Below are 121,896 nucleotides of genomic sequence, written 5' to 3'. Positions count from 1 at the left end.
GTGTTTTGTTTCTCATGCAAATTTGTAGATAGCTAGAGTGGGTCTCTTTCACAGTTCTCATTCTGCCATTGGAGGGCTAGTGGCTACCCTGGACTCTTAAGATTAACTCAGAATCATTCACACTACCTTTCGCCAACGTTTCCATTTTTGCCATGTCTCATGGCCAAGCCAGAGAGTACAATTGTCTCTCTGGTCCTTGAGGATCGGTTGCACTCACCTGTGGATAATAAATTCCAAAGATACTCACATTCCTTACGTATAATGGTATATTACTTCCATTTCATCTGGTCATATATTCCTGCATACTCTAGACCAACTCTGGATGACATTATAATATCTAGTACAGTGTAAATCATTAACTATTTTGGGGGGAGGACTGACAAGAAAAAGAATCTTTACATGTTGTTATCTTTCACTTTACTTGGGTAGCCCGAAACTTTACCTTGTAGCCTGAAACTGTCAGAGACAATATTGTGTGAGTGAATGACCATGGGTAACGTTAAGTATTTGACCTGTTTTTGACCCAGTAGTTGTCATTTGCCAGCCTTGTAACAGATCACAATTTACTCTTGGGCACCACTATTGAAGACTCCCCTAGCTCAGAGAGTTGTTGATTTCTTTCAAGTTTAAGCTCTCTTGAAAAATATCATGATTTGTTTTCATCCATACCATCTCACGTTGGAGATTTCTCCAAATTTATGTCAATTCCATATTTTTCTAAACCACAGCTTGCCATTTCTTTGAGGTATTATCTGGGAGAATTTTGATCTGAAAACTTGGGCAGGAAGGTTTTTAAAAATGTAGTATTTTGCTTAGAGTGTATAAAAAGGCTCATAGTAGAACAAGGGTTCCACACCTGTCTTGTTAATCATTTTCTCACTATATAAACATACGTGCTGAACGGAAGCTGCCTTTATAATTAGAATGCAGTGAAGCTTCTTCTGATCATTATCACGACCCTGTTTTAAAATATAGGCTCAGAGACCATTAGCATCATAGGGTACATATTCCCACAGAGACATTTTTCCCTTCTGCTTCCATTTGCAATTTCATTTCAATTGTAGTGTTTAATATTTTCCCCATGTCTTGTATGTGAAAGAACAGAATGGTGGTAGAATGCTACGCTGTAACGCCTAAATTCCCAACCAGGTGTGACTAATGCTGTCAGGTTTAAATTAAGATGAATTTCTTCAAGCTCACTAAGACTGTGATATTCAGCTTTTCGAGTAGGAAGTTCACATGGGGGATTTCTCAATTCAGGAATATTAACACACTGAGTAACACACTGCTTTGTTGTTTCTAGGTTCTTTATTTGAGTAATTTCATTTAATGTCATGCATTACTGAGGAAGCTGAACTGTGGGCTCGATGGGTATCCCAGTTGTGCTGTAGTTTGACATTTCCATGGTCCCTCCCTTCATTCCCCAGCCAAGGAAGTTCATCCTGTGGCTTCCCAACAGCACATCCAATAAAGTGTTTCTGAACCATTTTCTTTTCACCTTTTGCATCCTTTGAGCAATTGAGTGTCCAGGACACAGGAGATTCCCTTCACATGCTTTCAAAATTTACCCATGTCTGATTGTGTGATTTCTATTTACACTTTCCTCAGGTGTTCCACTATTAGATGATTGACTAAAGAATGGAAGGAAACAGAAGACAGAAGCCTTTATCTTAATCTTTCTTTGCTTAAAGAATCCATCAGGTAAGATCTGTGACTGGTGTGAAACTGAATTTTCTATCTACTCAGAAAAGTATTCAAATGAGCATCAGATCCAGAGAGTCCTTGAGGAATTTGAGGAATTCTGTTTTGATTACTTGTAAATAATCTGTGAAATATCTGAAATTGTATTTCAAGTAATTTTGTTCACTATCACCATAATAAGCATTTATGTTGGAATAACTGTAGAATGGATACTCTCCTCTCTCTTTCAGATTTTTTATTTATATTTTGTAAAATTGGAACAGTAGGGATCCTTCCATTCTGCATCATTGAAAGCCAGCAGTATTTGCTGGTGCCTGTTTTTAAAGTGTACATAGAAAAGCTACCTTGTGTCTATGAGTGTTGACAATTGTGTTCCAGTCTGGCCAAAACCTTGTGACCCAGCAATAAGATCATAATAAACCATCTAGGTAGGAAAATGAGTTGACCTTCTGATAACCCAAGTCAACTTTTGTTACCATGTTACCTATTTTTGTCCTCTATCATTAGATCTATTTTTAAATAAGAGAAACATGGTGTATTTTCAGTTATTTGTATGAAATACATTTTCATCTATGTTTATTTGTGCCCTTTGCTATGCAACTTGTCTCCACAAAGGGACTTAACCAGATCAAAATCTTTTTTTCAGTTGTCATTCATGTTCTGTGTTTGAAAGACAGAGAGGGTAACAAGTAGAGTTCTTCCATTTGCTGGTTCTTTGCTCAAGTTCCTGGAGTAGTGAGGGGGTAGATCAGGCTGATGCCAGGTTTAAAGAACTCAGCTCAGGTGTCCCACATTGGTGGCAGGGATCCAGGCACTTGAGCCAGCAGTCCTGCCTCCTAGAAGGAGTATATGTAGTAAGGTGGAATGGGCAGTTGATCTGGGACTTGATACTGGCACTGTGGTAGAAGATGCTGGCATCTTAACTGCTGAGCCAAACACCCGTTCTGAATCTGTGTTGTCTTAGAATATTATCTGTGTACCCAAAACCCTGCAAGTATAAACTGGACAACCCCTAATCTAAGTCCATGCAAGAATACTATCTCAAACACCCTTGAAAACTGTCTGCATATGGATATACTTGCTGGAAGCCAAGAGGTAGGTGTGTATTTCTTTGTGATAAAGCAGCTCTTCTGATACCCAGCGAGCCCCAGAGCGGGAACCATCCAGCAGAGCGGCAGAGAAACCCTATCTAGACACTGAGAGAATACTTCCAGGGTTTCTGGAGTGCTGTTTGTGGGTCAGGCAGGCATCAGGGATTGAATTATCTTATTCCATGCTTTATCTCACACTTCATCACAACACTTTGAAAGTCATTATCTTCTTTTTACAGATATAAGAACTGAGATGCGGAAATATGAAGTAGTTTGCCAAAACTCAAACATCCATAATCTATCTCCAGTCCCAATTCCAAAGACCCTACTATTTTACCATCTGCCCTTGCCTCCCAGAGGTGAGGTGACAGGAGAGGGTCCCCTGCATCAGCACACAAGCTTAGCTGCAAGAAGAATAGAATGCTATGTACATCTCATTCCAAGTTGGAGAAGTGAAGACCAGGCAGTTACAATATTTGTGTATCCAATTGCCAGTCTACTCTATGAAGACATAAGGAATGGAGTAACTAACACCCTGCTCCCTCAGCACTGTTTCAATAGGCAGTATTGTGAGAAAATCTTTTTCGTGAGACGTTGCCTTGAGTAGTTTATGAGCCCAGGGTATTATAGTCATAGCATCACTACATTTCTTCCATCATGATTTTCTTCTCTCATTCCTTTATGCATTTTTGTAGCCAAATTGTGTGTTTAATTTGTGTTTACCGTATTATCCTATCCCCCTCTACTCTGTTTCAATCAACTTGAGAAACAGACATGGGAACTAGGAGATCTGATTTAATGTGTATATTATCATCACCATTAATCGTTTCTTTAGGAAGGCTGAGTAGGATATGCTTTATCGCTTTATCCTCCATTTTGTGATTTCTTTTGCTCATTTCTATAAACTATGGGAATGATGATTAATATTGGGAGCCTGATTTTCCACTGTGATGTTGGAACTCTGCCTTGAATGAAAAGATAGAGGACAGATGCAGCTAGAAGCAGCATTTCAGGGTGCACTTAGATATTTTACAATGGTTTTGATTTGTTCAAAAATGTTCTCAAATAGTATTCATTTTATGGACTTAGTTTTGTGACAGCACTTCCAATTTGGTGTTCCAGAATTGACTCATCTCAATGAAGTACCTGCCCTGTGCCATGGTCCTGAGAGGTAAAATATGACTTCCTATTCTTGCCAGCAGAGGGCAGCAAGGAACACTGGAGCAGGTGCTTGATATCAGCTACTGAGGATGTTTCCCTTGGTGGAGGCAAAGATGAGGGTGTTCAGAGGACCAACATGAGAAAGGATAATTACAGGGATTCAGGAGGGAGACCAGAACATATGGGGAGTGTAAGGGTTCTCCCAAGGGCTCATAACTGCCAGCACAAGTAGACATCTGGAGAGTCATTGATTATAACCTTTTCTTGGTATTGACTGCTATTCCCAGCCTGTCTGATGCCAAGGTGTGGCTGGCTGCCTAAGGTAACAGGCAACTAAAAGCATATCTGGGCACTAATACAGACTGGCTGCCTGTGAGTTATCAACAAGCTGCCCACAGAGGCCGAGGGGTCCAGAAGCAGCCCTGTGAGGGTGAAGGATGAATGGGTGTGAGGGCTCACCAAATCCAGCTGCAGAAGATACTGAGGCCCCGGGTACATGCCAGGAAGATGATTCTGCAAAATATATATACATGCATATGTATATAATACCAAGGATATTTTCCCCTTGTCTTGGGGGTGGGGGGCACTGCTTAGCTATGGAAACACTGTGTGATTTAGGACTTAGAGAGTTCTCACTTTACCAACTGTTAGGTATCTGGCCCCCAGTCACACAACTTCACTGAGCTTCAGTTTCTCCACCTGTCAAATGGAATTACTAATTTTTACCCCAGAAGCTGATGTTGAGGCAAGGGGAGGCTATATATAAACTACCTTGCAAGAAGCTTGACGTTTTGTCGTTGCTCAGTGGATTTGATTGCGTGACATATTCTCCCTCCTTTCTCTTTGGCCATGGACAAACATCCATGATAGTGTTCACTATTTTGGAAAATAATGTCTCCCTGTCTTTTCTAAGCAGCCTTGGTATTAAGCAAGAATTATTCTGTGAGTTAGCTTGCTAAATTTTCTATACTGTTATCCCATTTTATAGTTGCAGCAATCCTTTGAGGTGCACTATCATCTCTGTTGTGCAGGTGGAGACACTGAGACTCTTCTAGAATAACTCCTTTTACCAGCACCCTCTACATGGCGAATGCTGAAGGAGGGGGGGTTCAAAAACTACTTAGTTTGGTTGCAGCCCTCCTGCCAGTGTTGCTACAAAACCTTCTTTCCTGTGTAGATAGTTCATCACCATTTACTTTTTTAGAGGTTTAATTTATATATGTATGTATGTATGTATATATATTTGAGAAAATCAACTTTGAAGAACCCAAGCATAGTGCATCCTTTGTGAGCACTTAGACATTACTATAGCTTATGAGACATAGATAACATCCTCCACTTAATACATTAAAATGAAGTAAATCTTTGCAAACAAGTTTTACTATTAACTCTCATAATCCAACAATTTGAGGACAGAGGTCCTGCATGGGAAGTTAATGCACAGTGATTCCTGTTGTTAATTTCACAATTAACACCCTTATGTGTGATGTGAGAGATCACCCATTTAAACACTTAAGGGGGGAAATTGAATAAAAGAATTTTGTGTTTGTGATATGTTAAAATAACCTTATAATTGACACAGCATCACATTGATACTATCTCTCCATTTGGTATGTAGGGCCGAAAGGTCAGTGTTCAATGACAGAAGTGAAAATAGACTGCTATGGTCAGAGTTCTTCCCCCACCCACCCAGTTCTCCTGTTGAAGCCCTTACCTCCTTCTCTTTGTGTGCCATGCAAGGACACAGTGTGAAGATGGTTGTCTATAAGCCAGGAAAAGAGGCTGAGTCAGTGGGGCCCCATGCTCTTGGACTTTTCAACCTCCAAAACCGTCAGACAAGTAAACTTCTTTCTTTGACACATTACCTAGCCTAAGGGGTTTTGCTACAAGAACAGAAAATGGGTGAATCATGTATTCATTTTAATGTTGTACATATTATTTTTGTATAAAATATTATATAATTATACTAAAATATGCAAAGAAATAATATTGCACTATAGCTTTGAAATATATTGCCGCTTGGGCAAACTGGAGGGAAGGTTGCTGAAATCTCTCTGTGTTTCTTACAACTGCATGCAAATGAACCATCATCTCAGTTAAATTTTGAAGAATTGAATGATGGTGCCAAAATCTAGAAAACCACTATATCAGTTTGAGAGTTTGTCAGTTATGGCATGAGCCTTAGAACCTTGACATCACAATGATGGGTGATCTTGACTACTGCGGAACCCACAGTCTTCAGGGACTTGTTCATGGTCTCTGTTGAATAGTGTCGACAGAGTCTAGAGTTGTAACACATGGAAAGTAATGTTGTCAGAGCTTCTGGAAGTCATCCGCCAGTCCCCAGTGCAAGGTAGCCTTTTCCTGTACTACTTGTGATCATTTAAGCAGACTGGTCACCCCAGGAGGAGTTCTGTCCTGTTTTCCTTAAAACAGAGGAAGTAATTCCTGACTTTGGTGCTGGTTTCATGAGAAGCTACTTTTGTTCTTTGGTTTAGTGCTACTGAGCTCAAAAGAGCAGGCTTTGTACTGTCAGGGGAGACACTTCCTTGGCTTCATGGCAAAGAGTTTTCTCTGAAAAGATCTCGAAAGAGGCTGTCCTGTTTATGAAAGAGTTTTGTGTTCTGCTCAGTCTAACTGGTTTTACCTATTATGGCCACAGAGCCCCATTGGTACATGGTCCCAACTCAACCAGTTATATCTAAGCCTGGGTGATGTTAAGAAATGTTTGTGGATGTGTCCAGCATTATTTCATGTTGTCTAGCACTTCTCTCCCCTCGCCTCCCAATTTGAACACTAATTTAGATAAGATAGGAAGCATTTTACTAAGTGGGAATCAATGTATCCCTATTATGTAAATTGTCATGCTAACAGGGGACCACGTTACAATGACTTCTTTACCAATCGCTGTGTCATTTTGTTTTACATGTGATAGGCTGAAAATTGCCTTGTGTTCCCTCTTCTGAAACCATGTTTTAGGAGCTTGGTGAGTGACAGCTGTGGTGTCCATCTTAGTGTTCTTTACAGAGGGCAGTGTGGTAGTTGAATGGAAATACTCTTTAGAGATGTAAACTGCTTTAGAATATCAGGGGTATGTGATTTAATTTTCCTTTGAAAAGGCAGAAGACATGCCTGTTGCTTTTACTTAGAATGAATTAGCAGCAGATATGTATGGAGAACTTCACAGTTGAAGATTGCTTTCGATATTTTACTTTAACTTGCACTAAAACCAGGCAGATTGATACTATTGTTCCAGATTACATGTTCTCTTTTATGATACATGCTCCCTTTCATACACAGCCAGTTAGAAACAGTCAGACTCTGAAATTTTCAATAATCTTCAGTACTTTCTTTTTTTATTCTTAAAATCTATCTATTAAGGGATACAAATTTTCATAAGTGCAACTTTAGGAGTATAGTTATTCTTCTCACTATATCAGTCCTCCCACCCACACTCCCATGCCTCATCCCCCTCAGTCTCCCCTTCCCAGTTCTATTCTCCATTAAGATTCATTTTCAATTGACTTTGTACATAGAAGACCAACTCTATATTAAGGAAAGATGTCAACAATTTTCACACATACACACACGCACACATATGCACATACACAAACTGTTTGAAAACTGGTTTTACAGTTAACTCTCAATACAACTCATTGAGGACAGAGGTCCTGCATGGGGAGTCAGTGCACAGTGACTTCTGCTGTTAATTTTTTTTTTTAACTTTTATTTAATGAATATAAATTTCCAAAGTACGATTTATGGATTACAATGGCTTCCCCCACATACCGTCCCTCCCACCCACTACCCTCCCCTTTCCCACTCCCTCTCCCCTTCCATTCACATCAAGATTCATTTTCGATTATCTTAATATACAGAAGATCAGCTTAGTATACATTAAGTAAGGATTTCAACAGTTTGCTCTCACACAGAAACATAAAGTGAAAAATAATAGATGATATTTTTTAAATGATGATGAAATCAGATCAGACCTATTGTCATGTTTAATCCCAGTGAGAGTCAAGTTGGGAGTTGATAATTTTTTTTTTTTTTTTTACAGAGGATCAGTTTAGTATACATTAAGTAAAGATTTCAACAGTTTGCACCCCCATAAAAACACAAAGTGAAATATATTGTTTGAGTACTCGTACCAGGGGATTCCAATTCTGCTGTTAATTTAACAATGAGCACTCTCATGGATGACGTCAGTGACCACCCGAGGCTCTTGAAATGAGCTGTCTAGGCTATGGAAGCCTTTTTTAATAGAAAACGTTTATTTCATAAATACAGATTTCAAAAGGAAAACTTTTGGATTATAGCGGTTTTTTCCCCTATGGACAAGGCCATAAGCAAAGTGGAAGTTCTCTCTTCCCTTTAGAGATAAGTGCACTCTTCTTTGATTGCCACTTTTTTCCACTGGGGTCTACAGAGATCGTTCGTGTAGACTATGTTTTTGCCACAGTGTCTTGGCTTTCCATGCCTGAAATGCTCTCACAGACTTTTGATCCTCAATACTGCCAAGTGCACACCAGCAGAATCTTTCGTATGCACATTTCTGCTAACTGTGTATTCCACAGAATTTCAGCTTTTTCTTTCTCATGCTCCTCAGACGTGTTATTGCTGATTGCAAATCCGCATTCCAATTTTTAGATGCTTATGGCAATGGCACCTAGTCTCAGGAAGCAACATTCTTTTTGTTAAAATAATAGAGGTACAACAATGACCAGAAACGGAGAGATTGAAAACCACAGGAATTCCTTGTTACGGACCTGTAGGGCACAGGTTTATTTGGGATTCTCTGGGTCCACTTCATAGGGTCCTCTAAGCTTGGTCCACATGTTGGGAGATTGCTCTGGGCTAGGATCTGCTTCTGAGCTAATTCAGAACATTGTTTGAATCCCCTTACTTGTAGTTGAGGTACCTTCCTCCTCCAGCTGTCACCTGGGGGCTGACTACATCTAGTCTCATGTTTCTGTGTAGCTCCTGCCCATATGACAGATTCATTCTCCCTTGCCCTTCAACTCTTTCTGGCTTCCCCTTCTGTGCCATGTCCTGAGTCAGTGTAGATGATAATCTCTGATTTGGGGACCTCTTGGGGGTTAGTTTAGGCCTCCTAAACTAGGGAATGTACTCTCCCTATTTGAAGGTTCATCACATTCATTCTGTCTTCACAGTCTCTTTTTGCAGATAGCACAGTCATAGGCTGCAATCATTAGGGTGTGCGGCTTTTGGATGGGTTGTTTTAGAACCCTCTGTGTACCACAGACTTTGTGGAAAACATCCCTTCCATCATTCCACCAGCAGTTGTCCATGGTTACCAAGACCTCCGTGTTAGTAAGTCCAATGATGAGTCCTCAGTAACCACCTGCCTTACCTTCCATAGCGTTTGATGGGAGCGATGGCTCCCTTCTTGTTATCCTCTCAGTTCTCCACTTACCTGACACCTCTTGGTCTGAGCGGCTGTCTTCTTTGGCACGCCTGTAAGACGATACTTGCCCTAGGTTCTCCCTTGGATGTGTTCCCTGTCCAACTCTCTCAGTGCCACCTGCTCTTTGAGACCTGTAAAACCTGAAACCCCATTGGCATCTGTAGTTGGAGAGCCTTGTCTGAGGAATTGAGATGACAGTTTTATCATGTGTCACTCCTAATGACTGGCATCAAACTAGTCTGTGACCATTGACTAGCTACTCTTTGGTGTTTGCTGTTGAGCAGGGACGATGATTTTCAAGAGGCTGGGACTTCAGAGGATGCAAGTGCTTCAAAGGGACGTGAACGAAGACTACTGGTGCACGGTCCGATAAAGTTAAGAACGGGTAATAAGAAAACAAAGCATCAGGCTTTTTTGTACAAGGACGTACTGAAAATCTCGAACATTCGGTAGGTGCATATGCTGCATGCTGTCCTGATCATCGTGAAATATATTGTCTCTAACAAAATTCATTTTCATGCACTCTTTCTCAGCAAGTAGCATGTTTTTACTTTGTTTTTGCCAGTGATTTCATTCTTCACTTATTAAACAAGTAGTCATGGAAGTTTTATTCTGTATTGTGCCCCTGTAGACAGTGGAATCAAGAATGGGAGAGACAGGGTTCCTCTCTCTCTCTCTCTCTCTTTGAACATTTATTTATTTATTTTAAAGGAAGAGTTAGAGAGAGGTAGAGGCAGTGAGAGAAAGAGAAGGGCGGGGGAGAAAGAGACACAGAGAGAGACAGAGACAGTCTTCCATCCGCTGGTTCACTCTCCAGATGGCAGCAAATGCCGAAGCTGCACCAGTTGGAAGCCAGGATCCAGGATCCAGGATGCAGGATCCAGGAGCTTCTTCCAGATCTTCCACATGGGTACAGGCGCCCAAGGACTTGGGCCATCTTCTAATGCTTTCCCAGGCCATAGCAGAGAGCTGTATTGGATGTTGAGCAGCCGGGACTTGAACTGGCACCCACATGGCATGCTGGCACTGCAGGCAGTGGCTCTACCTGCTACGCCACAGTGCTGGTCCCAGGATTCTTCTTTCTTGAGTCTTGCCTAGAGATGATCAAACTAAGAAAGAGACAATTGAAGATTGTAATAATGTGCATCTGATAGTAGGAAATAAACAGTGCCATGTGGAGAGTGTCAGAGAAGAGTCCCACTAGGGTGCCTCTGTGAGATGCAACATTGAAACCATTCCTCTGGTGTGAGAAGCAGCCACCTGTTCTATAGACTGGGTGTCCTGATTTGCCTGGCTGAGGGGACTGCAGGCCATCGTGTATGCAGCTTGACCCTTTGGGAGCAGGGCTTCAGCAAGGCTGATGTTTCTGGAGCTCATTGTAATTGACCAGGTCAGAGGTGAGACTGAATAAGTGCTCAGGGTTCTGGTCACAGAGGATCTTGACAGATCCCAGTAAGGGGTTGAGAAATGCCTTTGAAGGGGTTTCCTTATGGAAATGGCCATATCAGGTAAATATTGTAGTATATCATTGTGGCTGCTGGGAGATAATGGATTGGAGAGCTGGCAGCAATATAGGAGGGAGACTATGTCCTGGAGATGATAACCCAGATCACTGATACCAAGGGCCCCAACTTGGGAGGGACAGTGAAAGCAAAAGGTACAGGAGGCAGATTTGGTGTGCCGGTTGGAGATAGACACAAGTGGTCACTCCCACTGTCAGCCTTGAACACAAATGCAACCAGTACACAGCCTGGAATAAGGCAACTGCTTAATACACGTGTGCAGGGAAGGAGTAGGCAGGAATAGATTGATCTGGACATCTGCTTATCTGCTCCACCTGTGTTTTCATAATTTATGAAATATTATATAAGACAAAGACTAGTTCCACAAACAAAATCTCACCAGGAAGTGAGTAAAGAAAAATAAAAGTTGCCAGTGCTGCCCTCCCCTTGGCTTCCAGTTCTGCCCTGTCCTAGAGCAGAGAAGCAAGACTCAGGCCCAGTTTTATAAAATGCAGTCTCATCTTAGTGACAATCATATGAGGTATGTTGGATCAGGGGTGTGTTAAGCGCAATCTGTGTGTTCAGGATATCTTGTACCTCCTCTTGCCTAATCCTTGCTTTCACTATCTGAGATGGGTCTGTATTCTTGTTTTCCAACAGGCTCTGATGCTAAGAGAGCCCCAGTGGCTGCCTCAAGGTCACCACAGTAGTCGTGGGTCCATGATTTTTTTTTTTTTAAGATTTATTTTATTTATTTGAAAGTCAGTTAGAGAGAGATGTAGAGACAGAGAGAGAGGTCTTCCCTCCATTGGTTCACTCCGTAGATGGCCGCAACAGCCAGAGTTGTGCCGATCTGAAGCCAGGAGCCAGGAGCTTCTTCCAGGTCTCCCACATGGGTGCAGGGGCCCAAGGACTTGGGCCATCTTCTACTGCTATCTCAGGCCATAGCAGAGAGCTGGATTGGAAGAGTAGCAGCCGGAAGTAGAACTGGCGTCCATATGGGATTCCGGTGCTTCAGCAGGCCAGGGCTTTACCCACTGTGCCACAGCGCTGGTCCTGTGAGCCCATGTTTAAAACTAGATCTCTTTATTATAGTACCGGCTCTCACCCAGCTGCCTCAACACTTTGTATTCTTTTGGATCCCATGGCAGATTTTATGACAGTTTCATTTCAATCGCTTTAAATCATAGGGAGCCCTGTGGCCAAATCCCTGAACATCCTCCTTAAGGCTTAGAGCTCTTCACGTCTACCACTCACCTGAGAGTTAGATTTGTAAATGAACAAGGCAGCATGCCAGAGGGCGAAAGTGGGGTGGACCAAACCAGTACTGAGCAATATCACTGCTGAAGCTGCGATATTGTCACCTTGTGCTCTCTGCAGAAAAAAATGGGAGGTGTTTTCTTCCCTTATGGATAAGACGTTGAGCACTTGGACTAAGGTACATTTTGTTTTGTGCTTTTATTTTGGCTGCAGTCTGTAGGACACAGTATTTTTTTAAGCCAGAATCTGTGGGGCAGATGATCTGAACCAAATCTTAAGAAGGAAATTTGAGCTGGTGTCATGGCTCATCTGGCTAATCCTCCGCCGGCGGCGCCGGCACCCCGGGTTCTAGTCCCGGTTGGGGCACCCAATTCTGTCCTGGTTGCTCCTCTTCCAGTCCAGCTCTCTGCTGTGGCCCGGGAAGGCAGTGGAGGACGGCCCGGGTGCTTGGGCCCTGCACCCGCATGGGAGACCAGGAAGAAGCACCTGCTCCTGGCTTCGGATTGGCAGAGCACCGGCCATAGCAGCCATTTTGGGGATGAACCAACGGAAGGAAGACCTTTTTCTCTCTCTCACTGTCTAACTCTGCCTTTAAAAAAAAAAAAAAAAAAAAGGAAATTTGAAAGAAGCTGTCTTTAGAGAAGGAGTGGAGAGGGTCCCCCCACCCCACCAGGATCATTTTGAATATTTATAGCACCTTTCACGGGCTGGAGAAAATCATCAACTTAAAAATTTAGCCTGTTACGGATTTATTGAATTTTGAATCCAGCTTGCAGTTAGTTGCCTTGGCAGTGCCAGCCTCAGTGACTTCACAGGCTTTGTACAGCCCAGGGACCAGACATTCACCATCCCAGCTTTCAAGATGCAAAATTTGTATAAGAATTAAGATTCAAAGGTATTTGTAATATCTGAAACTAAGGTTATTCCGAGATTATGTATGTATAGTCTATCTCTGTGAAGAAGAAAATTTTATAAATAATTCATCCATGATTTAATCTTTGTTCAACCCCTCAGCCACTCTGTTGAAGTCAATCAGATGTGCATGACCAGAGAGTGAGTGATTCTCTTAAGATGTAACACCTTTAAAATACAGAGTATGGCCTCAAGTCCATAGTCAGCATTCAGAAACAGACCAGTCCACCTGTTGCCACTGGCTGCCGTTAATCTTGTGTGTGTGGGCCCCTTGTGGGCCAGCCTTCACTGAGCACATGATTTTGTCCAGGTCCACCTGACTCTTGCCTGTGCTGTGCACTGAGAGGGAATAGATGGATGTGAGCTTTTCTTGGTTATGGAACATGGAGGATTGGGGTTTGCTCAGGAGAGGATGTGCTCTCATTACATTTAAGAAAAAAACATCTTGCTTGATGATCTTTTTAGGTACAGCAAAAATATTTACTACAAATATGTCATCCCTGTCAATGAAATATGGATTTCCAAATGCATTGTTGAGGAAGGTGATACCAGTGCCTCCAGGTGCCTGAATATTGGCTGGCCCATGGCGAATTATAGGGCCAAGTTCTTGTAAGTATCACTGCTGAGTCTTGTAATTTTACTTTGATATAGAAGGATATAACCCTTATTGCCTTTTCTAGCAAAGATAGAGAAATGCACCTAAATTTTCTTCCAAACTTGTTTTTTTTGGGGGGGGGGGATTGGTAAGCATTTTAATTTGACCCTATAATAATCTGCTGCCTCATGCTTTGACTTCCAGCCATGGCACTTGTATGACACATATTTTCCCCAAGAGGTTTTTATGTGCCAATATGTGTGGAGAGAATGAAATGGGAACTGTTGGAATGATTTGCTTTGGTCTGAAGCAATGGTTTTCCAAGGGCTCCATGAGCTACTTGGGGAGTGGGTATTTTGGATTAATAAAAATAGATTTGAGAGAGCAAGGCTCTGGGGCCCCTCTCCAATATCCTCCAGCCTCTAGGTCTAGGCTTTTGTGTGTTTCAACTAGTAGAGTAGATCAATTCAGCTTGAAAAAGTCCTTTTATTCTCCCAAAGTAATGACCTAAAGAAATAATACTTGATATACAAATTAAATTATATCCTGGGTTGCTAGAATTGCTATTTGGTGTCTTCAGTGATACGGCCACCTGAAACAAAGATTTGATTCATGCGATGCGGGTGAGTTTTCCAAGGCCCACTTTGAGGCTGGTATGAGGAAAGGAAACGGGGCTCCATTTCCTAGACATCTTGTGTGTCTGTTTTTGTGTACGCAGGTACCTTGCAACCTCTGCCTGCTGCTCTGAACAGGCACAAACCCAATGTCCTGTGTGTTTTCCACATAGACAGTTCATCCCAGGTGCTTGGTGCTCTTTTTTGCTCTCCTCCTCTCCTCACTCCCTCCAGGTCTGTCAGGTCATATTGAAGTTGATACAATGGAGATATATCCAAACTGTTAATCAACTCAGTTCTGTGATGGAACTGCTTGCAAATATTACTGAGAACAAAGCCATGCTTGTACCACTGTCTGCATGTCTTCTTTGCCATGACAAATTTTCTCCCTAGGTTCTCAGATTCTATTGCTTAATGTCTTCTTAATCTTGCAGGTGATAGGAAGCTGCCTATTTGTGGTGCCTTTGATGAGGAGTTCCACTAGACAGTTTTTTGAATGAGGGAGAAGCGTGGGCACGAGGTGGACATAGGCTATATTGGCTGTGAAGCTATGTAAACACATACAACACATTTACAACAATGCCCAGCACCGAGTACATTTGCTGTTGGCTGTTATCACTCTTATGCAAATTGGCATAAGTAACCCGTGGTGTTCAAGTCCATATGAAGGTGGAAAGCCAAGGAAATGTCCACTTTGCTGTGGAAGCATGTCCTGAGAAGGCATAGAAATGCCGCGTGGGTGAGCTCTCGCTGGTAGAAATAGGAAATGTGGCAGCCCCTGCAGAAAAACCTGTTGCTTCCGTGAGTTCAATGTAGGACGACTGAGCAGGACTGAGCAATTCCACTGTGGAATATAGGTCCAAGAAAAGTGTAAACATACATACACTCTGTTTGTTCCTAACTCTGACTTTTGGGCACAAATGTTCCTAGCAGTGTTGTTCATTAGAGCCAGAAGTTAGCAACAAATTACATGTTCATGACCTGATGAATGGATAGTTATGACATGGTGTAGGATCTGGGGGTGGTGGAGAATAGCGTGTGGCTGCTTACTAGAGATTAGGGTTTACTCTCGGGATAATGAAAATATTCATGAGCAAGGTATTACAGGTGCTGCCGGCACAGGACCCAGTCATATAAATGGTCAGTTTTATTTTCCATGTAGTCAATCACTCCCCAGCTGTTTTGAATGCTAGTAAATTATAAGCCCATGTATGTTTGCGACTGCAGATCTTTTTCACTTTGGATTTCAAATACATTAATGATGTAGCAGAAAGGATATAAAACATTAGTCACCAAACACTAGGTGCTTTGACATCCTTCAGCACATCATAGCACTAAAATAATTTTCTAGGTATTTATTTGACATCTGACAATTCTGCAGCCTCTGTGAAGTACAGTGGTATGGATTTCCCCCCTAAAGTGAGCCCAGAGCATTCCATTCACATGCCCAGTCTCTTCAGTGTGACATAATCTGATCATAATGCTTTTTCCATTTGAATAGCACTTCAAGCTACAGGAGCACTCTGAGGTTTAATGACCTCCACTTTCGATGGTGGATACTGAGACTCCTGTCAGTTCAGTGACTCCTGTGATCACTGAGCTAGCATCCCATAGTTGCAATCCAGGGTTTCATTTCAAGTCAGCTTCTCCTTCCCTTGAAGAACTCTTTCCCATCGCTGTAATGTTGCTGTACAAGAGCAGACTCCACCCAGAGCCCTTGTGTGAGAGGGCACTACTTACGCCTGAGTCCCCGTCACCCACACTTGCCTGCTGGTGTGTTTGTCTGCAATGGTAGTCTTAATCAGATGGAATTAGTCTTTTATGTAGCTTACTATTTTCTCTGACTTCTCTGCTTGCAGTTCGAAGACATTTATGGAAAAATGGGAACGTCTGCTGGACAGGTATTTCTCTAGCATACAGATTTTGAATCTTTCGTTTGTGATAGGAGGCATAAATCTCTGCAAGCAGTGCCCCTACATGATTCCCACTTAAAAATGCTCTTCCCACTTGAAAATACTCTTAGATGATCTTGCAATCCTTGGTTTCTCTACATGTGCTGTAAGTCATGTTCCCTCATTCACATGAATGTTCTATTCACTGTTGAAGAAGTTCAAGATGTATCTTTCATCTTTCCCTCCATACAGCCTATGGATCAGAGCTAACAATATTCCCAATATGTATTAAATGTCTATAAATGTAGCTAGTACTGAGCTACTCAGTAGCTGAGTGGATCTACTCAGTGCTCTACTGAGTGAGTCTGAAAGCACCTGTTGCTTCCTACACTTGAAGCCATGAAGGCGGTCCAGATAGGAAAACGTTGAGGGGTGGATCTGCTGCCCAAACCACACATCAAGACACTCCCTGTTATTTTCCAGGCCATGCCGTCTTTCCCAGAATTATTTTCCTACTCATCTGGTTTTGTTGTTGTTCTTGTTTTGGCTTTTTAAAGATTTATTTATTTATCTGTTTGAGAGGTAGAGTTACAGAAAGAAGGAAAGGTGGAGGGTAAGCTCTTCCATCCACTGGTTCACTCCCCAAGTGGCCGCAATGGCTAGAGCTGGGCTGATCTGAAGCTAGGAGCCAGGAGCTTTTTCCTGGTCTACTGTGGAGCTACAGGGGCCCAGGCCTTGGGCCATCTTCTACTGCTTTCGCAGGCCATAGCCAGGAGCTGGATTGGAAGAGGAGCAGCCGGGCCTGGAACCGGTGCCCATATGGGCTGCCGGTGCCACAGGCGGTGATGTTACCTCGTATGCCACAGCGATGCCACTCCTCATCTTTTGACCTTGCTGAGAAGTTCTACAAATCTAAATCTAAATAATATAAAAGTTATTTATAGATGAATATAAATATTTATATCCTGTAAGTATGCTATAGATATCTGTGCACAGAAATGCATATGTATGTCTCTGTATCAGTATATGTATTAGCTACCTCAAACAAGAGTTTCGTGTGTGTGTGTGTGTGTGTGTGTATAGGTACATATCAATGATGAGAAATATATAGAACATTTTGCCACATGAATTGATTTGAAGAGAAACATTAGCTAATTCATTAATTTTTGTTTCTTAATGATTTTGATTAGGTGTATAACTGAGTCGAAAGAGAAAGATCAAAAGCAGACGACAGTTCTACAGATAGAGTCAGATACCGTTAGCAACGTTCCTTATGTAAGTGTGTTTTGGACTCAACATTTTAAATTCCAATTTCCTGACTTTGACTGAAAGAGAGGTAGAGACAATGGGGATAGAGGTTTTAGGTAGAGAAACAGATAGAGATCAAGAAGTATGGGAAGAGGAACAATATAATGGAACAGAGGAGAGGAGAGAGGAGGGGATGAGAAGAAGAGGGAGGAGAGAGTGAGATTGGAGTGACAGAGAGAGATGGGAGAGTGAGAGTATTCCGAAGGGAACATGGAGAAATATATCTTCACCTACACATGCAATTTTTTTGTGTACATAAAAAAGTAAATGTTAGGTTATATGAAGCATTGGGAATCCACGATAACTCAGTGCTTATGCTTAGAAAGACTATTTCGTGTTAAATATCCACAGAGTTTCACATTTTCATAAAGTGTTTTTCCCAAGCCAGTATTCTGGGAATTAAATATTTCTGTTCATTTGTCACTACTTTCAAACAGTGTTTTTGTTTGTTCCCAGTTTTTCAATATTTATTTCATGTTAAAATATTTTTATTTATTTGGAAGGAATTTTAAAACCCTGAAATGTGTGAAAGAGTGATAGGACTATCACATCCAAATGTGCTGATTTGATGACATCTTGTCCTATTTTTGTTCCATAATTTATTTTCTCTGTCTGTCTCTTGATGTGTGTCTGGATATGCTTCTTTCTGAAGGCAGTTACATATGCTGCATGCCTTTATCTTCGAATACCTGTGTATTCCCAAGATCAAGATATAGTTTAGATAAACACCATACAGTCCTCACCTGGAAATGGAACATTGGTATAAATACTATTGCCACCTGTTGTTCATTTCATGTTCCAATTGATTGTTTGCTCTAGTAATGCTCCCTTTGTGGAACAGAATCCACTCTCTGAGTTAGGTGTTGCATTGAGCTGGTTACGTCCCACACCAAAGTCTGTCAGGATTGAATTAAACTTGGAGGGGTGAACCTTTGGAGAGATCGGTGTGTGTCTTCCTCATTTTTGTATGTTGTAGGGAAGAATATCTTCAGTTGGATCACATTTGATTTCTAAAATCATGACACACTAGCGCAGATCTTCATAACGGTGACCATGATAACACTGATACGCTATTTGACTTTTTTCTTTACAGCAGCTTCAGATCACAAAACATGGTATTCGCAGTGGAAAAAGCCTAGTCCAGCACAGCCATTTCCCAGCAGCTAATCAGAGCCAGGCATCTTTTATGAGCTGTTTTCCATAACCAGAGGAATTGCTTGAAGAAGTTGAAGTGGAGTTCTCCTGTAGGGAGGAGCACCCTTGTCTCAAGCTGCTTTGGTTTTAGTTATGGCAAATGGTTGCTCATCCTGGAATTTTTCAAAATCAATTTCATTTATGTATGGTTTTCATAAAATAATCATACCTAATGCTATTCATTCACACTTGAAAATCTGAGTTTTCTCTAATTTTCTCTTGATTTTATCTTACGGAAACTTGCCATTTCCTGTAGTAAAGTTCTGGTGCCAACCAATTTTCTAATTTGCTTTCATCCAAAAATGTGTAGATTTCAGCTTCACTTTAAAAAAAAAAGATTTATTTATTTTATTTATTTGAAAATCAGACTTACACAGAGAGAGGAAATGCAGAGAGAGAGAGAGAGAGAGAGAGAGAGAGGTCTTACATCCGATGGTTCACCCCCCAATTGGCTGCAATGGCCAGAGCTGCACGGATCCGAAGCCAGGAGCCAGGAACTTTTTCCAGGTCTCCCACACAGGTGCAGGGGCCTAGGGACTTGGGCCATCCCACTGCTTTCCCAGGCCACAGAGGAGAGCTGGACTGGAAGCGGAGCAGCCAAGTCTTGAACCAGCGCCCATATGGGATGCCAGTACTTCAGGCCAGGGCATTCACCCACTGCACCACAGCGCCAGCCCCTCAGCTTCACTCTTGAAAGGCACTTTTGCTGAACCTGGAAAGAATATCCTAGCTAATATTTCTCTCTCTACGCCTTGCAGATATTCCACTGTGTTCTGGTCACGATGCTTTCTGATAGCTTGAGTGATCCATGGTGACTGTCTTATTTGCCTATTTTTGTGTCCCTGCTTTCAGGATCTGTGCTCCTTCTCTGACTTACAGTAATATGACCACAATGTGCCAAAACATGGCTTTCTTTGAATCTATTTTGTTTGATATTTTCTGAGTTCCTTTAATTTGTAACTTTTTAAAAAAGATTTATTTATTTACTTGAAAGTCAAATTACACAGAGGGAGAAGGAGAGGCGCGGAGAGAGAGAGAGGTCTTCCATCCACTGGTTCACTCCCCAGATGGCCGCAACGCCTGGAGGCACTGCAATCCGAAGCCAGGAGCCAGGAGCTTCCTCCGGGTCTCCCACGTGGGTACAGGGGCCCAAGGACTTGGGCCATCTTCTACTGCTTTCCCAGGCCACAGCAGAGAGCTGGATGGGAAGTGGAGCAGCCAGGACTTGAACTGGCACCCATATGGGATGCCGGCATACAGGCAGCGACCTTACCCGCTATGCCACAGCACCAGCCGCTAATTTGTAACTTTTTATTTTTGTCACATTTGGGGAAATTTCACAGTGACTGCAAACATTTTTTCCTTCCTGTAGGCAGCAAATAGATGGGTTTTGTTTGTTAATCCATTCAGCCAGTCTGTGTCTTTTAACGGGGGATTTGAAGGCATTTAGATTGAAGATGACTATTAATAAGTAACTACTTTTCCCTGCCATTTTCCCAAAAATATTCCTGTTTTTTACGTTGAATTTCCTTTGAACTTTTACTGAGGGATTTTCTTCCTTTACCTTCTTTTGTAGTGATGACCATGTTTCTGTGTGCAACAAATCCTTAAGCATCTTTTGTGGGGCTGGACGGGTGGTGATAAATTCTTTGAATTTCTGTTTGTTATGGAAGGTCTTTATTTCACCTTCGTTCATAAATGAGATCTTTGCAGGTATGATATTGTTGGATGACATTTTTTTTCTTTTAAGCCTTGGAGTATATCTGGCCATTCTCTCCTAGCTTGTAGGGTTTCTGATGAGATGTCTGCTGTGAGTCTAACTGGAGATCCTCTAAAAGTACCATGACATTTCTCACATGCACATTTTAGAATCTTCTCCTTCTGTTTTACTGTGGTGAGTTTGATTACAATGTGGCATGATGAGGATATTTTCTGGTTATGTCTATTAGGAGTTTCATGTGCTTCCTTACTTGGATGTCCCTTTCTTTCTCCAAATTAGGAAAGTTTTCCGTTACTATTTCATTCAAAAGGCCTTCTAATCTTTTCTCTCTTTCCATGCCTTCAGGAACTTCTAGAACCTGTATGTTGGGTCACTTTATAGTATCTTGTAGATTTCCAACAGTGTTTTTTAGGTTTCTAATTTCCTCTTCTTGTGTTTGGTTTGACTGTATTCTTTCCTGTGCTTTGTCTCCTAAGTCTTATATTCTTTCTTCTTTTTTTTTTTTTTTCTACAGGCAGAGTGGGCAGTGAGACAGACAGAGAGAAAGGTCTTCCTTTGCCATTGGTTCACCCTCCAATGGCCGTTGCGGCCGGCACGCTGCAGCCAGCGCACCGCGCCGATCCGAAGGCTGGAGCCAGGTGCTTCTCCTGGTCTCCCTTGGGGTGCAGGGCCCAAGAACTTGGGCCATCCTCTACTGCACTCCCAGGCCACAGCAGAGAGCTGGCCTGGAAGAGGGGCAACCGGGACAGAATCCGGTGCCCCGACCAGGACTAGAACCTGGTGTGCTGGCGCCGCTAGGTGGAGGATTATCCTATTGAGCCGTGGTGCCGGCCCATATTCTTTCTTCTTCACTGATTATGTTGTTAAGGCTCCCCACTGCATTTTTAATTCATTTTATTATATTCTTCATTTCATTTTGATTTCCCTTTAAGGTCTCAATTTCATGGAGGAAATTTTATTTCATGTCCTGTACAGATTTCAGTAGTTTGTGCATTTGTGTCCGATAACTTCTGTGTAATCTTACGATCAATTTTTAAACTTCCATTTCCTACATTTCTTCTGCCTCAATGTATTCACAATCTACTGTTGAAGGGTTTTACTCTTTTCAGGGTGTCATGTCGTGTTCCTTATTCTTGTTTCTTGAATTGGTGGGTTTGTTGTTTGGCATGTGTGGAGATACTTGTTGGTTTCTTCCTTTTCTTCTTCTTCTTCTTCTTCTTTTTTTTTTTTTTTTGGTCTAGTGGATTTTATCTGTGTACTGTGGCTCTGTAGATAAGTGGAATGTCTACTTTAAGTGAATATCTAGCTTGTAGTGGGTGTGATCAGGGAGCTCTGTTCAGTTCTCCAGGGTTAAGGGCATGTCTGAGGTGATACACCCAGGTTTGGCACAGTAAATCTCTCTCTCTGTTTTTTATCAGAAGGGAAATTTTTTCTGCTCAGCTGAGCTCCTCTCCTTAATGGAGACCAGTGCCTTAGCGCTAGCCCCAGTGGCTATAATATTCATCCACTCTGTCGCAGGGAGCACACAAAGGATCTGTGCAGTCCTCAGTGTAAGTTTAGATTCTCCAGCGATGTCTCTCACCAGGTAACCAGGAAGCCCTGAGCATGTGGAGTCTCCCAGTGTGAGTGCCCAAAGTCCCAGCCTCACCGTGGATCCTGCCTCACACCCTCAGTTTTTTTCACAGTCCCAGTAGAGAAGCCTCACAAAGTCACAGGCTCCTATCCCCCTGTTAGTTCTTCCCACTAGTCAGGGGTCTCCACTCAACTAGTTGCTGGGCATGGACACGAGCTGGCACAGCTGTTACATATGTCCAAAATGGCACCTGCTCTATTGGCTTGTTACAGAATGGCATTGTAAAGTGATTGGGGAAAGAGAAATTGTGTCCATACTTTTTTTTCTCTTCTAGTTTGGAAAGTACACTTTCCTCGTTGGGGCTGCAAGCCAAGTTTTCTCTAGGCTCTCTTTGCAGCTTAATCACCAGTGCCTTGGACTACTGCTAGTACTGTCTGGTCTCACCTCACTTTCCAATGCCAGTGCGTAGGCTCTCGGTTGCTGGGCAGGCTCTCGGCTATTGGAGTCCCAAGTTGTGGGCATCCGTGCCATCCACAGGAGGTCCACCATGTCCCTCTAATTTTGGTAGAGTTTCCTCTGGCATTTTCTCCCCAACTCTTCCCTGAGACTACACTCTTTCCACTTTTTAAAAACTATCTTCTCCTGGACTAGGGCAGTAAGCTCTAATTTTTTCAATCATACCTTTCTTCCTTTTTCAGACTGACTGTTTCCAATTGATGTATTTTCAAATTCATTGTCTTCAATTTGCCATCTCACTTGTGCTTTTTAGTCCACCCACTGCATTGTTCTTTCAGATATTTTTCACAGCTAAAGTTCCCATTTTGAAATATCTTCTGTTTTTGTGCTGGGACAGCCTCTACTTTTTTTAATTTTTTTTTTTCATTTTCAGCACATTTGTTTTAATGTCTTGGAGCACATAGCTGCTTTTGTTGCATAATTTTCATATGAAACTCTTAGAGATCTGGTCACATTTCCCTGGCCGTTATATATGGAGTAACATCTCATATGGAAAAGAAATGAAACTCATTTCCATATTTTCTAATTATTGAATAGTTTAAGTTACATGCTTATAAGCAGCTCCATCTATGTGTTCATAGAGAGAACAGGACCAGAAAAGAAGGCCCATACCCTTGTACTGCTTATTTTGAATTTAATGATTTCCATATACCATGAAAATCCATTATGTTACAAACCAGATAAATTGGAAAAAGATGAGTAATCCTTCAAAAGAGTTTTTTTCCTTAAAAAATTCTGTGAAAGTGTTCATGTACAGTTTTAAAATTCTATGGGTATCTCAAAAAAGAACTCAGATGTCTAGAATTTTCAGCCTTGAATTCTGGGTTCATGGTCTCAATACATTTTGACAATGAAAATCTAAAAAGGGTGATCTGACTAGGAGAAGGTATTCCCTACATAGTGGTTTATGGAGCAAGAATGCCTGTGAGAGCCAGTTCTTACTCTCATTTGACGAGGACTGAATATATGGTATGCAAAGAAATCAATCTAAACATAAAAACACAACTCATCAAGAGAAGGAGAGAGACTGACTCCTTGTTGAACTATTCCCTGCATGATGGAAATAGTCTTTGGGTGTTGGGCTCTTTCTGAATTGAGGTTCTTTCTGTTTGGGCCTAAGCAGTTATATTTTTAGTATCATAACTCCTCTATTAGAAACATGTTAATTAATTGAAATTCTTTCTTCTGGCTTTGTGTTACGTAAAGTAATAAAAATCAGTTATCATTAAGGTTTGGTGCTTCATATGTATTTTGCTTTGTCATTACTCAAACTTTACCCTGAAACCAAGAGTTTCATAATTATGTAACCATATACTTTAACATTCTCCTGTATCAGCAGTTTTTTCTTCTTTTCCCTTTTACAGTCTGGAATTATAACAGTTACCAATTTAGACACAGTGAGTGACGTTATCCATATGGCACTACCAGTGCTAGGATTAAGTGTAAGTAATCTGAAAGATACTTTGAGTTAAATAACAACTTTGGTTTTTGAGATGAATGTATTTTCCCTTTGATCCAGATACATGCACACATGCTTACAGTGTATATTTGTAAAATACAGTTCCGGGCAAAGAGACCAATTGTAGGCAGCAATATATTTTGTCCCCAGAACCATGTGCACATGTGGGAATGGAAAACGTCGGAGATGTATTTGTCTATGTATGGGTATTGCTCTTCTGTTCCGATTTTAAATTTCATGTGAACTGAAAGCCATAATTTAATGAAATTGGAGTATAATTTCAGATTGCTATTGTCATGTATTTTATTTTTTTTGTGTGTATATATATAAATGTATATATATATATACACACAAAAATATCTTACATGCTTCCTAATAACCTTGTCTGTTGGATTGCTATTTCTGTATATTCTGGTTTCTCCAATCCCACACCTATCATCTCAGTGTACACAAACCTAATAGACATGTCTAGTTGAATTTTTTTTTTAATTTTTGAGGGTCGGAGAGGACAGAGATAGCAAGAGGGATGAAGACAGACACAGAGAGAGGAAGACACAGAAATACATAGAGAGGGTGCTCGCCTCTGTTGGTTCAATCTCTGGATGCCCACAGCACCTAAGGGTGGTCTGAAGCTAAGGTCTGGATGCAGGAGTACGATTCAGGTACCCCACGTGGGTGGCAGGAACCCAGTTACTTGAGAATTCATAGCTGCTTCCCAGAATGCACATTAGCAGGGAGCTGGAATCAGGACCTAGAACTTGGATTGGAACCCAGCTATTGTGGCGTGAGTCTCAGGCATCTTCAAACCACCATGCTAAAATCTCACTCCTTGTAAATTTGGACATGAAGAACACCTGCATAAAAGCTGTATGCCTTAGATGCTGATTCAGGGAATGATATATCTGGTGCCTCTAATAAATTATTAAAGAGCAAGATAAGAGTTGAATGAAAGCTTGCTCTTCGGGGAATGTGTGTGCACACCACATACATGTCTTTTTTAAAAACTTGTTTTATTTGAGAGACATAGACAGACAGAAGAGTTTATGTCTATGGTTTCACTCGACAAGTGCCTACAGCAGCAGTAGAGCTGATGCCTGGAGCTAAGAACTTAATCCAGGTCTCTTGTGTAGATGATAGAAAGCCAGCTAAATCCAGTAAAACACAGCATTCTTCAAAGAGACTGGAGATAGCTGAGAGTGGAATGATCAGGATTAGACTTACCTTTACTAGTGAAGTGGCATAAATATGATTCTTTATTCCTTAGGTCACTTGGGATAATAGCATTGTGATCCTTGTCAAAAGTCATATGGCATGAATCTGGGGTGTAGTCTTGGAGGCTCAGAAAGGGACCGAAGTTATTTCGGTCAGTCCTGTTAACTCGAATAGCATTGGCACTGGTCCCAATTATTTTCTTGTTTGGAAATGTAGAAATGCTAAAGAAATACATCCTTGATCTGGCTAAAAAGCCCATGAGAGTTTCTCAGGCATGGAAAGCCAAGACACTGTGGCAAAAAAAAATGACCTAAATGGAAGATCTCTGTGAGTAAGATCCCAGTGGAAAGAACAGGCCATCAAAGAAGGAGGCACCTTTCTCTGAAGGGAGGAGAGAACTTTCACTTTGACTCTGGCCTTGTCTAATAAGGCCGGAGTTTGTGAACCCAAGAGGTTTCCATAGCCTTGGCAGCTCATGACAAGAGCCTCGGGTGATTACTGACGTCATAAATAAGAGTGTCAACTGTTAAATCAATAATAGGAGTCACTGTGCACTTGCTGCCCATGTAGGATCTGTGTTTTTAATGTGTTGTACTATGTGAATGAATGGTAAGACTTATCTTCAAACAGTACTTTATGCTTTGTATGTCTGTGTGGGTACAAAGTGTTGAAATCTTTACTTAGTATATACTAAGTTGATCTTCTGTATATAAAGAGAATTAAAAATGAATCTTACTGAAGAGTTGGTTGGGAGAGGGAGTAGGAGATGGGATGGTTTGCGAGTGGGAGGGTGGTTATGGGGGGAAAATGCTTTCAAAATTTATACTTATTAAAGTTTTCTAAAAAACAAAAGAAATACATCCTTGAAGTATGCCCTGACAAAGACTTGTGATACTTAGTTCTTTTTGTCTCTAAGGGCTCAGAAATGGACTACCAATTGTGGGTCTATTCAAACCAGAGAAAGACCTCTTACCCGCTCATCGGTAAGTGTCCAGCAAAATAAAAAATGAAATGTATTGCTTCAAAATGGTAACTATTAATTTCCAGACTATGCATTGTTTGTTCTTAAGCTTAAATATCTTTACAAGGGAGAAAACAACCTCATGTAGTCAGTACTCATTTATAAAAGGAATTGCCAAGTGTATACTCTACCCTGGGTGCCTGACAACATATCTTCATACAGCAATTTAAGTTGTAGTTGGAAAAGAAACTGAAGTTTTATTCTCTGCTTTTCCATGTGGATAGCACAACTGTCTTGGAATAGTCCTTTTTTTTTTCTTTTTTTGTAATGAAATGAAAATGGGGTCGAATTTCATCTCTCCAAACATTTGATTGATGCCCATATACTGGTTTGTATTCCCCTTTCCATTTCTAGTCTCATAGGTAATCTCTATTTTTAAGTCTTGCAAAATCTGTCAGGTCTATGTCCAAGTATACCACTCTCCCTCCTCCTTCCTTTCTTATTCTTTCTTTTAAGTTTTATAATAACATACTTTCAGTTTACTTTAAAATCATATGCTTAACCCTCCACTAAGTAAAAAATTTACCAGTAGTAAGAAAGAACAACAACACTGTTCTAAATAGTAGAGGAACAGGTTATTATTTACAGACAAGGGCTTTAAACAATAATCACATCTCAAAATGTGAATTTTACTCATATACATTAAATTTTTGTACTCTATTTGGTACCACAGATCAAGGAAAGCATATGATATTTGTCTTTTTGGGACTGGCTTATTTAACTAAATATAATGGTTTTCCGATGCATCCATTTTCTTGCAAAAGACAGAATGTTGTTCTTTTTTGTGGTTGAATAGTATGTATATAGCACATTTTCTTTATCCAGTCATTGGTTGATGGACAGTTGGGTTGATTTTATATCCTAGCTATTGTGCAATTGAGCGACAATAAACATGGGGGTACAGATAACTCTTTCGTGCACTGATTTCCTTTCCCTTGGTAAATTCCCAGGTGTGGGATGGCTGGGTCACATGATAGGGATAGGTGTATTTTCCTGTTTTTGAGGAATCTTCATACTGTGTTCCATAATGGCTGTATTAATCTACATTTCCACAGATGTGTATTAGGGTACCTTTTTCCTACGTCCTCACCAACATTTATTGTTTGTTGATTTCTGCATGAAAGCCAAGTTAATTAAGGTAAGGTGAAACCTCATGGTGGTTTTGTTTGCATGTCTCTGGTAGCTAGTGATCCTGAGGATTTTTCTTGTGTCTCTTGGCCACGTGAATGTCCTCTTTTGAAAAATGCCTGTTCAAGTCCTTTGAGCATTTTGTAGCTGGGTTGCTTGTTTTGTTGTTGTTGAGTTTCTTGAGCTCTTTATAGATTCTGGATCTTAATCCTTTATCTGTTGTATAGTTTGCCAGTGTTTTATTCCATTCTGTCGGTTGCTTCTTCACTTTGTTGAGTGTTTCCTTTGTAGAAGCTTCTTACTTTGATGTAATCCCATTTGTGTATTTTTGCTTTGATCTCCTTGCTTCCAGGGTCTTTTTCAAGAGGTGTTTGCCTATGCCAGTGTCTTGCAGAGGTTCTCCAATGTTCTCTAGCAGTTTGATGGTATCATGTCATAGATTGAGATTCTTGATCCATTTTGAGTGGACTTTTGTATAGGGTATATAGGTATATAGGTAGGGTTCTTACCTCATACTTCTGCACATGTATATACAACTTTCCAGCACCATTTGTTGAAGATACTGACCATTCTGTAGGTATTGATTTTAGCTCATTTGTCCAAAGATTAGTTGGTTGTACATGTTGGATTGGTTTATGAAGATTCTATTCTGTTTCATTGATCTATGTATTTATTTTAGTGTCAGATCCAAGCTGTTTTGATTATAGTAGTATGCTTTTTTAAAAAAAGATTTATTTATTTATTTACTTATTTGAAAGAGTTTCACAGAGAGAGGAGGGGCAGAGAAAGAGAGAGATCTTCCATCCGATGGTTCACTCCCCAGTTGGCCACAACGGCCGGCGCTGTGCTGATCCAAAGCCAGGAGCCAGTAGCTTCTTCCAGGTCTCCTACGTGGGTGCAGGAGCCCAAGGACTTGGGCCATCTTCTGCTGCTTCTCCAGGCCATAGCAGAGAGCTGGATTGGAAGTGCAGCAGCGGGGTCTTGAACCGGCATCCATATGGGATTCCGGCACTTTAGGCCAGGGTGTTAACCCACTGCACCACAGTGCTGGCCCCTGTAGTATGCTTTTAAATCTAGTATTGTAATGCTCCCAGTTTTGCTTTTGTTGTTTAGTATTGTTTGAGCTTGTTGGGCTCTCTTGTTTTTCTGTATGAATTTTAGCATCATAGTCTCTAGATCTGAGGAGAATGCCTTTGGTATTTTCATTGGATCACATTGAATCTGTAAATTTCTTTCTGTCATATGGACATTATGATGATAAGTCTTCTGATCCATGAACATGGAAGATTTTTCCATTTTTCTCTGTTTTCTATTTCTTTAATGCTCAATAATTTTCATTGTAGAGATCTTTCACCTTCTTGGTTCAGTTTATTTCAAGGTGTTGACATTTTTGTAGCTATTGTGAATGGGACTGATCTTACCAGTTCTTTGTCAGGCTTGGCATTGTCTGGGTACACAAAGTCTATTACTTTTTTGCATTGATTTTATATCCTGCAACTTTACCAAGCTCTCTTATGAGTTCCAGTAGTCTTTTAGTGGAGTTTCTGGTTCCCCTGTGTTTATGAATGTGTGTGTGTGTGTGTGTGTGTGTGTATACATGCATGCATGTCATCTGCAAACACATATATATTTATTGTGAAATTATGTCAAGAAGTTATTTGAGCATGATTAAAAATTAAGATAATCACATTCAAACTCCTAAAAGGTTTTTTGATGAACAAACATGTACAGTTCAGCCATTCTTTTTGTTGAATTTTCTAGCACTTGATCTTGAGGTTGTTGATAAAAACATTATACTTCTCCTAAAATAGTTGTTGAATTAACCTATATAAAGAAGAGACCATTCATGAATCATCATGTGTTTCAGTGTCTCTCACAGAAACAAGCCCTGGAAAGGAAGGGAGGCATACTATTTGTCATAGACTTTGTAATATAATGCTGGTGATTTCTATGAAAATCAAACAGTATTACTTACCTGGGCAATCTTCCTATTCTTCTTTCAACAGTCATGTAAAGGAACTAATGTGTAATTTATAATGTTTTCAAGTCACTTACAAAATTTGAAAATAAAGTTTCTGTTCTTTCTGAATGTACTTTGTCAGTCTCAAAATTCAGGAATTGCTAAATACATCTGAGGACAAAAGCCAACCACCTATTTTATGATGTTTCTCCTTAATTTTGACATCTTTGTAACAAGATAGCAATAGAGGCCGGCGCCATGGCTCACTAGGCTAATCCTCTGCCTTGCGGCGCCGGCACAGCGGGTTCTAGTCCTGGTCAGGGCGCCGGATTCTGTCCCGGTTGCCCCTCTTCCAGGCCAGCTCTCTGCTGTGGCCAGGGAGTGCAGTGGAGGATGGCCCAAGTTCTTGGGCCCCGCACCCCATGGGAGACCAGGATAAGTACCTGGCTCCTGCCATCGGATCAGTGCGGTGCGCCAGCCGCAGCACGCTGGCCACGGCGGCCATTGGAGGGTGAACCAATGGCAAAAAGGAAGACCTTCCTCTCTGTCTCTCTCTCTCTCTCTCTCACTGTCCACTCCGTCTGTCAAAAAATAAAAAAAAATTAAAATAAAGATAGCAGTAGAGTTAGTGTGCAAATCAAATACTGTAAATGAATTTATTGAGTAGATGGCATTTGTTTATGTAAAATGTTTTTTCTGGAGGATGATTTGGACCCGAACAATGGCATGCACTGTGACTGGCTCCAAGAAATCCTAAGAGTGTATCTGTCGTTGGTGACTCCTAGCGGTCATTATGGATGTGTGTTTAATATGCTCTCAGTTCCTGATCATCTTTTTCTGTCCTGGTTATGCCGATGGTTTTGTTTTGTTAATATTGCAGTTGTAGAAGCTTCTTTTACCATGAAAGAGACAAGTTGCTATAATTCTTGCTCTGAACAGGGTATTAATGTCCCATGAAATGGAAAATTTAACTAATATGTCAGAAATTGAATAAAGGGAGCTTTCACTTTGTTGTTGAAAAGAAAATCCCTTTGACAGCACAGAATCGTGAAAACATGTTCGAAGTTTAGTTTTTGAGAGGCAAAAATAGACACAGAATGTTAAATTGCTAGTTCTATCCTTAAAGGTCCACGAAGATTGGAGGTGTCCTAGGGCAAGGGCCAGGAGCCAGAAGGCAGGTCATCAGTCCAGTCTTGCACGTGAGTGGCAGGAACATCAGTGTTCAAGACAACAGCTCTGCATCTTAGGGTCTGATCTGCATTTGCAGAGAGCTTCAGTCAGGATCCATGATCAAGGACCAAACCAGGTGGTCCAATGTGGGACAGAGGTGTCTTCATGGACATCCCAATTGCTAATACCCACCAGGAGCAGAGGATCTTGACAATTTCTTGGGTTGCCAGCAATTTAAAAATGAGAGAGGAAAGCAATGACATTACATGTACTCCGTGAACATCAGTTGGTAGGATGGCTCTGGGTCTCTAACACTCTGCAGCACTCCCTCAGCTAGTGAGCTGTGAGGGGCTCCCGAGAGGGCCAAAGTAGGAGGGAAGTGTAACAGCAGACCATGGCCCCAGTGCTCTTGAGAATCACAGGCTATAAAACTGACAGAGAAATGAAGTCTCTTTTCATGATCTAACATCGTGGGAGAGAGATTCTAGATTACAGCAACTCATGACATATATGGCCCAATCATTTAAAAAATGCAGACCACTGATGTTTACTCATGTTTACTCATATGAGGACGTTAAAAATCTAGTTGGAGTCAAGGCAGATTTTAGCAGGCCTTCTACTTTACAACGGAAATAACAAGTCATCAGTGTGCAGTGCACTGAGGGATCTTGGTCTTCTAAGCTAGGCAATGGGCTACTACTTCTGTTTGCGTTGGAAAGGTCCTCTGCCTGGGTGCCTGCTTTATGCAGTGCCTCCCCAGAGAGAGCACACCTGATGCTCACTCCCAAGACACAGCTCTCTTCCTTGCAGAAGCCCCAGGAGAACTTGAGCTGTCCCCGGTGCTGTACCCACACTGACAACAAGGCATGTTTGATCATACCTGTCACCATCAGCCTGATGTGTATTGAGATTTTTCTCTGCCTAGGGCATGAGTGTCCATATGCTATCCAAGCAAGCTACCATCGAGCTGCCTTTCATAATCAGGAACCGGGGAAGTCCACCTCCGCCCTGAGCATGGAGGATCCCGTTCTGGAGATCTTGTCTGATGGAGGGATCCAGTTCGTGTTGAAGCCCAGGCACATGGCTAAAAGGCAGCGCCGGTGCGGTAAGTCTAATTTCCAGCAGGGTTCTGCTCTCTGCTCATCCATGCATTCCTGAGAAAAAAATTCATGACAGAGAGCTGTTCTCCATGAGGGAGGAGGTGTGCATAAGTACAGGGACCCAGTACTCACCAAGAACCAGGCTTAGAGAAACTGTTCAAAGTCAGAACCCATCTCACTTCCAGGAGGATTGTGGTGGTTCTTCTACATTAGAACTTTTGTGTCCTCTGGATACCCTGAGCATTTGCTCCATAAAATAATGCATGCACAAACTTATGTGTCTGTAGAGAGAAGTTTCTTGTGGCCTGGCATCATGGTACAGTGGGTTAAGCTGCATCCTGCAATCCACATCAGAGCATTGGCTTGAGTCCTGGCTCTCCCAGTTCGGATGAAGCTCGCTGGCTTTATCAGAATGTGCCCGGGAAGGAAGCAGAAAATGACCCAAATACCTGGGTCCTTTGTCTCGCATGTGGGAGACCCAGGTGGAGTTCTAATCTCCAGCCCTGTCCCTGGTTGTTGTGGCCATTTGGGAAAAAAACAAAGTGATGAAAGATGTCTTTCTCTGTGTGTTATTCTGTATTACAAATAAATCTTTACAATGAAGAGCATCATGTGTGAAGGCCTGGAAATGAAGACTAAGCATTCCAGAGGGTAACCCTGAACCTGGAGTGAGAGCAGGAAGTAATCAATGTACTGCATGCCTTAGACTTACCTTATATGGAAGATCTCCAGGATGGTGAGAAACTGTGGCATTGAATTTGGATCTCTTCTGGCTTGGGCTGAAGTGGCTAGGGGGTTGCTTCCTGAATTGATCTCTTCATTATGCCCACGGCATGCTGACTTCCTCCAGGCTTCAGATGCATATCTAGACCAGACATGGACTGAACAGTTACGATCAGGGATGTTTCAGCTTTTTGCTTTCCAGTCTCTCCCTACTTGTCAATATTCTTTTGAGAGACCTTTCTCTGAAGAACAGTTTTTAGTAAGGTGGGAAATATTGTGGCAAGAATATAATGATTTCCACTGTGAATGGTGTTCGTACTTTTCTTGTGAGGATATTCTGTGATTTATATAGCTTATAAATGTGTTTTTGGTCGTAATTTTGAGCATATAGCAATATTCTATAAATGTTGCTCCTATGCAAGATTGTGAATCTGAACTTTGTAAACATCCACAACCCCCATTTGGGCAAGAGAATGCCACCACCAGAAGTATCGCCAGGAGTGTCAGAAAGGCTCAGTGTTTTTGAAGTGAGCTTGTTGAATTATGCAACGTGTCTCATGGAAAATGGCTGCTGTTTCCATTGGTCACAGAAGCAGCATGCGCTCTCAGTAAATAATGTACCTTATGAAAGCCTCAGCTAAGCACCGAAAGTATTTTTGTTTGAGAAAGATTGTAATGGCACTCATCTCTCTCTGTTCCCATATGTTCTGGATGTATAGATTCATATCAAGGTATGGAGCATGATGCTTCATTGCTTAGCTGTGTGACAACTAAGTAGTGGATTATGTCCCAATAGATTTTTAAATAATGAAATCAGGTGAGTCCTAGGTGTACCAGGTTGCGCACGAGTTAAACCATGTATTCTTGCCTGTTTTAAAGAAAGAGTTGGATATGGTAGTATGTATGAGCAGCCTCCTGCATTTGAGATGGCATTTGCTTTTTTCTTGTCTCCTTTTAAAAGGTGGAATTTTGAATGCTTGGTGTTGGATTACTTTGTGACTGCATGCTATCTGGAGAGTACTAACTAACCAGAAAGAGAATGGAGATAAAGTTTACTTTAGGGTGAGGAAACTGATGTGTGGGATCCCTTACACCATTTGATTGTAAATGATTACAGAAGAAAGTAATTCTCTTCACGGTTGTGATGAGTTGTGTGCCATGCTGAGTAATACATTATATTAGTGCAATGAGGTGTAGATAGCATCATTCTTAAACAAGTTGAGTCAAAGGAAAGTCCAAAGAATTGAGTAACTGGACTGGCTGATGAAGTGGCACATCTTGGAGCCTATCCTGGCTTCCTCAGTGATATAGCACCATGAGGATTGCCCTCCCTTGTTTGTCTGATGGTGATGCATTCAGGGGCCCAGAAATGCCAAGAAGATGGCTGATGAATGATATTTGGGGAGGGGGCCGGTGCTGTGGCACAGCGGGTTAAAGCCCTGGCCTGAAGCGCAGCTGTCCCATATGGGCACCAGTTCTTGTCCCGGCCGCTCCTCTTCCGATCCAGCTCTGTGCTATGGCCTGGGAAAGCAGAAGAAGATGACCCAAGTCCTTGGGCCCCTGCACCCATGTGGGAGACCCAGAAAAAGCTCCTGGCTCCTGGCTTCGGGTCAGCATAGCTCTAGCCGTTGTGGCCATCTGGGGAGTGAACCAGTGGATGGAAGTCCTTTCTCTGTCTCTACCTCTCTCTGTAATTCTGTCAAAATTAATCTTAAAAAAAACAAAAAAACAAAAAAACAAAAACAGATTGTTTTTGGCAACTTCACCCATCTGTCTATCACACTGCACCTTGACTCCTCTGGTGCCTTTTATGATATTCAGCATAAATCGGTCATTTAAGAAGAAAAGTTTAGGTGCCTTCTTAAGAAAACGTGCACAGCTGAGCAGTAGATACTCCAAACTCATGTTTTCCTTGGTGATCCTCTTTTCTGTGGAAAATTCCTCTTCAGCGTTCAGCTGGCAGAGCTTGATGGGTAGCTAAAATATAGGCTGTATAGCTTGGCAGGGTGGCACAAGGAACAAGGCCCCACGGGATCCTGCCACTCATTTGGGAACCAAGTGAAGAAGGTGAAATCAAATCACCTGGGGAACAGGTTAAGCTTTGTAACCCTGAAGAGTGAGGGAGGTAGAGGCTGGTTGAGTGATATCAGGGAGCTTGTGTCATGAAGTGCAGATCTCTTTGATGGGAGTGAGTTGCTGGTGGTTGGGCATTCAGACTACCAAACAGGAAATCTCATAGGGAAAGGTGACTTAGCATGAAGTAGATTATGAGACTCCACTTAGTTTGAATGTCAACTGTATTTTTTTGCTTTTCAAATGAGTTCTGACACCTGACTCCACTGGGTAAACTTAAGAGGATGTGTATAACTCAATGTGAGGTGTCTCATTATGCAAAAAAATAAAAAGCAAAAACTGTAGGTAGCACTGCCAGAATTGAACCTGAGCAGCTTCCTCAAGTCTTTATATTTCATTTCTGGTTGATGAATTGATTGTTTGATTTGAGAGACCATCACACACATGCACAAGAGAAGGAGAGAGAGAGAGAGAAAAGAAGAGAAGAGTTGAGTTGAGTTTCCTATCCTCTGATTCACTCCCTAAATGTCAGCCGTGGCCATGGGCCAGGGACAGAACTGGAATCTGGTATTTACATCATGTCTCCTTTGTGACAGGCAGGACTAGAGCTGGAATTTGGGAACTTATTCCATGTTGTGCTTGTGAGAGGTAGGAACCCAAATTTGTTAGCCATGCATACTGCCTCAGAGGGCCTGCATTTGCAAGAAGCTGGAATTGGGAGCCAAAGATGGACATCAGGTCCAGATGCTCTGATATGAGCCTAGGGCATCTTAACAATTAGGCTAAACACCTGATTCTAACTGCCAGCTTATAGGAAATTGGGAAGAAAAGTTCATGAACGTCACGTGGATGGTACTAGCCAATTTCAGATCGTAAGCTCTTGTACACCACAAATGGATCAGTTTCTGTCTTTTCTAAGGCTGGAAACAGTCACCTGTCAAATGGAAAGGGTGGAAACAGAATCTGTCATTGATCCTCTACAGCTAATGGTCTCACTTTCTCCTCAGGCTTTCCCACAAACTGTCTGTCTTGCTGGGGCATTACCAGAAGCCATAATGACCTGCCCCAGGACTCCCCTCCTGCTATTTCGGTGCCAACACTCCTGAGAGTGTCTGGTGTTGAGGACCTGACCCTCACACTCTGGGTAGGTATCATTTTGATCTTCTGAAGCCCTCCTCAGGAGTGAGCGTTCTGAGGGCTTGGTGTCATCATCCAAAAGTGTTTCAAATGAGGCCATCATTTGTCAGTCCCTGGCTTTGGCTGACATGCCTTCTTAATGTGACCTCAAAGAAGAACAGTCAGCTCAGTTATCGTGGTCTTACTTCAAAGGCAACAGGAGAAAGAACCGTTCCGTTTATTCTGCTGGTTTCAGCGATGTTACCCAGTCACCTGCTCACACACAGCAAAAGGAATGTTTCTGAATCTCTTGGAGTCGACATCCCCCCATGTTCCCCTTTTAGCCTCTTCCTTGAAGTGTTCCTTCATTTCCTTTTTGTCTAGATGACTCAAACTTAGAACTCAACGTCCCTCACTGTGGGCGTGGTTTGTATTTCAGATGATTAGATGGATCACCTGCCATTTATGTATCCTTCTATCATAAGAGAATGTGTCAGAGGAAAGCCACAGAACGTGGCCTATGTTATTTCCCAGGAGGGCATTTAAGAGTTGGCACATTGATTGTCCAGCACATCTACATACACTATGCTAGATGTAGGGCATTTTTTGCGAGGTGGGGAGGAATGTATCAAGTTAGTTCCATGCTAGATGGTGCCCCAGCCCTTGCAGCATTCACAAGTTGAAGGAGTTGCTAGGATCCTCATCACTGTGACATCATTCATGGATAAAAGGAAAGCATGAGTAAGGTGATGTCCTATGCCCAAGGTCTCATGAAAAGTAAGGGACCTAATAGATGACAGATTCCTGGAGATACCTGACTGTGACACTCCTGTTCCCCTCTTGGCATGAAGATGAGGCAGAAGGACATGAAAGTCAACAAGTTTGGCAACAAGTGTGGCAACGAGATTTTCCTAGTTGGGAAAGGCCATCAGTACTAGGAAATAATGAGAACAGCATGGTAAAACAGGAGAGAGTGATTCACTAAAAGCTTGAAGCAGAGAAGTTTGGTGTACAAGTTTCATTCCTTGAAAAGGAAACTAGGTTAAAGCCAGCATTCAAAACAATTTAGTGGGTGGACACAGATCAGATGGATGGGTTGAACATATATTTAGAGACACTGAACAAAATTTTCTTCCCTCACTTCAGCTGCTGCTGTGTCAGTTCCCATACTCTTCTCTACAGGGGGCTAGCTTTTGTTCTGGGCTTGTGGATATGAAATGTCCTTTAATTAGCTTTCCTTTTTCTTTTCCACAGGAAGTGATTCGTATTATCAAGCAGAAAGGGCCAAAGACAGAGAATATTTTTCAAAAAGTTGGTGACATAAAGTCATTTATAGCCCTAAAGGAAAGATTTAACACAGGAGATAGAGGCGACTGGGGCAATGAATCGCCACTTGTGTTAGCAACACTGTTAAAGGTAGGGGGATTCTGGCATCATCTATGCACAATATGGAAGCTGTGTGATGGGTTTCATTCCTCGTGACATCTCAAGAAGAGCAATAGGCCTAATCAGTTAAGCGTCTGAGAAACTGAAAAACACATCAGAAACTCCAGGTTGTAGGCAGCTACTCCCTTCATTGGACAGACTCTGCTTGTTAGATAGCTTTCCCAGTCTTCAGACTCCATGCTTGCTGTCCTCATCTGAATGCTCCATGTAGAATTATGCTAGCATAGTTATAATTGCCCAAGCATCTTCCAAATAAACCCTGGTTATTCATATAGAATTTTGGCCAGTACAAATCTCCTGCATTTGCCAGATTTGACAGTGTCTTCCTAATGACATCAGAGTTTCCCAAAGAAACTTTATTTGAAATTTTGAAAACCATTCTAGGTGTTTTCCACAATAAGCAAACATTGCTCTTAAAATGAATTAAAAATACATACAAATGCCAAGAAAATTCCATTCTTTTCATTGCCATTCTTTCCCCTGTCTCTTATGCCTTTGCTTCACATGTGGTGTCAGGACTCTGCTATTTGGAGCTGCCTTCATTTTGACTACTGTTGGCATCTTATGTTCATTTCCATTGTACTTAAGCCAATACTCCTAGTTATAGTTACATAGTAACGAGCCCCAGCACAAAGCTCAGCTTGTGAATCTGACTTTGAAAGTGTTGCAGCAGGCAAAGCTAGGTTAGAAGTTTTAAAATGTTGGGCCTGTGTTTGGCATAGCAGGGTATGCTGGGGGTTGGAATGCTGGCGTCGTATATCAGAGCCCCAATTCAAGTCCTGGCTGCTGTGCTGCTGATCCAGCATCCTGTTAATGCATCTGGGAAGGCAGTGGAAGATGGCCAAGGTACTGAGGTTCTTGCCTCCCATGTGAGAGGCAAGGATGATGCTCTTGGCTTCAACCAGGGTCTGAACTGGATATTGCAGCCATTCATTTATGTAGGATCTCTCTCTGTCTCTCTTCCTCATTCATGAACAGTGTGCGTGTATGTGCATGTGTGTCTCACTCTCTGTGCCTCTGCCCATTGAGCACAGAATTCTCTTTTTTTATTTATTTGAAAGTCAGAATTACAGAGAGAGGAGAGGCAGAGAGAGAGAGAGAGAGAAGTCCTCCATGCGATGGTTCACTCCCCAATTGGCCGCAATGGCCAGAGCTGCAGCGATCTGAAGCCAGGAGCCAGGAGCCTCCTCTGGGTCTCCCACGTGGGTGCAGGGGCCAAAGGACTTGGGCCATCTTCCACTGCTTTCCCAGGCCATAGCAGAGAACCTGGCCGGAAGAGGAGCAGCCGGGCCTTGAACCGGCACCCATACCATATGGGATTCTGGCACTTCAGGCCAAGGCGTTAACCTGCTGCGAAACAGTGCCATCCCTGAGCAAAGAATTCTAAAATCCAAGGTGATGCAAAATACACATGTATTTCAAAATTGTATGGTAAAATCACAAGTATCCAGGTACATTTCTGTAAGGGAAAATTGAATTGTTGGTCATTTCAACAGCTGTGAAACAAAAATCTGGCAATGCCGTAATCACTACAAAAAATATCCTTACATTCTTTGAAACGCTCAGTACACTTGCTCTTTCCTTACCCTCCATCAATGCTTGGCCACATGTTAAATGGTTACACTTCTGTAATGACTTCCGGGCCCACACGTACATCACTCAGATCATAAAAATATACACTAGGTTAGACAGTCACATGTTTGTGTTGTTTCTGTTGTACATGAAGTTGATGCCATTTTTCAACAAGATATAGTGGTTACCCCTCTGAGGACTTTGGAGTCTGATTTTTGATAAATACCATGGGAATCACCTGGAGAGTTGGTCCAGGCTAAACATAAATACAGTCATGGAGTTGGATTTGCCATTGAGCTCCCTAGAAGCAGAGGTGCAACAGCAAATCGTCTTCACATGATCTCCTTGGCTCACAGTGTGACTTCCACAACATGCCCCGTCTAGTCATCCTGCAGCACAGGGAAAGCCAAGAGAGGACACATACCCCACGTGCATGGAAGTAAGTACCCAGCAGACAAAGCTGCTCCTGAGCCATCCCAGACTTCCCCATCATTCAGAGCTCCACACATACTGGACATACTCCTTGGGAGACAGTCAAAGGCTGTAACTACAGTGGGAGAGTATTGGACGCCAGTGACATAGTCAGGGTATAAGAGGGCTTGGATTTTGTCCGTTTTCTTCACTGTTCTATCCCCAGTAGTCCAAACTGGATATGACATAAATGACTACTCAAGAACTACTAGAATGAGTGAGCAATGTCTGGATTATGAACACAACACTTACTGAGAGGCATTTCCTACACTCACTGCTATTGAAAAGTGTCATGGGCCATATAGTGAGACCAGTGGAAAGAAAGCTAGCAAGGGGATATGAACTGGAAATATAAATCCCACCATCTTCTGGTTATATTTGTAAAGAGTTGATCAATGAGCTAGTGAAAAGGAAAGTAGAATGAGGCTATTAGGAGAGTATTTTGCCCCAGGGAACAGACATAGTCAAAATGTCCAGTCCTTACTTCCTATTTTCTGTGAGTACATGTGTGTATATTTAGTTCATTTGGTTCGGAACCTTTGCTGCTAAGACTTAAAAGGATTAGTCTGAAATCAAAATGTGAAGTATGTATGTTTACATGTCCACAGTGCATAATATGATTTAGGATGACCCATAAGCAGATCTGTCAGTTTGTACTATTTTGCTAAAATATAGGCAAAGAAGACTATATAGATTTGTTTTATATATTTGAATGGCAGAGTGAAAGAGAGAGACACGTATGGGTCTGGCAGTGTAGCGCAGTGCATTTACCTACTACCTGCAACACAGACAACCTGTATGTGCACTGATTTGAGTCCCAGCTGCTTGGTTCTGGTTGAACTTACCACGAATGGACATGGGAAGGCAGCCAAAGATGGCCCAAATACTGTGGTCCCTGCCACTCACATAGCAGAGCTGGGTGGAGTTCCTGGCTTCCGGATTCAATGTGGACATTTGCAGAGTAAATTCGTGTATGGAAGATTCCTCTCTGTCTCTGTTTCCCTCACTGTCTCTCTGTTTCTTTCTCTCTCTCCTCTCTCCTCTCTCCCTCTCTCCCTCTCTCCCTCTGTGTGTGTGTGTTTCAACTCCATCTTTTACATAAATAAATAAGCTTACAATGACACAAACACACACACATGCTCATACAGAGATGTCAATCTTCCACATGTTTTCTGAGTGGCCCAGGTTGGGCTGGGCCAACCTGAAGCCAGAACCGAAAACTTGTTTCAGGTCTCTGAAGTAGGGCAGAGCCCCAAGTACTTGGGCAGTTACCCACTGCTTTCTCGGGCACTTTAGCAATGTGCTGGATCAGAAGTAGAGCAGCCAGGAATTGAAGTGACCCTCTGATAAGAGTTGATGGCATCCCTGGCAGCAGATTAATCCACTATGCCATAATAACTACCCTCCAAAAGATGATTGAGACAATAAGATGAGGTTTTTCTTCCCTTCCAAAACTTCTCAGACTGTGTACACCTCTAGAGTAAGTCAGAAGAAATGGAAGCACCCGTTTCTGCATGTACACAATGGTGGGAATTAGAGGCCAAACTCTATGGAGGTCACAGTTTGAACGTCTAGAGAAAAAGCGGAGATTAAATGAAATATTGCAATTAAATGTTTTCTTTGTAATTTCTCAAGTCTATATTTGCCAACAAATTGATATAACTTCTTTTTTAATCTCTATAAGGAGTGTCTTCGAGCTTTTCCTGGCACTCTCTTTTCAACCGACCTCTATGATCAGTGGCTGGATGTTCTTGATAAAGGGAATGACGAGGAGGCCAGAGACATCCAGAGGTGATTCTATATAATTGGTACTGCATTCCAGACATGCCTCAGAAGGCAACCGACATAGTCTGAGAAAAAGATTTTCTGCTCTCGAGCATGAACCACTAGAAGAGTGCACATTGTGAAGAGGGTTCTTGTAGTCCCACACACCACAGCCAGAATCAGAAGACATGTAGACTCTACCATTGTCATTGAGTTCTTATTTCTCCCCAAATGTTATTATGGAGTTGTTGATATTGTACACATTCTGAATGTATGACATCGGTGGGGAGGAAGTCCGCTGGTGTCAGAGACATGCTACAAGAACAGTTGACCACTGGTCTGACCGTCATATTGTCAGAAGCAACTAAGTGCAGATCTCTGTGTGTGCTTATAGAATTGAAGTCAGTCAAGCGCTTTTGTATGTATTCATGCCCGGGATGTGTTTGTTCCATCACTGCTTTAGACTCTTGTCTTGAGGCAGCATTCTTGTACTATTACCTTTCAAAGAAGGGCAATGCTTTCAATTAATTGCTGTTGAATTTCCTCAGTAAGCTCTCACCTGAGAACATTCTGTAACACAACATCTGTTTTTAATATACCTGTGTTCAATTAGATATTTACAAAGTTATCCCAAATGAAAACACATTGTGATTTCAGCAAAAAAAGCATAGGAATTTTTTTTAAGACTTACAGCTCCTTTTGTCTGTATTTTCATTGGATTATGTCAATGGCATTAAAACTACTGTATTTCCTTTTTTTTATCTACAAATTCCTGAGGAAAATGACTTGTTATAAGACTGCATTTTTTTGTGTTTAGGCTTTTAGCCCATCTGCCCAGAACTAACACAGCTCTCATAAGACACTTGTTTTCATCATTATATGCAATCTCATGTAATGCATCATACAATCAGATGACTACATCAAAGTTAGCTTTGTGCATCACCCCGAGCCTTCTGTGTGTCTGGCGATCTACTTCAAGAAGCCCAGCCCTCGAAGATGAAATAAGGAGAAAGGTAATGAGTACCCTGTTTGTTTGTGTTGGAAAAGTGAAAGTCAGGATTTGCATTCTTGCCAAAGAAGCGAGTGATATCAAAATATTAGCCATTCAACTAGGCCACAAAATATGTTGGTCTTCTAATGAGAAATGTTTTTGGACAAGTTACATAGTATTCTTGGAAGTGTAACTGTCATTTAAGAGATAAAACTGGTTCGTATGTGTTACTGTCAAGTGCAAATTTTTGTTAGAATCCAGAATTTCACATTTTTGTGATGTTCATGGTTCACATAGGACTTGTGACTCCTAAATAGGCCAAGTGGAAAAGAGCACCCCATGTTCATCCTTTTGTGTCACAGCTTTCCCTCGTGGAGTTTCTGATTGCAAGTTATCCCAGAATATTTGCAGTTGACCAGAAGTCTAAGAAGAGCTGTATGAAATCCAAAAGAAACATTGGAGAGAGTACCCGGCAAGTCATCGCCACTGCGGGGCAGAGTGCTGCCAGCCCAGGTGAGAGTTCCCTGAGGTGGGATCTTAGGGCCAGCGTGCCAGGTTCTCTGGGAGAATTTCACTCCTTTGCTAAGAACCAGACCGCAAGCCTGCCAGGTGTCACAGGAGAAGCTTGAGTGATGTCCTGTAGCTCAGGGCTAACCCCAAGAGTAATGCCACCCCTCCCATGACTCCACCTGCTCTGTCTTCACAAGGGTAGCACAGATCAGGAGGTTTTATGGTGTCCTGAGACCAAAGCACAGATAAGATGATGTACTTGACTTACCACGCCACTCTTGCAAATGATGTGCGCATCAGAGAGATCGTGTGTTGATCTAGTCTATGGAACCATTTTCTAACCAAATGTAAGTGTAGCCCTTACAAATGAGAGTGCCTCATGTGCTGAGGAAACGTGGACTTAAAGTAGTATGTGACTTCGCTGCTAAACATATTCAGATGAATGCACACTTTTTCATTATAGGTATTTATGATACAACTAGAAACAGTGTGTGCATAGACAAGTTCATTCTTTGAAATGCATTTCCACATACACTTCTGAATTACTCTCTCCCATATAATCAGTGTGTTCCTGTTGAAGCATCGGTGAGGCTTGGTACTCTGTGGTAGCTGACACATCCCAAGTCCCAGTGCTCTTTGAAACCCTTTGAAAGGGAATAGTGTTAGGGATGAACAGAAAAGACCTCATGTCATAGAGGCTTCTTGCCAGTGTTCCAAATTTGGTGCCTTCATGTACCAACGTGTCACCTTTGTATGTTGTGTACATAAATAGTACTCAAAGTTAAAAATAAAAACCTTAGAATAAATGAAAGATAGGGATTTGTTTTGCTCAAGAAAGTAGTACATCTATAAATCATTTTTTCATTAATTGTTCTTTCATAAACTTGTCTTCATGATGTCTCAGAAACTGCAAGACAATCTCCAATATGAGTCAATGATGTTATTCTATCCTTGGCTCCCTGTGGAAAACTAATGGGTCCTTTTCCAAAGTACAAGATTCTTCATTTAAATGATTTCAAGGATTAAACCTCAAACTTTCAATTCAAAACAAGAATTGGTTTGATTCACAATGAGTATTCAACTTGGGCATCATTTTCTCAGAGACATACTTTGATATACTTAGTTTGATGATGTCTCAGAACTTAAAGAAACCCACATTGGGAGCAAATGATATTTACATTCCAAACAAATTCTTCTCCTGCAATCAGATACTGAAAAGTGACTGAAAATAGACTAACACTACTTTTGTTTTCTCGTCAATGGAAAAGATGACACTGTCACCGGAGTCTGAACCCATTAAAGGTATGGTGTCTGGCCAGAACTTTCCAAAGGAAAAAGAAGTCAAGCTTGAGCTTGTAAAGGGACCACCTGCGTCTTCTGTCCTCGCAATCGGAGTTACTGAAGAGTACCAAGAGCGTGCTTCCTTTAAATGTCCCTAAAATTCCTTTCACCTAACGCCAAAGGATAGTTTATAAAAGGTTTGCGCCTTGTTATCGATGTGCTTGAAATCTTCAGTTTCTTTCCTGGAAGGATAGAATTCCTTGGTAGAAAATTGCCCACGAGGCACCTACCCTAAGACAAACGTTTTGAATCCAGTTATTCTGTAACTGTCTCACAGTTGCAAAATTCAATCATTGATTTTCAAGATAGATTTTCAGTATTTCTGTCCTTATCCTTTTTGCGCCTCTTAAAGTAATTCTCATGTTTTGTATATAAGTGGAATTTAAATAAAAATAAAACACCTGAAATGAATTTAGAAAGGAATTTTCCTGCTCAAAATATTGAAATGGCCAATAGACAGGTGAACAGATGCTCAGGATCACTAGTCTGCAGGGAGATGCAAATCAAAGCCACAATGATTTTTCACTTCAGCCCAGTTAGATGGCTATCATCCAAAAATCAAAAAGCAATCAATGCTGGTGATGATGTGGGGAAAAGGTACCCTAACCCACTGCTTGTGGGAATGTAAACTAGTAGAACCATTATGGAAGACAGTATGGAGATTCCTCAGAAATCTGAAAATAGATCTACCATATGACTGATCCATTCCACTCCTGGGAATGAACCCAAAGAAAATGAAATCAGCATGTGAAGTGTCATCTGTACCCCCATGTTTATTGCAGCTGAATTCACAACAACTAAGATGTGGAGTCAACCCAGATATCCATCAACTGATAATGGAATTAAGAAAATGTGGTATATACACACTGTGGAATACTCCTCAGCCATAAAAAGAAAAGAATGAAATCCTGTCTTTTGTATAGAAATGGATACAAGTGGGGACCATTAAGCCTAATGATACAAGCCAGTCCCTAAAAGACAAATATATTTATTTTCTCTGCTATGTGGCAGGTGATGTAGAATACAAAAAATACTTAGGAATAAAATGGATACTTTGTGATATGATTGCTCTTCTTAGGCCTTGTGTATACTTGTGTGGAACTGTAGTCTTCCGACTTTGTTACTTGTTGAATATATGGTTAGTGATAAATTAAGCCTGTGACTATAGAGTGGACTGAAAGCTTTTCTTTGTAAAACTTAAAGGAAAAGTAGGGAAGAAAAGAGGGGGTTGAGAGAGTGAGAGGGGGAGGGGGGAATTATGATTCTCTTCTTAGAACTGTAGCTGTGAAATACACGAAATCTGTTCTCTTTATATTAGTAACAATTCTAAAAAATGATTCAATTTGTGCAGTGGGTTCTCATCGTATCTATTTTCCTTTTCTTCAGTCTAACACTCTCCCAACTGAGCTATTTTGGCTGCCCCCAGTACGTTTTCTTTTTCTTTTCTTCATGAGGTCTCTGAAACCTCAGGAAAATCCCCTTTATGAGTACATGAAGTTGAGATTTCAGAGTTGATTTTACTTGTACCTTACACTGAGATGAGTCTGTTTTCTGAACATATTCTAAGACAGCTTTAGATTTTTCCACAGTGGAATCAATAAAACCAACATGAGAATCGGATCCAATGTCAAAGAATGTGACTGACCCAAACCCTCCACTTGGCAAAAAGGCTAGGCCCGAGTTTCAGATTGGCCTGTGCGTGCCTTCTGAACCTTGTCTTCTGAGTTACTGAAGAGAACAATTGGTGTGGTTCCTAAGCATGTACTTGAATCTTCCTTGCACTGCCTTGAACGCCTGCTACAAACCAACTTGCCAAAATGTATAATTTTCCTAACTGGAATTGAACTCCTCCATTAATAACTCTCTTGCTAGAGAATGACCAGTGTGACTACCAAACTAAGGCAATGGTTTTGACTTCATATTTTTCTTGACTTGGCTTCCACGGGAACACTGACTATGCCGTTTGCCTTTATTTTTCTTGTGCTTATATTTTCTGGAAGGAAAATTACAGTTCAAAATGATATCCAAGGACAAACAGGAAACATGTAAGAGAATTTAGAATAGGAATCTTTTTTTCTTGAGCAAAAGGAAGTTCACACAGCATTTTCCCATAATGCATGTTTGCATGTATCTCCTTTCATGTGCTTGTATCGTATTTGGATTCAGAATAACTTCATTACCAGTTATCTGATGTTGAGAAGGGTCTGCTGTTGGAAAATGTACTATGATAGGTTTTGTTTTTCCTTCAACATGAAAGTTCACACTTCACTTGGAGTGTGGCACAGTGTAAGATGTGGTGACTGAACAAAATCGTCTACTGGCAAATAATGCCAAGCCCGAGCTGGCCAGGGCCCACATCTGTCTTTTGACCTCTGCATTCTGAACACTGGATGTGTTCAGTTAGCAGAATTACTTAGGATTTCATTTTATGTTCTCTGCCCATCTTTTAATGTGACATTAAGAGCTTCTTTTTCACAAATGTTTGAATGTGTGTTTCCTAACTAGTTTGACATCTTCAGTTTCTGCCTTGGAAGGGCAGATTCCCTTGAAAGAAAATTGCTGATGAGGCACAAACACTGAGACAACCATTTGCTTCTGCTGGAATCATGACTGCTTCACAATCGTACACCAAATCAGCACTCAATTTGCCGAGACTTTCATTTTCTGTATCCTCACACGTTTGCTACCTCAAATCGTAACTCCAAAGTTTGGTAGACTAGTGCTACTCAAATAAAAATAATATATCTGCAATGAATTTAGAAAATCTTTTGTTTAGCTCCAAAAGAATTCCGTCTTTGCATCTTGTACTCATGATATGTATTTCCCTCTCCTTTCCTTCACGAGGTCTCAGAAACCTCAAGGAAATCTCCATGATGATTGCCTGATGCTGGGGTGTTAAATCGTTGCCTTGACCTCTCATAGGGTCTGTTTTCCAAAGTTATCCCAAGACAACTGTAGATTTTTCTTCAATGGATTAAATAAAATCTACCTGAGAATTGGACCCAGTGTCTGGGAGTGTGACTGGCATAAACACTTCCTTCACTGGGCAAGGAGACCAAGACTAAGCATGGAATGAGCCCACCTATGTCATTTGTCCTCTGTCTTCTGAGTTACTGAAAATAACAGTTGTCAGGGTTTTTGAGGATTTTATCCCATCTTTCCTAAAATTCCTTGAAACCTCCTCAAGAACTAACTTGCCGAAATGGTTGAGCAACTTTCCTAACTTGGATTGAAGTCGTCTTTTGCTGTGCAGGAGGGATAAAATGCCTAGAGAGTGAGTCACCCTTGTTGTCTCTATGCCAAGACAGTGGGTTAGCAAAGTGGCACATTTTCCTTGGCTCTCACCGGGATACTGGCCATTTCCCTAATTACTGGATCTTTTCATTTCATCTATGCCTATCCTCTTATTTTTCTGAAAGGGGAAGGGCAATTCTTAGCACAGAAATGACCTGAGGAAGGGCCCATCTGTATAGAGTCACAGGAATTGGTTCCATAATCACTGGAATCATCAAGGCTTGCCAGTAGGACAAGGGGGAGGTCAACTTTGTCTCTCTCAGCACCAAGAACAAGGTCCTGGCTGTCACACTCTCTGGCAAGACTGAAATTGAACTCTCGGTGCACCAAAGATATACAGATAAAGAAACCCATATTCAGCTCAAGCCCAACTTCTATCCTTATGAACTGCAGCAGACTATACCACTGCAACACTCACAGACACAGTTACCATTGATGAACATTGATGAACGCTGAGAGCCTAGACTCCTAGAGCAGCTTCACTCCAACACAAAGCAAAAATCCAAGTGCTAACCCTGCATTTGGCTAAACCATGAACTCTTTTCAATAAAAACTAATTCATAAAGAGGAGAAATGAAGAAACATTTCTATGCCCAGACATGCTGCTTTTCTCTGACAACTGAGATACTGAATTAGAGAGATGGCATGGTGGTTTTGCATTTTCACCTTTCATCCCTAAAGGCTTGGAGCCATGCACCAAATACTGAATTTACCAATTATATGAGGGCAAGGCTAATGGCACTTGAGGTTTTCAGTTGCAGTGAAGGAGGGAAAAGATTAATTCACAGAGACTGTCACCAGGATCCCTACTAAGAAAGTGAACTGGGCATCATATTGTACTTTGTTGGCTCCCTAGCACAACAAATAGACAAATGATAGTTAAAAGAAATTTCATTACATCTGTGACTTACAGTGTTACCGCCTGAAAAGCGATGCACTAATTGAAACATGGAACGAGTGGGTTCCCCAATCCTGCCTAAGACATTTATATTTGTTTTCTATGGAGTTTGAAACCCAACATGACAATCATTTTTTTTTTTGCTTCGGCTGGTCTCAGAACCCCGGGAAACGTGTCCACGAAGCATGGCTGTTGCCTGACGTGAAGTCATGGATTTGATCTCTGCTGCTGGAATGAGTGTGTTCTTAAAGCATGCCTAAACACTTTGAGATTTGTCTGACATGGAGTACATGAACCCAACATGAGCCTCAAAGAGTGCCCTGAATGGGACAGGCCCCAATCCTCCACTAGGGAAAAAGACCGGACCAAACAGCGGTGCGGCCACGCTTGCGTTCTGCCCTGTGAGTGAGCACAGAGGAGATTGTGCAGCTGCATAAGAATTTCTCCCACATGGCAGGAGCGTCAACGAGGGAGTGACATGACTAAGCATGTGCTGAACATGGTTCATGAGAACTGGGGTTGGCAGTAGTGTCCTGCAGGGACCAGAGAATTCCTAGAGGTATACTCACGTAGCCCCTCAGAGGGGACTGTGGTCTGCGTGAAATAAGGTTCTTTGCTCCCACTGGAACACCAAGGTGGCACTTGCAAGTTCCTGCATCCTTTCACTTCACATGCTCTTTAACGTTCCGATTTGTTGCAAAGTGATTCCTTCTCAAGAAATAAGTGGCTCTGCTCTCAAGCTGTGAAGGAACCTTGGATATGTGCCCAGGAAGGACGTGTCTCCTGGGAAAAGAGTGCCAGAATGCTAGTCAGGTTAACTGAGATTACAAATTGTACTTCCCATTACACCCAGAGCGTACATACACCACTGGTGCATGAGGGTCTCCACATGGCTTGAGCCCTTTAGACACTGTACAGGTGGCCAAACAAAATGGAGAGAGGGGTGAAATCAAACCATGAGCGACCCAACTACTCGACCCTGACACAGGCCCAAACCCACCCCCAATCCCGCTAGTTTCCCTGGGAAGAGAACTGTCCAGCGGGCCATGGCTGGACTGAGCCCGTGCCGGACATGGTGCTCAGTTGCCATCCTGGAGGACCCAGAGGATTGCTCAGCCTGGTTTCCTAGGCGGAGGCAGGTGTGTTGTCGGCAAAGACCCTCACTCAGGCCAAGTGCGTGATGTCTCTTCTTCTTCCGCAGACGCTGAGCCCAGCACCCGGGAACCTGTTCCGGACGTGCCGCTCCCAACCATGACTCCCAGCACCGAAGTTGACCACGACCACAGTAGGGGCCCGTGTGCCTTGTGTCCTCTGCCCCTGGGAGCCCGCTGGGTTGCCGGGGCTCCTTGAGCGAGAACGGGCTTTCCTATTGCCTCCGGGACCGGGAAGGTGTCGCCATGCGATTCCTTGTCCCGAAACGCTGGCCTGTGCTCTGGAGCTGCGGGGACGTCCTCGGGGCTCTGCCCGGGAAGGATGTGCTCCCTGGGGAGAGAGGGGCCGCGGTGCGAGTCAGACGCTCCGAGACGGGGCCGTGTGTCCTCCCGGGTTCTCTGGTTGGCTGCACGCTGCCTGGGCCTGTCCGCAGGTTGTCCGTTTCTCTGCGTGGTGGTCTGCTGACCCGTGCGGGAGGGGCGTAGGCTTCCCCGCCCCCCATGTCTGCTCCCGCCATGACCCACCCCGGGGGTCTGGTGCAGCACTCCCAGCCCGCATGCCTGGCGTTGCCACGGAGGCTGCGAGTGCAGAAGCCTCATGGGACCCGGCGTGGAGTGCCCCACTGCCCCTGGTGGCCCAGTGTGCGCAGCGGACTTAGGCGCGGGCACGCTGGGCTCCGCGAGGGTGGTGCTCTGTGCCTCTGCCTCTCCTGAGACGTCCTTGCCTTCCTCTTGGCGTTGGCTGGTCTCCGAGCTCCCGGGACAGCGTCCAGGAGGCGTGGCCGCTGCCTGAGGACAAGTCCTCGATGTGCCCTCTGACGCTGGCACGAGCGTGTTCTGGACCCGTGCCGTGCCCCCAGGCAGCTGGGGAGTTGTCTGCCTTGTAGTGCGGCGGGCCACCAGGAGAATCTGACCCAGTGTCCTGGATGGGCCAGTTCCCAGTCGTGCGCTCGTGGCCCAGACCAGACCCGGGCTGGTGTGTGGAGCCAGCCACGCGGGCCCGTCTGTCCTGCGTGCCCTGAGTGGGCGCAGATGAGAGAGGGCGCGGTTGCTCCGTCCGCTTTTCTCCCCTCTCGCCCCCACGCGGGGAGCCGTCCAGCGGGGCCTGGCTGGACTGAGCCCGTGCCGGACACGGTGCTCCGTTGCCGTCCTGGAGGGCCCAGAGGATTGCTCGAGGTGTGCCCACCAGGCCCCTCCCCTGAGACAGGGGGCTGGGTGCCATCAGGTTCTTTCTTGGCTGCCCCTGGAACCCGGAGGTGGCCCTTGCCTGGTTCCTGGATCCTTTCACTTCCCCTTCCTCGTCGCCTTGCCGTGTGGAAGGGAAGGGCCGCTCTTAGCCCGCCAGCCCTGGCCAAGGAGGGGAACCCACTCGGAGGGTGGGGTGGCACCAAGGCCTTGCGCGGCCCAACGCACAAGGGGGGACGGCGCGCCCTGCTGCGGGCCCTGGCCCTGGCCCCGGTGCCACCAGTTTCCCTTGGCCGGGATTCTTTGTGGCCTAGGCAGGCAGGCGCCCGTGCTGTCTCCGCTCTGACCTAGGCACCCACCCACATGAGGCGTCGGGAGGTGTGGGGCCGGGAGAACATTGCTCTGCCTGGTTTCCTAGGCGGAGGCAGGTGTGTTGTCGGCGGAGACCCTCACTCAGGCCAAGTGCGTGATGTCTCTTCTTCTTCCGCAGACGCCGAGCCCGGCACCCGGGAACCTGTTCCGGACGTGCCGCTCCCAACCATGACTCCCAGCACCGAGGAGGCTGACCACGACCACGACCACGACCACGACCCCGACCACGACCACGACCACGGTAGGGGCCCGTGTGCCTTGTGTCCTCTGCCCCTGGGAGCCCGCTGGGTTGCCGGGGCTCCTTGAGCGAGAACGGGCTTTCCTATTGCCTCCGGGACCGGGAAGGTGTCGCCATGCGATTCCTTGTCCCGAAACGCTGGCCTGTGCTCTGGAGCTGCGGGGACGTCCTCAGGGCTCTGCCCGGGAAGGATGTGCTCCCTGGGGAGAGAGGGGCCGCGGTGCGAGTCAGGCGCTCCGAGACGGGGCCGTGTGTCCTCCCGGGTTCTCTGGTTGGCTGCACGCTGCCTGGGCCTGTCCGCAGGTTGTCCGTTTCTCTGCGTGGTGGTCTGCTGACCCGTGCGGGAGGGGCGTAGGCTTCCCCGCCCCCCACGTCTGCTCCCGCCATGACCCACCCCGGGGGTCTGGTGCAGCACTCCCAGCCCGCATGCCTGGCGTTGCCACGGAGGCTGCGAGTGCAGAAGCCTCATGGGACCCGGCGTGGAGTGCCCCACTGCCCCTGGTGGCCCAGTGTGCGCAGCGGACTTAGGCGCGGGCACGCTGGGCTCCGCGAGGGTGGTGCTCTGTGCCTCTGCCTCTCCTGAGACGTCCTTGCCTTCCTCTTGGCGTTGGCTGGTCTCCGAGCTCCCGGGACAGCGTCCAGGAGGCGTGGCCGCTGCCTGAGGACAAGTCCTCGATGTGCCCTCTGACGCTGGCACGAGCGTGTTCTGGACCCGTGCCGTGCCCCCAGGCAGCTGGGGAGTTGTCTGCCTTGTAGTGCGGCGGGCCACCAGGAGAATCTGACCCAGTGTCCTGGATGGGCCAGTTCCCAGTCGTGCGCTCGTGGCCCAGACCAGACCCGGGCTGGTGTGTGGAGCCAGCCACGCGGGCCCGTCTGTCCTGCGTGCCCTGAGTGGGCGCAGATGAGAGAGGGCGCGGTTGCTCCGTCCGCTTTTCTCCCCTCTCGCCCCCATGCGGGGAGCCGTCCAGCGAGGCCTGGCTGGACTGAGCCCGTGCCGGACACGGTGCTCCGTTGCCGTCCTGGAGGGCCCAGAGGATTGCTCGAGGTGTGCCCACCAGGCCCCTCCCCTGAGACAGGGGGCTGGGTGCCGTCAGGTTCTTTCTTGGCTGCCCCTGGAACCCGGAGGTGGCCCTTGCCTGGTTCCTGGATCCTTTCACTTCCCCTTCCTCGTCGCCTTGCCGTGTGGAAGGGAAGGGCCGCTCTTAGCCCGCCAGCCCTGGCCAAGGAGGGGAACCCACTCGGAGGGTGGGGTGGCACCAAGGCCTTGCGCGGCCCAACGCACAAGGGGGGATGGCGCGCCCTGCTGCGGGCCCTCGCCCTGGCCCCGGTGCCACCAGTTTCCCTTGGCCGGGATTCTTTGTGGCCTAGGCAGGCAGGCGCCCGTGCTGTCTCCGCTCTGACCTAGGCACCCACCCACATGAGGCGTCGGGAGGTGTGGGGCCGGGAGAACATTGCTCTGCCTGGTTTCCTAGGCGGAGGCAGGTGTGTTGTCGGCGGAGACCCTCACTCAGGCCAAGTGCGTGATGTCTCTTCTTCTTCCGCAGACGCCGAGCCCGGCACCCGGGAACCTGTTCCGGACGTGCCGCTCCCAACCATGACTCCCAGCACCGAGGAGGCTGACCACAACCACGACCACGACCACGACCACGACCACGACCACGACCACGGTAGGGGCCCGTGTGCCTTGTGTCCTCTGCCCCTGGGAGCCCGCTGGGTTGCCGGGGCTCCTTGAGCGAGAACGGGCTTTCCTATTGCCTCCGGGACCGGGAAGGTGTCGCCATGCGATTCCTTGTCCCGAAACGCTGGCCTGTGCTCTGGAGCTGCGGGGACGTCCTCGGGGCTCTGCCCGGGAAGGATGTGCTCCCTGGGGAGAGAGGGGCCGCGGTGCGAGTCAGGCGCTCCGAGACGGGGCCGTGTGTCCTCCCGGGTTCTCTGGTTGGCTGCACGCTGCCTGGGCCTGTCCGCAGGTTGTGCGTTGCTCTGCGTGGTGGTCTGCTAACCCGTGCGGGAGGGGCGTAGGCTTCCCCGCCCCCCACGTCTGCTCCCGCCATGACCCACCCCGGGGGTCTGGTGCAGCACTCCCAGCCCGCATGCCTGGCGTTGCCACGGAGGCTGCGAGTGCAGAAGCCTCATGGGACCCGGCGTGGAGTGCCCCACTGCCCCTGGTGGCCCAGTGTGCGCAGCGGACTTAGGCGCGGGCACGCTGGGCTCCGCGAGGGTGGTGCTCTGTGCCTCTGCCTCTCCTGAGACGTCCTTGCCTTCCTCTTGGCGCTGGCTGGTCTCCGAGCTCCCGGGACAGCGTCCAGGAGGCGTGGCCGCTGCCTGAGGACAAGTCCTCGATGTGCCCTCTGACGCTGGCACGAGCGTGTTCTGGACCCGTGCCGTGCCCCCAGGCAGCTGGGGAGTTGTCTGCCTTGTAGTGCGGCGGGCCACCAGGAGAATCTGACCCAGTGTCCTGGATGGGCCAGTTCCCAGTCGTGCGCTCGTGGCCCAGACCAGACCCGGGCTGGTGTGTGGAGCCAGCCACGCGGGCCCGTCTGTCCTGCGTGCCCTGAGTGGGCGCAGATGAGAGAGGGCGCGGTTGCTCCGTCCGCTTTTCTCCCCTCTCGCCCCCACGCGGGGAGCCGTCCAGCGGGGCCTGGCTGGACTGAGCCCGTGCCGGACACGGTGCTCCGTTGCCGTCCTGGAGGGCCCAGAGGATTGCTCGAGGTGTGCCCACCAGGCCCCTCCCCTGAGACAGGGGGCTGGGTGCCGTCAGGTTCTTTCTTGGCTGCCCCTGGAACCCGGAGGTGGCCCTTGCCTGGTTCCTGGATCCTTTCACTTCCCCTTCCTCGTCGCCTTGCCGTGTGGAAGGGAAGGGCCGCTCTTAGCCCGCCAGCCCTGGCCAAGGAGGGGAACCCACTCGGAGGGTGGGGTGGCACCAAGGCCTTGCGCGGCCCAACGCACAAGGGGGGACGGCGCGCCCTGCTGCGGGCCCTCGCCCTGGCCCCGGTGCCACCCGTTTCCCTTGGTCGGGACTCTTTGTGGCCTAGGCAGGCAGGCGCCTGTGCTGTCTCCGCACTGACCTAGGCACCCACCCACATGAGGCGTCGGGAGGTGTGGGGCCGGGAGAACGTTTCTCTGCCTGGTTTCCTAGGCGGAGGCAGGTGTGTTGTCGGCAGAGACCCTCACTCAGGCCAAGTGCGTGATGTCTCTTCTTCTTCCGCAGACGCCGAGCCCGGCACCCGGGAACCTGTTCCGGACGTGCCGCTCCCAACCATGACTCCCAGCACCGAGGAGGCTGACCACGACCACGACCACGACCACAACCACGGTAGGGGCCCCGTGTGCCTTGTGTCCTCTGCCCCTGGGAGCCCGCTGGGTTGCCGGGGCTCCTTGAGCGAGAACGGGCTTTCCTATTGCCTCCGGGACCGGGAAGGTGTCGCCATGCGATTCCTTGTCCCGAAACGCTGGCCTGTGCTCTGGAGCTGCGGGGACGTCCTCGGGGCTCTGCCCGGGAAGGATGTGCTCCCTGGGGAGAGAGGGGCCGCGGTGCGAGTCAGGCGCTCCGAGACGGGGCCGTGTGTCCTCCCGGGTGCTCTGGTTGGCTGCACGCTGCCTGGGCCTGTCCGCAGGTTGTCCGTTTCTCTGCGTGGTGGTCTGCTGACCCGTGCGGGAGGGGCGTAGGCTTCCCCGCCCCCCACGTCTGCTCCCGCCATGACCCACCCCGGGGGTCTGGTGCAGCACTCCCAGCCCGCATGCCTGGCGTTGCCACGGAGGCTGCGAGTGCAGAAGCCTCATGGGACCCGGCGTGGAGTGCCCCACTGCCCCTGGTGGCCCAGTGTGCGCAGCGGACTTAGGCGCGGGCACGCTGGGCTCCGCGAGGGTGGTGCTCTGTGCCTCTGCCTCTCCTGAGACGTCCTTGCCTTCCTCTTGGCGTTGGCTGGTCTCCGAGCTCCCGGGACAGCATCCAGGAGGCGTGGCCGCTGCCTGAGGACCAGTCCTCGATGTGCCCTCTGACGCTGGCACGAGCGTGTTCTGGACCCGGGCCGTGCCCCCAGGCAGCTGGGGAGTTGTCTGCCTTGTAGTGCGGCGGGCCACCAGGAGAATCTGACCCAGTGTCCTGGATGGGCCAGTTCCCAGTCGTGCGCTCGTGGCCCAGACCAGACCCGGGCTGGTGTGTGGAGCCAGCCACGCGGGCCCGTCTGTCCTGCGTGCCCTGAGTGGGCGCAGATGAGAGAGGGCGCGGTTGCTCCGTCCGCTTTTCTCCCCTCTCGCCCCCACGCGGGGAGCCGTCCAGCGGGGCCTGGCTGGACTGAGCCCGTGCCGGACACGGTGCTCCGTTGCCGTCCTGGAGGGCCCAGAGGATTGCTCGAGGTGTGCCCACCAGGCCCCTCCCCTGAGACAGGGGGCTGGGTGCCGTCAGGTTCTTTCTTGGCTGCCCCTGGAACCCGGAGGTGGCCCTTGCCTGGTTCCTGGATCCTTTCACTTCCCCTTCCTCGTCGCCTTGCCGTGTGGAAGGGAAGGGCCGCTCTTAGCCCGCCAGCCCTGGCCAAGGAGGGGAACCCACTCGGAGGGTGGGGTGGCACCAAGGCCTTGCGCGGCCCAACGCACAAGGGGGGACGGCGCGCCCTGCTGCGGGCCCTCGCCCTGGCCCCGGTGCCACCAGTTTCCCTTGGCCGGGATTCTTTGTGGCCTAGGCAGGCAGGCGCCCGTGCTGTCTCCGCTCTGACCTAGGCACCCACCCACATGAGGCGTCGGGAGGTGTGGGGCCGGGAGAACATTGCTCTGCCTGGTTTCCTAGGCGGAGGCAGGTGTGTTGTCGGCGGAGACCCTCACTCAGGCCAAGTGCGTGATGTCTCTTCTTCTTCCGCAGACGCCGAGCCCGGCACCCGGGAACCTGTTCCGGACGTGCCGCTCCCAACCATGACTCCCAGCACCGAGGAGGCTGACCACAACCACGACCACGACCACGACCACGACCACGACCACGACCACGGTAGGGGCCCGTGTGCCTTGTGTCCTCTGCCCCTGGGAGCCCGCTGGGTTGCCGGGGCTCCTTGAGCGAGAACGGGCTTTCCTATTGCCTCCGGGACCGGGAAGGTGTCGCCATGCGATTCCTTGTCCCGAAACGCTGGCCTGTGCTCTGGAGCTGCGGGGACGTCCTCGGGGCTCTGCCCGGGAAGGATGTGCTCCCTGGGGAGAGAGGGGCCGCGGTGCGAGTCAGGCGCTCCGAGACGGGGCCGTGTGTCCTCCCGGGTTCTCTGGTTGGCTGCACGCTGCCTGGGCCTGTCCGCAGGTTGTGCGTTGCTCTGCGTGGTGGTCTGCTAACCCGTGCGGGAGGGGCGTAGGCTTCCCCGCCCCCCACGTCTGCTCCCGCCATGACCCACCCCGGGGGTCTGGTGCAGCACTCCCAGCCCGCATGCCTGGCGTTGCCACGGAGGCTGCGAGTGCAGAAGCCTCATGGGACCCGGCGTGGAGTGCCCCACTGCCCCTGGTGGCCCAGTGTGCGCAGCGGACTTAGGCGCGGGCACGCTGGGCTCCGCGAGGGTGGTGCTCTGTGCCTCTGCCTCTCCTGAGACGTCCTTGCCTTCCTCTTGGCGTTGGCTGGTCTCCGAGCTCCCAGGACAGCGTCCAGGAGGCGTGGCCGCTGCCTGAGGACCAGTCCTCGATGTGCCCTCTGACGCTGGCACGAGCGTGTTCTGGACCCGTGCCGTGCCCCCAGGCAGCTGGGGAGTTGTCTGCCTTGTAGTGCGGCGGGCCACCAGGAGAATCTGACCCAGTGTCCTGGATGGGCCAGTTCCCAGTCGTGCGCTCGTGGCCCAGACCAGACCCGGGCTGGTGTGTGGAGCCAGCCACGTGGGCCCGTCTGTCCTGCGTGCCCTGAGTGGGCGCAGATGAGAGAGGGCGCGGTTGCTCCGTCCGCTTTTCTCCCCTCTCGCCCCCATGCGGGGAGCCGTCCAGCGAGGCCTGGCTGGACTGAGCCCGTGCCGGACACGGTGCTCCGTTGCCGTCCTGGAGGGCCCAGAGGATTGCTCGAGGTGTGCCCACCAGGCCCCTCCCCTGAGACAGGGGGCTGGGTGCCGTCAGGTTCTTTCTTGGCTGCCCCTGGAACCCGGAGGTGGCCCTTGCCTGGTTCCTGGATCCTTTCACTTGCCCTTCCTCGTCGCCTTGCCGTGTGGAAGGCAAGGGCCGCTCTTAGCCCGCCAGCCCTGGCCAAGGAGGGGAACCCACTCGGAGGGTGGGGTGGCACCAAGGCCTTGCGCGGCCCAACGCACAAGGGGGGACGGCGCGCCCTGCTGCGGGCCCTCGCCCTGGCCCCGGTGCCACCCGTTTCCCTTGGCCGGGACTCTTTGTGGCCTAGGCAGGCAGGCGCCCGTGCTGTCTCCGCACTGACCTAGGCACCCACCCACATGAGGCGTCGGGAGGTGTGGGGCCGGGAGAACGTTTCTCTGCCTGGTTTCCTAGGCGGAGGCAGGTGTGTTGTCGGCAGAGACCCTCACTCAGGCCAAGTGCGTGATGTCTCTTCTTCTTCCGCAGACGCCGAGCCCGGCACCCGGGAACCTGTTCCGGACGTGCCGCTCCCAACCATGACTCCCAGCACCGAGGAGGCTGACCACGACCACGACCACGACCACCACCACGACCACGACCACGACCACAACCACGGTAGGGGCCCCGTGTGCCTTGTGTCCTCTGCCCCTGGGAGCCCGCTGGGTTGCCGGGGCTCCTTGAGCGAGAACGGGCTTTCCTATTGCCTCCGGGACCGGGAAGGTGTCGCCATGCGATTCCTTGTCCCGAAACGCTGGCCTGTGCTCTGGAGCTGCGGGGACGTCCTCGGGGCTCTGCCCGGGAAGGATGTGCTCCCTGGGGAGAGAGGGGCCGCGGTGCGAGTCAGGCGCTCCGAGACGGGGCCGTGTGTCCTCCCGGGTTCTCTGGTTGGCTGCACGCTGCCTGGGCCTGTCCGCAGGTTGTCCGTTTCTCTGCGTGGTGGTCTGCTGACCCGTGCGGGACGGGCGTAGGCTTCCCCGCCCCCCACGTCTGCTCCCGCCATGACCCACCCCGGGGGTCTGGTGCAGCACTCCCAGCCCGCATGCCTGGCGTTGCCACGGAGGCTGCGAGTGCAGAAGCCTCATGGGACCCGGCGTGGAGTGCCCCACTGCCCCTGGTGGCCCAGTGTGCGCAGCGGACTTAGGCGCGGGCACGCTGGGCTCCGCGAGGGTGGTGCTCTGTGCCTCTGCCTCTCCTGAGACGTCCTTGCCTTCCTCTTGGCGTTGGCTGGTCTCCGAGCTCCCGGGACAGCGTCCAGGAGGCGTGGCCGCTGCCTGAGGACAAGTCCTCGATGTGCCCTCTGACGCTGGCACGAGCGTGTTCTGGACCCGTGCCGTGCCCCCAGGCAGCTGGGGAGTTGTCTGCCTTGTAGTGCGGCGGGCCACCAGGAGAATCTGACCCAGTGTCCTGGATGGGCCAGTTCCCAGTCGTGCGCTCGTGGCCCAGACCAGACCCGGGCTGGTGTGTGGAGCCAGCCACGCGGGCCCGTCTGTCCTGCGTGCCCTGAGTGGGCGCAGATGAGAGAGGGCGCGGTTGCTCCGTCCGCTTTTCTCCCCTCTCGCCCCCATGTGGGGAGCCGTCCAGCGAGGCCTGGCTGGACTGAGCCCGTGCCGGACACGGTGCTCCGTTGCCGTCCTGGAGGGCCCAGAGGATTGCTCGAGGTGTGCCCACCAGGCCCCTCCCCTGAGACAGGGGGCTGGCTGGGTGCCGTCAGGTTCTTTCTTGGCTGCCCCTGGAACCCGGAGGTGGCCCTTGCCTGGTTCCTGGATCCTTTCACTTCCCCTTCCTCGTCGCCTTGCCGTGTGGAAGGGAAGGGCCGCTCTTAGCCCGCCAGCCCTGGCCAAGGAGGGGAACCCACTCGGAGGGTGGGGTGGCACCAAGGCCTTGCGCGGCCCAACACACAAGGGGGGACGGCGCGCTCTGCTGCAGGCCCTCGCCCTGGCCCCGGTGCCACCAGTTTCCCTTGGCCGGGATTCTTTGTGGCCTAGGCAGGCAGGCGCCCGTGCTGTCTCCGCACTGACCTAGGCACCCACCCACATGAGGCGTCGGGAGGTGTGGGGCCGGGAGAACATTTCTCTGCCTGGTTTCCTAGGCGGAGGCAGGTGTGTTGTCGGCAGAGACCCTCACTCAGGCCAAGTGCGTGATGTCTCTTCTTCTTCCGCAGACGCCGAGCCCGGCACCCGGGAACCTGTTCCGGACGTGCCGCTCCCAACCATGACTCCCAGCACCGAGGAGGCTGACCACGACCACGACCACGACCACCACCACGACCACGACCACGGTAGGGGCCCGTGTGCGTTGTGTCCTCTGCCCCTGGGAGCCCGCTGGGTTGCCAGGGCTCCTTGAGCGAGAACGGGCTTTCCTATTGCCTCCGGGACCGGGAAGGTGTCGCCATGCGATTCCTTGTCCCAAAACGCTGGCCTGTGCTCTGGAGCTGCGGGGAAGTCCTCGGGGCTCTGCCCGGGAAGGATGTGCTCCCTGGGGAGAGAGGGGCCGCGGTGCGAGTCAGGCACTCCGAGACGGGGCCGTGTGTCCTCCCGGGTGCTCTGGTTGGCTGCACGCTGCCTGGGCCTGTCCGCAGGTTGTCCGTTTCTCTGCGTGGTGGTCTGCTAACCCGTGCGGGAGGGGCGTAGGCTTCCCCGCCCCCCATGTCTGCTCCCGCCATGACCCACCCCGGGGGTCTGGTGCAGTACTCCCAGCCCGCATGCCTGGCGTTGCCACGGAGGCCGCGAGTGCAGAAGCCTCATGGGACCCGGCGTGGAGTGCCCCACTGCCCCTGGTGGCCCAGTGTGCGCAGCGGACTTAGGCGCGGGCACGCTGGGCTCCGCGAGGGTGGTGCTCTGTGCCTCTGCCTCTCCTGAGACGTCCTTGCCTTCCTCTTGGCGTTGGCTGGTCTCCGAGCTCCCGGGACAGCGTCCAGGAGGCGTGGCCGCTGCCTGAGGACCAGTCCTCGATGTGCCCTCTGACGCTGGCACGAGCGTGTTCTGGACCCGTGCCGTGCCCCCAGGCAGCTGGGGAGTTGTCTGCCTTGTAGTGCGGCGGGCCACCAGGAGAATCTGACCCAGTGTCCTGGATGGGCCAGTTCCCAGTCGTGCGCTCGTGGCCCAGACCAGACCCGGGCTGGTGTGTGGAGCCAGCCACGCGGGCCCGTCTGTCCTGCGTGCCCTGAGTGGGCGCAGATGAGAGAGGGCGCGGTTGCTCCGTCCGCTTTTCTCCCCTCTCGCCCCCACGCGGGGAGCCGTCCAGCGGGGCCTGGCTGGACTGAGCCCGTGCCGGACACGGTGCTCCGTTGCCGTCCTGGAGGGCCCAGAGGATTGCTCGAGGTGTGCCCACCAGGCCCCTCCCCTGAGACAGGGGGCTGGGTGCCGTCAGGTTCTTTCTTGGCTGCCCCTGGAACCCGGAGGTGGCCCTTGCCTGGTTCCTGGATCCTTTCACTTCCCCTTCCTCGTCGCCTTGCCGTGTGGAAGGGAAGGGCCGCTCTTAGCCCGCCAGCCCTGGCCAAGGAGGGGAACCCACTCGGAGGGTGGGGTGGCACCAAGGCCTTGCGCGGCCCAACGCACAAGGGGGGACGGCGCGCCCTGCTGCGGGCCCTCGCCCTGGCCCCGGTGCCACCCGTTTCCCTTGGTCGGGACTCTTTGTGGCCTAGGCAGGCAGGCGCCTGTGCTGTCTCCGCACTGACCTAGGCACCCACCCACATGAGGCGTCGGGAGGTGTGGGGCCGGGAGAACGTTTCTCTGCCTGGTTTCCTAGGCGGAGGCAGGTGTGTTGTCGGCAGAGACCCTCACTCAGGCCAAGTGTGTGATGTCTCTTCTTCTTCCGCAGACGCCGAGCCCGGCACCCGGGAACCTGTTCCGGACGTGCCGCTCCCAACCATGACTCCCAGCACCGAGGAGGCTGACCACGACCACGACCACGACCACAACCACGGTAGGGGCCCCGTGTGCCTTGTGTCCTCTGCCCCTGGGAGCCCGCTGGGTTGCCGGGGCTCCTTGAGCGAGAACGGGCTTTCCTATTGCCTCCGGGACCGGGAAGGTGTCGCCATGCGATTCCTTGTCCCGAAACGCTGGCCTGTGCTCTGGAGCTGCGGGGACGTCCTCGGGGCTCTGCCCGGGAAGGATGTGCTCCCTGGGGAGAGAGGGGCCGCGGTGCGAGTCAGGCGCTCCGAGACGGGGCCGTGTGTCCTCCCGGGTGCTCTGGTTGGCTGCACGCTGCCTGGGCCTGTCCGCAGGTTGTCCGTTTCTCTGCGTGGTGGTCTGCTGACCCGTGCGGGAGGGGCGTAGGCTTCCCCGCCCCCCACGTCTGCTCCCGCCATGACCCACCCCGGGGGTCTGGTGCAGCACTCCCAGCCCGCATGCCTGGCGTTGCCACGGAGGCTGCGAGTGCAGAAGCCTCATGGGACCCGGCGTGGAGTGCCCCACTGCCCCTGGTGGCCCAGTGTGCGCAGCGGACTTAGGCGCGGGCACGCTGGGCTCCGCGAGGGTGGTGCTCTGTGCCTCTGCCTCTCCTGAGACGTCCTTGCCTTCCTCTTGGCGTTGGCTGGTCTCCGAGCTCCCGGGACAGCGTCCAGGAGGCGTGGCCGCTGCCTGAGTACCAGTCCTCGATGTGCCCTCTGACGCTGGCACGAGCGTGTTCTGGACCCGTGCCGTGCCCCCAGGCAGCTGGGGAGTTGTCTGCCTTGTAGTGCGGCGGGCCACCAGGAGAATCTGACCCAGTGTCCTGGATGGGCCAGTTCCCAGTCGTGCGCTCGTGGCCCAGACCAGACCCGGGCTGGTGTGTGGAGCCAGCCACGCGGGCCCGTCTGTCCTGCGTGCCCTGAGTGGGCGCAGATGAGAGAGGGCGCGGTTGCTCCGTCCGCTTTTCTCCCCTCTCGCCCCCACGCGGGGAGCCGTCCAGCGGGGCCTGGCTGGACTGAGCCCGTGCCGGACACGGTGCTCCGTTGCCGTCCTGGAGGGCCCAGAGGATTGCTCGAGGTGTGCCCACCAGGCCCCTCCCCTGAGACAGGGGGCTGGGTGCCGTCAGGTTCTTTCTTGGCTGCCCCTGGAACCCGGAGGTGGCCCTTGCCTGGTTCCTGGATCCTTTCACTTCCCCTTCCTCGTCGCCTTGCCGTGTGGAAGGGAAGGGCCGCTCTTAGCCCGCCAGCCCTGGCCAAGGAGGGGAACCCACTCGGAGGGTGGGGTGGCACCAAGGCCTTGCGCGGCCCAACGCACAAGGGGGGACGGCGCGCCCTGCTGCGGGCCCTCGCCCTGGCCCCGGTGCCACCCGTTTCCCTTGGTCGGGACTCTTTGTGGCCTAGGCAGGCAGGCGCCCGTGCTGTCTCCGCACTGACCTAGGCACCCACCCACATGAGGCGTCGGGAGGTGTGGGGCCGGGAGAACGTTTCTCTGCCTGGTTTCCTAGGCGGAGGCAGGTGTGTTGTCGGCAGAGACCCTCACTCAGGCCAAGTGCGTGATGTCTCTTCTTCTTCCGCAGACGCCGAGCCCGGCACCCGGGAACCTGTTCCGGACGTGCCGCTCCCAACCATGACTCCCAGCACCGAGGAGGCTGACCACGACCACGACCACGACCACCACCACGACCACGACCACGACCACAACCACGGTAGGGGCCCCGTGTGCCTTGTGTCCTCTGCCCCTGGGAGCCCGCTGGGTTGCCGGGGCTCCTTGAGCGAGAACGGGCTTTCCTATTGCCTCCGGGACCGGGAAGGTGTCGCCATGCGATTCCTTGTCCCGAAACGCTGGCCTGTGCTCTGGAGCTGCGGGGACGTCCTCGGGGCTCTGCCCGGGAAGGATGTGCTCCCTGGGGAGAGAGGGGCCGCGGTGCGAGTCAGGCGCTCCGAGACGGGGCCGTGTGTCCTCCCGGGTGCTCTGGTTGGCTGCACGCTGCCTGGGCCTGTCCGCAGGTTGTGCGTTTCTCTGCGTGGTGGTCTGCTGACCCGTGCGGGAGGGGCGTAGGCTTCCCCGCCCCCCACGTCTGCTCCCGCCATGACCCACCCCGGGGGTCTGGTGCAGCACTCCCAGCCCGCATGCCTGGAGTTGCCACGGAGGCCGCGAGTGCAGAAGCCTCATGGGACCCGGCGTGGAGTGCCCCACTGCCCCTGGTGGCCCAGTGTGCGCAGCGGACTTAGGCGCGGGCACGCTGGGCTCCGCGAGGGTGGTGCTCTGTGCCTCTGCCTCTCCTGAGACGTCCTTGCCTTCCTCTTGGCGTTGGCTGGTCTCCGAGCTCCCGGGACAGCGTCCAGGAGGCGTGGCCGCTGCCTGAGGACCAGTCCTCGATGTGCCCTCTGACGCTGGCACGAGCGTGTTCTGGACCCGTGCCGTGCCCCCAGGCAGCTGGGGAGTTGTCTGCCTTGTAGTGCGGCGGGCCACCAGGAGAATCTGACCCAGTGTCCTGGATGGGCCAGTTCCCAGTCGTGCGCTCGTGGCCCAGACCAGACCCGGGCTGGTGTGTGGAGCCAGCCACGCGGGCCCGTCTGTCCTGCGTGCCCTGAGTGGGCGCAGATGAGAGAGGGCGCGGTTGCTCCGTCCGCTTTTCTCCCCTCTCGCCCCCACGCGGGGAGCCGTCCAGCGGGGCCTGGCTGGACTGAGCCCGTGCCGGACACGGTGCTCCGTTGCCGTCCTGGAGGGCCCAGAGGATTGCTCGAGGTGTGCCCACCAGGCCCCTCCCCTGAGACAGGGGGCTGGGTGCCGTCAGGTTCTTTCTTGGCTGCCCCTGGAACCCGGAGGTGGCCCTTGCCTGGTTCCTGGATCCTTTCACTTGCCCTTCCTCGTCGCCTTGCCGTGTGGAAGGCAAGGGCCGCTCTTAGCCCGCCAGCCCTGGCCAAGGAGGGGAACCCACTCGGAGGGTGGGGTGGCACCAAGGCCTTGCGCGGCCCAACGCACAAGGGGGGACGGCGCGCCCTGCTGCGGGCCCTCGCCCTGGCCCCGGTGCCACCCGTTTCCCTTGGTCGGGACTCTTTGTGGCCTAGGCAGGCAGGCGCCCGTGCTGTCTCCGCACTGACCTAGGCACCCACCCACATGAGGCGTCGGGAGGTGTGGGGCCGGGAGAACGTTTCTCTGCCTGGTTTCCTAGGCGGAGGCAGGTGTGTTGTCGGCAGAGACCCTCACTCAGGCCAAGTGCGTGATGTCTCTTCTTCTTCCGCAGACGCCGAGCCCGGCACCCGGGAACCTGTTCCGGACGTGCCGCTCCCAACCATGACTCCCAGCACCGAGGAGGCTGACCACGACCACGACCACGACCACCACCACGACCACGACCACGACCACAACCACGGTAGGGGCCCCGTGTGCCTTGTGTCCTCTGCCCCTGGGAGCCCGCTGGGTTGCCGGGGCTCCTTGAGCGAGAACGGGCTTTCCTATTGCCTCCGGGACCGGGAAGGTGTCGCCATGCGATTCCTTGTCCCGAAACGCTGGCCTGTGCTCTGGAGCTGCGGGGACGTCCTCGGGGCTCTGCCCGGGAAGGATGTGCTCCCTGGGGAGAGAGGGGCCGCGGTGCGAGTCAGGCGCTCCGAGACGGGGCCGTGTGTCCTCCCGGGTGCTCTGGTTGGCTGCACGCTGCCTGGGCCTGTCCGCAGGTTGTGCGTTTCTCTGCGTGGTGGTCTGCTGACCCGTGCGGGAGGGGCGTAGGCTTCCCCGCCCCCCACGTCTGCTCCCGCCATGACCCACCCCGGGGGTCTGGTGCAGCACTCCCAGCCCGCATGCCTGGAGTTGCCACGGAGGCCGCGAGTGCAGAAGCCTCATGGGACCCGGCGTGGAGTGCCCCACTGCCCCTGGTGGCCCAGTGTGCGCAGCGGACTTAGGCGCGGGCACGCTGGGCTCCGCGAGGGTGGTGCTCTGTGCCTCTGCCTCTCCTGAGACGTCCTTGCCTTCCTCTTGGCGTTGGCTGGTCTCCGAGCTCCCGGGACAGCGTCCAGGAGGCGTGGCCGCTGCCTGAGGACCAGTCCTCGATGTGCCCTCTGACGCTGGCACGAGCGTGTTCTGGACCCGTGCCGTGCCCCCAGGCAGCTGGGGAGTTGTCTGCCTTGTAGTGCGGCGGGCCACCAGGAGAATCTGACCCAGTGTCCTGGATGGGCCAGTTCCCAGTCGTGCGCTCGTGGCCCAGACCAGACCCGGGCTGGTGTGTGGAGCCAGCCACGCGGGCCCGTCTGTCCTGCGTGCCCTGAGTGGGCGCAGATGAGAGAGGGCGCGGTTGCTCCGTCCGCTTTTCTCCCCTCTCGCCCCCACGCGGGGAGCCGTCCAGCGAGGCCTGGCTGGACTGAGCCCGTGCCGGACACGGTGCTCCGTTGCCGTCCTGGAGGGCCCAGAGGATTGCTCGAGGTGTGCCCACCAGGCCCCTCCCCTGAGACAGGGGGCTGGCTGGGTGCCGTCAGGTTCTTTCTTGGCTGCCCCTGGAACCCGGAGGTGGCCCTTGCCTGGTTCCTGGATCCTTTCACTTCCCCTTCCTCGTCGCCTTGCCGTGTGGAAGGGAAGGGCCGCTCTTAGCCCGCCAGCCCTGGCCAAGGAGGGGAACCCACTCGGAGGGTGGGGTGGCACCAAGGCCTTGCGCGGCCCAACACACAAGGGGGGACGGCGCGCTCTGCTGCAGGCCCTCGCCCTGGCCCCGGTGCCACCAGTTTCCCTTGGCCGGGATTCTTTGTGGCCTAGGCAGGCAGGCGCCCGTGCTGTCTCCACTCTGACCTAGGCACCCACCCACATGAGGTGTCGGGAGGTGTGGGGCCGGGAGAACATTGCTCTGCCTGGTTTCCTTGGCGGAGGCAGGTGTGTTGTCGGCAGAGACCCTCACTCAGGCCAAGTGCGTGATGTCTCTTCTTCTTCCGCAGACGCCGAGCCCGGCACCCGGGAACCTGTTCCGGACGTGCCGCTCCCAACCATGACTCCCAGCACCGAGGAGGCTGACCACGACCACGACCACGACCACCACCACGACCACGACCACGGTAGGGGCCCGTGTGCCTTGTGTCCTCTGCCCCTGGGAGCCCGCTGGGTTGCCGGGGCTCCTTGAGCGAGAACGGGCTTTCCTATTGCCTCCGGGACCGGGAAGGTGTCGCCATGCGATTCCTTGTCCCAAAACGCTGGCCTGTGCTCTGGAGCTGCGGGGAAGTCCTCGGGGCTCTACCCGGGAAGGATGTGCTCCCTGGGGAGAGAGGGGCCGCGGTGCGAGTCAGGCACTCCGAGACGGGGCCGTGTGTCCTCCCGGGTGCTCTGGTTGGCTGCACGCTGCCTGGGGCTGTCCGCAGGTTGTCCGTTTCTCTGCGTGGTGGTCTGCTAACCCGTGCGGGAGGGGCGTAGGCTTCCCCGCCCCCCATGTCTGCTCCCGCCATGACCCACCCCGGGGGTCTGGTGCAGCACTCCCAGCCCGCATGCCTGGCGTTGCCACGGAGGCCGCGAGTGCAGAAGCCTCATGGGACCCGGCGTGGAGTGCCCCACTGCCCCTGGTGGCCCAGTGTGCGCAGCGGACTTAGGCGCGGGCACGCTGGGCTCCGCGAGGGTGGTGCTCTGTGCCTCTGCCTCTCCTGAGACGTCCTTGCCTTCCTCTTGGCGTTGGCTGGTCTCCGAGCTCCCGGGACAGCGTCCAGGAGGCGTGGCCGCTGCCTGAGGACAAGTCCTCGATGTGCCCTCTGACGCTGGCACGAGCGTGTTCTGGACCCGGGCCGTGCCCCCAGGCAGCTGGGGAGTTGTCTGCCTTGTAGTGCGGCGGGCCACCAGGAGAATCTGACCCAGTGTCCTGGATGGGCCAGTTCCCAGTCGTGCGCTCGTGGCCCAGACCAGACCCGGGCTGGTGTGTGGAGCCAGCCACGCGGGCCCGTCTGTCCTGCGTGCCCTGAGTGGGCGCAGATGAGAGAGGGCGCGGTTGCTCCGTCCGCTTTTCTCCCCTCTCGCCCCCACGCGGGGAGCCGTCCAGCGAGGCCTGGCTGGACTGAGCCCGTGCCGGACACGGTGCTCCGTTGCCGTCCTGGAGGGCCCAGAGGATTGCTCGAGGTGTGCCCACCAGGCCCCTCCCCTGAGACAGGGGGCTGGGTGCCGTCAGGTTCTTTCTTGGCTGCCCCTGGAACCCGGAGGTGGCCCTTGCCTGGTTCCTGGATCCTTTCACTTCCCCTTCCTCGTCGCCTTGCCGTGTGGAAGGCAAGGGCCGCTCTTAGCCCGCCAGCCCTGGCCAAGGAGGGGAACCCACTCAGAGGGTGGGGTGGCACCAAGGCCTTGCGCGGCCCAACGCACAAGGGGGGACGGCGCGCTCTGCTGCGGGCCCTCGCCCTGGCCCCGGTGCCACCAGTTTCCCTTGGCCGGGATTCTTTGTGGCCTAGGCAGGCAGGCGCCCGTGCTGTCTCCACTCTGACCTAGGCACCCACCCACATGAGGCGTCGGGAGGTGTGGGGCCGGGAGAACATTGCTCTGCCTGGTTTCCTAGGCGGAGGCAGGTGTGTTGTCGGCAGAGACCCTCACTCAGGCCAAGTGCGTGATGTCTCCTTTTCTTCCGCAGACGCCGAGCCCGGCACCCGGGAACCTGTTCCGGACGTGCCGCTCCCAACCATGACTCGCAGCACCGAGGAGGCTGACCACGACCACGACCACGACCACGACCACGACCACGACCACGGTAGGGGCCCTTGTGCCTTGTGTCCTCTGCCCCTGGGAGCCCGCTGGGTTGCCGGGGCTCCTTGAGCGAGAATGGGCTTTCCTATTGCCTCCGGGACCGGGAAGGTGTCGCCATGCGATTCCTTGTCCCGAAACGCTGGCCTGTGCTCTGGAGCTGCGGGGACGTCCTCGGGGCTCTGCCCGGGAAGGATGTGCTCCCTGGGGAGAGAGGGGCCGCGGTGCGAGTCAGGCGCTCCGAGACGGGGCCGTGTGTCCTCCCGGGTGCTCTGGTTGGCTGCACGCTGCCTGGGCCTGTCCGCAGGTTGTGCGTTTCTCTGCGTGGTGGTCTGCTAACCCGTGCGGGAGGGGCGTAGGCTTCCCCGCCCCCCACGTCTGCTCCCGCCATGACCCACCCCGGGGGTCTGGTGCAGCACTCCCAGCCCGCATGCCTGGCATTGCCACGGAGGCTGCGAGTGCAGAAGCCTCATGGGACCCGGCGTGGAGTGCCCCACTGCCCCTGGTGGCCCAGTGTGCGCAGCGGACTTAGGCACGGGCACGCTGGGCTCCGCGAGGGTGGTGCTCTGTGCCTCTGCCTCTCCTGAGACGTCCTTGCCTTCCTCTTGGCGTTGGCTGGTCTCCGAGCTCCCGGGACAGCGTCCAGGAGGCGTGGCCGCTGCCTGAGGACAAGTCCTCGATGTGCCCTCTGACGCTGGCACGAGCGTGTTCTGGACCCGTGCCGTGCCCCCAGGCAGCTGGGGAGTTGTCTGCCTTGTAGTGCGGCGGGCCACCAGGAGAATCTGACCCAGTGTCCTGGATGGGCCAGTTCCCAGTCGTGCGCTCGTGGCCCAGACCAGACCCGGGCTGGTGTGTGGAGCCAGCCACGCGGGCCCGTCTGTCCTGCGTGCCCTGAGTGGGCGCAGATGAGAGAGGGCGCGGTTGCTCCGTCTGCTTTTCTCCCCTCTCGCCCCCACGCGGGGAGCCGTCCAGCGAGGCCTGGCTGGACTGAGCCCGTGCCGGACACGGTGCTCCGTTGCCGTCCTGGAGGGCCCAGAGGATTGCTCGAGGTGTGCCCACCAGGCCCCTCCCCTGAGACAGGGGGCTGGGTGCCGTCAGGTTCTTTCTTGGCTGCCCCTGGAACCCGGAGGTGGCCCTTGCCTGGTTCCTGGATCCTTTCACTTCCCCTTCCTCGTCGCCTTGCCGTGTGGAAGGGAAGGGCCGCTCTTAGCCCGCCAGCCCTGGCCAAGGAGGGGAACCCACTCGGAGGGTGGGGTGGCACCAAGGCCTTGCGCGGCCCAACGCACAAGGGGGGACGGCGCGCCCTGCTGCGGGCCCTCGCCCTGGCCCCGGTGCCACCAGTTCCCCTTGGCCGGGATTCTTTGTGGCCTAGGCAGGCAGGCGCCCGTGCTGTCTCCACTCTGACCTAGGCACCCACCCACATGAGGCGTCGGGAGGTGTGGGGCCGGGAGAACATTGCTCTGCCTGGTTTCCTAGGCGGAGGCAGGTGTGTTGTCGGCAGAGACCCTCACTCAGGCCAAGTGCGTGATGTCTCCTTTTCTTCCGCAGACGCCGAGCCCGGCACCCGGGAACCTGTTCCGGACGTGCCGCTCCCAACCATGACTCCCAGCACCGAGGAGGCTGACCACGACCACGACCTAGACCACGACCACGACCACGGTAGGGGCCCGTGTGCCTTGTGTCCTCTGCCCCTGGGAGCCCGCTGGGTTGCCGGGGCTCCTTGAGCGAGAACGGGCTTTCCTATTGCCTCCGGGACCGGGAAGGTGTCGCCATGCGATTCCTTGTCCCGAAACGCTGGCCTGTGCTCTGGAGCTGCGGGGACGTCCTCGGGGCTCTGCCCGGGAAGGATGTGCTCCCTGGGGAGAGAGGGGCCGCGGTGCGAGTCAGGCGCTCCGAGACGGGGCCGTGTGTCCTCCCGGGTGCTCTGGTTGGCTGCACGCTGCCTGGGCCTGTCCGCAGGTTGTGCGTTTCTCTGCGTGGTGGTCTGCTAACCCGTGCGGGAGGGGCGTAGGCTTCCCCGCCCCCCACGTCTGCTCCCGCCATGACCCACCCCGGGGGTCTGGTGCAGCACTCCCAGCCCGCATGCCTGGCGTTGCCACGGAGGCTGCGAGTGCAGAAGCCTCATGGGACCCGGCGTGGAGTGCCCCACTGTCCCTGGTGGCCCAGTGTGCGCAGCGGACTTAGGCGCGGGCACGCTGGGCTCCGCGAGGGTGGTGCTCTGTGCCTCTGCCTCTCCTGAGACGTCCTTGCCTTCCTCTTGGCGTTGGCTGGTCTCCCGAGCTCCCGGGACAGCGTCCAGGAGGCGTGGCCGCTGCCTGAGGACAAGTCCTCGATGTGCCCTCTGACGCTGGCACGAGCGTGTTCTGGACCCGGGCCGTGCCCCCAGGCAGCTGGGGAGTTGTCTGCCTTGTAGTGCGGCGGGCCACCAGGAGAATCTGACCCAGTGTCCTGGATGGGCCAGTTCCCAGTCGTGCGCTCGTGGCCCAGACCAGACCCGGGCTGGTGTGTGGAGCCAGCCACACGGGCCCGTCTGTCCTGCGTGCCCTGAGTGGGCGCAGATGAGAGAGGGCGCGGTTGCTCCGTCCGCTTTTCTCCCCTCTCGCCCCCACGCGGGGAGCCGTCCAGCGGGGCCTGGCTGGACTGAGGCCGTGCCGGACACGGTGCTCCGTTGCCGTCCTGGAGGGCCCAGAGGATTGCTCGAGGTGTGCCCACCAGGCCCCTCCCCTGAGACAGGGGGCTGGGTGCCGTCAGGTTCTTTCTTGGCTGCCCCTGGAACCCGGAGGTGGCCCTTGCCTGGTTCCTGGATCCTTTCACTTCCCCTTCCTCGTCGCCTTGCCGTGTGGAAGGGAAGGGCCGCTCTTAGCCCGCCAGCCCTGGCCAAGGAGGGGAACCCACTCGGAGGGTGGGGTGGCACCAAGGCCTTGCGCGGCCCAACGCACAAGGGGGGACGGCGCGCCCTGCTGCGGGCCCTCGCCCTGGCCCCGGTGCCACCCGTTTCCCTTGGTCGGGACTCTTTGTGGCCTAGGCAGGCAGGCGCCCGTGCTGTCTCCACTCTGACCTAGGCACCCACCCACATGAGGCGTCGGGAGGTGTGGGGCCGGGAGAACATTGCTCTGCCTGGTTTCCTAGGCGGAGGCAGGTGTGTTGTTGGCAGAGACCCTCACTCAGGCCAAGTGTGTGATGTCTCCTTTTCTTCCGCAGACGCCGAGCCCGGCACCCGGGAACCTGTTCCGGACGTGCCGCTCCCAACCATGACTCCCAGCACCGAGGAGGCTGACCACGACCACGACCACGACCACCACCACGACCACGGTAGGGGCCCGTGTGCCTTGTGTCCTCTGCCCCTGGGAGCCCGCTGGGTTGCCGGGGCTCCTTGAGCGAGAACGGGCTTTCCTATTGCCTCCGGGACCGGGAAGGTGTCGCCATGCGATTCCTTGTCCCGAAACGCTGGCCTGTGCTCTGGAGCTGCGGGGACGTCCTCGGGGCTCTGCCCGGGAAGGATGTGCTCCCTGGGGAGAGAGGGGCCGCGGTGCGAGTCAGGCGCTCCGAGACGGGGCCGTGTGTCCTCCCGGGTGCTCTGGTTGGCTGCACGCTGCCTGGGCCTGTCCGCAGGTTGTGCGTTTCTCTGCGTGGTGGTCTGCTGACCCGTGCGGGAGGGGCGTAGGCTTCCCCGCCCCCCACGTCTGCTCCCGCCATGACCCACCCCGGGGGTCTGGTGCAGCACTCCCAGCCCGCATGCCTGGCGTTGCCACGGAGGCTGCGAGTGCAGAAGCCTCATGGGACCCGGCGTGGAGTGCCCCACTGCCCCTGGTGGCCCAGTGTGCGCAGCGGACTTAGGCGCGGGCACGCTGGGCTCCACGAGGGTGGTGCTCTGTGCCTCTGCCTCTCCTGAGACGTTCTTGCCTTCCTCTTGGCGTTGGCTGGTCTCCGAGCTCCCGGGACAGCGTCCAGGAGGCGTGGCCGCTGCCTGAGGACCAGTCCTCGATGTGCCCTCTGACGCTGGCACGAGCGTGTTCTGGACCCGGGCCGTGCCCCCAGGCAGCTGGGGAGTTGTCTGCCTTGTAGTGCGGCGGGCCACCAGGAGAATCTGACCCAGTGTCCTGGATGGGCCAGTTCCCAGTCGTGCGCTCGTGGCCCAGACCAGACCCGGGCTGGTGTGTGGAGCCAGCCACGCGGGCCCGTCTGTCCTGCGTGCCCTGAGTGGGCGCAGATGAGAGAGGGCGCGGTTGCTCCGTCCGCTTTTCTCCCCTCTCGCCCCCACGCGGGGAGCCGTCCAGCGGGGCCTGGCTGGACTGAGCCCGTGCCGGACACGGTGCTCCGTTGCCGTCCTGGAGGGCCCAGAGGATTGCTCGAGGTGTGCCCACCAGGCCCCTCCCCTGAGACAGGGGGCTGGGTGCCGTCAGGTTCTTTCTTGGCTGCCCCTGGAACCCAGAGGTGGCCCTTGCCTGGTTCCTGGATCCTTTCACTTCCCCTTCCTCGTCGCCTTGCCGTGTGGAAGGGAAGGGCCGCTCTTAGCCCGCCAGCCCTGGCCAAGGAGGGGAACCCACTCGGAGGGTGGGGTGGCACCAAGGCCTTGCGCGGCCCAACGCACAAGGGGGGACGGCGCGCCCTGCTGCGGGCCCTCGCCCTGGCCCCGGTGCCACCCGTTCCCCTTGGCCGGGATTCTTTGTGGCCTAGGCAGGCAGGCGCCCGTGCTGTCTCCACTCTGACCTAGGCACCCACCCACATGAGGCGTCGGGAGGTGTGGGGCCGGGAGAACATTGCTCTGCCTGGTTTCCTAGGCGGAGGCAGGTGTGTTGTCGGCAGAGACCCTCACTCAGGCCAAGTGCGTGATGTCTCCTTTTCTTCCGCAGACGCCGAGCCCGGCACCCGGGAACCTGTTCCGGACGTGCCGCTCCCAACCATGACTCCCAGCACCGAGGAGGCTGACCACGACCACGACCCCGAGCACGACCACGACCACGGTAGGGGCCCGTGTGCCTTGTGTCCTCTGCCCCTGGGAGCCCGCTGGGTTGCCGGGGCTCCTTGAGCGAGAACGGGCTTTCCTATTGCCTCCGGGACCGGGAAGGTGTCGCCATGCGATTCCTTGTCCCGAAACGCTGGCCTGTGCTCTGGAGCTGCGGGGACGTCCTCGGGGCTCTGCCCGGGAAGGATGTGCTCCCTGGGGAGAGAGGGGCCGCGGTGCGAGTCAGGCGCTCCGAGACGGGGCCGTGTGTCCTCCCGGGTTCTCTGGTTGGCTGCACGCTGCCTGGGCCTGTCCGCAGGTTGTGCGTTTCTCTGCGTGGTGGTCTGCTGACCCGTGCGGGAGGGGCGTAGGCTTCCCCGCCCCCCACGTCTGCTCCCGCCATGACCCACCCCGGGGGTCTGGTGCAGCACTCCCAGCCCGCATGCCTGGCGTTGCCACGGAGGCTGCGAGTGCAGAAGCCTCATGGGACCCGGCGTGGAGTGCCCCACTGCCCCTGGTGGCCCAGTGTGCGCAGCGGACTTAGGCGCGGGCACGCTGGGCTCCGCGAGGGTGGTGCTCTGTGCCTCTGCCTCTCCTGAGACGTCCTTGCCTTCCTCTTGGCGTTGGCTGGTCTCCGAGCTCCCGGGACAGCGTCCAGGAGGCGTGGCCGCTTCCTGAGGACCAGTCCTCGATGTGCCCTCTGACGCTGGCACGAGCGTGTTCTGGACCCGTGCCGTGCCCCCAGGCAGCTGGGGAGTTGTCTGCCTTGTAGTGCGGCGGGCCACCAGGAGAATCTGACCCAGTGTCCTGGATGGGCCAGTTCCCAGTCGTGCGCTCGTGGCCCAGACCAGACCCGGGCTGGTGTGTGGAGCCAGCCACGCGGGCCCGTCTGTCCTGCGTGCCCTGAGTGGGCGCAGATGAGAGAGGGCGCGGTTGCTCCGTCCGCTTTTCTCCCCTCTCGCCCCCACGCGGGGAGCCGTCCAGCGGGACCTGGCTGGAATGAGCCCGTGCCGGACACGGTGCTCCGTTGCCGTCCTGGAGGGCCCAGAGGATTGCTCGAGGTGTGCCCACCAGGCCCCTCCCCTGAGACAGGGGGCTGGGTGCCGTCAGGTTCTTTCTTGGCTGCCCCTGGAACCTGGAGGTGGCCCTTGCCTGGTTCCTGGATCCTTTCACTTCCCCTTCCTCGTCGCCTTGCCGTGTGGAAGGGAAGGGCCGCTCTTAGCCCGCCAGCCCTGGCCAAGGAGGGGAACCCACTCGGAGGGTGGGGTGGCACCAAGGCCTTGCGCGGCCCAACGCACAAGGGGGGACGGCGCGCCCTGCTGCGGGCCCTCGCCCTGGCCCCGGTGCCACCCGTTTCCCTTGGTCCGGACTCTTTGTGGCCTAGGCAGGCAGGCGCCCGTGCTGTCTCCGCACTGACCTAGGCACCCACCCACATGAGGCGTCGGGAGGTGTGGGGCCGGGAGAACGTTTCTCTGCCTGGTTTCCTAGGCGGAGGCAGGTGTGTTGTCGGCAGAGACCCTCACTCGGGCCAAGTGCGTGATGTCTCTTCTTCTTCCGCAGACGCCGAGCCCGGCACCCGGGAACCTGTTCCGGACGTGCCGCTCCCAACCATGACTCCCAGCACCGAGGAGGCTGACCACGACCACGACCACGACCACGACCATGACCACGACCACGGTAGGGGCCCGTGTGCCTTGTGTCCTCTGCCCCTGGGAGCCCGATGGGTTGCCGGGGCTCCTTGAGCGAGAACGGGCTTTCCTATTGCCTCCGGGACCGGGAAGGTGTCGCCATGCGATTCCTTGTCCCGAAACGCTGGCCTGTGCTCTGGAGCTGCGGGGACGTCCTCGGGGCTCTGCCCGGGAAGGATGTGCTCCCTGGGGAGAGAGGGGCCGCGGTGCGAGTCAGGCGCTCCGAGACGGGGCCGTGTGTCCTCCCGGGTTCTCTGGTTGGCTGCACGCTGCCTGGGCCTGTCCGCAGGTTGTCCGTTTCTCTGCGTGGTGGTCTGCTAACCCATGCGGGAGGGGCGTAGGCTTCCCCGCCCCCCACGTCTGCTCCCGCCATGACCCACCCCGGGGGTCTGGTGCAGCACTCCCAGCCCGCATGCCTGGCGTTGCCACGGAGGCTGCGAGTGCAGAAGCCTCATGGGACCCGGCGTGGAGTGCCCCACTGCCCCTGGTGGCCCAGTGTGCGCAGCGGACTTAGGCGCGGGCACGCTGGGCTCCACGAGGGTGGTGCTCTGTGCCTCTGCCTCTCCTGAGACGTCCTTGCCTTCCTCTTGGCGTTGGCTGGTCTCCGAGCTCCCGGGACAGCGTCCAGGAGGCGTGGCCGCTGCCTGAGGACAAGTCCTCGATGTGCCCTCTGACGCTGGCACGAGCGTGTTCTGGACCCGTGCCGTGCCCCCAGGCAGCTGGGGAGTTGTCTGCCTTGTAGTGCGGCGGGCCACCAGGAGAATCTGACCCAGTGTCCTGGATGGGCCAGTTCCCAGTCGTGCGCTCGTGGCCCAGACCAGACCCGGGCTGGTGTGTGGAGCCAGCCACGCGGGCCCGTCTGTCCTGCGTGCCCTGAGTGGGCGCAGATGAGAGAGGGCGCGGTTGCTCCGTCCGCTTTTCTCCCCTCTCGCCCCCACGCGGGGAGCCGTCCAGCGGGGCCTGGCTGGACTGAGCCCGTGCCGGACACGGTGCTCCGTTGCCGTCCTGGAGGGCCCAGAGGATTGCTCGAGGTGTGCCCACCAGGCCCCTCCCCTGAGACAGGGGGCTGGGTGCCGTCAGGTTCTTTCTTGGCTGCCCCTGGAACCCGGAGGTGGCCCTTGCCTGGTTCCTGGATCCTTTCACTTCCCCTTCCTCGTTGCCTTGCCGTGTGGAAGGGAAGGGCCGCTCTTAGCCCGCCAGCCCTGGCCAAGGAGGGGAACCCACTCGGAGGGTGGGGTGGCACCAAGGCCTTGCGCGGCCCAACGCACAAGGGGGGACGGCGCGCCCTGCTGCGGGCCCTCGCCCTGGCCCCGGTGCCACCAGTTCCCCTTGGCCGGGATTCTTTGTGGCCTAGGCAGGCAGGCGCCCGTGCTGTCTCCACTCTGACCTAGGCACCCACCCACATGAGGCGTCGGGAGGTGTGGGGCCGGGAGAACATTGCTCTGCCTGGTTTCCTAGGCGGAGGCAGGTGTGTTGTCGGCAGAGACCCTCACTCAGGCCAAGTGCGTGATGTCTCCTTTTCTTCCGCAGACGCCGAGCCCGGCACCCGGGAACCTGTTCCGGACGTGCCGCTCCCAACCATGACTCCCAGCACCGAGGAGGCTGACCACGACCACGACCCCGAGCACGACCACGACCACGGTAGGGGCCCGTGTGCCTTGTGTCCTCTGCCCCTGGGAGCCCGCTGGGTTGCCGGGGCTCCTTGAGCGAGAACGGGCTTTCCTATTGCCTCCGGGACCGGGAAGGTGTCGCCATGCGATTCCTTGTCCCGAAACGCTGGCCTGTGCTCTGGAGCTGCGGGGACGTCCTCGGGGCTCTGCCCGGGAAGGATGTGCTCCCTGGGGAGAGAGGGGCCGCGGTGCGAGTCAGGCGCTCCGAGACGGGGCCGTGTGTCCTCCCGGGTTCTCTGGTTGGCTGCACGCTGCCTGGGCCTGTCCGCAGGTTGTCCGTTTCTCTGCGTGGTGGTCTGCTGACCCGTGCGGGAGGGGCGTAGGCTTCCCCGCCCCCCACGTCTGCTCCCGCCATGACCCACCCCGGGGGTCTGGTGCAGCACTCCCAGCCCGCATGCCTGGCGTTGCCACGGAGGCTGCGAGTGCAGAAGCCTCATGGGACCCGGCGTGGAGTGCCCCACTGCCCCTGGTGGCCCAGTGTGCGCAGCGGACTTAGGCGCGGGCACGCTGGGCTCCGCGAGGGTGGTGCTCTGTGCCTCTGCCTCTCCTGAGACGTCCTTGCCTTCCTCTTGGCGTTGGCTGGTCTCCGAGCTCCCGGGACAGCGTCCAGGAGGCGTGGCCGCTTCCTGAGGACCAGTCCTCGATGTGCCCTCTGACGCTGGCACGAGCGTGTTCTGGACCCGTGCCGTGCCCCCAGGCAGCTGGGGAGTTGTCTGCCTTGTAGTGCGGCGGGCCACCAGGAGAATCTGACCCAGTGTCCTGGATGGGCCAGTTCCCAGTCGTGCGCTCGTGGCCCAGACCAGACCCGGGCTGGTGTGTGGAGCCAGCCACGCGGGCCCGTCTGTCCTGCGTGCCCTGAGTGGGCGCAGATGAGAGAGGGCGCGGTTGCTCCGTCCGCTTTTCTCCCCTCTCGCCCCCACGCGGGGAGCCGTCCAGCGGGACCTGGCTGGACTGAGCCCGTGCCGGACACGGTGCTCCGTTGCCGTCCTGGAGGGCCCAGAGGATTGCTCGAGGTGTGCCCACCAGGCCCCTCCCCTGAGACAGGGGGCTGGGTGCCGTCAGGTTCTTTCTTGGCTGCCCCTGGAACCCGGAGGTGGCCCTTGCCTGGTTCCTGGATCCTTTCACTTCCCCTTCCTCGTCGCCTTGCCGTGTGGAAGGGAAGGGCCGCTCTTAGCCCGCCAGCCCTGGCCAAGGAGGGGAACCCACTCGGAGGGTGGGGTGGCACCAAGGCCTTGCGCGGCCCAACGCACAAGGGGGGACGGCGCGCCCTGCTGCGGGCCCTCGCCCTGGCCCCGGTGCCACCCGTTTCCCTTGGTCCGGACTCTTTGTGGCCTAGGCAGGCAGGCGCCCGTGCTGTCTCCGCACTGACCTAGGCACCCACCCACATGAGGCGTCGGGAGGTGTGGGGCCGGGAGAACGTTTCTCTGCCTGGTTTCCTAGGCGGAGGCAGGTGTGTTGTCGGCAGAGACCCTCACTCGGGCCAAGTGCGTGATGTCTCTTCTTCTTCCGCAGACGCCGAGCCCGGCACCCGGGAACCTGTTCCGGACGTGCCGCTCCCAACCATGACTCCCAGCACCGAGGAGGCTGACCACGACCACGACCACGACCACGACCACGACCACGGTAGGGGCCCGTGTGCCTTGTGTCCTCTGCCCCTGGGAGCCCGCTGGGCTGCCGGGGCTCCTTGAGCGAGAACGGGCTTTCCTATTGCCTCCGGGACCGGGAAGGTGTCGCCATGCGATTCCTTGTCCCAAAACGCTGGCCTGTGCTCTGGAGCTGCGGGGACGTCCTCGGGGCTCTGCCCGGGAAGGATGTGCTCCCTGGGGAGAGAGGGGCCGCGGTGCGAGTCAGGCGCTCCGAGACGGGGCCGTGTGTCCTCCCGGGTTCTCTGGTTGGCTGCACGCTGCCTGGGCCTGTCCGCAGGTAGTGCGTTTCTCTGCGTGGTGGTCTGCTAACCCGTGCGGGAGGGGCGTAGGCTTCCCCGCCCCCCACGTCTGCTCCCGCCATGACCCACCCCGGGGGTCTGGTGCAGCACTCCCAGCCCGCATGCCTGGCGTTGCCACGGAGGCTGCGAGTGCAGAAGCCTCATGGGACCCGGCGTGGAGTGCCCCACTGCCCCTGGTGGCCCAGTGTGCGCAGCGGACTTAGGCGCGGGCACGCTGGGCTCCGCGAGGGTGGTGCTCTGTGCCTCTGCCTCTCCTGAGACGTCCTTGCCTTCCTCTTGGCGTTGGCTGGTCTCCGAGCTCCCGGGACAGCATCCAGGAGGCGTGGCCGCTGCCTGAGGACCAGTCCTCGATGTGCCCTCTGACGCTGGCACGAGCGTGTTCTGGACCCGTGCCGTGCCCCCAGGCAGCTGGGGAGTTGTCTGCCTTGTAGTGCGGCGGGCCACCAGGAGAATCTGACCCAGTGTCCTGGATGGGCCAGTTCCCAGTCGTGCGCTCGTGGCCCAGACCAGACCCGGGCTGGTGTGTGGAGCCAGCCACGCGGGCCCGTCTGTCCTGCGTGCCCTGAGTGGGCGCAGATGAGAGAGGGCGCGGTTGCTCCGTCCGCTTTTCTCCCCTCTCGCCCCCACGCGGGGAGCCGTCCAGCGGGGCCTGGCTGGACTGAGCCCGTGCCGGACACGGTGCTCCGTTGCCGTCCTGGAGGGCCCAGAGGATTGCTCGAGGTGTGCCCACCAGGCCCCTCCCCTGAGACAGGGGGCTGGGTGCCGTCAGGTTCTTTCTTGGCTGCCCCTGGAACCCGGAGGTGGCCCTTGCCTGGTTCCTGGATCCTTTCACTTCCCCTTCCTCGTCGCCTTGCCGTGTGGAAGGGAAGGGCCGCTCTTAGCCCGCCAGCCCTGGCCAAGGAGGGGAACCCACTCGGAGGGTGGGGTGGCACCAAGGCCTTGCGCGGCCCAACGCACAAGGGGGGACGGCGCGCCCTGCTGCGGGCCCTCGCCCTGGCCCCGGTGCCACCCGTTTCCCTTGGTCGGGACTCTTTGTGGCCTAGGCAGGCAGGCGCCCGTGCTGTCTCCGCACTGACCTAGGCACCCACCCACATGAGGCGTCGGGAGGTGTGGGGCCGGGAGAACGTTTCTCTGCCTGGTTTCCTAGGCGGAGGCAGGTGTGTTGTCGGCAGAGACCCTCACTCAGGCCAAGTGTGTGATGTCTCTTCTTCTTCCGCAGACGCCGAGCCCGGCACCCGGGAACCTGTTCCGGACGTGCCGCTCCCAACCATGACTCCCAGCACCGAGGAGGCTGACCACGACCACGACCACGACCACCACCACGACCACGACCACGGTAGGGGCCCGTGTGCCTTGTGTCCTCTGCCCCTGGGAGCCCGCTGGGTTGCCGGGGCTCCTTGAGCGAGAACGGGCTTTCCTATTGCCTCCGGGACCGGGAAGGTGTCGCCATGCGATTCCTTGTCCCGAAACGCTGGCCTGTGCTCTGGAGCTGCGGGGACGTCCTCGGGGCTCTGCCCGGGAAGGATGTGCTCCCTGGGGAGAGAGGGGCCGCGGTGCGAGTCAGGCGCTCCGAGACGGGGCCGTGTGTCCTCCCGGGTTCTCTGGTTGGCTGCACGCTGCCTGGGCCTGTCCGCAGGTTGTGCGTTTCTCTGCGTGGTGGTCTGCTAACCCGTGCGGGAGGGGCGTAGGCTTCCCCGCCCCCCACGTCTGCTCCCGCCATGACCCACCCCAGGGGTCTGGTGCAGCACTCCCAGCCCGCATGCCTGGCGTTGCCACGGAGGCTGCGAGTGCAGAAGCCTCATGGGACCCGGCGTGGAGTGCCCCACTGCCCCTGGTGGCCCAGTGTGCGCAGCGGACTTAGGCGCGGGCACGCTGGGCTCCGCGAGGGTGGTGCTCTGTGCCTCTGCCTCTCCTGAGACGTCCTTGCCTTCCTCTTGGCGTTGGCTGGTCTCCGAGCTCCCGGGACAGCGTCCAGGAGGCGTGGCCGCTGCCTGAGGACCAGTCCTCGATGTGCCCTCTGACGCTGGCACGAGCGTGTTCTGGACCCATGCCGTGCCCCCAGGCAGCTGGGGAGTTGTCTGCCTTGTAGTGCGGCGGGCCACCAGGAGAATCTGACCCAGTGTCCTGGATGGGCCAGTTCCCAGTCGTGCGCTCGTGGCCCAGACCAGACCCGGGCTGGTGTGTGGAGCCAGCCACGCGGGCCCGTCTGTCCTGCGTGCCCTGAGTGGGCGCAGATGAGAGAGGGCGCGGTTGCTCCGTCCGCTTTTCTCCCCTCTCGCCCCCACGCGGGGAGCCGTCCAGCGGGGCCTGGCTGGACTGAGCCCGTGCCGGACACGGTGCTCCGCTGCCGTCCTGGAGGGCCCAGAGGATTGCTCGAGGTGTGCCCACCAGGCCCCTCCCCTGAGACAGGGGGCTGGGTGCCGTCAGGTTCTTTCTTGGCTGCCCCTGGAACCCGGAGGTGGCCCTTGCCTGGTTCCTGGATCCTTTCACTTCCCCTTCCTCGTCGCCTTGCCGTGTGGAAGGGAAGGGCCGCTCTTAGCCCGCCAGCCCTGGCCAAGGAGGGGAACCCACTCGGAGGGTGGGGTGGCACCAAGGCCTTGCGCGGCCCAACGCACAAGGGGGGACGGCGCGCCCTGCTGCGGGCCCTCGCCCTGGCCCCGGTGCCACCCGTTTCCCTTGGTCGGGACTCTTTGTGGCCTAGGCAGGCAGGCGCCCGTGCTGTCTCCGCACTGACCTAGGCACCCACCCACATGAGGCGTCGGGAGGTGTGGGGCCGGGAGAACGTTTCTCTGCCTGGTTTCCTAGGCGGAGGCAGGTGTGTTGTCGGCAGAGACCCTCACTCGGGCCAAGTGCGTGATGTCTCTTCTTCTTCCGCAGACGCCGAGCCCGGCACCCGGGAACCTGTTCCGGACGTGCCGCTCCCAACCATGACTCCCAGCACCGAGGAGGCTGACCACGACCACGACCACGACCACGACCATGACCACGACCACGGTAGGGGCCCGTGTGCCTTGTGTCCTCTGCCCCTGGGAGCCCGATGGGTTGCCGGGGCTCCTTGAGCGAGAACGGGCTTTCCTATTGCCTCCGGGACCGGGAAGGTGTCGCCATGCGATTCCTTGTCCCGAAACGCTGGCCTGTGCTCTGGAGCTGCGGGGACGTCCTCGGGGCTCTGCCCGGGAAGGATGTGCTCCCTGGGGAGAGAGGGGCCGCGGTGCGAGTCAGGCGCTCCGAGACGGGGCCGTGTGTCCTCCCGGGTTCTCTGGTTGGCTGCACGCTGCCTGGGCCTGTCCGCAGGTTGTCCGTTTCTCTGCGTGGTGGTCTGCTAACCCATGCGGGAGGGGCGTAGGCTTCCCCGCCCCCCACGTCTGCTCCCGCCATGACCCACCCCGGGGGTCTGGTGCAGCACTCCCAGCCCGCATGCCTGGCGTTGCCACGGAGGCTGCGAGTGCAGAAGCCTCATGGGACCCGGCGTGGAGTGCCCCACTGCCCCTGGTGGCCCAGTGTGCGCAGCGGACTTAGGCGCGGGCACGCTGGGCTCCGCGAGGGTGGTGCTCTGTGCCTCTGCCTCTCCTGAGACGTCCTTGCCTTCCTCTTGGCGTTGGCTGGTCTCCGAGCTCCCGGGAAAGCGTCCAGGTGGCGTGGCCGCTGCCTGAGGACAAGTCCTCGATGTGCCCTCTGACGCTGGCACGAGCGTGTTCTGGACCCGGGCCGTGCCCCCAGGCAGCTGGGGAGTTGTCTGCCTTGTAGTGCGGCGGGCCACCAGGAGAATCTGACCCAGTGTCCTGGATGGGCCAGTTCCCAGTCGTGCGCTCGTGGCCCAGACCAGACCCGGGCTGGTGTGTGGAGCCAGCCACGCGGGCCCGTCTGTCCTGCGTGCCCTGAGTGGGCGCAGATGAGAGAGGGCGCGGTTGCTCCGTCCGCTTTTCTCCCCTCTCGCCCCCACGCGGGGAGCCGTCCAGCGGGGCCTGGCTGGACTGAGCCCGTGCCGGACACGGTGCTCCGTTGCCGTCCTGGAGGGCCCAGAGGATTGCTCGAGGTGTGCCCACCAGGCCCCTCCCCTGAGACAGGGGGCTGGGTGCCGTCAGGTTCTTTCTTGGCTGCCCCTGGAACCCGGAGGTGGCTCTTGCCTGGTTCCTGGATCCTTTCACTTCCCCACCTCGTCGCCTTGCCGTGTGGAAGGGAAGGGCCGCTCTTAGCCCGCCAGCCCTGGCCAAGGAGGGGAACCCACTCGGAGGGTGGGGTGGCACCAAGGCCTTGCGCGGCCCAACGCACAAGGGGGGACGGCGCGCCCTGCTGCGGGCCCTCGCCCTGGCCCCGGTGCCACCCGTTTCCCTTGGTCGGGACTCTTTGTGGCCTAGGCAGGCAGGCGCCCGTGCTGTCTCCGCACTGACCTAGGCACCCACCCACATGAGGCGTCGGGAGGTGTGGGGCCGGGAGAACGTTTCTCTGCCTGGTTTCCTAGGCGGAGGCAGGTGTGTTGTCGGCAGAGACCCTCACTCGGGCCAAGTGCGTGATGTCTCTTCTTCTTCCGCAGACGCCGAGCCCGGCACCCGGGAACCTGTTCCGGACGTGCCGCTCCCAACCATGACTCCCAGCACCGAGGAGGCTGACCACGACCACGACCACGACCACGACCACAACCACGGTAGGGGCCCCGTGTGCCTTGTGTCCTCTGCCCCTGGGAGCCCGCTGGGTTGCCGGGGCTCCTTGAGTGAGAACGTGCTTTCCTATTGCCTCCGGGACCGGGAAGGTGTCGCCATGCGATTCCTTGTCCCGAAACGCTGGCCTGTGCTCTGGAGCTGCGGGGACGTCCTCGGGGCTCTGCCCGGGAAGGATGTGCTCCCTGGGGAGAGAGGGGCCGCGGTGCGAGTCAGGCACTCCGAGACGGGGCCGTGTGTCCTCCCGGGTTCTCTGGTTGGCTGCACGCTGCCTGGGCCTGTCCGCAGGTAGTGCGTTTCTCTGCGTGGTGGTCTGCTAACCCGTGCGGGAGGGGCGTAGGCTTCCCCGCCCCCCACGTCTGCTCCCGCCATGACCCACCCCGGGGGTCTGGTGCAGCACTCCCAGCCCGCATGCCTGGCGTTGCCACGGAGGCTGCGAGTGCAGAAGCCTCATGGGACCCGGCGTGGAGTGCCCCACTGCCCCTGGTGGCCCAGTGTGCGCAGCGGACTTAGGCGCGGGCACGCTGGGCTCCGCGAGGGTGGTGCTCTGTGCCTCTGCCTCTCCTGAGACGTCCTTGCCTTCCTCTTGGCGTTGGCTGGTCTCCGAGCTCCCGGGACAGCATCCAGGAGGCGTGGCCGCTGCCTGAGGACCAGTCCTCGATGTGCCCTCTGACGCTGGCACGAGCGTGTTCTGGACCCGGGCCGTGCCCCCAGGCAGCTGGGGAGTTGTCTGCCTTGTAGTGCGGCGGGCCACCAGGAGAATCTGACCCAGTGTCCTGGATGGGCCAGTTCCCAGTCGTGCGCTCGTGGCCCAGACCAGACCCGGGCTGGTGTGTGGAGCCAGCCACGCGGGCCCGTCTGTCCTGCGTGCCCTGAGTGGGCGCAGATGAGAGAGGGCGCGGTTGCTCCGTCCGCTTTTCTCCCCTCTCGCCCCCACGCGGGGAGCCGTCCAGCGGGGCCTGGCTGGACTGAGCCCGTGCCGGACACGGTGCTCCGTTGCCGTCCTGGAGGGCCCAGAGGATTGCTCGAGGTGTGCCCACCAGGCCCCTCCCCTGAGACAGGGGGCTGGGTGCCGTCAGGTTCTTTCTTGGCTGCCCCTGGAACCCGGAGGTGGCCCTTGCCTGGTTCCTGGATCCTTTCACTTCCCCACCTCGTCGCCTTGCCGTGTGGAAGGGAAGGGCCGCTCTTAGCCCGCCAGCCCTGGCCAAGGAGGGGAACCCACTCGGAGGGTGGGGTGGCACCAAGGCCTTGCGCGGCCCAACGCACAAGGGGGGACGGCGCGCCCTGCTGCGGGCCCTCGCCCTGGCCCCGGTGCCACCCGTTTTCCTTGGTCGGGACTCTTTGTGGCCTAGGCAGGCAGGCGCCCGTGCTGTCTCCGCACTGACCTAGGCACCCACCCACATGAGGCGTCGGGAGGTGTGGGGCCGGGAGAACGTTTCTCTGCCTGGTTTCCTAGGCGGAGGCAGGTGTGTTGTCGGCAGAGACCCTCACTCGGGCCAAGTGCGTGATGTCTCTTCTTCTTCCGCAGACGCCGAGCCCGGCACCCGGGAACCTGTTCCGGACGTGCCGCTCCCAACCATGACTCCCAGCACCGAGGAGGCTGACCACGACCACGACCACGACCACGACCACGACCACGACCACGGTAGGGGCCCGTGTGCCTTGTGTCCTCTGCCCCTGGGAGCCCGCTGGGTTGCCGGGGCTCCTTGAGTGAGAACGTGCTTTCCTATTGCCTCCGGGACCGGGAAGGTGTCGCCATGCGATTCCTTGTCCCGAAACGCTGGCCTGTGCTCTGGAGCTGCGGGGACGTCCTCGGGGCTCTGCCCGGGAAGGATGTGCTCCCTGGGGAGAGAGGGGCCGCGGTGCGAGTCAGGCACTCCGAGACGGGGCCGTGTGTCCTCCCGGGTTCTCTGGTTGGCTGCACGCTGCCTGGGCCTGTCCGCAGGTTGTCCGTTTCTCTGCGTGGTGGTCTGCTAACCCATGCGGGAGGGGCGTAGGCTTCCCCGCCCCCCACGTCTGCTCCCGCCATGACCCACCCCGGGGGTCTGGTGCAGCACTCCCAGCCCGCATGCCTGGCGTTGCCACGGAGGCTGCGAGTGCAGAAGCCTCATGGGACCCGGCGTGGAGTGCCCCACTGCCCCTGGTGGCCCAGTGTGCGCAGCGGACTTAGGCGCGGGCACGCTGGGCTCCGCGAGGGTGGTGCTCTGTGCCTCTGCCTCTCCTGAGACGTCCTTGCCTTCCTCTTGGCGTTGGCTGGTCTCCGAGCTCCCGGGACAGCGTCCAGGAGGCGTGGCCGCTGCCTGAGGACAAGTCCTCGATGTGCCCTCTGACGCTGGCACGAGCGTGTTCTGGACCCGTGCCGTGCCCCCAGGCAGCTGGGGAGTTGTCTGCCTTGTAGTGCGGCGGGCCACCAGGAGAATCTGACCCAGTGTCCTGGATGGGCCAGTTCCCAGTCGTGCGCTCGTGGCCCAGACCAGACCCGGGCTGGTGTGTGGAGCCAGCCACGCGGGCCCGTCTGTCCTGCGTGCCCTGAGTGGGCGCAGATGAGAGAGGGCGCGGTTGCTCCGTCCGCTTTTCTCCCCTCTCGCCCCCACGCGGGGAGCCGTCCAGCGGGGCCTGGCTGGACTGAGCCCGTGCCGGACACGGTGCTCCGTTGCCGTCCTGGAGGGCCCAGAGGATTGCTCGAGGTGTGCCCACCAGGCCCCTCCCCTGAGACAGGGGGCTGGGTGCCGTCAGGTTCTTTCTTGGCTGCCCCTGGAACCCGGAGGTGGCCCTTGCCTGGTTCCTGGATCCTTTCACTTCCCCTTCCTCGTCGCCTTGCCGTGTGGAAGGGAAGGGCCGCTCTTAGCCCGCCAGCCCTGGCCAAGGAGGGGAACCCACTCGGAGGGTGGGGTGGCACCAAGGCCTTGCGCGGCCCAACGCACAAGGGGGGACGGCGCGCCCTGCTGCGGGCCCTCGCCCTGGCCCCGGTGCCACCCGTTTCCCTTGGTCGGGACTCTTTGTGGCCTAGGCAGGCAGGCGCCCGTGCTGTCTCCGCACTGACCTAGGCACCCACCCACATGAGGCGTCGGGAGGTGTGGGGCCGGGAGAACGTTTCTCTGCCTGGTTTCCTAGGCGGAGGCAGGTGTGTTGTCGGCAGAGACCCTCACTCAGGCCAAGTGCGTGATGTCTCTTCTTCTTCCGCAGACGCCGAGCCCGGCACCCGGGAACCTGTTCCGGACGTGCCGCTCCCAACCATGACTCCCAGCACCGAGGAGGCTGACCACGACCACGACCACGACCACGACCACAACCACGGTAGGGGCCCCGTGTGCCTTGTGTCCTCTGCCCCTGGGAGCCCGCTGGGTTGCCGGGGCTCCTTGAGCGAGAACGGGCTTTCCTATTGCCTCCGGGACCGGGAAGGTGTCGCCATGCGATTCCTTGTCCCGAAACGCTGGCCTGTGCTCTGGAGCTGCGGGGACGTCCTCGGGGCTCTGCCCGGGAAGGATGTGCTCCCTGGGGAGAGAGGGGCCGCGGTGCGAGTCAGGCGCTCCGAGACGGGGCCGTGTGTCCTCCCGGGTTCTCTGGTTGGCTGCACGCTGCCTGGGCCTGTCCGCAGGTTGTGCGTTTCTCTGCGTGGTGGTCTGCTAACCCGTGCGGGAGGGGCGTAGGCTTCCCCGCCCCCCACGTCTGCTCCCGCCATGACCCACCCCAGGGGTCTGGTGCAGCACTCCCAGCCCGCATGCCTGGCGTTGCCACGGAGGCTGCGAGTGCAGAAGCCTCATGGGACCCGGCGTGGAGTGCCCCACTGCCCCTGGTGGCCCAGTGTGCGCAGCGGACTTAGGCGCGGGCACGCTGGGCTCCGCGAGGGTGGTGCTCTGTGCCTCTGCCTCTCCTGAGACGTCCTTGCCTTCCTCTTGGCGTTGGCTGGTCTCCGAGCTCCCGGGACAGCGTCCAGGAGGCGTGGCCGCTGCCTGAGGACCAGTCCTCGATGTGCCCTCTGACGCTGGCACGAGCGTGTTCTGGACCCATGCCGTGCCCCCAGGCAGCTGGGGAGTTGTCTGCCTTGTAGTGCGGCGGGCCACCAGGAGAATCTGACCCAGTGTCCTGGATGGGCCAGTTCCCAGTCGTGCGCTCGTGGCCCAGACCAGACCCGGGCTGGTGTGTGGAGCCAGCCACGCGGGCCCGTCTGTCCTGCGTGCCCTGAGTGGGCGCAGATGAGAGAGGGCGCGGTTGCTCCGTCCGCTTTTCTCCCCTCTCGCCCCCACGCGGGGAGCCGTCCAGCGGGGCCTGGCTGGACTGAGCCCGTGCCGGACACGGTGCTCCGCTGCCGTCCTGGAGGGCCCAGAGGATTGCTCGAGGTGTGCCCACCAGGCCCCTCCCCTGAGACAGGGGGCTGGGTGCCGTCAGGTTCTTTCTTGGCTGCCCCTGGAACCCGGAGGTGGCCCTTGCCTGGTTCCTGGATCCTTTCACTTCCCCTTCCTCGTCGCCTTGCCGTGTGGAAGGGAAGGGCCGCTCTTAGCCCGCCAGCCCTGGCCAAGGAGGGGAACCCACTCGGAGGGTGGGGTGGCACCAAGGCCTTGCGCGGCCCAACGCACAAGGGGGGACGGCGCGCCCTGCTGCGGGCCCTCGCCCTGGCCCCGGTGCCACCCGTTTCCCTTGGTCGGGACTCTTTGTGGCCTAGGCAGGCAGGCGCCCGTGCTGTCTCCGCACTGACCTAGGCACCCACCCACATGAGGCGTCGGGAGGTGTGGGGCCGGGAGAACGTTTCTCTGCCTGGTTTCCTAGGCGGAGGCAGGTGTGTTGTCGGCAGAGACCCTCACTCGGGCCAAGTGCGTGATGTCTCTTCTTCTTCCGCAGACGCCGAGCCCGGCACCCGGGAACCTGTTCCGGACGTGCCGCTCCCAACCATGACTCCCAGCACCGAGGAGGCTGACCACGACCATGACCACGACCACGACCATGACCACGACCACGGTAGGGGCCCGTGTGCCTTGTGTCCTCTGCCCCTGGGAGCCCGATGGGTTGCCGGGGCTCCTTGAGCGAGAACGGGCTTTCCTATTGCCTCCGGGACCGGGAAGGTGTCGCCATGCGATTCCTTGTCCCGAAACGCTGGCCTGTGCTCTGGAGCTGCGGGGACGTCCTCGGGGCTCTGCCCGGGAAGGATGTGCTCCCTGGGGAGAGAGGGGCCGCGGTGCGAGTCAGGCGCTCCGAGACGGGGCCGTGTGTCCTCCCGGGTTCTCTGGTTGGCTGCACGCTGCCTGGGCCTGTCCGCAGGTTGTCCGTTTCTCTGCGTGGTGGTCTGCTAACCCATGCGGGAGGGGCGTAGGCTTCCCCGCCCCCCACGTCTGCTCCCGCCATGACCCACCCCGGGGGTCTGGTGCAGCACTCCCAGCCCGCATGCCTGGCGTTGCCACGGAGGCTGCGAGTGCAGAAGCCTCATGGGACCCGGCGTGGAGTGCCCCACTGCCCCTGGTGGCCCAGTGTGCGCAGCGGACTTAGGCGCGGGCACGCTGGGCTCCGCGAGGGTGGTGCTCTGTGCCTCTGCCTCTCCTGAGACGTCCTTGCCTTCCTCTTGGCGTTGGCTGGTCTCCGAGCTCCCGGGAAAGCGTCCAGGTGGCGTGGCCGCTGCCTGAGGACAAGTCCTCGATGTGCCCTCTGACGCTGGCACGAGCGTGTTCTGGACCCGGGCCGTGCCCCCAGGCAGCTGGGGAGTTGTCTGCCTTGTAGTGCGGCGGGCCACCAGGAGAATCTGACCCAGTGTCCTGGATGGGCCAGTTCCCAGTCGTGCGCTCGTGGCCCAGACCAGACCCGGGCTGGTGTGTGGAGCCAGCCACGCGGGCCCGTCTGTCCTGCGTGCCCTGAGTGGGCGCAGATGAGAGAGGGCGCGGTTGCTCCGTCCGCTTTTCTCCCCTCTCGCCCCCACGCGGGGAGCCGTCCAGCGGGGCCTGGCTGGACTGAGGCCGTGCCGGACACGGTGCTCCGTTGCCGTCCTGGAGGGCCCAGAGGATTGCTCGAGGTGTGCCCACCAGGCCCCTCCCCTGAGACAGGGGGCTGGGTGCCGTCAGGTTCTTTCTTGGCTGCCCCTGGAACCCGGAGGTGGCCCTTGCCTGGTTCCTGGATCCTTTCACTTCCCCACCTCGTCGCCTTGCCGTGTGGAAGGGAAGGGCCGCTCTTAGCCCGCCAGCCCTGGCCAAGGAGGGGAACCCACTCGGAGGGTGGGGTGGCACCAAGGCCTTGCGCGGCCCAACGCACAAGGGGGGACGGCGCGCCCTGCTGCGGGCCCTCGCCCTGGCCCCGGTGCCACCCGTTTTCCTTGGTCGGGACTCTTTGTGGCCTAGGCAGGCAGGCGCCCGTGCTGTCTCCGCACTGACCTAGGCACCCACCCACATGAGGCGTCGGGAGGTGTGGGGCCGGGAGAACGTTTCTCTGCCTGGTTTCCTAGGCGGAGGCAGGTGTGTTGTCGGCAGAGACCCTCACTCGGGCCAAGTGCGTGATGTCTCTTCTTCTTCCGCAGACGCCGAGCCCGGCACCCGGGAACCTGTTCCGGACGTGCCGCTCCCAACCATGACTCCCAGCACCGAGGAGGCTGACCACGACCACGACCACGACCACGACCACGACCACGACCACGGTAGGGGCCCGTGTGCCTTGTGTCCTCTGCCCCTGGGAGCCCGCTGGGTTGCCGGGGCTCCTTGAGTGAGAACGTGCTTTCCTATTGCCTCCGGGACCGGGAAGGTGTCGCCATGCGATTCCTTGTCCCGAAACGCTGGCCTGTGCTCTGGAGCTGCGGGGACGTCCTCGGGGCTCTGCCCGGGAAGGATGTGCTCCCTGGGGAGAGAGGGGCCGCGGTGCGAGTCAGGCACTCCGAGACGGGGCCGTGTGTCCTCCCGGGTTCTCTGGTTGGCTGCACGCTGCCTGGGCCTGTCCGCAGGTTGTCCGTTTCTCTGCGTGGTGGTCTGCTAACCCATGCGGGAGGGGCGTAGGCTTCCCCGCCCCCCACGTCTGCTCCCGCCATGACCCACCCCGGGGGTCTGGTGCAGCACTCCCAGCCCGCATGCCTGGCGTTGCCACGGAGGCTGCGAGTGCAGAAGCCTCATGGGACCCGGCGTGGAGTGCCCCACTGCCCCTGGTGGCCCAGTGTGCGCAGCGGACTTAGGCGCGGGCACGCTGGGCTCCGCGAGGGTGGTGCTCTGTGCCTCTGCCTCTCCTGAGACGTCCTTGCCTTCCTCTTGGCGTTGGCTGGTCTCCGAGCTCCCGGGACAGCGTCCAGGAGGCGTGGCCGCTGCCTGAGGACAAGTCCTCGATGTGCCCTCTGACGCTGGCACGAGCGTGTTCTGGACCCGTGCCGTGCCCCCAGGCAGCTGGGGAGTTGTCTGCCTTGTAGTGCGGCGGGCCACCAGGAGAATCTGACCCAGTGTCCTGGATGGGCCAGTTCCCAGTCGTGCGCTCGTGGCCCAGACCAGACCCGGGCTGGTGTGTGGAGCCAGCCACGCGGGCCCGTCTGTCCTGCGTGCCCTGAGTGGGCGCAGATGAGAGAGGGCGCGGTTGCTCCGTCCGCTTTTCTCCCCTCTCGCCCCCACGCGGGGAGCCGTCCAGCGGGGCCTGGCTGGACTGAGCCCGTGCCGGACACGGTGCTCCGCTGCCGTCCTGGAGGGCCCAGAGGATTGCTCGAGGTGTGCCCACCAGGCCCCTCTCCTGAGACAGGGGGCTGGGTGCCGTCAGGTTCTTTCTTGGCTGCCCCTGGAACCCGGAGGTGGCCCTTGCCTGGTTCCTGGATCCTTTCACTTCCCCACCTTGTCGCCTTGCCGTGTGGAAGGGAAGGGCCGCTCTTAGCCCGCCAGCCCTGGCCAAGGAGGGGAACCCACTCGGAGGGTGGGGTGGCACCAAGGCCTTGCGCGGCCCAACGCACAAGGGGGGACGGCGCGCCCTGCTGCGGGCCCTCGCCCTGGCCCCGGTGCCACCCGTTTCCCTTGGTCCGGACTCTTTGTGGCCTAGGCAGGCAGGCGCCCGTGCTGTCTCCGCACTGACCTAGGCACCCACCCACATGAGGCGTCGGGAGGTGTGGGGCCGGGAGAACGTTTCTCTGCCTGGTTTCCTAGGCGGAGGCAGGTGTGTTGTCGGCAGAGACCCTCACTCGGGCCAAGTGCGTGATGTCTCTTCTTCTTCCGCAGACGCCGAGCCCGGCACCCGGGAACCTGTTCCGGACGTGCCGCTCCCAACCATGACTCCCAGCACCGAGGAGGCTGACCACGACCACGACCACAACCACGACCACGACCACGACCACGGTAGGGGCCCGTGTGCCTTGTGTCCTCTGCCCCTGGGAGCCCGCTGGGTTGCCGGGGCTCCTTGAGTGAGAACGTGCTTTCCTATTGCCTCCGGGACCGGGAAGGTGTCGCCATGCGATTCCTTGTCCCGAAACGCTGGCCTGTGCTCTGGAGCTGCGGGGACGTCCTCGGGGCTCTGCCCGGGAAGGATGTGCTCCCTGGGGAGAGAGGGGCCGCGGTGCGAGTCAGGCGCTCCGAGACGGGGCCGTGTGTCCTCCCGGGTTCTCTGGTTGGCTGCACGCTGCCTGGGCCTGTCCGCAGGTTGTCCGTTTCTCTGCGTGGTGGTCTGCTAACCCATGCGGGAGGGGCGTAGGCTTCCCCGCCCCCCACGTCTGCTCCCGCCATGACCCACCCCGGGGGTCTGGTGCAGCACTCCCAGCCCGCATGCCTGGCGTTGCCACGGAGGCTGCGAGTGCAGAAGCCTCATGGGACCCGGCGTGGAGTGCCCCACTGCCCCTGGTGGCCCAGTGTGCGCAGCGGACTTAGGCGCGGGCACGCTGGGCTCCGCGAGGGTGGTGCTCTGTGCCTCTGCCTCTCCTGAGACGTCCTTGCCTTCCTCTTGGCGTTGGCTGGTCTCCGAGCTCCCAGGACAGCGTCCAGGAGGCGTGGCCGCTGCCTGAGGACCAGTCCTCGATGTGCCCTCTGACGCTGGCACGAGCGTGTTCTGGACCCGTGCCGTGCCCCCAGGCAGCTGGGGAGTTGTCTGCCTTGTAGTGCGGCGGGCCACCAGGAGAATCTGACCCAGTGTCCTGGATGGGCCAGTTCCCAGTCGTGCGCTCGTGGCCCAGACCAGACCCGGGCTGGTGTGTGGAGCCAGCCACGCGGGCCCGTCTGTCCTGCGTGCCCTGAGTGGGCGCAGATGAGAGAGGGCGCGGTTGCTCCGTCCGCTTTTCTCCCCTCTCGCCCCCATGCGGGGAGCCGTCCAGCGGGACCTGGCTGGACTGAGCCCGTGCCGGACACGGTGCTCCGTTGCCATCCTGGAGGGCCCAGAGGATTGCTCGAGGTGTGCCCACCAGGCCCCTCCCCTGAGACAGGGGGCTGGGTGCCGTCAGGTTCTTTCTTGGCTGCCCCTGGAACCCGGAGGTGGCCCTTGCCTGGTTCCTGGATCCTTTCACTTCCCCTTCCTCGTCACCTTGCCGTGTGGAAGGGAAGGGCCGCTCTTAGCCCGCCAGCCCTGGCCAAGGAGGGGAACCCACTCGGAGGGTGGGGTGGCACCAAGGCCTTGCGCGGCCCAACGCACAAGGGGGGACGGCGCGCCCTGCTGCGGGCCCTCGCCCTGGCCCCGGTGCCACCCGTTTCCCTTGGTCGGGACTCTTTGTGGCCTAGGCAGGCAGGTGCCCGTGCTGTCTCCGCACTGACCTAGGCACCCACCCACATGAGGCGTCGGGAGGTGTGGGGCCGGGAGAACGTTTCTCTGCCTGGTTTCCTAGGCGGAGGCAGGTGTGTTGTCGGCAGAGACCCTCACTCGGGCCAAGTGCGTGATGTCTCTTCTTCTTCCGCAGACGCCGAGCCCGGCACCCGGGAACCTGTTCCGGACGTGCCGCTCCCAACCATGACTCCCAGCACCGAGGAGGCTGACCACGACCACGACCACGACCACAACCACGGTAGGGGCCCCGTGTGCCTTGTGTCCTCTGCCCCTGGGAGCCCGCTGGGTTGCCGGGGCTCCTTGAGCGAGAACGGGCTTTCCTATTGCCTCCGGGACCGGGAAGGTGTCGCCATGCGATTCCTTGTCCCGAAACGCTGGCCTGTGCTCTGGAGCTGCGGGGACGTCCTCGGGGCTCTGCCCGGGAAGGATGTGCTCCCTGGGGAGAGAGGGGCCGCGGTGCGAGTCAGGCACTCCGAGACGGGGCCGTGTGTCCTCCCGGGTGCTCTGGTTGGCTGCACGCTGCCTGGGCCTGTCCGCAGGTTGTCCGTTTCTCTGCGTGGTGGTCTGCTGACCCGTGCGGGAGGGGCGTAGTCTTCCCCGCCCCCCACGTCTGCTCCCGCCATGACCCACCCCGGGGGTCTGGTGCAGCACTCCCAGCCCGCATGCCTGGCGTCGCCACGGAGGCTGCGAGTGCAGAAGCCTCATGGGACCCGGCGTGGAGTGCCCCACTGCCCCTGGTGGCCCAGTGTGCGCAGCGGACTTAGGCGCGGGCACGCTGGGCTCCGCGAGGGTGGTGCTCTGTGCCTCTGCCTCTCCTGAGACGTCCTTGCCTTCCTCTTGGCGTTGGCTGGTCTCCGAGCTCCCGGGACAGCGTCCAGGAGGCGTGGCCGCTGCCTGAGGACAAGTCCTCGATGTGCCCTCTGACGCTGGCACGAGCGTGTTCTGGACCCGTGCCGTGCCCCCAGGCAGCTGGGGAGTTGTCTGCCTTGTAGTGCGGCGGGCCACCAGGAGAATCTGACCCAGTGTCCTGGATGGGCCAGTTCCCAGTCGTGCGCTCGTGGCCCAGACCAGACCCGGGCTGGTGTGTGGAGCCAGCCACGCGGGCCCGTCTGTCCTGCGTGCCCTGAGTGGGCGCAGATGAGAGAGGGCGCGGTTGCTCCGTCCGCTTTTCTCCCCTCTCGCCCCCATGCGGGGAGCCGTCCAGCGAGGCCTGGCTGGACTGAGCCCGTGCCGGACACGGTGCTCCGTTGCCGTCCTGGAGGGCCCAGAGGATTGCTCGAGGTGTGCCCACCAGGCCCCTCCCCTGAGACAGGGGGCTGGGTGCTGTCAGGTTCTTTCTTGGCTGCCCCTGGAACCCGGAGGTGGCCCTTGCCTGGTTCCTGGATCCTTTCACTTCCCCTTCCTCGTCGCCTTGCCGTGTGGAAGGGAAAGGCCGCTCTTAGCCCGCCAGCCCTGGCCAAGGAGGGGAACCCACTCGGAGGGTGGGGTGGCACCAAGGCCTTGCGCGGCCCAACGCACAAGGGGGGACGGCGCGCCCTGCTGCGGCCCCTCGCCCTGGCCCCGGTGCCACCCGTTTCCCTTGGCCGGGATTCTTTGTGGCCTAGGCAGGCAGGCGCCCGTGCTGTCTCCGCACTGACCTAGGCACCCACCCACATGAGGCGTCGGGAGGTGTGGGGCCGGGAGAACATTGCTCTGCCCTGTTTCCTAGGCGGAGGCAGGTGTGTTGTCGGCAGAGACCCTCACTCAGGCCAAGTGCGTGATGTCTCTTCTTCTTCCGCAGACGCCGAGCCCGGCACCCGGGAACCTGTTCCGGACGTGCCGCTCCCAACCATGACTCCCAGCACGGAGGAGGCTGACCACGACCACGACCACGACCACGACCACGACCACGGTAGGGGCCCCGTGTGCCTTGTGTCCTCTGCCCCTGGGAGCCCGCTGGGTTGCCGGGGCTCCTTGAGCGAGAACGGGCTTTCCTATTGCCTCCGGGACTGGGAAGCTTCTGCAAAGTGTTTCCTTGTTACCAGAAGGTGTCCTGTGACCTAGGATTTCTCTGTCTTTTGCTTACATAGATCTTTCATTTTTTCCTCCAGTGTTTGTACTGCCTTTAACGCTGCTTTTTCAGTCTGTTTTGCTTCGATTTTCTTCACCTTCTTTAAAGGTTTCCCTTTTGTTTTTTTTTTGTCTCTGAGTAGTACAGTTTTCTCTGTCTCTCTGTGCCCATTTTGCCTTTGCACTGTAATATGTACTTTGTTTCCTGTAATTTGCCATGATTCAGGACATTTTTCTCAGTGACCTCTTTCTGTGAATCCAAGATTTTCTGTTTCATTCTGGTTTTTTGTAGGTTCTGTGGTCTCTGTAATCTTGTTACAGATCGTTGTCCCCAAACTTGTAGCGCCCCCATTTGAACTTAGGAACAATCTGTTTGGCTCATGTGTGGTTTGTGCTTTAGAGTTACTGCTGTTGTTCCTTTTTGACGTGACATTTTTGTGGTGGAATGTTATTGCTAAGTGTCTCCTTTTCTGAAAATATGTCTGTGTTTTCTACCTGTTTTGGAATCTTCATCCTTCTGCTTAACATGGATGCGTTTCTTCAGTGTAGAAGTGCTCGTGTGCAAGTCGTGTCCTCCATGACTGCCTTTTGTCCTCGTGAGTCCTATCATTGGCTGAACACTGCTGCATAACGACTCGGCATTTTTGAATGTTCGCAGAGCCTTTTAGTTTTTCTTCCTTACTCTTTAGTTAGGAAGTTATTTTTTGTTACTCTATACTAATGCTGAATGAAATCTGTCTTCTCAGTCACTCAGTTCAGTATGCCTGGATCCTTCCATGGATGAAATAATAGCAGAACTCTAATCAAGTGTCAAGTCTTCTCGCTGAACCTAATGCTCCAGTGTGCAGTGGAGCCAACCTGCACCTATATTTGCATGTTGTTCCATTCCTGTGTTCCCCATTCGAACATTTGTAAATATAGTAGAAAATTTTTCAGATATTGTCTGAGATGGTACCAAACTAAAAAACACTCTTGGACTACCTGTCACTTTACTTGTCTCCCAGGTAGACACCATTTGTGCCATTTGTATGTTACCAGATCTCTCATTACATCTTTCTCTATTCTTTGGCTGTCTGGAATTGTCTTTGCAATTAGGAGTATCAAGATATGTCCCTGGACAGAAAGAAAACCTTTAAGAATGAGTGGAGCGCAGGAAATGATTTTACTCTAGCTGTTTGAAATCCATGAGCCATTTCCCATAATGCATGTTTGCATGTACAGGAACATGAGTCAGAATTGTCAGGAACATCGATTGTGAGTGTGTTCATCTCTGTGTTTCAGAAATACTGATTTTATTCCTCTCTGATGTGAAAAATCACCGAGGACTTATTTTCTTTCCCTTACCGAAAGACCTGATGATTACATGGGAATCTGACATTTAGGATGGTCTGATAACTGATCAAACTCCAAATGTGTCCAATGATGCTAGCACCAGTCTCCCTTTGGGTACACTTCTGTTCTAACCTCTGTTCTCTTGAGCACTTGATGTGCTCAAATACCAGAATGCCTTACAAGTTCCTTTGATATTCTCTGCTGATCCTTTCTCTGAACACTAGGGGTTGCTTTTTCAATTTTTCCTTTGTGTTTCTTAGGTTGCTGGAAACCTTTGATGTTCTGGCCTGGAAGGATAGAGTTCCTAGGTACAACATTGCCCCTGGGGCACATTTACTGAGACAGCCAGTTTGCTTCCTGTGGCTCTACACTCAGTATGCGCTTCCCAAGATCACAAAGATGTTCAGTTTCTCTCTCCTTATGCTTTTGCAGCTGTTTATGGTCACTGCAATGCTTGGTACACAAGTTCTATACCACCACGTGCCACACACTTTTTTCCTTGTAGTATTCTAGCTTTGCATTTGGTACTTCTGATATGTAGTTGATTCTTAGTTTATGATGTCTCAGAAACCTCCAGAAAGTGTTGATTTTGAGTGCCATTTGCTGGGATGTCAAATCATTGATTTGCTTGTAATAGCAGGTTGAGTGTGTTTTCTCAACCTATCCGAAGACACTTTTAGGTATATCTGCAGCGGAGTCAATCTAACCAACTTGGAAATCCTAACCATTGCCACACATATACCTGGTCCAAATCCTCCATGCGAAGAGAAGGGCATGCCTGAGCTTGGCATGTGTCAACCGTGTCATTTGTATTCTGTCTATTGCTTTACTGAAGAGTCGGCATGGTTGCTTAGTAGCTTGTCGCATCCTATCTACATTTCTGGAGCCCTCCATGAAGGATAAACTTGCCTAAATATTTGCATGACTTTGTCATGTTGAATTTAAGTCTTCAGTTGCTGTCCAGGAGGGACCGGATTCCTGATGGAGTTATCCATGTGGCTCCTGTACTAGGACAGTGGGTTGTGCATCATATTGTTCTTTCGTGGCTCCCACTGGGACATGGAGAGAGCACTTTCTGAATTACTGGATCCTTTCTTTTCATCTATGACTGTTGTCTCATTTTCTCCAAGTGGAAGGGAAATTCTTTAAACTCAAATGATTGCCAAGGACATAAACCTCTAAGAATGATTTTCAACTTGCCAGTTGTTTTTCTCTCAAAACATGACAACATCTCCCCATTTTCTCCTAATTTGGATTTTTGTAGACTTACCCTTATTATGTCTCAGAAAACTTGTGCACATCCACATTATGAGAATGTGTTGTTTGGGTTGGAGATCACTTCTGTTCCTGCTTTCTGACATGGAGTTGGATCTGCATCTGAAAATCTGCTTAGGCAACTTTTGTTTTTTCTTCCACAGGAAGTATGATAGTCTCACTGGAGTCAAACCCAGAATCAGGCATGGTGACTGAGCAGAGCCTTCCAGTGGCAAATGATACCATGCCTCAGCTCAGTAGGGGTCCATATGTTTTATGTCCTCTGATCTATGAGATGCTGAAGATTTCACGTGGCATAAGTTCTGAGAACTCCTCTTCAGTATGTCTGCCATGCTTTCAAGATAATACTGAGAGCTGCTTTTCCCAGAACGTTTGGCTATGTTTTCTTAATGTTCCTGAAACCTTTAGTTTCTGCCACGGAAGGACGTATTTCCTCGATAGAGATTTGCCCACGTGACACCTGTACAAGACCGTCATGTGGAAGCGCATCATCTCTCACTGGCCAACAGCTGCACATTCTATGGGCACTTTGCAAGTTACCAGAAACTTGGCGATTGTCTATCTTTACCCCTTTGCTATAGCCTAAGGTCATCTGATGCTTTGTTCTCAGCTGCTGTTCAAATACAAATAAAACATCTTGAAGAAATTTAAAATAGGAATTGTTTAACAACTCTCCTATCTATCTGTTTTGTTCTCATGCATTTTCCTTTACTTCTGTTTTGGGGTACCATAAAGTTCATGAGAATCATCATTATGAATTAAACATGGTGGGATGTAAAATAATTTATGTTACACCATGTGCATATTGATATGGGTCTGTTTTCTGAAAACATCATTAGACAGCCTTAGTTCTTTCCATCAACAGAATAAGTAACACCACAATGGAAATCCAATCAGTGTCAAGGTGTGTGACTGACCATGATCTTCACTGTGTGAATATTCAGCCCGAATCTAGAGTGGGACCACACTTTCCTTTTGCACTTTATCTTCTTAGTTACTGAAAAGCACTTTGGTGTATTTCCTTAGGATTTCTTCTTACTTCCATACAGTTTCTTTAAGTTTACACAAAGAATCCATTTTCAAAATGTTCATGTGACCACTAACTTGACTCGGTCTCTTCGGTGGTTCTCCAGGAAGGATGGAATTGCTCAGCAGAGATTGTCCTTGAGGGCTCTAATCTAAGGCAAAGCTTTTGTTTCATGTTGTTCTCTGTGTGGCTCCCAGCAGAACACGGAATGGGCACTTTCCAAGTTACCGTATCCTTTCCTTTTGTCTATACCTGGCTTTTTCTTTATTGAGGGGTGTTTGCAATTGGTAAGTCACAAACGATATTTAAGGATAAAAATAAGGAATCTAAGGATATATTTGAAATTGGCATTTTTGTCGCTGAATTATTAAATCTATGAGCCGCTTTCTCATTGTACCTATCTTTATAAACCTATGTCTGGCCGGCGCCGCGGCTCCCTAGGCTAATCCTCCCCCTTGCAGCGCCGGCACACCGGGTTCTAGTCCTGGTCAGGGTGCCGGATTCTGTCCCGGTTGCCCCTCTTCCAGGCCAGCTCTCTGCTGTGGCTAGGGAAGGGAGTGCAGTGGAGGATGGCCCAAGTGCTTGGGCCCTGCACTCCTTGGGAGACCAGGAGAAGTACCTGGCTCCTGCCATAGGATCACTGAGGTGCGCCGGCCGCAGCAGCCGTTGGAGGGTGAACCAACGGCAAGGGAAGACCTTTCTCTGCCTCTCTCTCACTGTCCACTCTGCCTGTCAAAAATATATAAATAAATAAACAAAAATAAACCTATGTTTATCTTGTGTCAGAAAACTCATGAAAATCCACATTTTGAGCATGTATTTCTATGGGTTCAAATAATGTTTTCCTGTTGTCAGTTGATAAAATGATTGTGTTCTGAAAATATCCTAAGAAAACTTTTGATTTACCTTCCACAGGTGATTTAATGCTACCCTGGAGTACGAATCAGTGTAAGGTATGATGACAGAGTAAAAAAAATTTTCAATGGCAGCTGAAGCCTTCTGTCCTCTGCATTCTGAGTTACTGAGAGTTGAGTTAGCATCATTCCTTAGTATTTTTCTTCATTTCTATGCACTTCCTTTAACCTAACACTAGGGACTACTTTTCAAAAATATCTTTGAGTTTTCTCACTTTGCTTGAAAACCTTAGTTTCCTCACAGGAAGGAGTACTTTAGTAGAGAATTGTCATTGAGGTATCTAAACTAAGACTAGTGTTTTGCTTCTTGTTTTTCTATCATTTGTTTGCTGGAGTACACTGAGTGGGAATGTTCCAACTTGCCAGTTGCTTTCATTTTTTTCCATCCTTTTCCTTTGGCTTTACCAAGGGGTAGTGTAACGGTCAGTACACAATGCATTCAAAGGCAAAAATTAAACAATGTAAGAAGGAAGTTAGCATGAGGACTTGTTTTGCTCCCCCAGATTGTTAAACCTGTGCATCAAGTTTTCATTCATTGTATTTACATAAACTTACCTCTTAGAAGCCTCATGAAGTCCACATCATGGGTGTATTATGTTTCAGTATATTTTTTCTTTTACTGTTGCTCCATGTTGAAATGAATATGTTGTCTTCAAATATACTAAGATAACTCCTGGTTTTTCTTCAACATAAGAAATTTCCCCCACCACTCCAAACCAGAACAGTGTCACGTATATTCACTGACCAAAATCCTCCAGTGGTAGAAGGTGAGAAGTCTGACCTTCTATGGGACCACCTGTGTCTACTGTACTCTGTCTTCTGAGTTACTGGAGAGCACAGTTGACATGATCCCTTAGGATATTTTTTCCCGATAAACTTCATTTCACCTCACAGTATGAACTACATTTTTAGAATGTTTGCGCATGTTTTCTAATGTTGTTTGACATCCTCAGTTTCTGTGCATGAAGAATGGATGGAATTCCTGGGTAGAGAACTGCCCAAGAGGCACCTAAAATAAGAAAAGTGTTTTGCATTGTTATTCTATCGTTGCCTCACAGTTGCACGCTGCATGGACACTTTTCGTGTTACCAGATAGTATCAGTATCTCCTTATGCCTTTGCCATAATGCAGGGTAATTTCAGTGCTTTCTACACAAATAGTGTTCAAAGGTAAAATTAGACACCTAAAAATGAATCCAGAACATATATTTTCCTTAGCTTTTCTACATGAAATCTCAGAAACCTCATGAAAATCCCCACTGTAAGTGTAGGATGCTGGTATTTAAAGTAATTTGTTATTACTATCTGGTACTGAGATGAGTCTGTCTTATGAAAATGTTTTAAGAGAGCTTTATTTTTTTCTGCAACGGAATGAATGACACTCCAGGGGAAGCCCACCCAGTGTCAAATATGGTGACTGACAAAAATCTTCCACTGGGAGAGGATATCAGGCCTAACCTTGCAGTGGGCCTACTGATGTTTTCTCTCCTCTTTTTCTTACTTATGAGGACAGCTGGCCTGATTCCTTGGGGTTTTCTCTCTTTATTTTAAAGATTTTTTAAATTTATTTGAGAGGTAGAATTACAGACAGTGACAGACAGAGAAAGGTCTTCCATCTGTTGGTTCACTCCCCAAATGACCACACTAGCCAGAGCTGCACCGGTCCAAAGCCAGCAGACAAGAGCTTCTTCCAGGCCTTCCACATGGGTGCAGGGGCTAGAGCACTTGGGCCAACTTCTACTGCTTTCCCAGGCCATGGTGGAGGGCTGGACCAGAAGAGAAGCAACTGGGACTAGGACCGGTACCTATATGAGATGCTGGTGCCGCAGGTGGAGGGTTAACCTACTGTGCCAAAGCACCAGGATTTTATCTTTCTGTACAAATCTTTAAACTTTACACTAAGAACTATTGTGCAGAAATGTTTGTAGAAGTTTTCTAACTTGGCTTGGACTCTTCAGATCCTGTGCAGGAAGCATGGAGTTCCTTGCCAGGGAATTTCCCGTGGGGCACTTAACCTCATCTACTCCATTTTGTATTCCTCCTATTCTATCCTTGACTCCTAGAGAAACACCAAATGGGCACTTTCCAAGTTACCAGACCTTTGATTTTTATCATAATCTTTTTGTCTTCTGAAAGAGTAGTTGCGATTGTTAAGATACAAATAATAGTCAAGGATAAAAGGGGAAAAAAACTAAAAATGAATTTAAACAAGAATTTTGTTCTAAAATTATTAAACTATGAGCTTTTTTTCATTATCCATACTTTAAGAAACTGATTTTAATGATGTATCAGAAAACTCATTCAAGTCCACAATAGGAGCCAATTTGCTTGGATTTCAAATTTTTTTGCTGCCATCAGATGTTGAGATGGGTCTGTTGTCTGAAATATCTTGACAACTTTTGTTTGTCATTCTACAGGTGCTTTGATGCTACCGCTGCTGTTGACACAATACCAGGTAGGGTGAATGGCCAAAATCTCGAAATGGCACAGGATGCCACGCCTGAGCCTAGATGGGCCCACCTATGTCTTCTGTCCTCTGCATTCCAAGTGGCTGGAAAGCTGAGTTAGGATCTCTTTTCCTTAAGATTTTCTTTTCTTTTCTCTGTATTTTACTTAACATAAGACTAAGGACTACTGTTTCAAAATGTTTGTTTTTAAACTTTGCTTGAAATATCTTCAGTTTCTTCCCCTGGTGGGTGAAGTTCCTTGGTAGAGAATTGCCCATGAAGCCCATAAACTAAGACCACATAGTCTTCATGTTTTCTTCACACTTGTTGGCAGTACAACACTGAATTCACATTTTCCAAGCTACAAGTTTGTTTCATTTTTTTCTTTGCCTTCATTAAAAGTAGTTCTAATGCTGCAAGACAATTTGGTATTCAAAGACAAAAACTAAAATATAAGAATCAAGGTACAATAGGAAGTTGTTTTGGTCCAACAAAGCAATTACTCTAGGTATCAATTTGCTCATCAGTTGTATCTTCTCATAAGCTTATCTCTAAGCTGTCTCAAACCTCCTGAAATCCACACCATGAGTGTATCATGCTCTCACCTAACATTATTTTTCCTGCTCCCTGGTGTTTCTTCAGCAGAACAAATTACCCTGCTACTGCAGACCAGACCAGTGTCCACTATAATGACCAAGTGAATTCTCCAGCCGGAGAGGATGCCAAGCCTGCGCTTGGTATGGGCCCACCCAGTGCACTGTCCTCTGACTTCTGAGTTACAGAAGAGCACAGTTACCATGACTGCTTAGGATTTTTTTCCCCATGCACTTCATTTAACCTCACAGGAAGGACTGCTTGCACAAGTTTTCTATTTTTGCTTGACACATTCAGTTTCTGTCCAAGAATGGATGGAATTCCTGAGTAGAAAATTGCCCAAGAGGCACCTACACCAAGACAACCATTGTGCATCAAGTGGTTCCATGTGTGTTCGTAGTTGCACACTGAATGGACACTTTCCAAGCTACCAGGTCCTTTCAGTTTACCTGCCCTTATTCTTTTGCTTCATCAGGGGTTAATTGCAATGCTTTGTACACAAAGAGTATTCAAAGATAAAGGTAAATCTTCTAAAAATGAAGAGTGGGGATTTGTTGGGTTCAGAAAGTATAATATCTATGGTTTTTTCATAACACATATTTTCCTTAAATTGTCTGCATGAAGTCTCAGAAACCTCATGAAAACACTCCTTTATGAGTGTGTGACACTTGGCTTTAAAGTACTTTTTTTGCCACTCTCTCTCTCATACTGAGTTTACTTTATGAATATGTCCTAAGAAAACTTAGGTTTTATCTTCAGTGAAATAAATAATGCCACTCCTGGAATCTGACCCCATGTCAAGTAGGGCGATTGACCGGAATCCTGCATTGGAAGAGGATTCCAGGGCACAGCTGTGTCCTCTGTCCGCTGTTACTCAAGAGCTCCATTGGCATGGTATCTCAGGGCTTCCTCTTAACTTCTCCTCAGTAGTGCCAGCAAGCACTCTGCAAACCTAGGTTATTATTGGCAAAAGGCAATTTTTTTACAGGGTGAAGTTTGGTTCATAACCTGGAGACATGTATTATCAGTTCCTTCTCATGTGTGTCTTTTGGTTTAATGATGTTTACCTCATTTCTTAGGGGAAATCTTGAGGGCAGTTCTTTAATCAGGAATTGGGATATCTCCCGAATCTGAGAATATTATTTCACTTTTTATTTCAACAGAAATGGAACCATCTCATCATATCTGGTGCTTTGGAACAACAGTAATCGACCCTATAAAGCAAGCTGCAAAACTCACATCTAGTAGGGGGCCGCCCAACTCTCCAAAATGAATCATTTTATTTCATTCAATGGTAGCATATTCACAGCTGGACATCACCAATTTCCCTACACTCTACCATGAAGCTAAGAGTGTTTTTAGAAAAAAAATTGACAGATTTTTCTTTCTGTCCAGAAATAAACAAATTGGCTTGCAACTGACTTCAAAGGAGTCATGTTTTCTGACTGTGCGGAAATCATGTTGTACACTTCACACTTCACAGACTTATTCAAAAAGGAATATGGAATGATCTGATTCCAAAATTTCAGCTCAACCCATTTCAGTCTTGAATTTCCAATTCCATTGTTCAAGGGGACATGCAACAGTTACTATAAAATCAGTATTTAAGAATACAGTGAAATATATAAAAACAGAATGAAAATATGAGCTGATATTGGCACAAAAAATTTAAACCCACACATAGTTTTTTTCATGGTAGCATTTTCATACATTTTTTTTTCATCATGAAGTCACAGAAAGTTCATGAAAGCTCATATTCTAAAATCTCATCAAAATTTGATAAAGATGCATACCATAAAATCCTTTGAATGGATTTAAAATCGTGTTCATACCAAATCACATTTTAATTCTATTTTTTTTTGAGTTTTTTAAAGATTTATTTATTTACTTGAAAGTCAGAGTTACACAGAGAGAGGAGAGGCAGAGAGAGGTCTTCCATCTGGTGGTTCGCTCCCCAATTGGCTGCAATGGCCGGAGCTGTGCTGATCTGAAGCCAGGAGCTTTTCCTGTGTCTCCCACACAGGTGCAGGGCCCAAGCACTTGGGCCATCTTCTACTGCTTTCCCAGGCCATGGTGGAGAGCTGGATCAAAAGTGGAGCAGCCAGGTCTTGAACTGGTGCCCATTTGGGATGCTGGCACTTCAGGCCAGGGCGTTAACCCATTGGATCACAGTGCCAGTCCCTATGTTTTTTGAGTTTTATGTTCTCATTTTTCATTTTGAGGGGCTTTTGTTCTTTTTTTATCTTTTTATTTTTTGTTTTGTAATTATTCATTTTTTTCCTATTTTGACATTTATGTTTTTATACCGTTTATGAAATGGTTGATGTCTCCTGGACAAATAACTATTTTCAATATTCTGGATATCCTGAAGATGATGTTCATTATACCATATATTACTTTTATAAGAATCTTCAGAAAATCATACATTAATAATGAAATATTATAACTTGAAGACATAAAGAACATAAGTGATTCTCAGTTCCCACCCACTTTTAAAAGAGAGTAAGCTCAGTTACCTGACTGTAGAGTGCCATGATCACACTCCACTAATTTGTTATGTAGGAAAATTTGGCATTATACTGTGTCCAGAGCAAAACGTGAATCATAGCATCTTTCCATATATGTCTTCTCGATTTTAATTCCTATCTTATTTTCATCAATGCAAAGTCATTTAGGAAAAATTCAGTAATACAGTCCTTCAATGATGCCCATAAACCTTCAATATCCAAATCACATTCCAGGACTCAATGGGAATTTTCAGAACATCTGAGCTCCATCAACAATTTTGTAAGCAAAATCATCTGAAATATTCTTAAGTCACCATAAATTCTCTGATTGATTAGTGCATCCAAGGGTGGGAATGGACCTAGTAAAGGTGGTAAGATGGCTTTGGGGTTGATGCTTTTTAAAATGATTGGCTAAAGTATAGGGTCTGAGCCGCTTGGGTGTAGGTGGCAAACCGCAGGGTTTCAGGATGTCATCAAGCACCTTAACTGCCTGAAAAGACACCTGGAACTTTAGGCATTTCCCTGCTATCTGCTGATTGGCTGTTGCTAGGGGAGTTTATCGCAGGGGAAGTTTATTCTCTTTTCAGGAGCTTTTGGCTTAGGGTTCAGGCCCGAGTTACGAGATGGAGGCCTACTCTAAACTAGCTGCACCTTGATCCAGGCTCAGGTCTCTCATTGGAAATCTCTATTGTTTTAAACATATTTTACTGATGGCCCATATTAGTGAATCTGTAAATCCAGTGAATGATGTAAAATCTTGTTCTCACACGCAGAGCACATTACTTTGCTTAGTTTATAGAAGACATACCCAGTGATCTGTGCACTTCTATCTTTGTTCACCTAAAGAATTACGCTGTGACTTCTTGGCTTCGATAGTCATTTGTACATGATTAAGGCTTTGAGGGAGGCCCAGCTCAGTTGGGTCATTCTTCTGGTCTCACTGGGTCACTCGGGGGCCAGAAGACAACTGTGTATTTCTCAGCTTCCTTTGATTGCTACATAGCCATACACCAGGGGGGAGATTGGAAATCTTTTCTCACACAAATTTCATAAAGTTTTCCTATATTGCAGCTCCATCTGATTATTCCCTATTACAGATAGACACTTGGACTCACTAGACCTTGGCTCCTATATTTTTTCCACTACCAGGAATTACACTGGAGCTTTCAGTATTCTCTGGAAAATTTTAAATTCTGTGGTAAATGATCATGTTTTGTGGTAGTTCTATTCTGCTTAATGCCCACTAAAATGTACAGGCAGCTCTTCATATCCTGTGGTTTCAGCCAAATCCAGAAAGAGAATATAAGATGCAAAGTTTCTCATTATCATTATTCTCTGAAGTATAAGTTCCATTCCTTACAGAACAGTTAATTTGTAGGAGGTAGTGTAGGAGATGTAGAGGTCACTTAAAAGGATATGTGAGGGTGGCATAAATTATATGCAAATACAGTTCTACTTGATATTGGGGTAGGAGCATCTGTGGATTTTGTTATCTTTTGGGATCATGGAATCAATTCCCCACAGATGCTGAGGGACAGCTATCTATGGGGGAATGAAGATGTGCATAGTTCTTGGAATAAAAGGATTTCATATGTGTTGGTAATATCTTTACATTTGAAAGTTGGAGAGATAAGAGAGCACATATGGGATTTCAGAGGGTAGCAGTAAGACATCCATTTGATGCATGATGTTTTAGATTAATTGCAGCATTATTTTGAAGTTCTGAAATACATGAAGCATTTCCATTCATGATGCTAAAGTGGAGGATACTAATGGGATCTCTTCTCATTAGAGATGACTGCATGGTTGTGTGAAAAATCTGAGACATCAACAATTGCAGGATAAAAGGGACAAAAATATATGCCTTCACAATGCATCTAGGTTTTGAATCAGGAAAGAAATACCCTAAAGTCAATCCTTCCAGTTGCAAAAGAAGGGACAGAAAAGGAGGTAAAGAAAATCTGAGATTCAAGGAATTTGTCAGTTGCAACTCATGGGCACGATTCTTGCTATAGGGAAACAGTTAATAGTTTTCTCTCAGCACTCACACAGTAGAGACTTGAGGAAAGTAACTTACATCTTCATTTTGGAGAAAGATCCTAGGGCCTGAACAACTGTAAAAGAGCACAACTCTTGTACTGACTTATAATGACTAGAAGGCAATGAGTTTTTCAGTTTATCATCTTTATGGTAGCTGTGAGAAAGATAGTATAATCAGCAGTCTATGCTTAGTGATGTGATAAGATTAAACATTTCCATCAGCAAAATAAAGGCCCTTGGGATGAATTATGCTATTCCGGAAAGAAAACACACCCATGCTACCAGCACCGAAATTCTGAATCCATGTATACAAGGTTTACTCATGAACATATATCTTTAAAAAAAAAAAAAAACTGTGCATGGATTTCAAAATTATTTGCCCCAAGGAATTCATTTCCATGAGCTTTTTGAAGTACCCTTGTATTTACACAAGCACATTCATTCACTTCCTGCTCCACACAAGCACCGTGTTAGAATTTGGGGAATGGATGATATGTTAGTGAAAAAACAACGTCTTTACAGAGCAGTGGACAATGTCTTGGATATTTTTCTTCAGCTCCTTCCATGCTAGGCAAATGAGCCAGTATTCTGAAGATCTGTAGTAGATAGTGACCCTCTTTTCTAATTTTTGTTTTGTGTTTTACTTGTCTGCAGCCCGAGTGATGGTAGGAAGAAATTAGCAGAGACTGAAATTGGTAATCCTTTCATGAGTCTTGAAGGGTGCAACACAGAAAAAAAGGCATGGGTTGGTGATGCAGGAGGGATGACGCGGGACCTGTGAAGACGTGGGAGTAGCCAGACCTCGGGCAGTAGTGGTGCTGCCTGTGGGCAAGAGGCTGCCAAGCCAGGCCCCTGCACTGGCACCATAGGGATTGCCTCTTGCATCCGGAGCCAGGGCAATCCCGTGCCTTACAGGGGGAGGTTGGGAGCCAGGAGCCTTGCAGGGACAGAGCCCAGGTCCCATTAGGGCACTGCATGCCTGGCACCCACCACCAGAGGGCAGAGTTGCAGTGCCATGCCCCAGGTTGGGCCAACACTCTGGCCTGGGCAGCACACTCTTTTGGGTCCACTCTGCGACCTGGATCTTGGCCAAACAGGATTGCAATGACCTGGCCACCTGGGCAAGCAGGGCGGAGGCACAGTGAGGCAGGGAGAGCTGTGCATGCCAGTTGAGCCCCAGTTGAGGCTGCAGTCCAGAATCCACCACCCCCCTTCTCCCGAGCCCAAGGGTCTGTGGAGCACGGCTGAAACCTTGCAGCGCTGGCACCTGGACGATAGCCTGGACAATAGGTTTTAGTGCTCTTCCCGGCTGTGACCAGCTTTGGTCCTCAGGTAACCCCTCCACTGCTGCCACTGCCATCAGCCCTCTCTGGAGCCACAGGATCAATATTGTCTTCTTGACCTGCAGCAGCAACAGAGGGCGCCTCTGCCACCCCTGGTCGACCCTTCCCTCATGATGGTGGCCGCTCCCTCCTGTCCTGTACCTACATGTCTCCCCCCCACCCCGGCTGGCCACACATCTTGGCTGCATCCCAGGGTCTGCCCTGTCATCCCCAGGGTTCAACTTGATGGGCATCTGCACCCCATGTCTGTGCTGAACAGAGAGAACACCTTGCCTAGAGTGGTCACGCCCCCGGCACTGGGAGGACACTGCCACAATTTTTAATGGAGCCTGGACTGTGTTCTCCATGGGGATGCCCCTGCAACGTTGACCAAGGCTGCTGAGACTGCCGACAAGGTGAGGGCCTCCGGTCAGCGGTGGCGGCAGGTTGGGGCTGCCGGGAGGCCAGCCTGTCATGGGTGGGCGTGGGGGTGTCTTGGAGAGGGACAGATGAGGGGCTTGGATTTGCCCTGAGGGGTGTGATGGGGCTGCCAAAGAGTTATGAGTAAACTGTATGGGTACTGTGATTTCAGTTAGCACAGCTGCTTGATTGTGGAGTTGTCAGGTGACAGTTTCTATGCAAGGTGCTGGGCTCTGGATTCCAGGATATGGTTTTTCTCTGGTCACTAAGAGTGTATGGAGTGTATGCAGTGGAGGGTGGCCCAAGTGCTTGGGCTCCTGCACCCGCATGGGAGACCAGGAGGAAGCACCTGGCTCCTGGCTTCGGATCAGCATAGCACCGGCCGTAGTGGCCATTTGGGGAGTGAACCAATGGAAGGAAGACCTTTCTCTCTGTCTCTCTCTGTCTATAACACCACCTGTCAAATAAATTTAAAAAAAAAAAAGAACAATGATTTAGTGTCTACTGACTCCCACCATTTTGAGCATCTTTATGCCTTGTGCCATAGGTTTCCATAGGCCCATCAGCAGGGAGCAGGGTTGGAAGTGGAACAGCTGGGACTCAAGCTGGTGCCCATATGGGATGCCAGCATCACAGGTGGCAGCTTTATCCATGTGTCACAATGCCAGTCCTAATTACTGATATTATCAATGTATGTTTTTTAAAAGATTTATTATTTATTTGAAAGGCAGAGTTACAGAGAGGCAGAGGCAGAGAGAGAGAGAGAGAAAGAGAGAGACTGACAGAGGTATAGAGAGATCTTCTATCCTCTGGTTCACTCCCCAGATGGCCGCAATGGCCAGAGCCTCACCGATCTGAAGCCAGGAGCTTCTTCTGGGTCTCCCATGCTGGTGCAGGGGACCAAGGACTTGGGCCATCTTCTACTGCTTTCCTAGGCCAAAGCGGAGCCAGATCAGAAGTGAACCAGCACCCATATGGGATGCCAGCACTGCAGGTGGAGGCTTTAGCCACTGCACCACAGCGCTGGCCCCATCAATGTTGAATTGACTTTTAGGCATTAGCAGGTGGGCAGATCATAAAGAATGCTGATTTGATGATTTTCCTTTGAGGAATAGGAAGTGTAAAATCTTTGGATGTGGGGAAAGTGTCTCCCTTTACATCCATACCTACCTGTACTTAGTATATACCAAGTTGATCTCCTGTATATAAAGATAATGGAAAATGAATCTTGATGAAGAATGGGATGGGAGAGGGAGTGGGAGATGGGGTGGTTGTGGGTGGGAGGGAGGTTGTGAGGGGAGGGTCCGCTGTAATCCAGAAGTTGTACTTTCAAAATTTAGTTATTAAATAAAAGTTTAAAAAATGAAAAATAACACTTGCTATGATACATAAAGAGAGCAAGCATACTCAAGTAGACCTGTGAACTACAGTGTGTTTGCTAATCTTGATTGATGAGGGAATGTGCACTACTATTCTGTAGATGAAAATCAGGTAAGTCAGTGATACTGCTTATATCATCTCTCAATAGTCCATTAAAATATTACACAGTAAAGCAGAGCCACGCAGCTTTATTGTGTAAGGACTTCATATTTTAGATACATTCCAGCTGTTCACGATTTGCTTGATGGTAGCTGTAGCCGTGGAGACAACTGTAGAGATTACCATGCTAATCAGATGAGTGCTGAATCTTTTTAAAATTCACTACCAGTTTGTATACATCAAAGCTTATCTCTAAAATTATGACCTTAGATGAGCTAAAAGCAGAGCCCATCTGCAGGTGATTTTACTAATTGGTTTCCGGATCTTGTTAGCAAATGCTAGATTTAAGAATTTTAAATGAGCTGGCTCTTTTGACATTGCACACAAATTGGAAAAACAATAATATTGAATATGCTAGTCCAGAAAATTGGCATTGGAAGAATCTTTAAGTATCTAAACTTCTTGGTTCCCACATTAGAAGGCAGAAACTTTCAGAGACTTGTAGCTCAGAGAGACTTCTAGCTGAGTCCAAATCAGAATCTCAGGTTCGCTGGGCCTCATAACATTTTGTTGCTCAAGTCCACACAGACGCACTTTTATGTCTGTGGTACATGTCCATTTTCTTCAAATCAGCGACAACTTTTAAAGGTATGTCAGGGATAAAATGATTGCCACAAGTAAACTCGAGTTCTGAACCGATGTTTGATTTTCTTGAAACTCAGGTGGTCCTCTGTGCTGCTTTTTCACATTCGTCTTTATTATTTCATCTTTCAAGGTGCAATTGTTTTGATGTGAAACTTTGCCTAATAAATATAATCTATATCACCAAAATTCTGAGCAAAAGGAATAACAAAACATGACAGTTTCTGGGCTGTGCCCCATTCCCATTCATTGGAGCACTTTCCATTGCTGTGGAGATGAAGAACATACACTGTTTTGTGAGAAAGACGTCTGACAGGGTGGGTGGTGTCCTCACAGATAGCAGCTGCTGTCACATGCAGTTTTTCCCATGGTGAGACTGTTTTTTCTTGTTTTATTTTCATTGTGCTTTAAACATGATTTCAGATTATAAATATGTCTTACTTAGATAATTTCCTTAATTTAAATACAGACATAAGCTGAAATTTTTCTATTGTCAAAACTTCAGTATGAATACATCTAACAAAGTGAATTTGGTTTGATTTTTAAACAGTGTCTCATTTTAACATGTTGCATGAATTGCTTATAGAAATAAATCTTACATTTGGTAAAGTGAATTATACGTTGTTTGATATACTGTATGTGAAATACAAGTATGTGATTACTTAATAATAAATACCTAATACTTAATAGTAAAATACGTAATAATAAACTACTTAATACTTAATAATATAATACTTAATACTTAATACTCAATGCTTAATAATAAAATACTTAATAATAAAAAATGAGGGAATCAAGATGGAAAATCATCTTGAAACCAAATGTAAAATAAAGCACCCACAGCAACATATTTTCACTTTGTAAAATGAATATAATCATGGTAACAGTGTTGGACCACACATTCCGGAAAAGCGGATTGTTAGCATGAATAAGAGCTTCTTCTAAGCTCCATACACTGGCGAGTAGGAGTGGTGATCAGCAGTGTTGTTTAAGCACGCAGATACATATTTGTGCACCTGAGCACCAGTGACATCATAAAGAGCAAATATGTTTCCTGTATTCTTCAGGTTTTGTGTGTTTTCTCTGGCTTCTGAGGTTATTTGGGAGAAGTGAATTTAGATTATCTCTTTTTAAAAAAGATTGATTTTTCTATTTGAAAGGCACAGTTATGTACAGAGAGTAAGCAACACACACACACACACACCTAAATTCAAGCCCTGGTTCTGTTCCTTATTCCATTTCCTGTTGATCTGCACCGTGGGAGGCAGCAGGTGATAGCGTAAGTACTTGGATTCCTGACACCTTTAGGAGACCTAGATGAGTTCCTTGCTGCTAATTTCAGCCTGCCCCACCCCAGTTGTCACAGGCATTTGGAGAGTGAACCAGAGGACGGGAGATGTCACCTCCCCCTTTTCTCTGTCACACTGCCTCTCAAATAAATAAAATGTACTTCCCAGCCGGTGCCGCAGCTCGCTGGGCTAATCCTCCGCCTGCAGCACCGGCACCCTGGGTTCTAGTCCTGGTCGGGGCGCCGGATTCTGTCCCGGTTGCTCCTCTTCCAGTCCAGCTCTCTGCTGTGGCCTGGGAAGGCAGTGGAGGATGGCCCAGGTGCTTGAGCCCTGCACCCGCATGGCAGACCAGGGTGAAGTGCCTGGCTCCTGGCTTCGGATCCGCGCAGCATGCTGGCTCTGGAGGCCATTTGGGGGGGGTGGTGAACCAACAGAAGGAAGACCTGTCCTTTCTCTCTGTCTCTCTCTCACTGTCCAACTCTGCCTGTCAAAAAGAAAAAAAAATGTACCTACCATTTCCCTGGCTTTTTACGCAACAGTATTTTCATATGCCTTTAATATACTTGAACTTGTCCTAAGGGTTAATGGGTGCCTGGTATTAACATTGATCTTCTAGTCACATATTTTACAGTGCTTCCACTTTGTCAGTTACTTTTCTGCCTATTATGATGTGCTATAGGAAAATGGTAAATTCATCTGCTAGGACTGCTATAGACTGGGTGGCATAAACCGTAGAAATGGATTTTCCCACAATTCGAGAGGCTGGAAGCCCAAGGTTAGAGTTTCAGGATGGTTGGGGTTCTCGTGAGAGCTTGCAGACAGTCCTCATATGGCAGGGCAAAAGAGACAGCAAGGTTTCTGGTGTCGTTTGTGTAAGGGAGTCCATGCTGTTGGATCAGGTCTTCACTCTTCTGTCTCCGTTTGTCCTTAATCAGCTCCTCAAAGGCCTTATCTCCTCCAATAGAGTTACTTGGGGACTTAGGACTTTTCCATTTGAATTTCAGGGGGAGGGGGAGCAGTTCAGTCCAAAACATTTTCACAAAGAGCATGATTCCCTCTATGCCTTCAGAATTGTTGCTACCTCACCCTGGGTGGTGTATCTCATTTTACTGCATATTTAGTATAAATTTCTGTGTTGAAATCTCTGCTTTTTTCATCTTCTTCAAATCACTGTTCTTGTTGCCACAAACGTTCTCGATGCTCTTTCACTGACACAGATGTTGGGACCAATGTTTGTGAAATATATTTTCAAAATGTACATTTACAATAGGCTCCAAGTGAATCAGAAGTGCCCGAGATTGGGGCAGCACCCTCCCAGGGCACGGTGTAGATAATTCTCTGGAAGACGTGGCAAACTGGCAAGCTCCTTTGGGCCTCAGGACAGCTGAAGGAAGGGGTCCTTACGCCATCCTCAGATAAGCATTCTTATGTTTTGGCCCCTTAAAAATGCCCCTATTTTCTGGCTATGCTATGACATTGAGGAGATGGAAAGCGGCCGCGTAGATTAAATTACTGTGCGTGATCTCCAGTGCCATCTGCTGGAAGCAGGAGAAGTTGCTCCAGAAAGTCACCATTTTTACTGACAAAGCTATGTATGCTAAAAGTCCTGTATAACAGGACTTGGTTAATTTTTTATTTTACTACCTGAGAAACTTCAAAATTAAAAATTGTGAATTGTGAAGCACAGATCCTCAAAAAAAAAAAAAAACCCAAACTAAAAAATAAATTAGCATACTGCTTCAGTTAGGACAAGTTTGAACTGATACTGAGAAGCTGGAGCCCTGCTAGGAAGTAAGCTGTTTGAAAACCTTGTGGTGGCCGGCGCCGCAGCTCACTAGGCTAATCCTCCGCCTTGCGGCGCTGGCACACCAGATTCTAGTCCTGGTCAGGGCGCCGGATTCTGTCCCGGTTGCCCCTCTTCCAGGCCAGCTCTCTGCTGTGGCCCGGGAGTGCAGTGGAGGATGGCCTAAGTGCTTGGGCCCTGCACCCACCCCATGGGAGACCAGGAGAAGTACCTGGCTCCTGCCATCGGGTCAGTGCGGTGCGCCAGCCGCGGTGGCCATTGGAGGGTGAACCAACGGTAAAGGAAGAGCTTTCTCTCTGTCTCTCTCTCTCTCTCACTGTCCACTCTGCCTGTCAAAAAAAAAACAAAACAAAACAAACAAAAAAAAAACAAAAAAAAAAACCTTGTGGTGCTTCATGTACACAAGTCAGACAAAGGGGGTTAAAGACAGAAGTAAGACCTACAGCTGGAACACAAGGAGAAAGCTCCATAATAATTTGGGAAAGGTTTTTTTGGGATATGGCAACAAAAGCAACAATAAGCAAATGGGATTGCATTAAACTAAAGGGCATCTGTGCTACAAAGGAAGCAATTAATAGAGTGAAGAGACAAGCCACAGGCTTGCAGAAGATACATGCGAACTACACATCTGATAGAGGGTTACTATCCAAAGTACGTAAGGAACTCAATCAACTCTATAGCCTGAAAACAAATAATCCAATCTTGAAATGGGCAAAGGAACTAAATAGGCATTTATCAAAACAAGACATCCAAATGGCCAACCGATGTATGAAAAAATTCGCACCACCACTAATCACCAGAGAAATGCAAATTAAAACCACAATGAGATAGCATCACACACCTGTTCTAGTGGCAGTTAGCAAAAAGATGAAAGATAGCAACTGTTGGTAAGAGTGCAGAGAAAAGGGAATTCTTATGCCTGTGGTTGAGAATGTAAATTCACACAGCCATTATGGAAAACAGTGTGGAGAATCCACAGAAATTAAAAATAAAATTAGCACATGACCCAGCAATTCCACTACTGGTATATATCCAAAAACTAAAATCAGTCTGTCAAAGAGAGACCTGCGTTCTCAAGTTTATTACAGCCTTGTTCACAATAGTTAAGGCAGGAAACCAAACTAAGAGCCCATTATCACATGTGATAATGGAATGTGATTCAACCTTAAAAAGGAAGCGCATTTCTGTGATTTGCAGCAATGTGAATAGGACAGCAGGACATTATGTTAAAAGAGGTAAGCCACACAGGAAGACAAGTATTGTATGATCTCACATGTGTCAAACTCATAGGAGTAGAGAACAGAAGGCTGGGGGAAGGAGGTGAATGGAGGAGAGAGGAAGTGTTGGTCAGGGGTGCAAAGTTTCAGTTAGGAGGAGTAAGCTTAGGGACTAATAAGGAACAATGTATTGTATATATCCAAGTTGATAAAACAGTAGATTTTTTTTTTTGATAGGCAGAGTGGACAGTGAGAGAGAGACAGAGAGGAAGGTCTTCCTTTACTGTTGGTTCACCCCCCAGTGGCCGCTGCGGCCAGCACGCTGAGCTGATCCGAAGGCAGGAGCCAGGTGCTTCCCCTGGTCTCCCATGGGGTGCAGGGCCCAAGGACTTGGGCCATCCTCCACTGCACTCCCGGGCCACAGCAGAGAGCTGGCCTGGAAGAGGAGTGACCGGGCCAGAATCTGGCGCCCCGACCGGGACTAGAACCTGGGGTGCCAGTGCCACAGGTGGAGGATTAGCCTATTGAGCCACGGCACCGGCCAAAACAGTAAAGTGTAATTGTTTTGAGGTGGGGTGAATAGAGAGGCAGCTAGATAGGCCCACAAGAGCTGGAAGTTGCTGTAAGGCTCCAAATGTAATTCTATCCTTCTACTTGTCAATCCGAAAGCCCCTTTCTTAGGATGCCCTGGCTTCATCTGGGACCTAAGGGGGGCCACTATGAAGATCAAGCTCCATGAGGAACTTGTGTAGGTATCACAACATTCCCAAGTGACTTCATGTCTGTAGAGGTGCCGCTCCTTACCCGCTGCCATACAAGGGGCCAATATGAGGATCTCCCTCTCTGTCTTCTTTGGCCATGACCACATCTAGAGGTGCTACACAGTTGCTTTTTCTCTCTCCCCTTCCCCACCCCTCTTCCCTTCCGGAAATCCCCTGGTCACTCATGATGAGTATTTTTCCAAATGGGGCAATCCACACTCGTGTGTATGTGTATTCATTTTCTCAACTTTTGAATACATTTTGTTACCACTTTGTGCACTTTATATGTGTCTGCACTTAGAATGCTTGTCTGTGTGTGAGACAAGAACCTTGAGCAGGGGCTGGCGCTGTGGTGCAGGGGGTTATCACCCTGGCCTGAAGCACTGGCATCCCGTATGGGTGCCAGTTCTAGTCCCGGCTGCTCCTCTTCTGATCCAGCTCTCTGTTATGGCCTGGGATAGCAGTAGAAGATGGCACAAGTCTGTGGGCCCCTCCACCCATGTGGGAGACCCGGAGGAAGCTCTTGGCTCCTGGCTTTGGATCGGTGCAGCTCTGGCCATTGCAGCCATCTGGGGAGTAAACCAGCAGATGAAAGACCTCTCTCTCTGTCTCTACCTCTTTCTGTAGCTCTACCTGTCAAATAAATAAAATAAATCTTTTTTTAAAAAAAAAGAACCTTGAGCAAAATTAATACACCTTTGTCCACATAATTTTACTACAAAAAATGACAAGCCTGTGAGGTGAAAGATTTGTTAATTAGCTTGCCTTAGTAAGATTACATGTAAACATATATGAAAACATCACATTGTCCCCATAAATGCATACAAGTATTATTCATCAGTTAAAAATAGAATAGGGGCAGGCATTTGGTGTAGCACTTAAGATACCTCTTAGGACATGTACGTACCATATCAGACTGCCTGAGTTCAAGTTTTGGTTCTGCTTCTGATTATAGCCTTGTGCTAAAGCATACTCTAAGATATAGCCAGAGAATGGCTCAGGTGGTCGGGTCCTTGCCACCTACACAGGAAACCTAGATTGAGTTCTGGGCTCCTAGCTCTGGCTTGGCCCAGTTCTGGATGCTGTGGGCAATTGGGGAGTTAACCAGCAGATGGGAGATTTCTCTTTCTGCCCCCCATCTCCACCTCTCTTAGTCTGTCTCTGAAATACATGTTTTTTAAAGTTTAAACATATTTTAAGAATAAGCTTGTGATCTGAGAGGTGTTAAGAAATTGGGGAATTTGTATTAAAGAGAAAACCACTGGAAAATGATAAATGTCTTTAAATTTTGGAATCTTATCTACTGAGGAGTGGTGGTGAAGTCTATTTTTGTTTTTTGGACAGGCAGAGTGAACAGTGTGAGAGAGAGACAGAGAGAAAGGTCTTCCTTTACTGTTGGTTCACCCTCCAATGGCCGCTATGGCTGGCGCTGCGCTGATCCGAAGCCAGGAGCCAGGTGCTTCCTCCTGGTCTCCCATGTGGGTGCAGGGCCCAAGCACTTGGGCCATCCTCCACTGCCTTCCCGGGCCACAGCAGAGAGCTGGACTGGAAGAGGGGCAACCGGGACAGAACTGGCACCCCAACCGGGACTAGAACCCGGGATGCCAGGACCACAGGTGGAGGATTAGCCTAGTGAGCCACGGCGCCGGCCAAGTCTATTGTTTTTTGACACATGAGATATGTTGAAGCATAAGATGGATTTACTTATGCTGGGATTACTGGAAAAGGCATCCCACAGTGAGAGGGAAGTTCCACAGCATGCTCTCAGAGTTTCCTTCAGTTACATTTTCTATAATCAGTGATTCTACTTGATATTTGGATTTCATTTAGTTTGATATGTTGAGTAATTATAAACATTTTTATCAATGGCCTCAAAGTTTTTAAAGGAATATCCAACTTTTCTGGCATTATAATTTTAAATATCTTTCCTGTGTGGTCTTTCATTTTCTCTGTGTTAAACTCAAATATGGAATTTGATTTTCTCTATTTTGCTGGTTGATTCACCATGTCTTTGAAAAACACTTTTTCTTTTTCAAAAAAGGATTTTATATATATATTTGAAAGACAGAGTTAGAGAGGGAGAGAGGGAGGGACAGATAGAGAGATCTGCTATTTGCTGGTTCAGTCCCCAAACTGCCCCAATGACCAGGGCTGGGCCAGATAGAAGCAGGAGCCTGGAACTCCATCTGAGTCTCCCACATGGGTGGCAGGGGCCCAAGTACTTAGGCCATCTTCCACTGCTTTCCCAGGAGCATTAGCGTGAGCACCAGCGACTCAAACCAGCACTCCAATAGTGATGCTGGTATTACAAGCAGCAGCTCACACTCTCTGCCACAAATCTGGCTCCCAGAAAACATTATTTTAGAGAGAACTTTTTCCTATGAGATCCCACCCCCATTTAGCAAATCTAGTTTACTCCCCAAATGCCCACAGCAGCCGGGGCTGGTCCAAGCCAATGCCAGAAAACCAGAACTCAACTCTGGGTCTTCTATGGGGGTAGCAGGGACCCAAGTACTTGGGCTGTTACATGCCTCCTGAAGGATGTGCAATAACAGGAAGCTGCAATCAGAAGTAGAGAGGGACATAAACTCATGTAATTTTTTTTCTCCTTTAATTTTAAATATAACAAAGTAGAGAATGTTATTCCCCAGGAATTCTCTGTGATAAAATGTATCATGAGAAAAACATTCAGGAAGTAAGAAATAAACATTCTAATGGGTCACAAGAAGAGGGATGGAACTGGGAGCTTCTTAAAAAAAAAATAATGCTTTCCCACCTCAAGTTTCATGGAGCTCAAGTTCTATAATGTTATGTGTGGTTTTGAGGCAGGGGTAAAAGATCTCACTTACATACCGTGTGAGGGGAAGGGAGAGAACAGGCAGAAGCCAAACCAGGAGCTATGGGATTCAAAAGAAGAGAAGGAGGATTTCAGCAGCTATTATGAGTAGGTAACTTTGGAGACAGAAGATATATGGAGAGGAATTATAGGAAGCTCATAATAGCAACGTATTATTTATCAAAATCAGTCTCATTATCTTTGCGATTCCTTTCAGAAACTGTATCATGCGGAATCCCAGTTCTATACTGTGCAAATTTAATCCAAATGCCATCTCTATTCCTAACTGCTCATATTCCTGAACCTAGGTTGTAGCAAGATTTGTGTATCAAGACAAGGTACTTTTAACAGGAAATAGTCTTTTTTTTTTTTTTTGACAGGCAGAGTGGACAGTGAGAGAGAGAGACAGAGAGAAAGGTCTTCCTTTTTGCCGTTGGATCACCCTCCAATGGCTGCCGCCAGGAGCCAGGCAGTTCTCCTGGTCTCCCATGGGGTGCAGGGCCCAAGCACTTGGGCCATCCTCCACTGCACTCCCTTCCCTAGCCACAGCAGAGAGCTGGCCTGGAAGAGGGGCAACCAGGCCAGAATCCGGCGCCCCGACCGGGATTAGGACCCGGTGTGCCGGCGCTGCAAAGCGGAGGATTAGCCTAGTGAGCTACGGCGCTGGCCAGGAAATAGTCTTTTATACTGGCATAAGGCCCATGTGGAATTTCTTAGCCAGAATCCTGAGCCCCAAAAAGAGAGGTACTTCTTTGTATATGGTTTTAGTCTCTTTGACTCCCTTAAACTGTTATGATGTAGAACAACTTAGAGAGATCATTTTAAGTTCATGAGCTGGAATCTGCACCTCCTTTGCTATGTGCTGCCATGTTCACCTACTTGTCAATCAGGAGACCCCTCCCCAGGAAGTACCTCCTCTCACCTGGGATGTGGGGGTGGTACCACGTAAACACTTCCATTGTTCTAAGCTAATAAAAAAGCTAGGGGCTGGTGTGGTGGCTCAATAGGCTAATCCTCCACCTGTGGTGCCGGCACACCGGGTTCTAGTCCCAGTTGGGGCGCCGGATTCTGTCTCGGTTGCTCCTCTTCCAGGCCAGCTCTCTGCTGTGTGCCGGGAGTGCAGTGGAGGATGGCCTGAGTGCTTGGGCCCTGCACCAGCATGGGAGAGCAGGAGGAAGCACCTGGCTCCTGGCTTCGGATCAGTGCAGCACTGGCCATAGCAGCCATTTGGGGGGTGAACCAATGGAAGGAAGACCTTTCTCTCTCTCTCTCTCTCTCTCGCTAACTCTGCCTGTCAAAAGAAAAAAAAAAATTGCACTAACCTTAGGTACCATTTCTTCTGTGTGTGCATGCCTGAGGGTGTGCACATGTGTGTGCATGTTCACATGTATGCTCCGCATTGTGGTGCTGTTGTAATTGGTCAATCAGGATAAAACAACAAAAAATTATAGTGGCTGAAAGTATATGAGTTCTTTCTAAGCACAAAATACAGACTTTAAAAAAAGATGTATTTATTTGAAAGGCAGTTAGAGAGAGAGAGATCTTCCATCTGCTGGTTCACTCAGATGGCCACAATGGCTGGTGCTGAGCCGGGCTGGAGCCAGGAGCCAGGAACTCCATCTGAGTCTGCCATATGGGTGGTAGGAGTGAAAGTACTTGGGCCATCCTCTGCTTCTTTCCCAGGCACATTAGCAAGAAGCTGTATCAGAAACAGAGCAGCTGGGACTCCAACAGGTGTTCCAAAATGGGATGCTGGCATCACAGGCAGTGGTTTAACCCACTGCACCACAACACTGGCCTTCCCAATGCAGACATTCTGAGAGTTGATATTCCAAGGAAGAATTTGTCTTAGGCAAGAGGGAGGCACAAGTAGAGGAGCCAGAATTCCTGAAACATTTAGTCAGCAGAGGTTGTTTTTCACTGGTGTGCAGGCAAGCCGATTTTGCAACATTGTACTCACAGTGGGCCAGACCACCACAAAGAAGGAAAGCTGCAAGAAACCAGGCTGAGTCTGAGTTGTAATGATAGCATCCATGGAGATGGAAATTGCTTCAGCAGGAAGGGCCCTCCTGGTTCCTTTTTCTACCTCCTGGACTCTTTCCTAACCTTTGCTGTAAAAACCCTGGCAAACTGCTTCTCAGGGGTAAAGTTTCTTTAGGGCACTGTCCCTTAGCTGTCCCCTTTACCTGGCCTTTACCAGGTAAAGTGGTAATTGAAGTGAAGTGAATCGAATTAAGTTTTCCTTTGAGAAAATCCAGCTTGAAGCTGGAGATGGACTCCTCGTGTCTGCAAACAACACGCACATATAATATAGACACAACAGGCATAGCTATAGTTCTGCTATGTGAGCATTAGGCACAAAAGAAAAAACTACACAAACCACCATAATTAGTAGCACATGTTTCCTTTCAAAATAAGGAGAAATCCTGTGGTAAAAATAATAATTGTTCCTATTTCTGGAGCACTTAGCATGTACTCCATGCTATATTTTTTTTATTATTTCCATGTATAAAACTGGCAAATAATTCTGTAGATGAGACATCTAAAACTCAAAGAGACAGAGAATGTCCCTCAGTGTCTTACTGTAGCAGAATTCATGAACAGAGATGAGACACCAAAGCCTTTAACAGGAAACAGTATTTTTTTTTGATAGGCAGAGTTAGAGAGAGAGAGAGAGAGAGAGAGAGAGAGAGAGGTCTTCCTTTCCGTTGGTTTGAAAGAGGCGGCTGTGAGCCACCATAAAAATAGCCTCTTAAAAATAAAATAATAAGACTCCTGAGACAAACTGTTCCAGAGACGGCCTTGGAAAATGGGGAGTAAACTGGTTCACAGAGAAAGCAGTCAGCTACTAACCAGAGATACACAGAACACCTGCCTTGTAGATAAGCCCCTTCCCTACGCTTGCTCAAGGTTAACAAAGAAAGCTGCAAGGCACGTAGCAACCTAGAGACCCTAGAGACCCCCTCCCCTAATGTATCCCTTTGACCTAGTACTTTTCCACCGACATTACCACTTTTAGACTGCCATACAAGGCCCGCTACTGAAAATTATCCAATGAACTTACGCCAGCCTATAATATGTTAATTTTGTGGTTTTGCCCTTTAAAAGCTGTGTGAGATAGCTGCTCGGGGCTCCTCTCACTTGCTTGCTGCTTGCAGCAGTAGAGGGCCCATTTGTACAAATGAAATAAATTACCTCCTGTTCTATTGCATCGTCTGGTCCGGAATCTGTGTTTCTGGGGTCGTCACAAGAGGACACCGCTTTTGGGGTCCTACAGGTTCACTCCACAAATGGCTGCTACACTCAGAACTCAGCCGATCCGAAGCCAGGAGCCAGGTGCTTCTTCCTAGTCTCCCATGCAGAGAGCTGGACTGGAAGAGGAGCACCTGGGACTAGAAACAGTGCCCATATGGGATGCTGGCACCACAGGCAGAGGATTAACCAAGTGAGCCATGGCGCAGGCCCATAAATAAATAAATCTTAAAAAAAAAATACTGTTGGCCAGCTCCGTGGTTCATTAGACTAATCATCCACCTGCGGCTCCGGCACCCCAGGTTCTAGTCCTGGTCGGGGCGCTGGATTCTGTCCTGGTTGCTCCTCTTCCAGTCCAGCTCTCTGCTGTGGTCAGGGAAGGCATAGGAGGATGGCCCAAGTGCTTGGGACCTGCACCTGCATGGGAAACCAGGAAGACCTCTCTCTCTCTCTCTCTCTCTCTCACTGTCTAACTCTATCTGTCATTAAAAAACAAACACCAAACAAAAAAGATTTATTTATTTATTTGAATGTCAGAGTTACACACCAAGAGAAGGAGAGGCAGAGAGAGAGAGAAAGAGAGAGAGATAGGTGTCTTCCATCTTCTGCTGTACTTCCCATTGGCTGCAACGGCTGGAGGTGTGCCAACCTGAAGCCAGGAGCCAGGAGTTTCTTCCAGGTTTCCCATGTGGGTGCAGAGGCCCAAGGACTTGGGCCATCTTCTACTGCTTTCCCAGGCCACAGCAGAGAGCTGGACTGGAAGTGAAGCAGCCAGGACTTGAACTGGTGCCCATATGGGATACTGGCACTGCAGGCGGTGGCTTTACCTGT

The 121,896-nt window shown here is 52.0% G+C and overlaps 4 protein-coding genes across 18 annotated transcripts; all 4 read left to right on the top strand.

Moving 5' to 3' along the window:
- The first annotated feature begins 368 nt into the window (after positions 1-368).
- LOC138843592 (rho GTPase-activating protein 20) lies at positions 369-102,918 on the top strand. Of its 13 annotated transcripts, none has more exons than XM_089302155.1 (19): positions 376-1,701; positions 3,915-3,963; positions 9,666-9,830; positions 13,521-13,664; positions 16,124-16,165; positions 17,347-17,431; positions 19,653-19,793; positions 23,832-23,909; positions 26,055-26,121; positions 31,343-31,522; positions 35,321-35,457; positions 36,684-36,845; positions 40,603-40,709; positions 41,500-41,695; positions 42,036-42,186; positions 48,918-50,665; positions 98,458-98,495; positions 100,873-100,910; positions 102,660-102,918. In XM_089302155.1, exons 4-16 carry the CDS (start codon positions 13,639-13,641, stop codon positions 49,064-49,066), a joined length of 1,521 nt encoding a protein of 506 aa, XP_089158281.1. In that variant the 5' UTR covers positions 376-1,701; positions 3,915-3,963; positions 9,666-9,830; positions 13,521-13,638; the 3' UTR covers positions 49,067-50,665; positions 98,458-98,495; positions 100,873-100,910; positions 102,660-102,918. The 13 variants fall into 13 exon arrangements, with proteins under 13 accessions (XP_089158289.1, XP_089158287.1, XP_089158290.1 ...); XM_089302153.1 differs by lacking the exon at positions 19,653-19,793 and adding an exon at positions 3,032-3,151 and having other exon boundaries at positions 383-1,701; XM_089302154.1 differs by lacking the exon at positions 3,915-3,963.
- On the top strand, positions 57,032-59,338 carry LOC149124924 (uncharacterized). The gene is made up of 2 exons (XM_089303234.1): positions 57,032-57,310; positions 58,857-59,338. Exons 1-2 carry the CDS (start codon positions 57,055-57,057, stop codon positions 59,036-59,038), a joined length of 438 nt encoding a protein of 145 aa, XP_089159360.1. The 5' UTR covers positions 57,032-57,054; the 3' UTR covers positions 59,039-59,338.
- Positions 62,018-77,293, top strand: LOC138843575 (uncharacterized). 2 transcript variants are annotated; one of them, XM_089302146.1, is made up of 5 exons: positions 62,018-62,290; positions 63,833-63,961; positions 73,781-73,897; positions 75,439-75,549; positions 77,091-77,293. In XM_089302146.1, exons 1-5 carry the CDS (start codon positions 62,035-62,037, stop codon positions 77,264-77,266), a joined length of 789 nt encoding a protein of 262 aa, XP_089158272.1. In that variant the 5' UTR covers positions 62,018-62,034; the 3' UTR covers positions 77,267-77,293. The 2 variants fall into 2 exon arrangements, with proteins under 2 accessions (XP_089158272.1, XP_069904278.2); XM_070048177.2 differs by lacking the exons at positions 62,018-62,290; positions 63,833-63,961 and adding an exon at positions 71,973-72,239.
- LOC149124923 (uncharacterized) lies at positions 85,224-88,967 on the top strand. Of its 2 annotated transcripts, XM_089302144.1 has the most exons (3): positions 85,224-85,478; positions 87,021-87,137; positions 88,678-88,967. In XM_089302144.1, the coding sequence occupies exons 1-3, from the start codon at positions 85,241-85,243 to the stop codon at positions 88,857-88,859; spliced, it is 537 nt and encodes a 178-aa protein (XP_089158270.1). In that variant the 5' UTR covers positions 85,224-85,240; the 3' UTR covers positions 88,860-88,967. The 2 variants fall into 2 exon arrangements, with proteins under 2 accessions (XP_089158270.1, XP_089158271.1); XM_089302145.1 differs by lacking the exon at positions 87,021-87,137 and having other exon boundaries at positions 88,678-88,964.
- Positions 102,919-121,896: the final 18,978 nt, after the last annotated feature.

This window comes from Oryctolagus cuniculus, chromosome 8 (assembly GCF_051225735.1).
Source record: "Oryctolagus cuniculus isolate XC-2025 breed Fujian yellow rabbit chromosome 8, ASM5122573v1, whole genome shotgun sequence".
In the NCBI taxonomy this organism is placed as follows: domain Eukaryota; kingdom Metazoa; phylum Chordata; class Mammalia; order Lagomorpha; family Leporidae; genus Oryctolagus; species Oryctolagus cuniculus.
This window is presented reverse-complemented; position numbering and strand designations above follow the sequence as displayed.

Bases quoted from the DNA above. Each gene is read 5' to 3' on its own strand.
- LOC138843592 (XM_089302153.1), top strand. From the start codon at position 3,046: ATGCGGAAATATGAAGTAGTTTGCCAAAACTCAAACATCCATAATCTA. The intron at 23,910-26,054 runs GTAAGTAATCTG...TTTGTCTCTAAG, and splicing joins TACCAGTGCTAGGATTAAGT to GGCTCAGAAATGGACTACCA. The intron at 31,523-35,320 runs GTAAGTCTAATT...CTTTCTCCTCAG, and splicing joins TAAAAGGCAGCGCCGGTGCG to GCTTTCCCACAAACTGTCTG.
- LOC149124923 (XM_089302144.1), top strand. From the start codon at position 85,241: ATGAGGCGTCGGGAGGTGTGGGGCCGGGAGAACGTTTCTCTGCCTGGT. The intron at 85,479-87,020 runs GTAGGGGCCCCG...CTTCTTCCGCAG, and splicing joins CGACCACGACCACAACCACG to ACGCCGAGCCCGGCACCCGG. The intron at 87,138-88,677 runs GTAGGGGCCCGT...CTTCTTCCGCAG, and splicing joins CGACCATGACCACGACCACG to ACGCCGAGCCCGGCACCCGG.
- LOC138843575 (XM_089302146.1), top strand. From the start codon at position 62,035: ATGAGGCGTCGGGAGGTGTGGGGCCGGGAGAACGTTTCTCTGCCTGGT. The intron at 62,291-63,832 runs GTAGGGGCCCCG...CTTCTTCCGCAG, and splicing joins CGACCACGACCACAACCACG to ACGCCGAGCCCGGCACCCGG. The intron at 63,962-73,780 runs GTAGGGGCCCCG...CTTCTTCCGCAG, and splicing joins CGACCACGACCACAACCACG to ACGCCGAGCCCGGCACCCGG.
- LOC149124924 (XM_089303234.1), top strand. From the start codon at position 57,055: ATGAGGCGTCGGGAGGTGTGGGGCCGGGAGAACGTTTCTCTGCCTGGT. The intron at 57,311-58,856 runs GTAGGGGCCCCG...CTTCTTCCGCAG, and splicing joins CGACCACGACCACAACCACG to ACGCCGAGCCCGGCACCCGG.